Source organism: Thalassophryne amazonica, chromosome 13, assembly GCF_902500255.1.
Source record: "Thalassophryne amazonica chromosome 13, fThaAma1.1, whole genome shotgun sequence".
NCBI classification, from domain to species: domain Eukaryota; kingdom Metazoa; phylum Chordata; class Actinopteri; order Batrachoidiformes; family Batrachoididae; genus Thalassophryne; species Thalassophryne amazonica.
In genome coordinates this window covers 36,089,438-36,233,616 of record NC_047115.1, presented here as the reverse complement: position 1 = coordinate 36,233,616, position 144,179 = coordinate 36,089,438, and positions in this window count along the sequence as shown.

Below are 144,179 nucleotides of genomic sequence, written 5' to 3'. Positions count from 1 at the left end.
AAACAAACATAAAAACAGATTAATGATAAGACAGTCTAAAAAAGTGGGTCTTCAGTCTTGATTTAAAAGTCTCCACCATGTCAGACTGCCTAATAACTGCAGGTACAACCCCTGGCAAAAATTATGGAATCACCGGCCTCGGAGAATGTTCATTCAGTTGTTTAATTTTGTAGAAAAAAAGCAGATCACAGACATGACACAAAACTAAAGTCATTTGAAATGGCAACTTTCTGGCTTTAAGAAACACTAAGAAATCAAGAAAAAAAAATTGTGGCAGTCAGTAACGGTTACTTTTTAGACCAAGCAGAGGAAAAAAATATGGACTCACTCAATTCTGAGGAATAAATTATGGAATCACCCTGTAAATTTTCATCCCCAAAGCTAACACCTGTATCAAATCAGATCTGCTCGTTAGTCTGCATCTAAAAAGGAGTGATCACACCTTGGAGAGCTGTTGCACCAAGTGGACTGACATGAATCATGGCTCCAACACGAGAGATGTCAATTGAAACAAAGGAGAGGATTATCAAGCTCTTAAAAGAGGGTAAATCATCACGCAATGTTGCAAAATATGTTGGTTGTTCACAGTCAGCTGTGTCTAAACTCTGGACCAAATACAAACAACATGGGAAGGTTGTTAAAGGCAAACATACTGGTAGACCAAGGAAGACATCAAAGCATCAAGACAGAAAACTTAAAGCAATATGTCTCAAAAATCGAAAATGCACAACAAAACAAATGAGGAACGAATGGGAGGAAACTGGAGTCAACGTCTGTGACCGAACTGTAAGAAACCGCCTAAAGGAAATGGGGTTTACATACAGAAAAGCTAAACAAAAGCCATCACTAACACCTAAACAGAAAAAACAAGGTTACAATGGGCTAAGGAAAAGCAATCGTGGACTGTGGATGACTGGATGAAAGTCATATTCAGTGATGAATCTCGAATCTGCATTGGGCAAGGTGATGATGCTGGAACTTTTGTTTGGTGCCGTTCCAATGAGATTTATAAAGATGACTGCCTGAAGAGAACATGTAAATTTCCACAGTCATTGATGATATGGGGCTGCATGTCAGGTAAAGGCACTGGGAAGATGGCTGTCATTACATCATCAATAAATGCACAAGTTTACGTTGATATTTTGGACACTTTTCTTATCCCATCAATTGAAAGGATGTTTGGGGATGATGAAATCATTTTTCAAGATGATAATGCATCTTGCCATAGAGCAAAAACTGTGAAAACATTCCTTGCAAAAAGACACATAGGGTCAATGTCATGGCCTGCAAATAGTCTGGATCTTAATCCAGTTGAAAATCTTTGGTGGAAGTTGAAGAAAATGGTCCATGACAAGGCTCCAACCTGCAAAGCTGATCTGGCAACAGCAATCAGAGAAAGTTGGAGCCAGATTGATGAAGAGTACTGTTTGTCACTCATTAAGTCCATGCCTCAGAGACTGCAAGCTGTTATAAAAGCCAGAGGTGGTGCAACAAAATACTAGTGATGTGTTGGAGCGTTCTTTTGTTTTTCATGATTCCATCATTTTTTCCTCAGAATTGAGTGATTCCATATTTATTTCTCTGCTTGGTCTAAAAAATAACCGTTACTGACTGCCACATTTTTTTTTTCCTGATTTCTTATAGTGTTTCTTAAAGCCAGAAAGTTGCCATTTTGTTGTGTGGGCCGCTGAAGAGGAGGTACTGCTGGCCCACCACCACCAGAGGGCGCCCTGCCTGGAGTGCGGGCTCCAGGCACCAGAGGGCGCCGCCGCCCCACAGGAGCAGCCTCGGTAACAGCTGTCACCCATCACCTGAGACAGCTGACGGCAATTATCACTGGGGTATATCAGCAGGACGGCATCTCCACCTCATCGCCGAGATATCGTTTCTACCAGAGAGGTAACGTATCGAAGCTACGGAGTGTATCTTTTTGGATTTGTGCTTAGTTTGTGGATTACTGTTCCAACGAGAGGTGGAGGTAACTTCCCTGCTGTTCGGAGTCCTGGGTGCAAACGCGCCCCCATCTAACTGTCCTTTGTTCCTCGCCAGCAGTACCAGGTCTGACACGCGGAGGCAGTGGCCACCTGGGAGTTCGGGACTTGGCGGCTCCAGTATTCCCGGGGTCCTGTGGCGGAGGAAGCCGTGTGGTTCCGGTCTTACCTTGGAGAGGCGTCTCCTATCTTCGAGCCTGCCCACACGACACTTTTGTGAATTGACTGTGTCCATTGCTGTGATTGGTTGTATTCGTTGTGCACATTGACAACAGTAAAGCTTGTTGTTTTGACTTACTCCATTGTCCGTTCATTTACGCCCCCTGTTGTGGGTCCGTGTTCCTACACTTTCCCAACACATTTGAAATGACTTTAGTTTTGTGTGATGTCTGTGATCTGCTTTTTTTCTACAAAATTAAACAACTGAATGAACATCCTCCGAGGACGGTGATTCCATAATTTTTGCCAGGGGCTGTAGATCGTTCCAAAGAGTTGGACCACAGTAGGAGAAGGCTCTGTACCCCTCAGACTTCTTGTTCACCCTCGGAACACACAGAAGCCCTGTGCCCTGTGAACGCAAGGGCTACGCAGGTACATAGGGCTTAACCAAGTCTGCCAGGTAGGAAGGTGCCAGTCCGTGAACAATTTTATAAACCAACAATAAGACTTTGAAATCCGGTCTGGCAGAAATCCAACAAATCCAACCCAGTCTCATGAGTTTTTCTTCGTGCTTCCATCACGAAATGAGTCACATTTTCATGACTTTTTTTTTAAATCTTACTATTACTAACCCTCTCCATAACCCTAACCATAAGCCCCCCCAGACCCCCTTGCATCACTTTTCATTTCGTGCTCCCCTCACGGAATGTATGTGAATGAATTTATGCTCCCATTACGAAAATGTGGCACTTTTCGTGACAATATCTATAGATTAATGTATATTTTTTGACGCCAGAACATGCTGTGAGATATGGTAGGGCAAATCTGATGAATTAACCTAATTTTGTTCTAAACTGCTCGAAACTACCAACACAAAATGATGTACTTTTATTATAAAAATAGATTAATCTTGAAAGTTAAAAAATGGTAGCTGTCATTTCAATTTCAATTTCAATTTATTTAAAAGGGACCATGTGCAATTAAAACATAAATATTACCATTTGATGCATTGCACCAGAGTTAGCCTTAGGCTAATTTACATTTTCAGTCCCTAGACACAAATAAATATAACACATATAAAAACATCAAATGTAACAAATCAAACAACATAAACAACAAACATCAAACAACACAAACAGTGTTAAACATCAGTCAACAGATAAAAACATAGCAACACTATGTATCGTACATAAAATGCCACTCACAAGCGCGCACACACACACACACACACACACACACACACACACACACACACACACACACACACACACACACACACACACACACACACACACTAAATAATCATCATCATTTATGAGTAAATATTGGATATTTGCAGCTTACATTATTTATGTTGATGTTAGGTAAACTATATTTGCCTAAAACGTATGGGCAGAGCATTATGTAAAGATCCCGCAATGGATATGCGCAACAGTTGAGCAAATTCTGCCCCTATGTTAGACAGTAGTTGGAAACTCCTTTCATTTTTAATTTCCTGCCGTGCCATCTGAAGACAAAGATCAAACAGACGACAAAGTGACCCTCCACGCTCCACACGACTCTGACAATCCCCCCCACTGCTCACTCACCCAGACCCCATATTTCCTCTTCACGTAACCCTCCTCCGCAGGCCTTTTAAAGGTAAAACTTATCAAAGCTATTTGCCTGAAACGAGTCCGCTCATCCTTCGTTACTGATTAGTGATTGACTCGGGAACCATTTGTGTACTGGGAACTTGTCATTGACGAATACCGCATCACTCCCCAGGATTTAATGTTCCGTACAAGCAAGCGTGAATCTGTCACATTGACTTAATCTGCTTTTAATTTGTATTTTGACGACTTGCGCGTCTCCTCAGCGTTCACCATGCGGAATGCCCATCTCCTTTCTCATCAGAAAGCGTTGATAGCTAATCTGCGTGATCGATGTCAATGAAACATCTGTTCGGGGTTTTGTCCACTGCTGCACCTGCTGACCTCCGAGTGACCTGCAAAACGAGCAGCGAGGCGGGAAACTACAGGAACCAATTCACTCTCCCGAAGCCACCTTGGAATAGGGCAGCCAATGGGCGCGCTCCGCGGTGTCCAGTTTTGATTAAACGCGCTCTCGACGTGGCTTCTTACGTTTGATTTTCTTTCTTTTTAACTGCACCCACAGTGTTACATAGGCAAAGGGGAGGTGAAATTTGTGCCTTCCAAATGGATTGCAATTTCCCCCCATTTAGCACCTGAAGGTAATTAGCTTGAAGAGATTGCAGAGTGAGAAACACGTTCATGGAACATTAACTCTCGCACATTCTCCAGTTGCAGGGAATTAATAGGAAAGATTAAAGTTTAAAGAGAGCAAATGCCATTAGCTCACAAACCCCTTCTCTGGGGCTGCAACCAAACCACGTTAAACCAACCGTTTTTTTGGGGTGGGAAGACAACGAGTTCATGATAATGCCCTTTGCTTTACATGCAGTGTTTCAGAAGCGTTTGTGTGTGTACATGCTGATGCCTGTGCTGCTTGTTTCAGATGTCCAATAGCCTGCAGCTTTAAAATGTTCTGTTTGACTTTTGCATTGTTCCCCAAACTGGCCCTGCATCACAGGAGGCTCAGAGGTAGAGTTTGGTGGGGTTGTAGCCCACCTCAAGAATTTCAGAAGTTGACATTCACCATTTGCAGTGTTGGAGAGTAATTCATTACATGTAACGGAGCTGTGTAATTAAATAAAAAAGTAATATGTTATAGTTGTAATGAAGTAACAGTAATGAAGTAATAGTTAAAATATTGGTGATTACATTTAGATATAACAAAGAATTTTTATGTAAAATATTCATTAGGCTTATGTTGCATCTTTGAATGACCAATATAGAGACTTTGTCACTAGATTTAATAATGTTTTGACTTTCCCGAGTGACTAAAAATCCTATAGTGACTAATGACAAATCTGGTGACTCCCCCCCCGCCCCCTTTTTTGGCCTCATGGCCAGTGGGAGAAAACCGGTAAATTTTGGAAAAATGGGGTGGCTTGGAACGTTGTTGCTTCGAACATATGGTCTGGTCTGTACAGATGACTCTGTGATTTGAAGTTTGACTGTAATTGTCTTGAAGTTTGTATTGCCAGGTCTAAATTGACATATTTCATTGTTCAGTGTGATTATCCAGTTTACAACATTTGTTTGAAAAGTAACCAAAATAACATTACATTACTCTAATGAAATAATAAGTTACATTATTTATTACATTTTTGACAGAGAAACTAATAATCTGTAACCTATGTATTACATTTCACAAATAACCTTCCCGACACTGACTATTCATGCCTGTAGTGCCTCCGTGTTCCACAGGCCCCATGAGGTATTGTTCAGGCACTGCTCTGGGATCAACTTTACTTTGTTGTTTATTTCATTTACTTTGGACTTTTAGCAGGATTAAAATTGAATGGAACTTGGTCAAACCAAGAAATAGGCGGACAGCAGACATAATAGTGAAGGAAAGAAGCAACACCAAAGGAATACAACTAGTATCTTGATTGTTGTTGTGAACTGTACCTGCAGATATTCTCAAATATACATTTGTGTCATGCTGTAAATGCCTATATTAGGATTTTTTAAACAATAACTGAATTTTCAATGAAAGCAGTTAGTTCTGTTTACTGTAAGGTGGTTGTGCCATGGCACAGGCTTAGTTGTGGCTTGACCACTTTGGTAAAAACATTTGTAGATAATCACTCAACTAATGACTTTTGAGTTCTGTATTTGGAAATAAAAACATCTTGTGTTTCTGACCTAACCACAGTAACACTTTGGGATTTGGCTAAATGGAATAGGATTCCAGTTCATCGCATGTTAGTACCCCAGTCATGGCCAGTACCCATTTAAATACAGCCGTATGTAGACCAAATATTGGTGTGTGTGTGTCTCTGATTGGTTTGAGTATAGGGTTAAGAAGAAATAAACGACAGCAGCTGGGAGATAATAAATTCCAATAATCAATACTTTGTTCAGTAAAGTGGGCTGTCCTTAGAGGGTCAGTACAAACTTATCATGTTCAAACTCCTCTACACTCCATATGCTCATTATGGATAGTCAGTTCAAATTGGGAGAAAATCACACCTACTGTTATTATAGCATTCACAGCAATCTGCTCATTAGTGTAGAATTAATTACTCGCAACAACAAATCAAGTGATTTTCATAAAGCCAGAAGGCCAAAGAAAAAGAAGAGGAATCAGTTGTTGGTCCCCTATACACTGTCGACTGGCTGCTAGCGGAGGCTAACAAGTTTGGGAACCATCATTTTTGTGAAATGGATGATCATATGTATTGCTTATCACAAGAGAAGAGAAAAGAGCACAAATACTCCTGGACAAGGAAGCAAAAGCAAGAAGGCAAACAAAATTGTGACCTTTGACAGCATAATGCAGGCTACAATCTCACCACTAGATGGCAGTAAAACCTACACACTGTATCTTTAAAGTTATGTGCACAAGAAAATGTGACACATGGAATGCATGCAGGGTTGAAGTACAATTGTATACACCCTCCCCACACCCCACCGGCTTTAGGACCACTCTGAGATTTAAAAAATAAAAAAATAAATCCTCTGGAGTCGCCACTGTCCTGCGTTGTACTAATCAACCGCTTTACACTGTATGCCAAAAAAAGTATGAACACATTATTCTGCACATCTGCATTTTGAAGTACTCCCTATCAAAAAAAAAATTAAACTGTGGCTTTTAATATATTTAAGTATCTATATGTGTATCTAATCATTTATTTCCATTTTCATTCGGTTACACTTTTCTCCTGTTATTTGCCCATTTAGCCATTCATCCATCAATCTATCTACCTTAAGGGGCTCGAGGAGGAGACAGCAATTGGCAATGAATTTTTAGAGGCCATCCCACTCAGATTCCATCATAGCCTGAAAAATTCTTGTGGGGGGGTTGGGGGGGAAATAGAAATTGAGACATGGTAGAATTTATTGCCCAGAAAATTCCATTCTACTATCTGATTTGAAAAGTCCAGTCCTCCTAGCTTCAGAAAATCTATTTCCCCACATTTTAATACCCCACACAGCAGTCCTCATAATTCATTCGAGTGTGTTAAGCTTGGTTTTATTAGATCTGAAACAAATTTTGGTGGGGATCCTATAGGTCATTAACCATGGAGTAATTTTATCCTTGTTTCCCTAATGATGCCATAATGGTGAGTGAATTTCTTAACTAAAGACCAAAGAACATTGTGAAGGTCAGCTTCATCTGCAGGCTCCTTCAAGCGCTTCTCAGAGAGATTGGAAAAGTCGCACATTTTTGAGGAGTCATTAATAACCTTAAAGCTGAGAGCCTATTTGCGTTTTTGCTCTCTCTCTCTCTACCTTTTAATTTCCCTGCTTTCCCCCTCTCTTTCTTTTCCTCTCTTTCGCCTGCTCCCTGTATTTTTGCGTTCTTTGATTGCCCTCATGCAGAAAGAACAGAATGCTGTGTGTGTGTGTTGATGGGTTAAAGAGTCAGTGAGAAAGAGAGAGAATCAGAGATGCAGTGGTAGTGCAGTGACATACAGATCCCAGATGTGATGCTGCTATAATTTGAATTTTATGCCTTTGTTATCGCTTTAATCATTTTCTTTATTTGCTTTGTTTCAGTGGTCTGGGAGAGACACCTGATAGGATAAATCACCAAGGGACCCATTTTTATTTGGAATGTGGTGCAAGGTCTAATTAGGATTTGAATTTTGCTGAGCCTTGAAATGGCTGGTACTTTATTCTGATCGCCTTAGATATTGTTCCAAGTCAATCATTTGTCACTGCGAAGCATGCTGGGAAGGTTCTGCTAATGAAGCTTTGGGTTTGTTCACCAATTTTTTTTTTTTTTTTTGCTGCTCTGGCATTTTTGTCCATTTTTTGTTCATTTAGGCAGCCTGATGTAAGGAGGACAGCGACTGAATATCTGTGACACCAGCATCTCCATGCTATGGTTGGACAGGCTTTTACATTTAAGCCCCTTCCAGAAATGTCCAATGCATACTTCATAAATTAGGCTTTTTTTCTCCATCAAATGAAAGACGTGTTTGAGAAATTGATTCACTGTTTTGTAAAGCTCAAAACACAAAATTAAAGAATTGACACTCACAGCCTCAAAATGGTAAATGAAGCAATGGTTCAAGCTATTTTAGCAACTAATATGGTAGGATAATTATAGCATCAAATATAGAAGAACCAGTGATTATCAAATATGCCAGTACTCTAACACAAATCTCAGTGAACCCATCAGTCATCCTTTGTGACAGTCATCTATTTTCATCCTCACTCTGAGTATCAAGAATCAGTCTCAGTGCTTGTGCAGCTGTAAATCTAGCTATTCTAGGTCTGTTGGCCATGCTTCCCTGCAAAACAGTTGTGCAAATCAAGGAATATTTGTAGATCACCCTCTGTGCATTTGGAGGTGTTAATGAGACAAATTTTTCTCCATAGAAAGTTAGCTCTGAGTTAGCAGACATTAGGGTGCACGCTAATGCTGCAAAATGTCCTGTAAATGACTGTAGAGGTGTTGTCGTGTTACGAAAACAGTGTTTTCAGTTTTAGATGTGTTTATTTCTCGCTGTGTTTTACATAATATATGACAAAGAGGATACATTTACACACAAACAAAACAAAGTTTTGCAGCTAGCTACCAGCCTGTGTCGTCACCATGCTAACGTCCGTGAAATGTCTTGTAAGTTCAGAGGTGTTATTAGTTTCCAAAAATAATACTTTCAGTTTTAGAAGTGTTTATTTCTCACTGGAGAAGTATATAAACACACAAAACAAAATGGTTTTGCATCACCAGTTATCCATCTTCATGATGAAGTGGTATAGAGGAGGATTTTCTTAAAAAGAAGACCTGAAAGTTTAGCTACAAATTGCCAGAAGGTACATCTGAGATGCAAGCCTGGATTTGACCTGTTTTGGTGAAAGAAAATCCTTCTCTGCTCTACTCCACTATGAAGCTAAGAGTAGTGATGCAAAATGCAAAGCTTGCACTGTGCACAATTTCTCCAATCACAGTCACGTCATGCCATAACTTCTCCTGGGTTGTCTGGGTGTCTTGGTGGCTTTCCTCACTCTTCTCCTTCTTGCACAGTCACTCAGTTTTTGAGAACTGTCTATTCCATGCAGATTTACCATAAAGTGCCATACTGTTTGTATTTCTTTGTAATTAATGTAAATAAAGTCCGAAACATATTCAGTGGCAGCTTGACCATCACAGAGCCTCGTCCACAACTACCACAAAAGACTCCAAGCTGTCATTGATGTTAAAGGGGGCAATACACAGTATTAAAAACAGGGGTATGTAAACTTTGGATCAGGGTCATTTGGGTAGTTGTCTTGTCATTTTGATTTTAAAAGCATAAACCTGGTTGTTCAACAATAAATGCCTTCATCCAAACACTAACCATGAGTGAAAAAAAAGTTTCTGTGTTGTCATTCATATTCTCTTAAAAATGGCCAAAAAAGCAAAAATTGTGCCAGGGTATGTAAACTTTTGAGCACAACTGTATGCTGAGCACGGACGGACAGACGCAAAGCCTTCGCAATATTTGATTGAATTCAATTCTCAAAACACTTGATGAAACAATTGCTTCAGAAAATTATTCACATTTCTGAAATGCAAATAAATAAAAACAAAAACAATAAATAAGGGATTTGATTAGAAATTCATTCTATCGACGTGCTCAAAACACAAATGGAAACTACTGTTTCAATGAATTAATGTTTTATAAGACATTCAAAACACTCAGTGAAACAGCTGTGTCTGAAAATTATTCACTAATCTCAAATGTGAATGAATGAATGAAAATAAAAACACTAAACATCATCATTGTTTCAAAATACAAAATAAAACAACTGTGTCAATAAATTATTTGGTTATAAATTTTCAAAACACTCAATGAAGCAAGTGTCTCAAAATGTTTCACAGGCACAAGACTCAACGAAGCAATTCTTCAGAAAATGTTCAAAACATTCAGTTATACAGTTGCTTCAGAAAATTTATTTCTGTCAATGTTAAGAACATGAAGAAAAACAGTTGCCTCAGAAAATTACTCACGGGATCAAAACGGCCAAACATATCAGTAAGTACATATCATAACTTAGTACATAACTTACATATCAGTAAGTAAATGAAGAAAAAAATCCTTCTGAAAATGTTCAAGACCGTTTTAAATGAATGAAAGTGGAACTCTAAAGGTTAGAAAAGTGGTCTTGGGACAAATGTAGCTGACGAAAGTGAAAGGAAAGTACTTGTCTGCCCTCATTCACCACTACCAACGTACCCTTGAGCAAGGTCCTCCATCCTCTACTGCTCCTGTGGACCTGATCAGCGACAGTTAAAACTGTATTTGGCATCTTCTTAAGTGTGAGTGTTTAAAAACGCATACCTAGAGAACAGACCAAACCATTCAATGAAATAATGAATGCTCTTCCCAGCAGTCATAGGGCCTGAGGTGGAGTACACCCTGGACAGGACACCAGTCTGTCACAGGACTACATATAGTCAAACAACAAACACATTCACACCCGAACGCACACCTATGGACAATTTAAAGTTTCCAATTCACCTAACCTATATGTCTTTAGATGTGGGAGTTAGCCAGAGCACCTGGAGGGAACCCACGGAAACACAGGGAGAACATGCAAACTCCACACAGAAAGACCACAGGAGGGAATCAATCTCATGAACTTCTCACTGTGAGGCAACAGTGCTAACCACTATGCCACTGTGCTGCCCGCAGTGAAGTAGTTGCTTCAGAAAATTGTTCACATTCTGAAATGTAAAACACACAAAAATAAAAACACAAAATTAAGGGTTGGTTTAGAAATTCATTGTTTCAAACTGACAAAACAATAAATGAAACAATTGGGTCAGGAAATGAGTCACCATTCTGATATGCAATACATAAAATAATAATAAATAAAAGTATTGCTAGGGCAGCATGGTGGCTTAGTGGTTAGCACTGTTGCCTCACAGCGAGAAGGTTGTGGGTTTAATTCCCGTGGCCTTTCTGTGTGGAGTTTGCATGTTCTCCCCGTGTTTGCGTGGGTTTCCTCCCGGTGCTCCGGTTTCCTCTCACATCCAAAGACATGCGGGTTAGGTGGATTGGAATCTTCGAAATTGTCCTTAGGTGTGTGTGTGGGTGTGTCTGTGTTTGTTTGTCTGTTTGTGACCCTGCAACAGACTGGTGTCCTGTCCTGGGTGTACCCCGCCTCGCGCCCTATGACTGCTGGGATAGGCTCCAGCCCCCCACGACCCTTAATTGGACTAAGTGGTAGAAGATGAATGAATGAAAAGTATTGCTTTTGAAATTCACTGTTTCAAAAATATATGAATCAATACATGAAACAATTGTTTCAGAAAACATTTGCTGCTTCAAAAGGATAAAAATATTTTTAAAGGATTAAGAAAATTGTAAAATTATAAAGCATTTAAAGTATTAAATAAATCAACTGTTTTGAAATGTTCAAAGCACAATATGAAACAATTGCTTCAGCAAACATTCACTGCTTCAAAAAGCTCAGATTACTGAATTGAAGGATTGTTTAAGAAAACTGTTAAATTTTAATCTTTCAAAGCACTAAATTAAACAATTGTCTCACAGTTGCTTGAAACAGTATGTGAAACATTTGTGTCAGAAAATTCAACACTTTTTGAAACACTATGATTTTGATTTAGTGGACAGTGGGGCAGCAGCGCCTATAGCTTCACTTCAAAGACGATATAGAGTGTAAAATTCCACTTTAAGTTTCCATTCAGGATTTACTGTCTTGCCTGTTCACGAGAAGAGACTTTTTTCCCAAAGTGGGAGAACATGAGTGTGTCTCATTTAGACGGATTCCTCCCGGGGACACGGGGCGACTAGCTGTCCTGTACGTCTCCGTGTGAACAGGCAAAGGTAATGGTGTTTTGTCACAGCCTATCTGGGTTAACGTGTGTCCTCCTCTCAGGTCCCCTCCGATGCATTTTATTTCCCGAGCACCTCCTTTGGAGAGATTGGAGTTGACAAGCGTTAACATTTAGAAATGCACCAATAAACGGTGTTCATGGGTGCTGATGTGCAGTTTGCCGGCGGCATGTGAGCGGCAGTGCAGCAGCTGAAATATTAACTTAGATTTAAGTGTTATTTACTGTATAAATTGTAATTTAACTTCAAATAGTTTTAGCTTACTTCCCATTTGTGCCCAATGTTTGGTGTTCAGTTAGGAATGGTTTAGCATTTGATCAGCTTGATTGACCTTGTATCATTCAACCATACACAAGGGACTCCTTTTTTGTTAATTGAGTTTAAATCTAATTGAAAGTGAAGTTTAAAAATAGATTGGAAAGCCTGCGTTGAAATCCTTTGGAAATAAAATAAAATTCTTCTGACACGATGATGGATCACCTGTAAGTCTACCTGACACTGAAATTAGGCTTTTTAATGACATGCTGCCTCCTCCTAGATGTGAAATTCAAATTCCCTCTCTGGTCTCCCTCCCTGTCGTCACCTGTCCCTTTGACTCGCGTACGCCAAACACAGGCACTTTGTCTTTGTCACTGGGAGCAGGACAATGTTTTTCACCAGCATGCGTTTGTATTAACCAATCTCATATGGAACTGAGGACATAGCTCATTGAGCACCGTGTTGTTGTTACGTGAGCGTGTTTTCCTTTCATAGGGGTTGGGTGGAGATTTTTGTACCTCTCATTTTATCCCGACTCTAGAGGCATCCTTATTGTTCTGCACATTACAGTTAAATTCACATTACTGATCATTTATACATTAACAAAACAGGTATAAAAACACACACCTATCTATCTATCTACCTACCTACCTACCTACCTACCTACCTACCTACCTACCTACCTACCTACCTACCTACCTACCTACCTACCTACCTACCTACCTACCTACCTACCTATCTATCTATCTATCTATCTATCTATCTATCTATCTATCTATCTATCTATCTATCTATCTATCTATCTATCTATCTATCTATCTATCTATCTATCTATCTATCTATCTATCTATCTATCTATCTATCTATCTATCTATCTATCTATCTATCTATCTATCTACCTACCTACCTACCTACCTACCTACCTACCTACCTACCTACCTACCTACCTACCTACACACACACACACAATTGGCTCTCTTGTCAACCTACAGTGCTCTATTTGAACGGATGCTGGAGTAATCCATCCTGAAGCATGAAGAAAGGGGCCGGGCTCGGTTTGGGACTGGGAGCAGTGAGAAGCAAATGAAAAATCAATGCCACTGTGACACATTAACTTATCCCCCAATTTCATAACTGGCATTATGTGTCAGGAGAAATCTGTATAGTGTGGATGAGGCTAGCTGAGGCTTATTGGCTTTCATGACCATTGTGCGAGTTTGGCTGGTGGAGGAAGTGGGCGAAAGTGTTGTTTTAAAGAAAAACAGCAACAAAAGCAATGAAAAGTCAATGATTTTATTATTTGTTGCTGTTGGGATTGCAAGACTACTGTGGTAACAGGACAGAGCTTTCAGGAAATTAATACACAAAATATTTTAAATTTCTTTAACATACTGTCAGTATAGTACCAAAATCTAGATGTTATTTAGGGTTGCAACTAATAATCATTTTATTAATGTGTTGTTGATTGGTTTGACTAATTTAATAATTTTCAGAATGCGCCACACAATTATGACCTATAGAATGTTTAGAAATTGTATAAAAATGCTGATTACAATTCCCCATTTTCCAAGATGAAAACTTCAAACAATGACAAAAAAACAGATGAACAATAGGGTAATTGCTCCAAACCAATAACTCGATTTAGTCTACAGCATAATCGTATAAGCTGATGTCTTCATGTTAACTGTTTTGTCAAATCGTGAACATATTCAATTTACAATACGTCAGGGACCTGATCCAGCCTTATGCTTCCTCCAGGAGCCTCAGGTCGTCCAATCAGAACCTGTTGATGGTTCCTCGGACCCCTTTTAAAACTTGCGGGGACAGATCTTTTAAAGCGGTGGCGCCTAGCCTCTGGAATGAGCTTCCCTGTGCCTTTCGTTCTCTGGGTTGTATAGATACTTTTAGAAGGCAACTAAAGACGCATTTCTTTAAGTTACTTTTTAGCCTAATACTGTATTTTATTGTTTTCGTATGTTATTTTTAGATTATGAATGATATCAGGGAGGAGGTGGTCTAGTGGCTAAGGTGTTGGTGTTGGGCTTGAGTCCAGAAGATCATGGGTTCAAATCCCCACCTGACTGGAAAATCACTAAGGGCCCTTGGGCAAGGCCTTTAATCCCCTATTGCTCCCGGTGTGTACTGAGCGCCTTGTATGGCAGCACCCTGACATCGGGGTGAATGTGAGGCATAATTGTAAAGCGCTTTGAGCGTCTGATTCAGATGGAAAAGCGCTATATAAATGCAGTCCATTTACCATTTACCATTATCAGTCTTATTTATTTATTTATTTATCTCAAATCAACATCATGTTGCAATGATAGTTTGCCGATTTACGTTTTGGCCACAGAAATACACATATAAAATAAAGCATATCTGTACAAGTTAGTTTCTCTGATTAAATTTGAACATACTATGGTTGCTCTGATAGTCATAAATCCATCTGATTATAATCTAAACTATAATCTGAATGACTGTCCATATGTATTTTGTTTTTTTTATCCAAGGCCAAAATATGGCCATTGGGTATTACGAAGACCTTGCGTCCATCTGTCCTTCTGTCTGTGCTCAGCATAACTGCAGTCCTATAAATGCTAGGGTCTTCAAATTCACAGGGAGCATTCTTGGGACACAGACCTTGGACACCTTCAAAGATGGCTAACCTTGACCTATTCTAAGGGTGTCAGAAGGTCACATTCTGTTTCCTATTTTTATGCTCATATGGCTGAGGGTTTTTTTACCATTGGGTTATACACTCAACAAAAATATAAACGCAACACTTTTGGTTTTGCTCCCATTTTGTATGAGATGAACTCAAAGATCTAAAACTTTTTCCACATACACAATATCACCATTTCCCTCAAATACTGTTCACAAACCAGTCTAAATCTGTGATAGTGAGCACTTCTCCGTTGCTGAGATAATCCATTCCACCTCACAGGTGTGCCATATCAAGATGCTGATTAGACACCATGATTAGTGCACAGGTGTGCCTTAGACTGTCCACAATAAAAGGCCACTCTGAAAAGTGCAGTTTTGTTTTATTGGGGGGGGGGGGGGGGATACCAGTCAGTATCTGGTGTGACCACCATTTGCCTCATGCAGTGCAACACATCTCCTTCGCATAGAGTTGATCAGGTTGTCAATTGTGGCCTGTGGAATGTTGGTCCACTCCTCTTCAGTGGGCAGTCTAAGGCACACCTGTGTACTAATCATGGTGTCTAATCAGCATCTTGATATGGCACACCTGTGAGGTGGGATGGATTATCTCAGCAAAGGAGAAGTGCTCACTATCACAGATTTAGACTGGTTTGTGAACAATATTTGAGGGAAATGGTGATATTGTGTGTGTGGAAAAAGTTTTAGATCTTTGAGTTCATCTCATACAAAATGGGAGCAAAACCAAAAGTGTTGTGTTTATATTTTTGTTGAGTGTACGAGGTCTATTAGAAAAGTATCCGACCTTATTATTTTTTTCAAAAACCATATGGATTTGAATCACGTGTGATTACATCAGACATGCTTGAACCCTCGTGGGCATGCGAGAGTTTTTTCACGTCTGTTGGTTACGTCATTCGCCTGTGGGCAGTCTTTGAGTGAGGAGTCGCCCACCCTCTCGTCGATTTTTTTCATTGTTTAGGAATGGCTCAGAGACTGCTGCTTTGTTTGATCAAAATTTTTTCAAAACTGTAAGGCACAACTGAGTGGACACCATTCGATAAATTCAGCTGGTTTTCGGTAAAAATTTTAACGGCTGATGAGAGATTTTGGTCTGGTAGTGTCACTTTAAGGACGGCCCACGGCGCCTGACGGCGATCTGCGCTTCGAGGCGGCAGCGTCTCGCCGTTTCAAGTTGAAAACTTCCACATTTCAGGCTCTGTTGACTCAGGAAGTCGTCAGAGAACAGAGAACTTTCAGAAGAAGTCGGCATGAGGAGTTTATTCGGACATTCCATTGTTAACGGACATTTTGTAATGAAAGAACGTGCAGGCAGAGTCGCATGTCGGGCCGGACCCGACCGCGGGGGGTCGCGACAGGAAAAACACCTCACTTGGAAACCTTAACGGGCAAGTTGGAACATGCCCAGCTGTTAAACAATTTCTCAGTTACTCACTTGTTGAAAGCCATCAAAAGCCGCCTGAATTTTACAAATGGTTTTCAACACGGAGGTGTTTTTCATGTTGCGGCGCACACAGATTCGCCGAGTCATCATGAAAAACGACTCGGCGAATTTGCGCGCACGTCTTTCATTACAAAATGTCCTTAAACAGTGGAATGTCCGCATAAAGTCCTCATGCCGGCCTCTTCTGAATCTTCTCTGTTCTCTCACGACGTCCTGGGTGAATTAAGCCTTAAATTAGGATGTTTTCAGGTTGAAACAGGCCGACGACGGCGCCTGGAAGCGCTGCACGACATCCCGCTCCGTGGGAAGTCCTTACACCGACAGAAACACCCCATAATCTCTCATCAGCCGTTAAACTTTTCACCGAAAACCAGCTAAATTTCTCGAATAGTGTCCACTCGGATATTCCTCACAGGTCCAGAAAATTTTTTGATAAAGCAACGCTCGCCGTCTCGAGCAGCGTGTGAAACAAAGGAATTCAGCCGAGAGGGCGGGACCACATCTCACTCAAGGCCTGCCCACAGGGAAATGGCATCACCGACACGCGTGAAAAAACTCACGCATGCGCACGAGGGTTCAAGCATGATTGGTGTAATCGCATGTCATTCAAATCCATATAGTTAAAAAAAAAAAGGGTTGGTTTCTTATCTAATAGACCTCTTATATATATAATACTGTGGTTGTGGTTTTATTATATCACTTTCTGCCAATAATAAGCAAATAAACCAAAAGAAGTAAATAAAATTGAAGGAGACACTAAGGGTGAACCCCACTTTGGAGTGGGGTGGATGGATGGATGGAACAAGGATTTATTCGAGAAAATGTGAAATTTTTATTGCTCACCTTGCCTCTTAATTCAAAATAAGCATGGCATTCATCTGTCACATCATACCTGTAATAATCTATAGCAAGTCCGTGGAAATAGTGGAGAGAAAAATAGCCTTCACTTGGAAAGCCGGCCTAATCAGTACTCTCTCTCAACTGTTAAATGTATTTAAACACTAAATTAACAACCCATAAAGGGCCTCTGGTACACTACATTCAAATTAGAGCCAGTTCTTATTTACTGCCACAGAACTGCAAAAGTGACACTTCCCCTGATCACATTAAGAAAAGCAACGGAGTGACCTTGGCGCAATGGCGGCAGATGAGATACGAGCGCCAACACCCTCGTCTTTAAAAACACACAGATTCACTGTATCCTCAGCCAGAAGGCGGAGAGTGGGGGAAAAAAAGAGAGAATGACTGTCCTCATCCACGCTATCATTAAATCATCAGCTAACAGCGTTAGCATCATTTCAGAGGAGAACTAGTGAGATTTATGGAAATGACATCCAAGAGTTAGGAAACACAAAGAGAGAGCGAGAGAGACGGTGGGTTCTGTGAGGCTGGCTCAGCTCGCCGTTCACCTCCAAGTTCTGTGCGCTGGTGGCTGCTGGTGTCATCTTGTTTAGTGGGAGTTGATCGTTCACATATTTAATGCTTTAATTACACCTCAACAGCTGTGCACAGTGATTTAAGTTTATGGATGTGAAAGGCCTTAATTATGAAGCAAAATGCATAAAGTCATTTCTGATGGTGGATGCAGACAATTAAATTTATTTAAGATTTTCTGCAGAGGCAGAGTAAACTCTGAAAATGACCCTTAGTGAAATGCACAATATGCTCTAATGTGTTCTATCGTCTATAAACTGAAGCCATAAATCAGGAGTTGTCATTGGAAAGTAGAAAGAAATCTTTTTTTTTTTTTTTTTAAGATTTATAGCAGTTTAAGCTTTCTCAAAACAATGCAGGAGATGGACACATATGTGAGCTTCACAGTGCTGTAGAGACAGTTCATCTGAAGAGTGGTAATTTCATGAGGTCTGAAGAGCCCAAAAATAAATTATAGGGTTGTCTCTAAACAACTACAGATTCCAAGACCATCAGTTTAAAACAATGTACTGTATTTTTGTATATACATTTAATAAGTTGTCTAACATGTTTCTTTTTCCATATTTTTGGAATTTAAAAATGCTTATGTGAAGAAACAGCAATGCTGTGGTGTGCACATGCTCCACACTGAGTTTTGGTCTTTTGATAAATCTTATGGAAATGCTGTGTTACAAAGTGAGTTGCCCACAAAAACGTTTACTCTGGTGAGACTTACATGGATTGTTTTCCTCTTCACAATGCATTTTTTGAAAGCTGTGACTGATACGCTGGCGGGACTCGAGAAAATTTGATACTGAAGTATTGGCAACTATAGTGACTTTGGCAAGTTCTGGAAGAAGATCCAAACTGTCACCCTCAGCTTCTATGACATTTGTTTGGATGGTCAGGAGCAAGGAACCACCATAGTATATCCCTGGTACAAACTGGAACACCACCTACTCCAAAATCAAGACCTTAACGATAGACTGAAGTGTGAACAAAGACTAAAACTTTCTGAAGGCGGGTTTTATGGTCAGGTGAGACCAAAGACTGATTTCTTTCACCCTGTGTTGATTTCAGAAAACTCCATCTCAATTAAAATGTGTCCACCTAATTTTTTGTTTTTTTTTTGTTCTTTTGAAGATATTCTGCCCCCCAAAAACCACAGTTCAAAGAATTGATAGAAAGCCCAATATTGCCTGGCATTCATGTCCATGATGATTTAATGTGTATGTAAGCTTCTACCTCGAAGTATCCATTTCTTAACAGAAATGGATTCATACTATTAATTGGAATTCCATCACCATCTGTGTTACATTCTGCAATATTCCTCTTATCTGTTGTCTTTTATAGATTTGGTTCATTCCAGCAGCAGAATTTTCACTTACAATTAAAAACTCACTTCATTCTCATAATATTTAAAGCATTACTATCATCATCATCATCTTCATCATCATTTTCTGCCACTTATGTAGGCCCAGGTCGCATTGGCAGTAGATCAACAGCTCATCCCACACTTCCCTCTCCTCAGTCACGTTGTCTAACTTCCAGGGGGTATCCAGAGACGTTCCCAAGCCAGCGGAGAAACATTATCCCTCCAGGGTGTTCTGGGTCTATCCCGGGGTCTCCTCCCTGTTGAACATGCCTGGAACATCTCCCTAGGTAGGTGACCAATGGGCAAACTCACCAGATGCCCGAACACTACGAAGCATTACTATGAAATCCTGGTCTCAATTTATGCGTTCAAAGCTTCAAACATATGGTTCAGCACAATATAGGAAGGTGATATCTGCCCATCTCTGTGTTGGACCAGAATGTTTTTGATAACAATGATTTGTAATTAAAGTGCAAATTTATCATTGTAATATTAAAAAGTGCTGAAGTGATTGACATGTACTTTTGCCATTAATTTGCCCATGTTATACTCTTTACTTTCTAGTATTTTTGAGATACTAAGTCAAAACTTCGATTTTTAGAACTTTTCAAATAGAGTCATAGTGACACAATTCATTTTATGTAGAAAAAAAAAACATGAATATCTTTTGTTTTCCTGAGCGGGCAAGAAAAGTTTTTTCAAAAGCGAGTTGTGAAATTCATTTTCTGATTTTTAATTCAAAATCAGACATCCAAAGAACGGGTGGCGCCCACGACCCATATCCACCCATGTGCAGTAGCAGTGAAGCTGCTAAACAAACACAGAATTCCGCAGCATATCTTCTGAAATGTGTGCCAGCTGTGCCCACGGCCATGAACACAAGCACATATCATGCACGTGCACGGCTGCAGAGGGCTGAAGTCGAGCAAATTTGTGTGCAAAGTAAAAGAAGAAAAAAGCATTAAAGCAGCACATCAACAGGCTTAAAATCTGACTTCCATGACGGCTGCTTCTCCTTTCAGATTTCAGGAGGGCACGGCCAAAAATGAAAGAGCACCATTATGTGCAAAAACTCCTCCAGGATAATAACGTTATGTGTCTGATGAGATGTATTGTTCGTCTGCCGGTCACTGAAAGCATTACGCGTTAACAGCACTTATGTTTCTCCTCAGTCAAGTTCTGCTTGTGTTATTTGGCAAATTGACTCATGAGTGCTGTTTGGTAACAGAAACATAATGTGGCACATTTTTCTTTCTTCCTTTCCTGACACACTTTATTCCTTCTCTTTTTGTTTTTTTGTAGCCTTTTACATCATATGAGTGTCCTTTTTAGTTTTTGTTGTGGCATGGACTTCGACTGATAGGTTTTTTTTATTATTATTTATTTCTATTTTATTTTTTGCAACGTGCACAAGCTGCTCATTATTGATGACATCATTATTATGTATAGGCTCTCTCAGTGAATAATAACCCATGATCTGTCATTTTTCCTGTTATTAGCACTGCAAGTTGTAAAGGTTAGGTAATTTATTTTAATGTTTAAAGTGTCAGCTGGCATTGCCGTGCACTACCGTCATGATGCATTTCTCGCTTATAAGCGTTACTATTTCATTTGACAACAGCTCACATTTCTGGAATAGTATTTGCGATGAATAATCCACAAAGACTTAAATGCATGTGCTGCAGGCTCTTTATTTAGAAAGGGGAAAAAACCCTTCAGATTAAAATTATTCACACAATCTTAATAAAATACACTTTATTGGGGACAGAAATCCCTTTTCATTTAGACATACCTCACCAAAATCATCTTTTGCAATACATTTTATAGTGACATAAATGTGCAGGCTTGCTGCACATTTACGGATTAAAAAAATAAATTATAAATATTATTAAATCATGAAACATAGATGGACATATTGTGCGACAGGAGACAGAAAAAGGCGCACATACAAAGACATTTCTGTACAGCATATTCCCCAAAGATGAATAGCTGTTTGGTGGTATGGTCGTGCAGAACAATGAGAAGGATTTCAGGAAAATGGGCTTTGGGGTGGCATTGCGCGCATACATTGTGGAGGGGGAGAATCAGCACGCTTGAGCGCATTTAAATTTACACAAACTCTCTAGGAATGACAGTGATAAATGTTACACTCTATTCTACAATATGTTTAATGCATAGGTCTGAGGAGTTAAGTTTTCCCCTCTGGTACGAGGCTGCTGTTGTAGTTACCACTATATGTTACATCAGATTCCCTTCCATTAAAATGCCAAGTGGCACAGTGAAGACAGCAGGAGAATATGACACTGAATTTGTTTACCTGTCACCTTCCTGCGCACCATCCCCCAACCCACCCTTTGTGTAAGTGTCCATGTGTGTGACTGTGTATTTGTGTGGGTGTCAGATTTGGCACGTGCCTACTTTTAATAAATGAAATGCACTAAAATACATTATTGTTGATTTATTAGTGTTATTATTATTTCTGGTTCCATATTTAAAGCCCAATTCTGAACAATGGTTGTAGTTCAATTTCATATTGAGGAACCACTTTTTAGAAGATTACTTATGAGAGGTGGGGAAGGATTGGTTGTGTGCCTGGGTGGTTGCCATCCAGGACCCAGAGGGGTGTGATGGATGCGACAGCACCAGCTCATGCTCCCAGATGTGACTGGACTCTTCCACAGTGGAGGTTTCCAGCCAGACTTGTCTCAGTTGTCCGGCCCCTCCCTCTAGCCCCACCTTCAAAAAGCTTATCCAGGTCAACAAGGAAGAGGAAGCCCACTCAGAAGAAGAAAAAGTTGTAGTTCCTTGATTGGCCACTTGAGGCTCTAAAAGTGAGCAGGTTAATATCCGACTTTAGAACAGAAATAAGCATGTTTACAGCCTGGTACGAAAAAAGATTTTTGTCACTATAGGCCCTGTGATACTGTACAGGGTGTACCCCACCTCACGCCCTATGACTGCTGGGCAGTGGTGGGCACAGCTAACCAAAAAGTTGGCTTTGATAACCATTAATCAGATAACTGAAAAGTTATCTTTTATGACGATAAACCAATAAACTGCAAGAAAATTAATCTTTATTACAGATAACCAATAACTATTAATATTGATTTGGACGCGGCCACATCAGATTACACTCTCAGCTTCTGATAAATCAGTTTCACTTTAAGTGCCGCAAGGGCTGCTGGGTAAATTCAAGGATCACAAACACAAAAAACACATAAAAAATGAATAAATAAAAAAATAAATCCCAAACCCTTTCACCATCTTTCAAAAGCAGTAAAACACAGCATTAGAAGTAGCAGTTTATCTCGGTATTAGATACACCGTCATTTACGAGCTAAAAGCTGCCGCTTTTTTCACATACTTTGAACCCTGTGGCTTAAACAACCGAAATACATCCATTAATGCATTGATTGACAGAGTAAAATACATGTAGTAAATATAAATTCTTACCTGTTAGTTTCAGTGGGATTCATCTGAATAAATAAACCACATAAAGTGTCCTTTTTTTAAAATCCAAAACAGTGCCGAAATGTGAAGAAAAGTCCCTCCCTCTGTACACACAGCTGTGCCGTGAGAGCTCCTCTCCCCCACCGAGTCTTGGCGATTAAATTACAGCCACAAAGAAATAAAATAAAATAATGTTAAAATTAGTCTGTTTTGTTTTTTGTGTTGAATGGATGAGTCACTGTAATGTCCAAAGTGAACCTGAACTACACTACCCACAATGCGTCGACCGACCACTCACGTTTTGTGCTTAATGATGATGTCATCAGCAAGCGACAGGCAGCCAGTCTACTACAAATGGACTAAAATGTTTGATTTTAGGGTTTACAAACGGTTTTGACCGTTAAATTTTACCAGCAAAAAAAAAGTTATCGGACTGAAAGTTATCGGAACTGAATTTATCGGAAGATAATTGGTCTGATGATGTTTTAAAACTTATCTGAAAAGCTAATCCGATAGCAAAACATTAGCTTTGATAATTATCTGCTATCTGATTAGCTGAACTGTGCCCATCACTGCTGCTGTGATAGGCTCCAGCCCCTTGTGACCCTTAATTAGAGTAAGCGGTTATCGAAAATGAATGAATGAATGAATGAATGAAACTAACACCATGATGCATGTTTTAGAGTGTGACTGAATTGTGGATTTCTTAACCTGAGCACTTGACTTCCTACGTACATCATCACAATCTAGTTCTTGCACAACATTGTTGACTTTGGGGGTGGGTAATTTTATGCATAGGAAGAAGCAAGAATTCACCATCAAATGCCAAATCTTTTAAAACAACAAACAACTTGAACACTTGAAGTTACTGTTGAAACAGATAACCATCATGCCAACATTTCCTGTATATCACGGTGCACTATGGTTGGCACAGTCAAAAGGCTGGTGTTGCCACTCTGTCTGTCTCTCATGGTGGAGGGGGACGGCTCTACAGCCAGACGCCTCTCAAACTTTCCACCTTTTTGTGTTTTACAACCAAGTATCTTCTTCTTGTATTTAGTTTTCTCCTGCATTTTTGTTTGTTACAGTTAGCTTTTACTGCCCCTCTGGTTGAAGTGGGTATTACAACCTCTGGATGCAAGTTTTTAATTTTGGGAGCCATACACAAAGAATGTTTGGAGCTAAAGTTGGACACATAATATGTTACGTGTGTTTTTATTCACAAAACCAGCAAGTTTTTACCTTTAACTTGTGTAACCACATCTGACAACATTATAGTGAAAAGTACGACAAATTCAACAGTGAAATAAGTCAAGTCAAGTCTCGGAGCATGTGCTGGTGCTATGCTTTGCTGCTTTCAGAGTACCACAGAACCTTCTTGCGTCCTGGATGACAACCATCCAGGTAGAAAACCAGTCTGTTCCCACACCTCTAAAATGTTTATGATGCTGCCAGTGATGGATTTGTTCTGTAAGAAACAGGCCCTTATTAGCAGTCACCGTGTAATGACTCACTGGAGAGCAGCACCGCCTGGTAGTTATGAGGCTAAGGTAAGCGGCTAACTATATAATTGATTGTTTGAAAAAGTTAATTTACTTTTAATCAGGTAAAAATGCATATCTACCTCATAGGGATCCTCTCTGTGCCACCAGATACCTGTAACAACATTTTCATATGTTCGGTGGAGGAGACATGAAGTGGTCTACTGAGAGTGCTTTTAGATCGCCCCATGAAGTAACATTAATTAGCTGGTTAACTGATGACATTAATCCCAAACCATCTAAAAATGGAGCCTAGGTTGAAAAATACCAAACTCACTCACTCACTCACTCACTCACTCATCTTCAACCGCTTACTCCAATTAAAGGTCATGGGGGGCTGGAACCTATCCCAGCATTTATAGGGCGTGAGGCGGGGTGCACCCTGGATAGGATGTCAGTCTGTCGCAGGGCCACATATAGACAAACACACACACATTCACACATGCACACGCACGGACAATCGAAAGTTTCCAGGTCATCTAACCTGCATGTCTTTAAATGTGGGATGAAGCCGGCACATGCAACCCAAAACATGAGGAGAACATGCAAACTCCACATAGAAAGGTCACATGTGGGAATCAGTCCCATGACCTGCTTGTTGTGATGCATCAGTGCTAACCACTAAGCCACCATGCTGCCCAAAAATACCAAACTTACCCTTTAAAATGTTATAACCTTGAACTTGACTTTTCAAGTTAACTCAAGGCCAAAGACTATCTGACCAGTAGAAAAGTGATGTGTGACTTCTTTTATTTATTTATTTATTTGTTTGTTTGGATCGTGTACAAGTACTACTCTGAACTTACTCTGCTTCCATTCTGAGAGCTGATAGGATCAGGTTTGCTCAGATGGGCGCGGCTGTGGCAACATGCACGCTAGAGTTTAGCCGTAAACACAGCTATATCTTTGACTAATGCTTCAAAATAGCCATTCCACAGAAAATACCCTCTCTCTTTAAAAGCATTGCAGGAAAGTTGATTGTTTATGCCAGTATGCACACTTGCTCTAGTTTCCATCATTACACATAACGAGTTGTGGCGTCAGATGAAAACTACCAGCTCGTATGCCTTATGTGGCCTCTGGGCCACCAGTTTGTGACACCTAGTTTGTGTCCCAATATTGATCTTTGTGGTGTTGATTCGGTCCTGAGAACATTCACGGCAGCGCTATGAGTAGGACAGTCAGGCTTGTGAGAAATCCAGCACATACTTAAAAAAAGAAATAAAAATCTGTGCTTATCAGTGAAGAGATTCAGCTGTGACTGGATACATCCTTTGCTGCGCCTCTGTCACAAAACAAGCAGACCACACACCCTGCACACAACTATGCTCGAGCTCCCTCGCCCGTGCTGCTTTCTCTCTCCCATGTACACTCCCACCTGCGTGTATGTATGGAGGCGCTTGTGTGGATTATAAAACAGGTGCAGGCCAGAGTCTCTGACCTGCGTTTGAGAAGCTGTAAGCAGGGTGTGCATGAGCAGCTGAGAGTGCACGTACAGCATGGAAAGAGCTGAGAAGATAACGTGCAAGCTTGATCTCTCTTAAGGATGAGTATTTTGGCTCAGTGTACTCCTGGTAACACCCGAGTGGATGTTTTTGGAATGTAGGCTACACAAGATATCATCCCCTGGTCATGGGTAGTAATAGTACCCTCTCCTCCTCCAAAACCCCCACTGACCACCCCATAACCCCTACATTGTGTACTGAGTGTAGAGTAGGGTCAGCCCAGCCTCATGTTTTTGTTTTTTTTTGTCGTGATCCCGTCACGAAATGAGTCACTTTTTTTCCATGACGTCCCTTTTTTTATTTTACTATTTCAAACCATACCCCTACACCTTCCCCCAGTGGTGGGCACAGCTAACCAAAAAGTTAGCTTTGATAACCATTAATCAGATAACTGAAAAGTTATCTTTTATGACGATAAACCGATAAACTGCAAAAAAAAAAAAAAAAAAAGATCTTTATTACAAATAACCGATAACTATTAATATTGATTTGTACGCGGCCACATCAGATTACACTGTCGGCTTCTGATAAATCAGTTTCACTTTAAGCGCTGCAAGGGCTGCTGGGTAAATTCAAGGATCACAAACACAAAGAACACACAAAAAATGAATAAATAAAAAAATAAAACCTCAAACACTGTCATCATCTTTCAAAAGCAGTAAAACACAGTATTAGTCTGTTTTGTTTTTGTGTCGAGTGGACTAGTCACTGTAACGTCCAAAGTGAACCTGAACTACACTACCCACAATGCTCCCTGTGTTGAGCGGCCATTCACGTTTTGCACTTAATGATGACATCATCAGCAAGTGACAGGCAGCCAGTCTGCTAAAAACACAACAAACGGACTAAAATGTTTGATTTTAGGGTTTACAAACGTTTTTGACCGTTAAACTTTACCAGCAAAAAAAAATTTTATCGGACTGAAAGTTATCGTAACTGAATTTATCGGAAGATAATTGGTCCTATGATGATTTTAAATCTTATCTGAAAAGCTAATCCAATAGCAAAAACATTAGCTTTGATAATTATCTGCTATCTGATTAGCTGAACTGTGCCCATCACTGCTGCTGTGATAGGCTCCAGCCCCGTGTGACCCTTAATTAGAGTAAGCGGGTATCGAGAATGAATGAATGAAACTAACACATTGATGCATGTTTTAGAGTGTGACTTAACCGTGGATTTCTTAACCTGAGCACTTGACTTCCTACGTACATCATCACAATGTAGTTCTTGCACAACATTGTTGACTTTGGGGGGGGGTAGGTAATTTTATGCATAGGAAGAAGCAAGAATTCACCATCAAATGCCATATCTTTTAAAACAAAAACAACTTGAACACTTGAAGTTACTGTTGAAACAGATAACCATCATGCCAACATTTCCTGTATATCACGGTGCACTCTGGTTGGCACAGTCAAAAGGCTGGTGTTGCCACTCTGTCTGTCTCTCATGTTGGAGGGGGACGGCTCTACAGCCAGACGCCTCTCAAACTTTCCATCTTTTTGTGTTTTACAACCAAATATCTTCTTCTTGTATTTAGTTCTCTCCTGCATTTTTGTTTGTTACAGTTAGCTTTTACTGGCCCTCTGGTTGACGTTGGTATTAAAACCTCTGGATGAAAGTTTTTAATTTTGGAAGCCATACACAAAGAATTTTTGGAGCTAAAGTTGGACACAATGGACCATTTTGTTTTCTATGAAAGACTGAATATTTTGAGTTTTGATTTGACTACTCACCCCTCTTAAATAACCCTCACTCTATTCCAGTAACAGGTTCAATATATTAATCCAATGAAAAGGATGATCATCCACGAAGAGTTTAGGGACTTGGCCAAGGGTAGGGAAGTGTAGGATGAGCTGCTTGGTCTACTGCCACTGCACCCCGGACCCGAATAAGCGGCAGAAAATGAATGAAAAATAGATTTTTGACCTTTCCCAAATGTTGGTCCTTTAATACAGTAGCAAGTTTCCTTTAACTGAGCAAAAGAGTATTACTGCTGAACAAGTACAAGAGGGGTGGTGTAGGTTGCACAGAGACATTATATTCTTTAGCTTTATGACCCATACAATAGCCCGGGCCAAGCACAGCTCTTTGTGTACTGTCGTAGGCCCACAGTAAAACCTGTAATATGTAAACAAACAAGCCCAAACTTTCTCTGATTTATAACGTTAGCTGGTCTTGGCCGGGGATCTTTCACCACCTCCAACAGGCCTGAACCAGCCAGCAATTCCAGTCACAGACAGCTTGAGCACTTTCAATTTTATACCTCAGCAATTTTTATAGCGTCTTTAGCTCTGCGCGCACAGACCTCACTATGCCTCTGGAAAGAGACAGGCTGAGAGCGGCTCAGGGGGAGGGGCAAATAACAATACCACAATGCAAAAAAACAGGTGTCGATGTCAGATGCTAAATAGCTCGGTCATGTGACTGGCGGTGTTCTTGCAGTGATTGGGCTCCGATGCAGAATGCGGTGGTGTTCTGGCGTCTGATTGAATTGGCTGATGATATAGCGCTGTCTGAGTGCTTCCCTCTCAGATTAAGTAAGGTAGAGTAACCAAGCCTCGGAGGGTTTTAGCATCTGAGCAAGGTTGCTGTAAGTGATACTGTGAAGTTATAATTAAAGGTTCCGACTGACGGGACCTCGGATGATACAGTTCACACCTTTCCTCTCTCCAGCAGGATAACTAGAGTTGAAAAGTCGGCAGCAGGATAGCAGCGGAAAAATGTTTCAGCTACTGTCAGAGAACGTATTTGTTCCAATGCACGTTAGGAGAGAGGAAATCACACAGTTATGATGTGTGTATGATCCTTCTCTCTCTCTGTCTCACACACACACACACACACACACACTCAAATGTATATATTTATATATGTGTGTGTGTGTGTGTGTGTGTGAGTGGTCAGTGTCAGATTCCTATCAATGCTCTGGTTCGCTTCAAATATGTTACCTGTCTATTTGTAAAGGAAGATGCTTCCATGTAGCTTTTTGCTTGTTTATACATTTGTCTTCTACTGCTTTTACTTCTTATTTTGTATATTTTATTGACAGTTACCAACCTGTTCACACATTATGTCCCATATCCTGTTTTTTTTTTTTTTTCTGCCAGAAAAGCAGAGAGAGGCATCCTCTCTCTGAGAGACATTTATATCCAGTACTTTATTAAAAAGAAAATGTGGTCCTCATGGGATTTGTTTCTGTAATGACAATAAACGGCTAATGTCTCGGTTATAATAAGTACTGTGATAAAAGCACTCACCATCAGCAGGAACATAGCGTCTGTCCAATCTGCTGTCACAGATTTTTTTTTTTTTTTGTCTCTATTGTGATTTTGCATTACAAATCTCTCAACCATCTAATTGGTTGCCTTAAAAGGTGCTGGAATGACAACACAGCACCTTTCTGGAAAGTACAGCAACTTTCAAGCAGCCACAAAAAAAGGCGAAGTGCTCTAGGGGGAAAAAAATGTGGTACTTTTTCTCTCTACAGCCACAGGTGTGCTGTTCTCATTTTGTTCTCATGAACAATTAAAAAAGATACTGGTAGTAAGAAATAAATGCTATATGGACACGGGGAATTACCGCCACCAACTGGACAGGAGTGTGTATCTTTTCTGCCTTCTCTTCTTTACCTCACCTGTGACTGTCATTCCTGACACCTAGTCATGAGAATCAAAACACTCCAATCCTCACGTACTGTTTCTTTGAAGTGAATGCTCGTCATTGTTTCACGAAGTGGAATTGATAAGTGGCATATAAAAATATTCAGTTTGATTACTTTGTTTTGTTAAAAACAATAATATTTTTTAAAAAAATCATAAAGGAGCAGTTTGGATAGCAGGTAGTTTTTTTCTTAAAGCATTGCAGAGCTGTTCAATTATCAAGCGCATACAATGGATTGACTTTAGTGTACTGATGGGAAAGTGTGTTATCTAGGATAATCCAATAACTGGACCTGGACTTGGTATCGGCAATACTCAAGATTAAATGGATCAGATCAGGATCAGGGTAAAAGAAAAAACTGGATCAGGACATCCCTAGTAAAGAGTGCACTTGTAACATTATACCATATAAGGCATCTATCTATATGATACATTTGTCCCTTTAATTTAAAAACTTATTACTTCTACGTTCCCTTATCCCAGAGTTGGAGCACTGATAAGCTTCTACATTTTTCACCTTGTGAACATGGCTCGAGTTTTCAATTGCTACACGCCGAGTCCCCATTTTTCATTTACCTGCCAGAAAATCAGATGCGACAGTTAAATTTTGACAGTAGAGAAAATCTACTCTTTGCCATTAGAGCTAATGTCATGTTTCTGCGCTAATCCCTCATCATTTTTGGGCCTCATTGCCTATTTTTCTCTATGATATTAAGTATTCAAAGCTCATTTACATTCTTATTTTTCAATTTGCTGCTGCAGTAGTTTAATTTATTCCATATAATTTCTTTTTCTGAGAGGGACATTAATCATTGACTGTATGTTTTAGTGCCGCTGGGACTTTTTTTTAATCAATAAAATAAAGGGATAAAAGCCTCTGCAGTGGGCTGGGTTACAGTGAATGGAGTGAGGATTTCTTTCTACAATACCCGTTTATTTTAAAAATCTGTTTTAGTTTAATTTCATTCACAGTGAGGTCCACTGTTTTATCTGGATGAATGGGTGATCCTTTATACTTTCACTTTTAGCATTTTTTTTTATTTTTTTGGTCACCTAGCTGACAACTTTCTCCAAAGTTATTTCTGCTAGTTGTTGGTTTTGCTGGTAAAGAATGAACAAACGCACATCTCAGAAGTAACACTGGTATCAATAGGAGCCTCCCTGTAATGCTTGTGGTAGTTCTATATTTCTGCTCTGTTAAGCAGGAGGCCTAACCACTTTCATCCTCTTTCTTCCTCCCTTTTCTTGTTGTTTCTTCATCCTTTCACATTCATTTTATGCTTGGCTATTCCGTAGGCTATCAGTGTATTAATGCCGCGGCTTAAGCCAAACAGCCTCCGTGAGATAAGCCTCCGGGTCGTCATGTGGCTGTTCACAGTTCATACGCCGCGTTCCTCCTCGTCTGGAAACACCCAAATCATTTATTAATCTGTTTTTGTGGGTGCTGTTTTCCTGCTTCTTCACTTTTAGCTGAAAATTCCCCTTCTTTAGTATTTTACCTTGCCGAGTAGAGACCTCGCACATCTTCATTAGTTATTGACTTGTTTGAAAGACTTGACCTTCCAAAGGTGTGAGTGAAGGCGGGGGGGCTTGGCGGCCGGCAAAGGGGGTCTGCGGAGATGGGGAGGGGGTCTGTAAACTCTGATACATAATGCTGTGGGCTATAATACTTTGTGCATGGCTGGTCGCATGCCTGCTAATCACAAGGAAAAGACCCCACTGTCTCACTCCATAAACCTTGCCCGGTAAGAAGACAGCCACAGGGGCACAGTGTCACTTGTAAATCCCAAATTAAACTCAACTGGCCAAAGCGTCCCAGGGTACGAAACATTCTGACCTCCCCATGTCTTCCCCTTAGAAAAAAAAAAAAAAAAACTGGACAGAACACTGAAAGGTGTCAACGGTGTCCAGGTTGTTGGAGTGGTCAATTTGTCTGCTTGTTGGTCGCGATTGGTTTTATGCACGCATTTCATGCCACAAAGCTTTTGCAGTGACTGAGTCTGTCCTTCATCCCTGTGACGGAACACCTGTAGAAGAACAAACTGACCGAAATAAACAACGCTGCAGCTCGTGCAGCCATACACATTTCTTTAAACCTGCAAGGTCTTCTTGAAACGCGTCATCGTGGCTAGTGTGAGCTCGCTATAGGGGAGGCAATCTGTTCATTAAGATAATGTGTTAGTTCCAATTAAAATAACATTAAAACAGTCCCCATAAAGAGTCGGAGTCAGCATTTTTTCCTAACTTGCTCTTTTAATTACATCGTTCCTCTCCTGTCATTAAGGATATTAAAAATTCATTAACGAGAATAGTACTGCGTCACTGCAACAAATCAGAGTGACTTTCATCTCATGTTTGTCAAAAGATTATTGCCATTAGCGATTTCATCTGAAAGTTCCCTCCCCCAAAGCGATGTTTCAGGCGCGGATTGTCAACACGTCAAAAGCAGCGGCGAAAGCGTCAACTTGTTACGGCCTCACATGCGCTTCCAAGGCGTTTTAATGCCAGATTTACTGGGGGGAAAAAAAAGGCAACATTCAAATGATGAATGAGTTTTGGTGACATAGAGCTTTATGTGTTGTATTTATCCATTTATTAAATGCACATTTATTTGCGGCGGCGTCTAGCATCCCCTCTAATGTAATTCCATTGCCGCCTGTTATGTTTTCTGTCAGTTATATTTCTTGCACCTAATTTGTTTTCATCAAATGTGTTTATGGGTAGCTGAAACTGTTTTACAGCTTTGCTATCGAACCGTGCCGCCGCCACTGCAGGAAATGAGTGTGTCCATGAATAACGCAAGCACTGCTAGTGCGATCGCTAGTGCGATCCGGCGCCACGACGAGGAACAGAAGGAGACTAAATCTGAATGTCTGTCATGTTCTGACTACATGTCCATCCTTATGGTGAGGACACAGTTCCTAATGGATTGTATGTGAACTTTCTAACATTATAAAGACCGGTGTTTAGAAGCCAGACTGACGATGAGAATTAAACAGACACACACGCGTACACCTGGGAAATGCAGCAGGTGTTAATGTGAAAATTATTACGGGTTTGGCATGAATGTGAGGAATAATTAAATGAATAAATGTAAAACAACAGCTTTGAAATGTTTTGTTGGCACAGGAATGCTTTTTGTCTCCCAAATATTTCCCTGGTGGGATCTGTGAGCATATTCATGCAAATCTTTGGTGGTATAAAGAAAATGAAGCAGAACACTGGAGAATGTTGTGAAACTGATGTGAATTTTGCACCTTTTTATCACGTGTGTCATACACGGTATTGGCAGCGTTCACTTTCTCCGGAGAAAGCACATGTTTCTGCCAACTGACAGAAGAGGGCAACCAGAATTTTGACTTGTGGCCTCATTTGTGATGTCATAAGGCAAGAATGCTACACTGTAAAACTCAGTGAGTTAGTTGAACTCAAACCATTTGAGGAAACCGATCACCTTAAACCATTTGAGTTTACCAACTTAAATAAAATAATTTTCAAAAATTTAATTGTTAAAGTTTTAGTAACTTAACAATTTATAGTTAATTAAACTAGTTTATGTTTTTCAATTAAAAGTGACATAAATTTCTGCCTAAAAAATTTGCATTACATTTTGGATTTGATTTTTGCGGCATTCTTTGGTTTACTTGTTGACTCGACACGAACTTACGAACTCCAGCATGGAATTTGGACTCTAACCAGAAGGCTAAAACCCAGGGCTCTGTCCTTGTGACCAGAGAATTCTTTGAGCTGTTGGGAGTGAGGTTTACTAACTACATATGCACAGCGACACCTGCTGGCCTCTGTTACATAAACTCAATTAAAATGAGTGACTGGAATGCACTGGAAATACATCACCAACACGTAAATGCCCCAAAACTTTAAATGCACTTAAAGGAACTGAGTTGTTATGACAGCAATTCATTTTTGAGTTAGTTTAATTCATGGAAATCAGTGAATATAACTTTTTCAAAGTTTGAGTTACATTAACTTAATTATTGTATTTAAATGGAGTGTTTGGTTTAACAGTGAAGAACTGATAGAAAGCCCAATATTGTCATGGCATTCATGTCCATGATGATTTAATGTGTATGTAAGCTTCTGCAACCAATTGTCTACCAGGTCGTTATTGTAAATAAGAATTTTTTTCTTAATAACTTACCTGGCTAAATAAAGGTTAAATTAAAAAATCAAAAATTTCTTGACAGAAATTGATTCATACTTCTAATTGTTTGGAATTCCATCACCATCTGTGTTGTTACTTTAATTAATAGAAATAAGTGACTAGAACTTTTTTGAAAGTTTGAGTTACATTAACTTAATTATTGTATTAAAATGGAGTGTTCGGTTTAACAGTGCATGCATGCACACAATTTTCTTTTTCTCTCAGTTTATATATAAACTGAGAGAAAAAGAAAATGTACCTTGCCACTTTTAAGAATTGGAATGACTAAATCTCAGAAGAATTTTGAACAAAATATGACCGTCTCTTTCTCGAGCTAAGGGCCATCTCCACAGAACTGTGTGCTAATCTCTAAACTGTTTTTTCAGCTTTACACCCGCGGTCACGCATGTGTACATTTATACTGGGCAGCGTTTCAGCTGTGTTTGATGTGCGTCACTGCTCAAGCTTTTCCATCATTTGTCTTTAGTAATGAATTTTATTCCACACTTTCTATCGCCTGTGACCTTTTTACAGTGCTCAGTCAGTTTGCGGTTTATTGTGTGCATGCATGCACTTTTTTTTTAAACTGGCTCAAAAGACACAGTTGTGCACACAATAGCACCTGCATGAAAGCACTTTGTATCAAACGTTAAGATGGCTCTGTATATAATAGCCCTGTATGGTGTCAAATTTGCTACCACTTCCTTCTAACAACGCCATGTTTTAACCTATCATCTTTCCTATAGACTTCTATTTTAATTCAGCATGCTCAATCCTCTGCACGTGTGCACCCACAATTTCAATAAAAATTCAAATAAAACTTCAGTTTATTGCAGATTTCATTTCCAAGTACAGGTGTGCCGACTGAAGAAGTTACATGCTTGTGTTAACTTCCTGGCACGCATGCACAGATCAGTACAAGATGGCCGCTTAGTTTGTAGTCCAGACGCTTCAGACATCAGTCTGTCTTTTTGTCTAAACACAACAGATACAATGCAATGCGAAGCAGCGACAAAGTAAATGGAAGATTTATGTGAATATTTATTGAACTTCAATCAATGAAATGGTTTAAAAATATTTCTACTTTTCATGACTGTCAGTTCTTTCCCAGTCATAGAAAGTTAGGTTAAAGGTATTAATCATTTAAATACCCATTTCCAATTTATAATTTTTGTCAAATGTTTTGGAAAAAGTGGTTGTTTAGTCACTTTATACATATTTGTAAGGGAATGATCTTTTAGAGCCTTTGCAGTCTATGTCTGGGGCACATCATTCCACAGAGACTGCACTTACTAAAGTGGTGAACAATTTGTTGGTGGCTATGCATGCTGTTGTTGTTGTTATTCTTGAAGCTAGCTGTAGTCTTTGATACAGTCAATCAGGGTGTTTTATTGGAGAGAATACAATCAGTCACTGTTATTGTTTACTTTCCACTTTTCCAGTGTACACTGACTGGTAGGCAACATATGGAAACATGTCATTTTTATCAGTTGTTCCTGACATTCAGTGACACATTGTACTGTTTTGTATTAACATTTATTTATATTTGTTTGAAATAAGTATAACAGCCAGTTATATTTTATCTCTGGAGGCAAAGCTCTGTGCAGTGATGCCCAAGCCGTCAATCATACTGAGAATTGACTTTGGACATTTTATTAAATATTATGATTATACTAAGCTAGCAATGTGCCCGGGTGTCAATTTACATAGACATTTGTGATATACACCAAGCCCCAATGTTCAGCTGTCAAAATGAAAATGTAAATATTCTATTAAATGCTCATCCACTGTATATATTAAAAGCCAAGTGGCCTTTGTGTACATGTATGTGTGCATGCGTGTGTATGGCTTTGATCACGGAAAAACTGGGGAGAGCTGACATTTGCCGTTTGGTATGCTTATGTATTGAGTCAAGGATGAACGCCGTGAAAACGTAAAGTTCATGGGACTAATGTTTTTGAAGAAATTTGGGATATTAGCAAATAACAGTGAACAATGGACGTTGATAATAATATTCTGGACTCACATGCAGCAGGGGGCAGTAAATCACCTATGTATTAAAAGTCAAGTGGCCGCACATGGACAGCTATATGTGGCTTTTTCGAGAGCAAGATCACTTTCTGACGTGTTATAATTGATGCAACCTCTAAACAAGGACTCGTACTGCAGATAATACGAGTACATTAGTAACACTGAATATTCTCTATCCTCAAGTGCTATAAGCAGTAAATCACAGGAAATATCTCAATGTTAACAGTTTTAATGACATCAACTAAAGTGGCCAAATAAAAAATACAATTATTCACAAAACTTTCTCATTTTAATTTCCTGCACTTTCACTTAAAATCATGATAAAAACTTTGCAAAATTTATTACCACCCTTGAAAAATGTCAGTTACCTATTTTATAAACACTACCCAATCTAGAGCCCGTGGATCCCCATAGGCAACACGCTCGTTAAAATATATTATAAATGTGCCCATATGGAGCCAAGCGACACAAGCCATGAACACACCAAATTTCAAGTGCGTAGGATGAAAACTGTACATTTCTAAAACATGTGTTTCTAAAACTTGTGTGTGTGCATGTGCGCACACACACACAAGTGCCTTTATTATATATAAAACTTCTGTTAATGTTTCAAGTTCAGATCACCGAGTGTTGAAGGTTCAGACAGCAGCAGCTTGCAACATCAGCGCCTTGTCATCCTTGTGACAAGTGACCGATAAATCTCTCTTCATCAGAAAAAAGTTTAATACATGTTAAATGCAGAAGGTAAAGTAAGTAATGAAGTTGCTACATTCTGCCATTTAAGTTTTGAAAAAGAAATTATGATTTACAGTCATAGCAATTATTGTTTCATGTTCTGCATTGTATCGACCTGTTTATTTGAAATCAAATTAAACATTTCCTCCTTTGTTTGAAGAAGGTAGTACAGACAAAGAATAGGGAACCGCAAATGTGTTATGGGAAATGTGGTTTTAGCATGGTTAGCTAGCAGAAGTTTATTTTCTGACATAATCTTTTAGAAGTCACGTCACGCAAGAGGATGTCAAATACGTGTAATACTATGGCTTGTTGTCCTAACAGATCATCTAACGTGTATAGTACAGTATTTCAATCAAGTGACATTTTTGCGTTATTTAAATTATGTTAGCATGGTTAACATGTTGACAGGTATCGTAGCGTAGCTGACGTTAGCTGCATGAACCCTAACACTCCATGGTTACTGAGACAACAATCTGGTCATAATGTCTAATACTCAACCAAAGCCACCAAGAAAACCTCCATCCATTTCACAAACATACAGCCCAGTCTCGCGTTTGTTGTTTTTTATACTGTCAATAAACATATTACATTTTTTGTGATGTGGTCACCCTTTACTCACTAATTTTGACCCTAACCATAACCCCAACTCCCCCCCATGTCACCCCAAATTCCATGATACCATCAGAAAACCTTTTTGTGATGGTATCACAAACTAATAGATTAAATCAATTTTTGTGACGCAATCACAAACTTGGTGTGAGATCGGGTTATAAAAAATGGTTTAATAAAACACCCGAGGTGAGGTTAGTCTGTTAGCTTTGTTCAGTAACTCCTTGATGGGGGCGTGTTCCTCCCTCCCAGGGCACATGGGATCTTACCCACTCGCCCTGTTTACAAATTTATGGGTTTGCCAGGACTTTCCTTTAAGTTATTTATCGCCACGACAAGGTTGGCTGCACGTGGAATGGTATCAACATTCTGCTAAATGTGCAAGAAAATATTTTAAATATGCCCATACAAGGTCAAGTGACCCAAGGACATCAGATTTGATGTAGATACAATCAAAACTGCAGATTTCCATAAACATCACACACACACACACACACACACACACACACACACACACACACACACACACACACACACACACACACACACACACACACACACACACACACACACACACACACACGCATGCATGTTTGCAGGTACACATTTTCCTGTCTGTCTGTCTAAAATGTTATTTTGCATGTATTTCTGTAAATACTTTATATAAAATGCCATACTTAAAATTCAGTAATGTCCATAATTCTGACCAGAGGTCTGCGTGCACGTCCACTGAAAGCTGAGCATAAGAAAGAACACCACCATGTCAGTACTTTATTAATATTCCATTAGGAGCTGTTGTGAATGCTATCTGTGTGCAGCCACCATTGTGTAGCAGAGCACTGAAATATTCATATCCCCCTAATTAACTGGCATCAAAGGTGGGCATTGTTTTGTTTTTCAAGGAGTACAACAGTAAATTAAGACTGAGATTAAGATGAAATATTCACCACAGCGAGTGACAGGATTATTGCAGGAAGCTGTATGAGACATTATACGTTCTAATCTTACAAATAAACACGGACTAAAATTAACATCAGGATGCACAAGTATTAATCTCACCTTCACAGATAATAATAATAATGAGTAAGTCTCACTTCTTTCACTTGGGGTTACCACAGCAGATCTACCTCAGATCGGCAGATATGATTACTGATCCAACTCCACGTGATATGGAGAAGAGGCAGGCGTGGTCTTGAACCAGGAACCTTCTGCCCTGGAAACAGGCTCACTTAACCACTTTGGCCACCACCTCTGCCTCACAATAACAACAACAACAATAATAATAATAATAATAATAATAAGTTGTTTAAAATAAAAACCATCTGCTAATGAAAACATAGACGGCTTTACTGATTTATGAGGCAGTAGCCCCCATATTATCCCCAAATTTTCCAAATTTTCACTAGTGTTCTTTCAAAATTGTATTTGACATGATGTTTAATCTAGGCTGTATTGTATATGGACAACATATACTGTATGTAGTTACTTCAGAATTACTTTAAAATGCATGTTTGAACATTTAACACTGGTACATAATCATGCCCTCACCTAGCCCCAACAACAACAAAAAAGACCTCTGCAGCCGCCCCTGCTGTCACTCCAGTACCAAAAATACCATCATCACCCAACCACACTCCATCAAACAGCCGCACTTATTGAATTGCATTACGTTCCTCCATGGGGCTCCCATTACTCACCCAGGCTAATCTGTAGTGACTGGCTATCATCAGCCAGCCAAGCCCAAATGTCGCATTGATTATAACGAGAGAGAGAAAAAAAAAAAAAAAACTCAGCACAAAATACTACAAGAAACTCTTCACAGCTCCCGACACCTCTCTTCAATATCAGTCAGTCTAATCCAAGTTATGTATTTCAGCGCAACCTCGTCCACCTCCGAAGAATATGCTATTGATCAGGGCTTTGTGTGCGTGTGCTTGTATTTGCGTGTGTGCAAGCGATTGTGCGAGTTGCGGCTCGGCAGCTCTGAGCCTCTGGTTTTGCATATGGGCCCTGCTCTTATTGGCTTTGGTCTGGGGACCCATATCCCAGCTGTGTTGAAGATCCATCAACCCTGACAGGCCTTTTGTACCGCCACTCTTCACGGGCTCTGACCAACGACTCGCAATAAGATATCACTTTCAATTAGAAAAACACTCAGGAACACGGATGGAGCCTTGAAATGGGTAGAAGGGCTAAAACGTGCTAATTTTATTTATTTATTTTAATGCAATATATGTTCGAGAAAATCATCATTGGAAGTAAGAAAGCCAAGTTGATAAAGTCACTTTAAGGTTGTAACCAACTGGAAACTATTCTACAGTACAATAACTTAATATGAATGTGGATAAAAACAATGTATGTTAACCCTGAAGTGCAAAACACAACATTAACCAAAACACAAAAGGTAGGTACCTTCAGGCAACATGAATCATCGCTGATTGGACGGCGGACTGTCCTGTCCTGTGAACCGGAATACTGTATAGTCAGGTGCCAGATGAACAGAAACAAACAAACATGCCGTGATGTACTGCCAAAACTGTGGCAACAAGTTCGAGGAAAACCAAACTTCTGCAGTGATTGTGGGAAAAGGCTAAAAGAAGACGGTGACGACACTCAACGCGCGACCTTCAAGTTTAAGAGCACGTATGTTTTCAATAGCGGCGCTCATATTTTGAAAACATGTAAACCTACGGACCACCGTCCAATCAGCGATGATTCGTATCGCCCGAAGGTACCTACCTTTCCGTTTTGGTTAATGCTGTTGTCCTTTCTTTTTTGCTGTTGTGTTGTGCAATTTGCTGTTGTGCTGTGCAATTTGCTGTTGTGCTGTGCGATTTGCTGTTGTGTTGTGCAATTTGCTGTTGTGCTGTGCGATTTGCTGTTGTGTTGTGCGATTTGCTGTTGTGTTGTGCAATTTGCTGTTGTGCTGTGCGATTTGCTGTTGTGTTGTGCGATTTGCTGTTGTGTTGTGCAATTTGCTGTTGTGCTGTGCGATTTGCTGTTGTGCTGTGCGATTTGCTGTTGTGTTGTGCGATTTGCTGTTGTGTTGTGCGATTTGCTGTTGTGCTGTGCGATTTGCTGTTGTGCTGTGCGATTTGCTGTTGTGTTGTGCGATTTGCTGTTGTGCTGTGCGATTTGCTGTTGTGCTGTGCGATTTGCTGTTGTGCGATTTGCTGTTGTGTTGTGCGATTTGCTGTTGTGCTGTGCGATTTGCTGTTGTGCGATTTGCTGTTGTGCTGTGCAATTTGCTGTTGTGCGATTTGCTGTTGTGTTGTGCGATTTGCTGTTGTGCGATTTGCTGTTGTGTTGTGCGATTTGCTGTTGTGTTGTGCGATTTGCTGTTGTGCGATTTGCTGTTGTGCTGTGCGATTTGCTGTTGTGTTGTGCGATTTGCTGTGGTGTTGTGCGATTTGCTGTTGTGCTGTGCGATTTGCTGTTGTGTTTTTTGATTTGCTGTTGTGCTGTGCGATTTGCTGTTCTGTTTTGCACTTCAGGACCACCGTAAAAATGGGGACACATGCAAAGCACATACCTCCGCCATGGCCAATCAGGTCTGAAATTTTCAGTTGGGATATGAACAATTATTGCGTGTATAGTTATTTTTCTTTCTTTATAAATTACAGCAACTTCAGTAACACCAGCCCTCTCCATGTCGGCTATATTAAAGTGCATAATGCTATAATGAAATGACGTAAAACTGTCTGTATTGCCTCTTAGTAGCATGTTGCAGTACAACAAATGAATTTTACCTTAAGCCTAAAGGCGCTTCTTTAATTCTAACATTTTGGAATTCAAAATTTTGAATTCTTGGGGGAAAAGATATCACAAAAGTACAGAAAAAGATCAGAAGGATAAAAGTTATTGCTGTTACCTTCACTTTTAATCAGTTAGTTCGTGGCTCAAGGACAGTCACTTCAAGTATTTTGTCTCCATCAGTTGATTGCATTTTTAAGTTGTTTTGTACACATGTAAAAAGAGGACATACACAGACCTTTCCCTGCTCCGTTGGTTGCTACAAACATTTTTTGATTGTAGTATGTCTTTAAATTCTAAAAAATAAATAAATATGTAAAAAATATGTAGTTTACCTTTAGATAAACTTAAATGGATTAGTTACTTAAAGTTTACTATTGTCATACAAGACAGACCTATAATACTACAAAATGAAAGAAACTGACAAACAGCCTCATTATTTCAAGCTACATGGAGAGAGAGAGAGAGAGAGAGAGAATGAAGAAGCGTCTGGTTCAGCTTCATTCATGCAAAAGCCTTACTGTGCAGTTTATGCAGGTTTGTGACTGAATTATTTCAGGATTAATAGTCACAAAATAACTCTGGATTGCTCTGATTAAGTTGTGGAAACACCTTTTCTCACAGACCCGATTTACCGTCTTTTTGCTCCCTTTTTATTTCTTTGCTAAATTCATACAAAATCCTTTCCATTGAGTCTTTTCAGGTTTCAAATCCTGCAAAACCTCAGAGAGGTCACCGCGCTGCGAGATCTCAGTAACATTGAGAACTACATTGAGACACCCTGATCACGCTTTACTTTAATCGCTGCACACGGACAACAGCATTAACATAGCAACATAAACCTATTTTTATATTGTGCCTAAAACTCTCGTGAATATATTCTCTCGGTTTATGGATGTTGTTATTGCGTTTGTTTTATGTAAACGTGAGAATCACAGTCTGTCTCTCCGTTATTTTCAATGGGAGCTGCTGTGAGCTATGCTCGCTTCCTGATCATGTTGTTCTGGGGAAAGTGAAGTTTGCTCTTTAACGTCTTGATTATTGTTCTTTACAAAACTGTTTGTCCTCTTTGTTCCAGACTAATATATATAATATGTCTGAAATTCGGTTTGCGCTTATTAAATTCCAATGTAGCAGACACGGATTATTTGTTATAATTGTTTTAGCAAGTTTTCAGCATGTATCATGCAGCAGTCTCTTATTAACGTAAGGAAAAGCATAAAAAAAATTACATTTTTGTAGTATAATATTCATTTACAATTGTCATCATGTGGATTCTCTATGTTGTTTTGACTGCAGCGACTCTCTGGTGTGCAAGGGATTATGGGATACATGAAAACCCCGAATAGACCTGTGAGGAGGTATAACCATGTTATGTGAATTTGAGCATGTAAAGGCTGTTAATCAATCAAACAGCAGTGGTTTCCTTCTCTGATTTATTACTTTTTTGTACATCTGTCTGTCTGTCTGTCCGTCTGTTCATCCGTTCACTGCATTTTACAGGATGCATGACTAGGCCAAAGCTCTTAAACATACAGTGGTACTGTAAGTAAAGTAAATGAAATAAAATGTCCTTGTGTCACTTCAGATCAGTTACTCTTTCTACCATGTTAATAGTTATTTTGACTAAACTACATCATTATTAGGATTACTTTTTAATTTTGGGCACAGTGGCAGGGATAGCCATCAATGGCAGTTATTTGATGTTTTCTTATTACGATTTAGGCAGTTGGAGGCTCCTGTCATATATCCAAACAAACATTGGACAGGTACAAATGAATGATTTTCTGAGCAATAATAACATCCATGTCTATGAATGAAAGAGACAACCGACCTCCAAACTAAACATAAACGGGCCATAATGGTATGTGGAGGCCAGAGGATTCAGAGCTGTAGAAATGAATGGGTATTTGAATGATTGCTGCTGTGACAGGCTTGCTGTGATAGAATAACACATTCTGTTGAACAAATAGGCCCTCGAGTGCCGGCTGGTCCCAGGGGTCTGTCTATAGCCTCGAGGCTGAAGCGTTCACAGAGATGGGTTGCTCTCAACATGGCTGTACCCAGACAAACACTCTGTAATTCTCCCGACATGAAGGCTGGCATATGGTTAGCATAATGTACATGGAGACAAAGGCAGAGTTAAGGAGTGGATTTGGGGTTTAAACCCTTCCTGAACAAGATTTTCTTAAACTGTGAACCAAGCATCTCTGCCATTAAACATTTTCCTCTTTCGAAACACTTGGAAAATTAAATGAAACAGTTGCTCCAAAAAAATGATCTCCCCCCAAACCCCCCCCCCACCCCCCACAATGACCAAAACACTTAATAGTTCATTCAGATGCTGAGTTTCAAAAATATCTAAAACATTAATTAAAACAACAGCTTTAAAAATGAAAATGAATTTGCAAAACACTTGAAACAGTAAATGAAACATTTGCTTCAGAAACTTATTTACTCTTTCAATATTGTCAAATAACTATGATAAAATAAGGGGGTGGTGGCCAAGTGGTTAATGCGCTTGGTTTCAGTTCGGAAGGTTCTGGGTTCAAATCCCACCCCTGCCACATTTCTCCATGTAATGTGGAGTTGCGTCAGGAAGGGCATCCGGCATAAAACCTATGCCAAATCAACATGCAGATCCACCTTGGATTTGCTGTGGCGACCCCGAGTGCAAACAAGGGAGCAGCCGAAGGGACTTACTTACTATGATAAAATAATTACATATGAGTGTGTTGCCCGTGGGGATCCATGGGCTCCAGATTGGGTAGTGTTTCTAAAATAGCTGACATTTTTCAAGGGTGGTAATTATGCAAATTTTCTATAATGACTTTGAAGGGCATGTGAGTCCAGAATGTTTTTAGAACCTTAGACCTCAACAGATTTGAGGAAGAACTCAACCCTTTTATTTCCTGTTAATTATGTATTTTTTATGTTAATTTACTGTCTTAATGTATTTTCCTAATTTTTTTAGGTTTTTCTTGTCATATCTGTAATGGAGGCCAGCAGGTGTTGCTGTGCATATGTAGTTACTAAACCTCACTCCCAACAGCTCAAAAGGATTCTCTGGTCACAAGGCCAGAGCCCTGGATTTTGGCCTTCTGGTTAGAGAGTCTGACTCCCATGCCGGAGTTCGTGAGTTCGCGTCCCGAGAGGAGCAAATGGGCGGAGACATAACACAACGCAGAGTGCAGCCGCTACATATACACGCTATTATTATTATTATTATTATGACTATTATTATTATTATCAGTATTATTAGCGTTATTTTATTTTATTTTATTTTATTATTACTTCTGTTTTTGTGAATTGATTTTTAAATGGACCACAATGGAAATAAGTGTTTTCACTTTATTGTGTCATCCATGTATTTTTAACATATTTACAATTCAGTTGTGTACTTTCATTGAACTTACTAAATAAAAATCACACACGCATGCACACATGCTTTTAATATATATGATTGATCGCCCCTGCTGGAATAGCATGTGAGTGCTAAATGTAATTATCAATGTCAAATTATGTTCAAAGTGAAAAACAGACTTCTGCCACAAGACGTCCAGGACCTGTTTAGAATGAGGAACTCCAGTTATAATTTACGAGGAACATTATTATTTCAGAAATCAAAGATTCGAATTACCTAAAAAGCCATTGTATTTCTGTTAAAGGTGTAAATATTTGGAATGGATCAATATATACTTTGTATTAGTTATGATGGGATATGTATAATTTTATATACATATGTATAATTTTTATTTTTGGTTACAGAGGTAGGCATTTAGAAGCTTTTGCTTCTGCCTGCACCCTTTCGGGCACATGGGTGTGCTGTTGGATCATTTTCTTTCTTTCTTTGTAAGTTTTTGTTGTTCTGGATCTGTGTCTGCCAAATAAATTAATTCATTCATTCATTCATTCAATGTCCATTTTTCAGTGAGTGTTGTTAGCTAATATCTGTAACGCAATACACTCCTTACTCATGGTAACGGCAATATGACACTTAACTCACTCAAAGTAGCAGCAACATGATACTTAACTAAACTGACTAAACCAATTTAACTAAAAACACAATAAATCAATAACACTAACAATGTTAAACTAACATAAAGCACAATAACAATTAAAACCCCCAAACTCCCTTGGTACATTGCAGCACAACATCCATTGTTCACTGTTGTGAGCGATTATCACTAATTTCTCCAAAAAATATTGGTCCTATCAATTTTCTGTTTTCGCAGCATTTATCCTTGACCCAAAATACATAAGCATAACAAAGGGAAAATGTCAGCTTTCCCCAGTTTCTCCATGATTGAAGCCAGACACACACGCACGCTTGCATACATGCACACAGAGGCCACTTGGCTATTATAATATAGATAATAATATTGAATAAATGGTTGCTTCAGACATTACTGGCAGCTTCATTCATTCATTCTCTATACCTGCTTATTCCAATGGTTTTAGGGTGGTGGAGCCTATGCCAGCAATCATTGTGCAAGAGGCAGGGGTCACTTTAGACATGACGCCAGTCTATCACAGGGCCACATATAGACAGACAAACAGTCACTCACACATTCGGTCAATTTAAAGTTTCCAGTTCACCTAACCTGTATTCGCTGTTTCGCAGTTGTGAATCTCGTGCCATCTCGTGGTCTGGGACTTGCGCAAGAGGTCAGTTTCAGCAGAGTTCCAGTTCAGGGCACAATGTAAACAAACCTTGTGAAGTATGGACAATAAGACAACATCGAGGCACAGCAGGAGTCAGTCACAGGTGCTACACCTCCTCCAGATAACCTTCTCAACTATGGAGAACATGTCATCATCATAATCGCCTGTGAACTTGCTGGATCAACGCCATCCATATCCTCATTAGCCATCGTTAATTCCATTCCATTCAATAGCCATTCCTCGGCCTCCTTTAGCAGTAACGGTACTTGTAATAAGTGTAGCTTATTCGTAGCTTTGGAGGCCAGGCTGGGCGAATTGGAGACTCGGCTCCGCACCGTGGAAAATTCTACAGCTAGCCAGGCCCCTGTAGTCGGTGCGGACCAAGGTAGCTTAGCCGCCGTTAGTTACCCCCTGGCAGATCCCGAGCAGCCGGGAAAGCAGGCTGACTGGGTGACTGTGAGGAGGAAGCGTAGCCCTAAACAGAAGCCCTGTGTACACTGCCAACCCGTTCACATCTCTAACCGTTTTTCCCCACTCGACGACACACCCGCCGAGGATCAAACTCTGGTTATTGGCGACTCTGTTTTGCGAAATGTGAAGTTAGCGACACCAGCAACCATAGTCAATTGTCTTCCGGGGGCCAGAGCAGGCAACATTGAAGGAAATTTGAAACTGCTGGCTAAGGCTAAGCGTAAATTTGGTAAGATTGTAATTCACGTCGGCAGTAATGACACTCGGTTACGCCAATCGGAGGTCACTAAAATTAACATTAAATCGGTGTGTAACTTTGCAAAAACAATGTCGGACTCTGTAGTTTTCTCTGGGCCCCTCCCCAATCAGACCGGGAGTGACATGTTTAGCCGCATGTTCTCCTTGAATTGCTGGCTGTCTGAGTGGTGTCCAAAAAATGAGGTGGGCTTCCTAGATAATTGGCAAAGCTTCTGGGGAAAACCTGGTCTTGTTAGGAGAGACGGCATCCATCCCACTTTGGATGGAGCAGCTCTCATTTCTAGAAATCTGGCCAATTTTCTTAAATCCTCCAAACCGTGACTATCCAGGGTTGAGACCAGGAAGCAGAGTTGTAGTCTTACACACCTCTCTGCAGCTTCTCTCCCCCTGCCATCCCCTCATTACCCCATCCCCGTAGAGACAGTGCCTGCTCCCAGACTACCAATAACCAGCAAAAATCTATTTAAGCATAAAAATTCAAAAAGAAAAAATAATATAGCACCTTCAACTGCACCACAGACTAAAACAGTTAAATGTGGTCTATTAAACATTAGGTCTCTCTCTTCTAAGTCCCTGTTGGTAAATGATATAATAATTGATCAACATATTGATTTATTCTGCCTAACAGAAACCTGGTTACAGCAGGATGAATATGTTAGTTTAAATGAGTCAACACCCCCGAGTCACACTAACTGTCAGAATGCTCGTAGCATGGGCCGGGGCGGAGGATTAGCAGCAATCTTCCATTCCAGCTTATTAATTAATCAAAAACCCAGACAGAGCTTTAATTCATTTGAAAGCTTGACTCTTAGTCTTGTCCATCCAAATTGGAAGTCCCAAAAACCAGTTTTATTTGTTATTATCTATCGTCCACCTGGTCGTTACTGTGAGTTTCTCTGTGAATTTTCAGACCTTTTGTCTGACTTAGTGCTTAGCTCAGATAAGATAATTATAGTGGGCGATTTTAACATCCACACAGATGCTGAGAATGACAGCCTCAACACTGCATTTAATCTATTATTAGACTATATTGGCTTTGCTCAAAAAGTAAATGAGTCCACCCACCACTTTAATCATATCTTAGATCTTGTTCTGACTTATGGTATGGAAATTGAAGACTTAACAGTATTCCCTGAAAACTCCCTTCTGTCTGATCATTTCTTAATAACATTTACATTTACTCTGATGGACTACCCAGCAGTGGGGAATAAGTTTCATTACACTAGAAGTCTTTCAGAAAGCGCTGTAACTAGGTTTAAGGATATGATTCCTTCTTTATGTTCTCTAATGCCATATACCAACACAGTGCAGAGTAGCTACCTAAACTCTGTAAGTGAGATAGAGTATCTCGTCAATAGTTTTACATCCTCATTGAAGACAACTTTGGATGCTGTAGCTCCTCTAAAAAAGAGAGCTTTAAATCAGAAGTGCCTGACTCCATGGTATAACTCACAAACTCGTAGCTTAAAGCAGATAACCCGTAAGTTGGAGAGGAAATGGCGTCTCACTAATTTAGAAGATCTTCACTTAGCCTGGAAAAAGAGTCTGTTGCTCTATAAAAAAGCCCTCCGTAAAGCTAGGACATCTTTCTACTCATCACTAATTGAAGAAAATAAGAACAACCCCAGGTTTCTTTTCAGCACTGTAGCCAGGCTGACAAAGAGTCAGAGCTCTATTGAGCTGAGTATTCCATTAACTTTAACTAGTAATGACTTCATGACTTTCTTTGCTAACAAAATTTTAACTATTAGAGAAAAAATTACTCATAACCATCCCAAAGACGTATCGTTATCTTTGGCTGCTTTCAGTGATGCCGGTATTTGGTTAGACACTTTCTTTCCGATTGTTCTGTCTGAGTTATTTTCATTAGTTACTTCATCCAAACCATCAACATGTTTATTAGACCCCATTCCTACCAGGCTGCTCAAGGAAGCCCTACCATTATTTAATGCTTCGATCTTAAATATGATCAATCTATCTTTGTTAGTTGGCTATGTACCACAGGCTTTTAAGGTGGCAGTAATTAAACCATTACTTAAAAAGCCATCACTTGACCCAGCTATCTTAGCTAATTATGGGCCAATCTCCAACCTTCCTTTTCTCTCAAAAATTCTTGAAAGGGTAGTTGTAAAACAGCTAACTGATCATCTGCAGAGGAATGGTCTATTTGAAGAGTTTCAGTCAGGTTTTAGAATTCATCATAGTACAGAAACAGCATTAGTGAAGGTTACAAATGATCTTCTTATGGCCTCGGACAGTGGACTCATCTCTGTGCTTGTTCTGTTAGACCTCAGTGCTGCTTTTGATACTGTTGACCATAAAATTTTATTACAGAGATTAGAGCATGCCATAGGTATTAAAGGCACTGCGCTGCGGTGGTTTGAATCATATTTGTCTAATAGATTACAATTTGTTCATGTAAATGGGGAATCTTCTTCACAGACTAAAGTTAATTATGGAGTTCCACAAGGTTCTGTGCTAGGACCAATTTTATTCACTTTATACATGCTTCCCTTAGGCAGTATTATTAGACGGTATTGCTTAAATTTTCATTGTTACGCAGATGATACCCAGCTTTATCTATCCATGAAGCCAGAGGACACACACCAATTAGCTAAACTGCAGGATTGTCTTACAGACATAAAGACATGGATGACCTCTAATTTCCTGCTTTTAAACTCAGATAAAACTGAAGTTATTGTACTTGGCCCCACAAATCTTAGAAACATGGTGTCTAACCAGATCCTTACTGTGGATGGCATTACCCTGACCTCTAGTAATACTGTGAGAAATCTTGGAGTCATTTTTGATCAGGATATGTCATTCAAAGCGCATATTAAACAAATATGTAGGACTGCTTTTTTGCATTTACGCAATATCTCTAAAATCAGAAAGGTCTTGTCTCAGAGTGATGCTGAAAAACTAATTCATGCATTTATTTCCTCTAGGCTGGACTATTGTAATTCATTATTATCAGGTTGTCCTAAAAGTTCCCTAAAAAGCCTTCAGTTAATTCAAAATGCTGCAGCTAGGGTACTGACGGGGACTAGAAGGAGAGAGCATATCTCACCCATATTGGCCTCTCTTCATTGGCTTCCTGTTAATTCTAGAATAGAATTTAAAATTCTTCTTCTTACTTATAAGGTTTTGAATAATCAGGTCCCATCTTATCTTAGGGACCTCGTAGTACCATATCACCCCAATAGAGCGCTTCGCTCTCAGACTGCAGGCTTACTTGTAGTTCCTAGGGTTTGTAAGAGTAGAATGGGAGGCAGAGCCTTCAGCTTTCAGGCTCCTCTCCTGTGGAACCAGCTCCCAATTCAGATCAGGGAGACAGACACCCTCTCTACTTTTAAGATTAGGCTTAAAACTTTCCTTTTTGCTAAAGCTTATAGTTAGGGCTGGATCAGGTGACCCTGAACCATCCCTTAGTTATGCTGCTATAGACGTAGACTGCTGGGGGGTTCCCATGATGCACTGTTTCTTTCTCTTTTTGCTCTGTATGCACCACTCTGCATTTAATGATTAGTGATCGATCTCTGCTCCCCTCCACAGCATGTCTTTTTCCTGGTTCTCTCCCTCAGCCCCAACCAGTCCCAGCAGAAGACTGCCCCTCCCTGAGCCTGGTTCTGCTGGAGGTTTCTTCCTGTTAAAAGGGAGTTTTTCCTTCCCACTGTAGCCAAGTGCTTGCTCACAGGAGGTCGTTTTGACCGTTGGGGTTTTACATAATTATTGTATGGCCTTGCCTTACATTATAAAGCGCCTTGGGGCAACTGTTTGTTGTGATTTGGCGCTATATAAAAAAATTGATTGATTGATTGATTGATCGTTTACATGTGCTGTGAGCTATCGGAACTGGTGCCGCAGTGCATTCTGGGACACGCAGGGGGCCGCCAGGGGAATTATGGGAAATGTTAAAGTACTGAATGTCCTCAAAAGTGCGAGGAAGCCAGAGCACCCAAAGGAAAACCACATGAACTGCAAGACCCTGTCTGGTCCTTTTTTATGTGGACATAAAAAGGACTAGATAGGGTCTTGCAGTGAGGCAACAGATCTAACTACCAGTCCACCATGCCACCTTGTCAGCTTTAAACAATCAATCAAACAAAATGCCCAAAACACTAAATAATAAAAAAAATGCTCTAAAACGTTACCCCGTCTTAAAATTCTTGAAAAACTCAACAAAACAGTTGCTATCGAAAAAATATTTCATGTTTCAACAGTCCAAAAACATAAAATAAAGCATTGCACAAGAAATTGCTTTTCAAAATGCTCAAAACTCTAATGAAACACTTGCTTTAGAAAATAATTGTTTCAAAATGTTTGAAATGCTAAATAATTAACTGCATCAGAAATGATTCAGTGTTGAAAAAATATTTAACAATTGCTCCAGAAATTTGCTTTTTTAAAACACTCAATGCACTAAATGAAAAGTATTGGCTTATTTACAAATTAGTGTTTCAGTTTTAAAATCCTCAAAACACCAAACGGCACAATTACTTCAGAATATGATTCCCTGCTTTAAAACTGGTGGAGTGCAATATAAAAGTCATTAAGCAACTGGCTTATAAATTCAATGTGTCTTTAAAAAAACACTCAAAACACGAAGTGAAACAATTGCTTCAAAATCAAAAAGGATTCACAATAACTGATGTTGAAATACCACAGTGGTGACATCTAGTGGACAACCTGCATGTAAACTGACAATGTCGTATGCACCCCAAATTGATTTAAAAAAGTGCAAAAAACAGAAATTGGCAGTTAAAAAGAATATTTTACATTGAAAGGAAAGCAGTTGCAATTAATTTTACTGTACCAATCTGATGTACATTTGGCTCAATTACTGGTATTGATAGTCTTATCTCCAGCTGAAATCAAAAGATCGTGCTCAACTATTTGAATGCAGATGTAATGATGATGTTATTTTACCCATTCTGTAACATCAGTCACTATCAAAATCCAAACCGGCCTTTCTTTACCTTGTTGCAGCAGTGGGTTAAACAAAATTCCAACGGGGTAAATGGTGCGTTGTTTCACTCGCACCTTTAAGAGGCACCTTAATGCTGTTGTCGTGGCAAGAATTCTACACTGCCGCCCGGCAGCCCCACACAGCACGCTCTTTGATGATGTCATAGGGTTAGATAGGAGCCATTGTAGATACGGGCTTGGAGACAGCCACTACACCCTGTTGTAGCATCAGTTGAAAAAGAAACACCCTCCCCGAGCCTCTTTGACACAGCTTTTTTTTAAAAGGGAGAGCTGGACAAAAGCCACAGTTTCTTCTGTGATATCCTGTTAAGGCTGTTCTGGAGCCAGCCAAGCGTGGCCTTCCTTCAGAGAGCTGGGGCAACATCATTCTGCTTCCTCCGTGTGATCCGAGGCACACAACAAACCCTGTGGTCCACAGCTCAGTGGCCAGGGAAAAAGACCCAAAACACAATGTCTTTTAGCTAGACGCACATTCAGAGGCACTCACATTATGCAGCACCCCCGTTTGGGCTTGTGCTACACATGCACGCACACATGTGCACACAACAGAAAAATTAGTTTGAGTCTTGAAGGACAAAGATCGGTGTGTCTTCTTCCACGTCACAGTGAGGACAGGCACATATTCCTCAAAAACAGTCATATTTATGTTAAACAGCTCATCAACAATCTGATATGATCGAGCTATCTCTGATTATTTGATTTCTGCTGTACAGCCAACGCAGTTGTCATTGTCACACTCAGCACCCATATTGTTTAAATGCCAAAATTAGGTATGGTGAGGTGCAATGTTGGTGCGTTGCTCTCGTGAGGCAGCAGAAAGTTGTTGCCCCATAGAGCAACAAAAATTTCTAACACAATTTTTCCATTTATACAACACAGTATTAAGATGTGCCTTCCAAACTACACCAACTGAATTGGAAATGAGTTCAAAAATTACATAATACTCGTAATAATTATTAATATTATTTTTATTATTCATTTTATATATAGCACGTTATGAATATAAAATGTGGAACATTTAAAAAAAATAGTAAACAGAACAATACATACCACTATATAATTCACACTCACCAAAATAATTAAATAAAAAATACAAATCAGAAAATAGCACTAGAAATACATAAAATACAAATCTAAAATGTGACTAACCAATGAATAAATAAATAAATCTACCAACCATTATTGATTATAGGCAGCGGAGAATAAAACAAAAAAGTCTCAAGTCTGGTTTTAAAAATGTTAATGGCACTCTATTTCCTAACTCCATTTGTTAAAAGTCTTCCACTACATAATGCACAAACTGAAAAAGGCCTGCTGTTTTTTTTCCCCTTAACTTTTGGGAAATAAATGTAAAAACTAATGGAAAACACAAAACTTCAATCACCGGTTTGTACAATACTTTTACACTGCTTTTATCCTCCACTGGGTTCCCAGGTGTTTAGCACCGAGACTATGCAGGCTAGGCTAGACCAGGTGCAGCGGTGGGGTCTATCTGATAGGATAATTAGGATATTATATGGATGATTCTGGAGGAGGAGGTGTTGCAGAAACTGCTTCACCTCAGGGAGCTGAGGTGGATGAGTACCACTCCATAACTGCTCGTACACTTTTGCGTGCAGCTCTGTTTGCCCACCAGAAAACCTCTCACTTCTCCACTATCTAAATAGTAATGCACCAGGTGCAGGCATACATGAATCTTAAAGGGAATGACAGGAGACAGTCCAATTGTTTTAATTCATGATTAATTATGAGACCAAATACAACCCTTTTTCACCCTGTGCCTTACTTTATGTTCAGGTCACGCACTATGTCAACAGCACAGTGGAGTTGGAGATGCTCCAAATGTAGTTGCAGTCTGTACTTTAAAGACTGTGCACAACAGATCAACAAGGTATCACCCAAGGTGTCTGAGACACAGTAATGTCTGAAGCAACCATTTATTCAGCATTATTATCTATATTATAACAGCCAAGTGGCCTCTGTGTGCATGTATGCGAGCGTGCGTGTGTGTCTGGCTTCAGTCATGGAGAAACTGGGGAGAGCTGACATTTTCCATTTGTTATGCTTATGTATTTTGGGTCAAGGATGGACGCTGCAAAAACAGAAAATGGATAGGACCAATATTTTTGGAGAAATTAGTGATATTAGCTCACAACAGTGAACAATGGATGTTGTGCTGCAATGTACCAAGGGAGTTTGGTGTTTTAATTGTTATTGTGCTTCATGTTAGTTTAACAGTGTTATTAGTATTATTGATTTATTGTGTTTTTAGTTCAATTGGTTTAGTCAGTTTAGTTCAGTATCATGTTGCTGCTACTTTGAGTTAAGTGTCATATTGCCATTACCATGAGTGAGGAGTGTATTGCGTTACAGATATTAGCTAACACTCACTGAAAAATGGGCGTTGAATGAATGAATGAATGAATTTATTTGGCAGACACAGGTCCAGAACAACAAAAGCCATTATTTACTTTAGATAAAAACATGCTGAGGTGATTCATCCTTAAATTAACCTGTACCTTTAAATAAAAAAAAAAACCTTTTCTTTGCCACTTTCCCTCTTCCACTGGTATGAAAAGTAACAACAACGGTAGTCTTGATCATCCAGACCCTTTTTTTTCTAACTCCACACAATAAAAAGAGATTCTGGATCCATTCACATTGATCATTTGTTAGGCAGTCATACAGGCATTGAATCTGGAATGTGAAAATCCGGCACTGATTGGCTGACAGCTCCTACGTCATCACCACAGTAGTATCATTTGGATGGTATGTGACGTGACATAATTTTGTGTCTGTAGAAACTTTACTGAATTTTAGCAGTCACTGCTATGCAAAAATTATAGTTTTAAGAACACCAATCTACACAAACACTGAACTTGATTTTTTTTTTTTAACAAAGGCACTACAAGTTATCATCTTCTTCCTTTTTACTCCAATGGTAATTCAGTGTAACATATAGAAACGACATATTCTTAAAGTGATCATATTATGCAAAATCCATTTTTGTCAACCTTTTACAGTTTCGTATGGTTGAGCTGTCATGTCAAACATCCCCAGACTTCCACGAGTCTGTCTATCTATCTATATATATATCTATCTATATATATATATATATATATATATATATATATATATATATATATATATATATATATATATATATATATATATAATATATGGGTTTCCATTACCCTTCAAATTATGCAAATTGAATTGAAAATACATGTAATTGAAATGTATATTTAAAAAAACTCAAATATTGCAAAAATGGTTTTTATACTCACACAAGGTGGTAATATTTTGAAAAAAGGAATGCAAACACTTTTTTGCTATTACCCGTCACATGATGTACAGAAACCGTTAGATGATGTTCTAAAATACCCATGTAGATGAAGTAAGAGACTTTTTAAATGTTATAAGAGTTGCCATCATGGCAATACTGGACAAAAAAATAAAACAAAAAAAAAAACAAGCAACAGAAAAGTGGTAATATTTAGCTGGATTTACCCTTCCATTACTATAATCTTTAGAATTACAGTTTTCATGAGAAGCCAAAACCCAACAGTGACATTCAGTAACTCAGTGTGTTACTGTGTCTGTCATTTTTCAACTAACAGAATGGAATGGAACTAAGCAAATGTTAAGCTGAAAATGGCTCATTTTCGAGTTCTGTGAGTCTAAAAGTCACAGAAGTCACACACTCACTGAGCCAATTTGTGCTCACATTATGGCACGCCTACTTGATCAGTGGAAGAAAGAAGGAGACAAGTCCATCTCTATTGAGAGGCAGGTGCAGTTTCTTCCCATTTAAAGACACAGGCACAGAAACAGGGTATTTCTCAGAAAGATAAAAACCTGGCATTTTTTGTTGTTTATTGGTGGTGATGAGGGCGGGGCAGTCATTCAGGTTCTGTGGGGCATATATTTATTAGTCTTAAAACATTAATAGCTAGTGTCAGGAAAGATGACTTTAAGCTTGCTCTCAGCTTGTTTTCATCTTGGAATATAATACGTGCCATGGGATTAATATACATGCTGTTGAATTAAACTGCACAGTTTTTGGTACCTTCCAGGAGTAAGTGAGTTCATGCCGGACTTTTCCATTGCAAATGGGGAGGTCCACGGAATGAACTTGGTGGTGAAGACGAGGGAATATATCTAAAAATGATTCTAACATGACAAGTATGATCAAATGAAGTAGTAATGTGTTAAAATTAAGAGTTGATTAGAAGATGTATTTTACGAATAAGTGAAATGAATGATTATATGAGTTGTTTTTCATAAAGAGTGCAGTGTCAGAGAAAAAGAGGGAGTGAAGAAGATGTCGCAAGTGGGGCAAGAAAAACTGATGTGAAACAATTGACCAAATGATTAAGATGTTGGTAAAATATGAAATGAATAATATTTGACCGTTTCACATTTGATGTATAACTCCACGCCCTGACCGTGTTGCTGCGCAGGTGTCAATAATGGCGCTATCAGCTGACAGAGACAGAAACTAGTGCAGCGACGACAATGCCGAAATGCGTGGATTTAATGAATTTAACTCATTTGAGTGATGGATTTACCGTGGATTTAACTCAGTGCAGCTGGCGAAATGGAGAAATCTGTGGGTCTGCTCACAGAATTTCCAGTTTGGCATGAAGACGCTGTTACTACTGTAAGCTTTGACGAGCCGCCCACACCCTTTCATAATGATTCACCAACCGAATTACTTCCAGAAAAATAAATCGTGCAAAAATAAAACAATGGAATTGGATTCTATTGGGAATAACTTTGTTGTGTCTGATGATTTGTGGATGTTCATGCTGGATTACAGTCGCAAATTGAGTTAAACGGATATTTGCAACATTTGCGACCATAAAATCCAGTCCACAACGGGGTTATTCCCTAATTACCGTGCTGATAAGTTCTGTCATATTATTCTTTAAATTATACCTGTTTTGCAATAGAAAAAATGTGAACGCGCACAATTAAAAACTAGTCCATGACCTGTCACGTACATGAAGGTGACTTGTTTCCACATAGAATAAGAACAGCTCTCTGTGCAGGATGTGAAGAAGGAGCAAACATGTTGATTCTCTGTCGCTGCTCACTTTAATTAGTCCAATTCTACTGCTGTATAATTAACACTCTGACTGTGTAATCAAACAGAATCAGAATTAATGGCGGTGGTGATGTATTGAGGATGCGGTTTGGGTGGTTGGGGGTGGACAAAATACAGAAAGCCTATCTTGGGGACCAACATGGTGGAATTACAAAATGAGCAGCTTGCAAACTGTCGCAGCTTTGATGAAGAAGCATTTAATTATTCTCCTGGTGGAAAAAGTCCCCTATTGTCTAAAGCTAATTTGTCCCTTTTGGCTACTTCCCTATACCCCAGAGGGGCTGTCCATCTCAGGTTACCCTCTCCTTCTATTTACTAGCCCACTGCCACCCTGGATATCAGCATCACCCAGTCCCAAAGACAACCACAACTCTGAGTTAGGGCCAGACAGTGTTTTGTTTGTTAAGTTAGACCAAAGATCTGGGCCCTGGGGAAAAGATGAAAGGAGGAGTGCCGCCTCCTTCTCAAGGAAAGGATCAAGCAGGTCAATTTCCTCTGACTTTGTCCTGTCTTGGAGTTTGTATTCCCTCAGTCCACAAAGGCCACCATTGGACTGGACCGGAGGCTCACCCTCTCTCAGCTGCCCCGTCTCTGCCCCCATTTGCTTCGCAGAATAATAGATGGCAATGCACGGCTTCAAAGCACAACTCCTTTAAAAAGTGAAACAAGAAATAACACTCCCTCCAATGAAGGCGACATCCAAACAGAAACAGATACTCGATTTATCTCTACAGTTTCAAAACGTCGTTCTTTTGGGACACTGAGAAAACAAGAATGCTGTTGCAGGAAACATTTGTTCTCATAAGATGTGCTCAGTGTCATGAAATTCTTCAGTATTTTACTTTGTTCCAAATATACCTAAATCATCACAATGCTGTTCCTTTTTTTTTTTTTTTTTTTTTTTTTTTTTTTTTGTTCTTATTTAGCCCTGAAGAATTTTTCTTGCTTTTCTGGATAATAAAATTAAATACATTCACATTAGGCCTGACAGTGGATCCAGTTCCCATTTAAATGCAATTTAAAAGGGGCATATATTTGCATAGTGAAATACAATTAAGACCTAATTATGCAAATAAATTATCAAATGCGACAAGGGATGGTTTTCAATTCAGTTAATATCTCATTTTGTGAGACAATAGTTGCTTGATAGTCCAAATGGTATTGCAGCCATTTTGCCACACAATGGTGTTAAATATTCTGGTGGTATTTAATTACAAAAAAATAGCTCATAAATTGCAAGTAATGCTTCTTAAATACACATAAATCTCTTCCCCCAGGGAAACGGTTGCTGTAATTCTTATATGTACCTTAATTCAGGTTTTGTTTTTTGTTTGTTGCAAGCAGATTGCAGAGAAGTTATTATTGTTAATATACAGAATAACACCAATCATAAGATACATTAAAATCATGATATGATTAAAAACAAAACGCAATTCACTACTTGCTCAGTTTAAGAAATACATGTGGAAATTAATGTGCAAATGATTCTACTTATCTACGTTTTATTCAGTTGCCAGCAAAGCAAAGAATGTAATTCCAACTCCTGTTGACTGAATTGAATTGATTTCATTATTAATCAAATCCCTTTTGTGATGCTGTGGCACTGATCCAGCAGTTAACATCTTAAATATTTTAAAGTTTGGAAATGTGTAGGAGTAGCAACACCAATTACACCAAAGACAGCTCTGCTCCGATGAGCACCGCCTGAACGAAAAAAAGCGAGGCAGCTGAAAGTCAACCGAACCATCAAAATCTCAACATCAAACACAGAACAAGCACAGAAGGTCAGCCGAGATAAAGAAATCTCATACTTTGCATGAATGTACAATCCTGAAAAAGACAAATATTGCCTCCAGCAGGGGTCCTCACTTATACAGTAAACCGTCAAGGTTAATCAACAGCATTTTGCCAAAATGTATTTCTCCATTTTTAATGATTAGACATTTAAACTGCATAATAAAAACCTGAGATGCACTTCTGTGGTGCTGGTAGATGGTTTTATGTTGACGATGTCTGTTGTTAGTGGGGCTTAATTAAAATTCCCATAAGGCTAAGTACAGATTTAAAGGATAGAAAAGGAGGAAAAATATAACTTTCACTCAAGCTGATCCTCCAGATTTCAGCAATCAAAGTATGGGAGATAAATAGCAGTGGGTTAATGAACTGGCTAAACATGGCATTTGGTTCAGCATTAATTACCACAGTTGTAAAACAGAGTTAGCTGTGATGGCAAGCTGTTAAAGAGGAATATTCTCTTATGAATTTGCAAGACTGCGTGATTGTCGTGTGCAGAGCTGCAGATGCCTTCAATGTACTTGAATAAAATCTATTTTGTATTTGGCATTTTTCAAACATATGTCACAAGCTGCCAGTTAATTTGTTGCATTTAAGAAACCGACCCTGTTTTCAAGACAGAAACACATTCCTCCATAATAATAATAATAATAATAATAATAATAATAATAATAATATTCTCTAAAGCCAGAATCTGAGTGTCTATTACGTGTTAGATAGCCTGTTTGGCAAAAACTCAAAAACCACAGTTTTTTTTTTTTAGGCAACATATCATATTACCTGAAGATGAACAGAAAGAGCTTTGCAGCAAAACTGTAACTCTACTTGTATTTTTAAGCACATCAAAAATCCCACTGTTCCCAATGGAGGCATTCAGCTCATGCTAATATTAGCCCATCGCTTGCGAGTTTTCATGCTAATGTTAGCTTGTTGGCTTCGTGCTATGTGATGCCTGTTAACATTGCATTATAGGTCGCAAGTAACTTTTAAAGACATTTGAACAATTAACATTCAACATATTATATAAAGACCTTGTTAACTTTACTTAACATAACTTTACTAAAATAAGAAAATAGTGCTGCAACACATTGACAGCATTGACCAATTAGGAACTGCAACTGGATTCAGAATATTTAATTGAGAAGGACCTTGGAACATGTTTGTCAGTATTTTCTCTATAACTGCTCTATGGAAAGACTAATAGAATAGAATAGATAATGTATTGCCATTGCATTTCTGCAATTAAATTCTGGTAGCACTTTCCAAGCAGCTATACACAAACAACAAAATAGCAGCAGCTTTATAAAACAACAAATCGCTTCACAGGACAGCAAGACCTTCTTAAAATAGCAAAAAAAGGTACTTAATAAATTATTAAGGTGCTTAATGCTTAGTGAGATAGGGTAGTTGTTGTATGGCTGGGGGGCCTGGCTGCCTTTTTGTTTCTGTCTTTTGTTTTTCCTTCCAGGTGGCTTGCATTTGGGACTGAGTGGCTGTGTTGCTGAGGTTATCAGGACCTCACCCTGATCACCTGCGGCTCATCAGGACTCACAGCTGAGGTGCATCTATATGGATTGGAACATGGTGGCATTTAAGACTGGAGTATACAGTGTGTATTTGCCAGAGACTCGACCTTGTGACCAGACGGGTGAGATCGTCGTCTCGGGAGCCATCTCATCATCAGTGGATGTAGAGAACGTCCAGGGTTTGATGCACGGTCTGTGAAAGAGGAGGGGGTGAGGTCTCACGCTCGTCAGCACACTTCCTGAGGTACGTTAGATTTTGTGACTAACATTTATACAGTCAGTAAATGTGGTGTCCCTCACACCTTATTATATTGAGCTGTATGTTAGTCATGTATCGGCTTCCACTGCAGTGGAGTTTTGTGAACTGGATGTTCCATGCCTGCAGGTTGGGAAGCTGATTAGTAATCAAGCCAGGAAGTGTTTGCTGTTTATGTACACCTTTGAGTGTTCTCTCTGTGTGTAGAGTGTGGACTCACATAATGGTTCCTTCTTTCACAGACTCGGTTTGTTGCGGCCACCTGGGGGGTGTCGGCGGGGTCCTTGGGTCCGAACAGCTTCTGGCTCTGGACCGTTAGCGCTGCTGGGAGCGCACCACGCCAGACCGCACTTTCTGTTATTTTTGTATCACTGTTATGTATTAAATTCAGTTAGCCTTTGTACCGTGCTCTGCTTATTTCATACTGGGTCCTTCAAACGATGGTCGGTTCTCCGAGCTGCGTCCGACACATAACAGTAGTTTTAGATATGTAAACAGACTGTATTATTTATTGCACATGTTGATATCCGTTACTGAATGTCTGTGTTTGCATTTGTAGGAGGGCGACAGGGTGGGGTGATGATGGCTACAGCTATGGGGAAAAAGCTGTTCCTTAGCCTATTAGTCTGTGTCCTTATAGTGCGGTACCTCTTCCCTGATGGCAGAGGAACAAACAGGGAATGTTCTGGGTGGCTGTTGTCCTTGCAGGTGGTCCGTGCTTTCCTCTGCAAGCGCTCAACATACACAGAGTCTGTCTGGGATCCTCTGTGCCAAGGTTCTAGCCACAGTGGGTGGCGCTGGGCGGCCCTGCCCGGTACTGCAAATTTCTACCCGGCTTTCAGGTTCAAATTGGCTGTGCCGCCCAGCGCAGAATTTCTGAAAAATGAACTGAATTGTTGCTGAAAATGTACCAGTTCAATCATATTTCAAGCTTATAGCATCATAGTTTAACAACTTTAAACCAATAATAAAAGTAATGAGAAATATACTGCTCATTTTCTTCGTATCAAATCGCAAACAGTAGAGATCAGAGAGTCAGCGTGTTCTGTGGCCACAGAGCTGTGAACAGGAGCAGGTGGAAACACCGTCTCTGCTCCACTTTGAGCTGAAGAAAAAAGTAACCTCGCCATGAAAGTCCTCCAGAGGTTTTTCCGTATCCGTATCTAAAGATAGATTCAGAAATTTAGTTTATTTTACAGCTGAAAGGATTCAGGTTTCCAAAAAGCTCTGAGTTTGAAAGCAGCAGACAAGTGAGAGAGAGAGCAGAGGAGGAAGGGCGGAGAGGAGGCATCACGTCAGTGAAAGAGGAAAGTGAAAAACTGACTCAGAAAGTTTTTCATTTAAAACAGCAGGTTTGACAAAGAAAAGTAATGCAATCCACTCAAATTGTTGAAAAAAACAAAACAAAAAAAAAACAAAACTTGTTAGGATGACAGAAAAACAGCCTGCTTCACTGAATTACTGTGTCATTTTTGAACAGAGTAAATGCTATGTCCATTAAATATTAGTGTTTTTAACATTTTCAGTGTTATTTAATTTATTAACGTAGACTTGACAGAAACATGCAAAAAACTTTGATCTTACAAATATTACAACAATATTATTCTTGCGTTCAGTGTGTCTACAACCACCCAAAATTAGTTAAAATGAGGCTTGCCAAGAATGTTTTAGTGGTATAAAACCATATAGCTTCGGGGGCTATGAGCCGCGATCACATAATTTAGCCGGCACTACAGCTAGAACCCTGCTCTGTGCTGTCTTCACCACCTGGAACAGATCTTTTCTGTCCTCTGTCGTGCAGCTGCTGTACCACACTGTGCAGGATTGGCAGAGAATGCTGTTGATAGTGCTTCTGGAGAAGTTCCTGAGCAGCTGTGGAGCCTGACCAGCCTGCTTCAGCTTCCTCAGGAAGAACATCCTCTGCTGTGTTTTTTTTTTTTTTTTTCTCAGCAGGTTGTGGGTGTGTAATGTCCATGTCAGATCCTTGGTGATGTGGGTGCCAAGGAATCTGATTGAGTCCATCCTCTCCACCTCTTCTCTGCTGTGTGAGATTGTAGCCAAATTTATTGGCTGTGCTCATAATAAAGTATATTTTATTTATCATCTCATACTTCATAAATACTAGGAAAAAAACAAAACAAACAAACAAACAAAAAACTCTGTAAAATACTTAGCTATTGATATTTAGGTCCTTTTTATATACTCCATTAATTTAATTTAATAAATTTACTAAAATATAAATTTTAAGTATTTTTATTTTGGGGAATTTCAGTTAGATGAGAGTGGATTTACAGGGATTGCACTAATAACAATGCTGGGGAAAAGTTTAAAAATCAGAATTCTTAATAATAGCCTAATACATTTGGATAAAGAGAATATGATGCAATTTGCTTTGTAAAAATGACAATCAAAAATAATATTTTTCAGCTCCCCAGTGCTTTCTGATTTGCATCTCTATCACTCTTGCAGAAAAAAAAAATGTGATTGCTGTCACATCTCAAACAAAAACAAATTAAAAATGGGAATTTTATTCACGCATCTGACAGCTTTTGCTAATGCAGTGATACATCGGCGTTCAGAACGTTTCGTTTCCTGATCTGAGGCGTTCAAAGTTAATAGGTAAGCAGGCACATCTGTATGTTGTTTTAAGCTTTCCTCTGTGATTCAACGAACGCTGCACAGCACGGCGATGCACCGAAGGGAAGTGGTGGATAAAACAGGTGGAAGGTAATGAAGAGTATCATGGGGTAATTGATGACCCTTTCGCAGCATTGTGGACATTGTTCCAACGTTTAATCTTTGTCATCAGAGAAAGAGAGGCAGGGAGAGAGAGTGAGAGAGGGATTTGAAAAGAAGGGAGGGCAACTAGAGGCTTACTGTGTCAACTTTCTCTCTCTCTCCTGTGGGTCAAGTAAACAGCCTGAGCAGGGACAGCTCTGGGGCCGATGTCTGACCAGCCAGGCTGAAAATGGCCCTTGTCCATTCCTGCCATGTAGCATTTCTTTCCACAGCTGTTTGTCCTTTGTCATGGACACAGCTTGTAATAAGAAGAGCCAACATATTTATGGAGTGGCCGACCTCGCTAGTAAACCAGCTCTTTTTTTTTTTTAATCTGCTGGCTACAAAACAGCTTTGTTACTCTTTAACAATTCACAAACACACACAGCCGTGTTGAACTTCAAGAGAGCGACATGCACAAAGTGTCCAGGAGCATGCATGTCCGCGCATGTTTACGTGCATGCATGGTTGCAAAGGTGTAGCTGAAGGTGCCCACAGTGAAACAGTCACCTCGCATGCTGTGTCTCCCAGGAAGGTCGTCTTCTTTCGGCTTTTCCCGTTAGAAGCAGATCGTCCATCTCTATCTCACCTTGTCCTCTGCATAGTCTGCTGGTAATCTCACTCATAAAATCCATAAAAGATTGCCTTGCATCAGTAAGAAGCTGGTTGTGTAGTAATTTCCTGCTTTTTAATTCTGATAAGACTGAAATGATGGTTCTTGGTCCAACAACACATCGGCATCAATTTGACCAGCTAGCACTTGGCCTGGGTTCATGTGTTATACATCATATGGACAAGGTGAGGAACCTTCGGGTAGTTTTTGATCCTATGTTGTCTTTTGACTTCCACATTAGAGATATTACAAGTGAAATATAGCGAAGATAAAGATAAACCTGTCTATTCAGGTTGGAAAAGCTATTCCGTACCTTAGTGGGACTTCTGGCAGTGAGAGGAGGAAGCTGACTCTCATAGTCTGGACAGTAGGAGCTGAGTGCCAGCAGTAAGCAGGCTGCAAGGTGGTCAGTTATGGTGGATCTTTATTTTGACTTGATTTTCATATGTGAAAAGGCAGACTCACATAAATATGTTGATCCAAAAAGTGCAGTCAAATTATGTGCAGTTTGTCTGAGGTTGGGGTGCTTCTCTGTATTAAATTCCAGAATTGGAATTTATCGGAAATGGAATCGGATTGGAATTGGAATCATGCATAAAAAAAGCAAAAGCTGCTTTTAGCACTTAAGTTTTTCACTGCTGAATTTACCTTTGAAATTTTCATCCACTGGATAAAATTTAATTTATATGTTATCAGAATTTTGTAGAACTCTCAATATTTGCAAATTCTGCTTATTTAAGCAATAATTTGACTTGGATTTCTGAAAAAGAAATAGTGCATTTCAATGTCATCAAAACGTTTCTATTTTCTTCTTTTGCTAGGCTGGGAGTGGTGTGGCCTCTCTTGGCCACTGTACAAGCATTGCGAGGGAACTCAAAAAGCATTGTGATCGAACATTAAACATTTTTGTGAAAATGCAAATTATTACTGCAAGGACACGTCATATTTTTCTATTTTGTGAGGGAATGTAAAAGTTTCTGGGAAGGAAAAAAATCACACTATGACCTTTTCTGCATAGTATATAGAAGGGATATGTCCAAAATTACTCCACAGTGCACTGAAATAGTGTCCTAAACATTTACACTACTTTTCCCCAGACTTTTAATAAGTCTTTAATTTCTTCAACAATTCAGAAAACCGTTCCAGAAATTTATCTCTGTGTGTGACATTCATCACGCCTTCCGTATTTACGGACTGTTGTGCTGCTAGCCGACTTTTCAATTCCTGGAGTTTCCAGGTGTGCAGAAGTGAATTAGCTTGCATAGTTGTGGCTTGTTTTGAAATGCCACTCCAAATTTCCTCTTTGGTAAAACCACATTTGCATTGCAGATAAGACAGATGGATTTGCCATTCGAATAAACAAGAAAAGAATCCTCTAACGACTGAATGAAATAAATTTTAGAATTTTTTTTAATCCTCCTTGCACGTCGTCGTCTTTTATGGTGTTTCTTCGTCTTCTTCTTTGGTGTTTAATGGCAGTTGGCATCCTTATTGCTGCCACCTTCTGCATCAGTCCCTCATAGCAGCACTAAATCCTCTCGATAAATCCAAATTTTTTTATTTTTTCATGCATTCGGCTGGAACTCAGCCCGTGATCAACTGGTTGGGCACACCAGGTCTAGTCCAACTCCCTATCCCACTGAACTACCTGCTATACACTGCACCAGACACCACCAACCACCAGGCACACCTTGACATGTTGGAGCAGATCCGCTTGCTCATTAGAAAAGCTCTCACTTGAGACAGTCATCTGAATAGCAGGGTGCCCACCGCTGGTGCACCCCACCTCTTAAAGGTTATGAGAACGATGTGATTGGTTATGTTACACCCAAAACACATCCATGATTAATGACCGTATTTTCCAATGTAGTAGAAATTACAAATATTTTTGGAACAGTTATTTAGCATGTATATTTGATTTTAAAAGGGTAGATTAATGCTGTGTTTCTTGTTTCCCCGACTCCTGAAAATGTAGTGAACCATGATTTGTGTAGTTTTTTGACATCTTGTGACCATAGAATATGATGCAGTATTTCTTCATATGCAAGTTATTTTATTTTGGAATATAAGACCCCCCCCCCCCCCCCCAAAAAAAAACACAAAAAAATAATAATAAAGAAAATATGGCAAAGGATTACATATAACCCTTTTGCACCCTGCATCTGACTTTGTCTGTTGTTCAGTGTTGTTAGCTATTATCTGTAGTCTCTCCAAAAATATTAATCTTATTAACGTTTATCCTTGACCCAAAATGCATAAGCATACCAAACCGCAAATGTCAGTTCTACTCAGTTTATCCGTGATTGAAGCCATACACCCACACATGCATGCACACAGCTTTTTTTCTGCATTCTGCCCCAAGCAAGTGCCTTTAATTTTACACACCTATAAACAGAGATGTGGCAGAAGGCATCAAATGCACTACACTTGTCACTCATGGTAACGGCAACATGGCACTTAACTAAACTGACTAAACCAATTGAACTACTAAAAACACAATAACTAACAACACTATTAAACTAACATGAACCACAATAACAACATTTATAACCCCAACCTCCCATGATGCAATGTCCATCGCTCACTGTTTTTAGCTAAAATAACTAACCCTAAATATTAGTCCTATCAATTTTCTGTTTTTGCAGTGTTCATCTGTGATTGAAAATACATAAGCATAACAAGCGGCAAATGTCAGCTCTCCCCAGTTTCTCTGTGATCAAAGCCATACATACACACCCATAACACAAAGAGCCACTTGGCTATTATAATATAGATAACACTTGTACATGACAATAATCAACCCCTAAGGTTGATTTTAAAAAATAAATAAATAAATAAACTTAAGCTTCCATATTTATTCTGTACATGTTTGATTTTTGCCAGCATTCTCGCTTGTCATGAAATTTATGGATGTGACATCTCAATGTCAGCACTTTTATCAAGGTTAAAGAGTGAGAATTTGACCCCCTTACTCCATTAATAGTTCACTTCACATAATGGCAGTTGTATCTAATGAATACTGTTAAATAGCTTAAATGCATTTTAATACCCTCCATCAAAGCATGATTACAAAGGACGGGTATATCAAGTGGTCCTTTCATTTGGTTAACATGATCAAATTGACTCCTGTGTCGTGAGAGATGACACCAGTGGTAATTAATTTCTCCATTAAGGGTGGCCGATGTGACAGCCATGCAAACAGAGCCGACTGACAGGGAGGACACGATAACTTCAGTAAACTGAGACAAGCTGACTGGCGAGGAGCAGTAATCACATTATCCGTCTGCGGGGAAAAGCAGTGTTCATTAAAATAACACAACACCGGCGACATTGTCTGGCGCTGCGTCATCAGCATATTTGCAGATCTGGCACATTTCATCGTGCAATGCATTTACATATAGTAATGAACTTTTTAAAATTCATTTCAAATTAGTCAAGTGAGCTATTAAAGCCTGTGGGCGTCGCCAACGGAGGCCTCGTTCACTACGAGTTGTGCAATTTTTATTTTTCTTCTTTTATTTGAGGAAATGACACAGAATGATTTATTACACAAAGACAGTTGGTGCAATGATAAGGAGTATTTTTAGACGTGCATCAGTGGACAGAAACACCTCAAATCAAAAGAAGAGACTGAATTACACTAAAGTCTCTCTTTTAGTGGATTACGTCACTAAATCAGCTGTTTATAAAACTTGTATAAAGTATATACAGTAGGCATGAAAAAATAAAACAAAGTGAAAATGCTGCAAAAATAATGAAAGCATCTAAATATCAGTTAATTTGTAATAGACTGTAAACAAAACAAATGTCTTGTATTTTCATTAGTTTAATAAGGTTTTTGTCACATTAACTGTTTCACCCCATATTTGACAAAACAAAATTGATATTACATGAAATGTTTTTGTGTGAACTATCCCTTTATTCACAAGAACATTATGTTTCATTGTAAATTAATGTATTATTTATTAGTATCCTGTTTGTTGTTTATCTTCAAAAAGTCTCCCAGTGTTTCAATTTAAACTTCTATATTATTTTATTGATGACAAAATTTCCAATGTTCCTACAAGGATCACATATGGGGGAAAAAGGCATAGAGCTAACATCCTGCATTTAAAATAAATACATAACTGAATAAGTCATATCCCTGCATACTGTATTTTGAAAAAAAAAAATTGGTTGTTCAGGGGGATGTGTTGCAGTTTTTCATCATTCTTTTTTCATTTATTTTACATCGACTCATTCCATCGAATGACAGCTTTTAAATTTTTGTGAAAGATAATTTCCCTTAAAAATTCAAAGAAAATAAAATTATATTTTAGATTAATGAATAAAGTTTTATGTGTATTATATCCATGTATACATGCAATTATTTTAACCTTTTAACCAAAAGACATTTATGTTTATATTAATGGAACTGCACTTTTGGATGTGTGTTACTGGGATTATTATTATTATTATTATTATTATTTATAATTATAGTTAAAATTTGGGAATTTAAAATTTGGTCGTTTACTGACACACTAATGACACAAAGTTTCTAACACCACATTAGTACAGAAATACTGCTCTGTTTAAAACTTTTCCACTCCACTTTATTTGATGCCACTTAAATCTGCAAAGGTTTAACACACCCATTCAACCAACTTGACTCCACATCTCATCTTAATACAAATCACTTGAAGTTATAATGTTTTTATTTTTATTGTACATTTATCCGTAAAGGGGTGTAACTGAGAGGCTATCTGAGTGTGCCTGCGGGCTGTTTTGGGTCCCATGTGGTCATTTTGTTAAAAATGAATAAATAAATAAAGTGAAACCAACAGTTTCTCTTCCGGCAGTGGAACCCATTTTCTTCTCCCAGAGAGGGGCAACTGTCCAGTGTTTCCCCCACAATGCTGCCATATGGAGAACAGAAGGATCAGCCGCTGGCCTCCTGCCAGAGTAAAGGCAAACATCAATCCACATATGCATAGAGGTGGTCATTTAGAGCCTCCACTTTTTACCATAACAACAGATGAAACACAGGAGTCATTTTGTTCCAACTAAGAGCCATTGTTCTCTGGCCTCACTGCCTCTTAAGCTGGCTCCTTATGAGCCAGGATGAATTTAGGGGCCCGGGCCTTGCTGTAAATAACAAAGCCAACCAAACTTGCTTTCTAAATCCAGATAATAAAAGGCAAGTGGCCTCTGAGTGTTTATGTATCCGGAGGATCAATTCAAATCCAGAAAGCCCTGACTTTCTGTATTTTTTCATGAGGATTCAAGTTGTGAAAACTGTAAGGTGATCAGACCAATAGGCACTTCCACAATAAGAGCCTGTATTTCAAAATAAAAGTCTGTGAGGAAGCTGCAGACGACAGAATTCATCAGTCTGTCCATCCTCTAACGTTCCAGACAACAGATTCAAATCTGGACATTTTCTGTATGCATCTGACCGTGAACCCTGAATTAACATGTTCACACTCCAGACAAAAGAGCAAAATTGTGTCTCAACAGTGTCTCACACAGGCCAAAAAGAAAAAAGAAAAAGAAAAGAAATTTGATCTAATGTGAATACTGCCACAGTGTAAATATAAAACTTTGGTTATTAGTAATTTCTTTACATGGAATATTGTACTGGTTAAGCATTTTTAACTTAATTTTAGAAAATTGAACACAACTGAAAACAGATTAACTTCTAAGCCTGTATATCCCATCGATGGGAAGTTTCACTTTTTATTTGTGAGATACTGACAAGCCAAAATGAGGAGGGTGGTAGGGGGTTAAACCTTCAATAAAGACTTTCATAAAAGCCAAGAAACTTTTCTATGTCAGGACTAAAAATGTAGCATAACAGTAAATAGGTTTTTCTTAGTTCTACCAGAGCATGAAAAGAATAATAAAAAAAAACTTCCTCAATATCTGTGAAATGATCTTAATGCCTCAAATTAATTTCTGAAACTGTCTTTGTATTTTTTGAGGATTTCCTTCATGCTTTTCTTGATATGCTTTAATTTTACAATATAAACTTGCTCTGATATAAATGAGTTACTGCAGCAGTCACACTTATCCCTGTAGAAAATCGATATGTAATTTCTTTTAATTGAACTTTCTGGATTTGTCTGCTGCTTCAAGATGTGTTTAAACATATGATGTAAAATGTTATTTTTATGTGAGTGCAGGACATTGAGGATGAGGATGTTTCAAATAAAAAATATGTTAGAACATGATGATCAGTGGCAGCACAAATGAGCCAAGCCCCCCTCAGCCCCCCCAATAATTCTGCCAATAATGTGAATAGCAACTGACATATTTGTGGATCTCAACTGCAGTTTTGCGCTGAGAATGTCTCAGTATTGTGTGCATTGATACCACATTCTAGAGGAGCACGGGTGACTAAAACATATACCTTGGTATTCATAAAGCAATTTATGATATATTGTTCATTTCGACGACATTTTGTGGAGCCCCTCCAACTTTTACCTCAGCCCCCCCAACAAAAATTTCCTGGTGCCACCACTGATGATGATTTGGCCAAAACGGATAATGTGTATATATAAATTCATAATATATGCAAATGTAACTATAATTGATCATAATTTAAGCCTAACCTTCTGTTTTAACAGTTTGTCCATATATTGTGAATATGTTTTATTTGATTATTGGGTGTAATCTTATTTCTATTTTCAGATGCATTAATGCCATAGTTTTACCTCAGAGGTTTATCCGTAGGATTCCTCAGAAAGTTTAAACATATTTGAATTAAGTTTTGTTTTGGGGTGGGCCTTCTGTTGAGCAAGTATAGATTTTGAGTTAGAACTAAGTGCTGATTTGGGATTTAAAAAATCAGAATACTGCTTGTCATTGGCCTAAGTACGTGCACTCATATATAAAAATGAATACATGTTTGCTCATCAGCTGCATTTAGACATTTTTAAAATTCATTTCATTTTTTTTTTTTACTTTAAAAAAGCTGCATGTCCACATACTGTTGTATCGCTCAAGGCAGACAAAATATGGCACCAAACACTGATTCATACAGTTCATTAAAAGTTTTCCCTCAAAAAAAGAAGAGGAAACTTCCATGCATCTGAACTGTTCTGTCATTTTATCTGTGAGAGCAATGAGCCACTCAGCCATTTTGTGCACTGTGAGAGCGGTTTAGTGTGTATTTTAAAACTGGTCAGCCAGTGTGAAGAGCTGAATATTGAAATAATGACTCACTGATGGGGAGGCAGCAATGGAGCTGAACTTCATACGTCCCTCTGATACGGCCTGATTATTACTTTAAAGGGATCATGTTCTGACAAATTGTTTTTACCTATACCCTGTACACTTAAATGCGGTTGGAGTTTCATGTTCAACATCCTAAAAAGATGTATAAATTTGTCAGTGCTGGTAGAAACTCACCTGCTGTTAGTAAAATTTAAGCATGTAAACAGCTCATTTTCTTTCAAACATCTGTGACGTTTGTGACAGATGTCTGTATTTCAGAGAAATTGTTGTTGAGCAGTGTCCACGTCAATGACAAGCAAAACTAAAGGTGTACGCGGTCTGTTAGAAAAGTATCCGACCTTTTTATTTTTTTCAAAAACCTGATGGATTTGAATCACGTGTGCTTGCATGAGCCAACCTTGAACCTTCATGCGCATGCGTGATTTTTTTCACTCCTGTCGATTGCGTCATTTGCTTGTAAGCAGCCTGTCTGTGAGGATGGGTGGAGTCTCTCATCGGATTTTCTTTGCAAGGAAATGGCGGAACGACTGGAGCAGCGCGACTGCATTTTTTTTTTTTTTTTTTTTTTTGAATCACCTCTAAATTATTTACACATTATTCACTTTGCGTGTTTTTAGGAATCCGCTAGCTTAGCGTAGCTACTAGCTCTTAGCCGATTTAGCATGGCGGCTTCTCCTGTCTCTCCCGCACTTTTCTGCTCTGGGTGTGAAATGTTTAGTTATTCCTCGGCCTCCTTTAGCAGTAATGGTACTTGTAATAAGTGTAGCTTATTCGTAGCTTTGGAGGCCAGGCTGGGCGAATTGGAGACTCGGCTCCGCACCGTGGAAAATTCTACAGCTAGCCAGGCCCCTGTAGTCGGTGCGGACCAAGGTAGCTTAGCCGCCGTTAGTTACCCCCTGGCAGATCCCGAGCAGCCGGGAAAGCAGGCTGACTGGGTGACTGTGAGGAGGAAGCGTAGCCCTAAACAGAAGCCCCGTGTACACCGTCAACCCGTTCACATTTCTAACCGTTTTTCCCCACTCGACGACACACCCGCCGAGGATCAAACTCTGGTTATTGGCGACTCTGTTTTGAGAAATGTGAAGTTAGCGACACCAGCAACCATAGTCAATTGTCTTCCGGGGGCCAGAGCAGGCGACATTGAAGGAAATTTGAAACTGCTGGTTAAGGCTAAGCGTAAATTTGGTAAGATTGTAATTCACGTCGGCAGTAATGACACCCGGTTACGCCAATCGGAGGTCACTAAAATTAACATTAAATCGGTGTGTAACTTTGCAAAAACAATGTCGGACTCTGTAGTTTTCTCTGGGCCCCTCCCCAATCAGACCGGGAGTGACATGTTTAGCCGCATGTTCTCCTTGAATTGCTGGCTGTCTGAGTGGTGTCCAAAAAATGAGGTGGGCTTCATAGATAATTGGCAAAGCTTCTGGGGAAAACCTGGTCTTGTTAGGAGAGACGGCATCCATCCCACTTTGGATGGAGCAGCTCTCATTTCTAGAAATCTGGCTAATTTTCTTAAATCCTCCAAACCGTGACTATCCAGGGTTGGGACCAGGAAGCAGAGTTGTAGTCTTACACACCTCTCTGCAGCTTCACTCCCCCTGCCATCCCCTCATTACCCCATCCCCGTAGAGACGGTGCCTGCTCCCAGACTACCAATAACCAGCAAAAATCTATTTAAGCATAAAAATTCAAAAAGAAAAAATAATATAGCACCTTCAACTGCACCACAGACTAAAACAGTTAAATGTGGTCTATTAAACATTAGGTCTCTCTCTTCTAACTCCCTGTTGGTAAATGATATAATAATTGATCAACATATTGATTTATTCTGCCTAACAGAAACCTGGTTACAGCAGGATGAATATGTTAGTTTAAATGAGTCAACACCCCCGAGTCACACTAACTGTCAGAATGCTCGTAGCACGGGCCGGGGCGGTGGATTAGCAGCAATCTTCCATCCCAGCTTATTAATTAATCAAAAACCCAGACAGAGCTTTAATTCATTTGAAAGCTTGTCTCTTAGTCTTGTCCATCCAAATTGGAAGTCCCAAAAACCAGTTTTATTTGTTATTATCTATCGTCCACCTGGTCGTTACTGTGAGTTTCTCTGTGAATTTTCAGACCTTTTGTCTGACTTAGTGCTTAGCTCAGATAAGATAATTATAGTGGGCGATTTTAACATCCACACAGATGCTGAGAATGACAGCCTCAACACTGCATTTAATCTATTATTAGACTCTATTGGCTTTGCTCAAAAAGTAAATGAGTCCACCCACCACTTTAATCATATCTTAGATCTTGTTCTGACTTATGGTATGGAAATAGAAGACTTAACAGTATTCCCTGAAAACTCCCTTCTGTCTGATCATTTTTTAATAACATTTACATTTACTCTGATGGACTACCCAGCAGTGGGGAATAAGTTTCATTACACTAGAAGTCTTTCAGAAAGCGCTGTAACTAGGTTTAAGGATATGATTCCTTCTTTATGTTCTCTAATGCCATATAACAACACAGTGCAGAATAGCTACCTAAACTCTGTAAGGGAGATAGAGTATCTCGTCAATAGTTTTACATCCTCATTGAAGACAGCTTTGGATGCTGTAGCTCCTCTGAAAAAGAGAGCTTTAAATCAGAAGTGTCTGACTCCATGGTATAACTCTCAAACTCGTAGCTTAAAGCAGATAACCCGTAAGTTGGAGAGGAAATGGCGTCTCACTAATTTAGAAGATCTTCACTTAGCCTGGAAAAAGAGTCTGTTGCTCTATAAAAAAGCCCTCCGTAAAGCTAGGACATCTTTCTACTCATCACTAATTGAAGAAAATAAGAACAACCCCAGGTTTCTTTTCAGCACTGTAGCCAGGCTGACAAAGAGTCAGAGCTCTATTGAGCTGAGCATTCCATTAACTTTAACTAGTAATGAGTTCATGACTTTCTTTGCTAACAAAATTTTAACTATTAGAGAAAAAATTACTCATAACCATCCCAAAGACGTATCGTTATCTTTGGCTGCTTTCAGTGATGCCGGTATTTGGTTAGACTCTTTCTCTCCGATTGTTCTGTCTGAGTTATTTTCATTAGTTACTTCATCCAAACCATCAACATGTTTATTAGACCCCATTCCTACCAGGCTGCTCAAGGAAGCCCTACCATTATTTAATGCTTCGATCTTAAATATGATCAATCTATCTTTGTTAGTTGGCTATGTACCACAGGCTTTTAAGGTGGCAGTAATTAAACCATTACTTAAAAAGCCATCACTTGACCCAGCTATCTTAGCTAATTATAGGCCAATCTCCAACCTTCCTTTTCTCTCAAAAATTCTTGAAAGGGTAGTTGTAAAACAGCTAACTGATCATCTGCAGAGGAATGGTCTATTTGAAGAGTTTCAGTCAGGTTTTAGAATTCATCATAGTACAGAAACAGCATTAGTGAAGGTTACAAATGATCTTCTTATGGCCTCGGACAGTGGACTCATCTCTGTGCTTGTTCTGTTAGACCTCAGTGCTGCTTTTGATACTGTTGACCATAAAATTTTATTACAGAGATTAGAGCATGCCATAGGTATTAAAGGCACTGCGCTGCGGTGGTTTGAATCATATTTGTCTAATAGATTACAATTTGTTCATGTAAATGGGGAATCTTCTTCACAGACTAAAGTTAATTATGGAGTTCCACAAGGTTCTGTGCTAGGACCAATTTTATTCACTTTATATATGCTTCCCTTAGGCAGTATTATTAGACAGTATTGCTTAAATTTTCATTGTTACGCAGATGATACCCAGCTTTATCTATCCATGAAGCCAGACGACACACACCAATTAGCTAAACTGCAGGATTGTCTTACAGACATAAAGACATGGATGACCTCTAATTTCCTGCTTTTAAACTCAGATAAAACTGAAGTTATTGTACTTGGCCCCACAAATCTTAGAAACATGGTGTCTAACCAGATCCTTACTCTGGATGGCATTACCCTGACCTCTAGTAATACTGTGAGAAATCTTGGAGTCATTTTTGATCAGGATATGTCATTCAAAGCGCATATTAAACAAATATGTAGGACTGCTTTTTTGCATTTACGCAATATCTCTAAAATCAGAAAGGTCTTGTCTCAGAGTGATGCTGAAAAACTAATTCATGCATTTATTTCCTCTAGGCTGGACTATTGTAATTCATTATTATCAGGTTGTCCTAAAAGTTCCCTAAAAAGCCTTCAGTTAATTCAAAATGCTGCAGCTAGAGTGCTGACGGGGACTAGAAGGAGAGAGCATATCTCACCCATATTGGCCTCTCTTCATTGGCTTCCTGTTAATTCTAGAATAGAATTTAAAATTCTTCTTCTTACTTATAAGGTTTTGAATAATCAGGTCCCATCTTATCTTAGGGACCTCGTAGTACCATATCACCCCAATAGAGCGCTTCGCTCTCAGACTGCAGGCTTACTTGTAGTTCCTAGGGTTTGTAAGAGTAGAATGGGAGGCAGAGCCTTCAGCTTTCAGGCTCCTCTCCTGTGGAACCAGCTCCCAATTCAGATCAGGGAGACAGACACCCTCTCTACTTTTAAGATTAGGCTTAAAACTTTCCTTTTTGCTAAAGCTTATAGTTAGGGCTGGATCAGGTGACCCTGAACCATCCCTTAGTTATGCTGCTATAGACGTAGACTGCTGGGGGGTTCCCATGATGCACTGTTTCTTTCTCTTTTTGCTCTGTATGCACCACTCTGCATTTAATCATTAGTGATCGATCTCTGCTCCCCTCCACAGCATGTCTTTTTCCTGGTTCTCTCCCTCAGCCCCAACCAGTCCCAGCAGAAGACTGCCCCTCCCTGAGCCTGGTTCTGCTGGAGGTTTCTTCCTGTTAAAAGGGAGTTTTTCCTTCCCACTGTAGCCAAGTGCTTGCTCACAGGGGGTCGTTTTGACCGTTGGGGTTTTACATCATTATTGTATGGCCTTGCCTTACAATATAAAGCGCCTTGGGGCAACTGTTTGTTGTGATTTGGCGCTATATAAAAAAAAAATTGATTGATTGATTGATCAAATCTTGCCAGAAACTGGGCGACAGCCAGGTGGAAACCATTCGGATTATTCAGACGGCTTTCGGTGACGATCCTATGGGCATCACACAGATTAAGGAGTGGTACAACCGGTTTAAAGACGGCCGCAGAACGGTGGAGAGCGAGCCACTCTCCGGTCGGCCATCAACATGCTGAAATGACCAGATCATTTCCAAAGTGAACGCTGTGCTGATGCAGGACTGTCGTGTGACTATCCGAGAAATTGTGGAAGAGGTGGACATCAGCACTTTTTCGGAACATTCCACTGTGACAGAAGAGAGAAAAGAGTTGCAGCGAAATTCAAGCTGATGGCGCAGCAAAAGTGCCACCGTGTTGAAACCTCACATGACATGTTGTGACATGACAATCTCGTCCACAATTTCTCGGATAGTCACATGACTGAAAAGCCACCGAAAGCCGTCTGAATGTTCCGAATGGTGGACAAGCTCCTGACAAGATCCAGCATTTAGGTGCCTCAATGTTGAGGACCCCAGCAACTGGAAAAGGCCAAGGGGATGCCTTTGTATCACCTGTCTGCGGCAGATACTAGATGGCTTTCAAAAAGTGTGGATGAACAGTGGTGTGTCTGAGTAATTGCCATCTATGATATAAACAGTTCTAGTCTTGTGGATGTGGTGACACACAGTACCAGTTCACACTCCCAGACCTGACCTGAGCTGTGGTTGGAGTTGGATGTAATTTGACATGAGTGCCTTTGTCACATTCTTTCATTTCCAACACCTTGGTCTGGGACCACCAAGACCACTGCTGCATGTATGTAAACTAAAGCCCCATCACACATAGCAAGAATGTGCAGGGACCAGCCTGACACGACAAATATTGCCATAATCCGACACAGTCGGGAGGATAAGAGGTGTGGTCAGCAGTGTCAGAATGCATCCAGATCACCTCGTCCACACCTGCACGATATCATCCAGAGCATATGTGGACAACAGGTAGATGACACAGACTGCCATCAGATGACCATAAAAGGCACTGAAGCCTGCCCGATGTTCAAATGTCTGGATGACAAACACGGCACAGGAGTGAGAGGGAGCGCTGTGTTCCTCCCTTTGCACAGTCCCTGTCGGCAATGAACATCTGCATACAACCAATGTATGGACCGAATCCATGCCATATGTGTCACAGCCGGCATGGTGCGGTCACTCACTCACTCATGCAATCACATCTGCGCTCGTCCTCCCCTTCACTGTGCTACTGACCTCATGTGCGTGTGTGCATAGAGCAGAGGTGCTGAACTGATGACATCGCTGGGTGTGTGTGTGTGTGTGTGTGTGTGTGTTCACAATGGCTAAATGAGCAGCTATGTGTGTGCATGTGCGTGGGGGGTGCACGTGCGCGCCATTGCCAGCTACTGGACACTGCTGGCAGTGGGCCATGCTGTCCTATGCGTCAGATGCAGCCTTTCCAGGGATCTTTAATTGCTTTTTTTGTGTTTTAGCTCACTTCAGCAGCACAACGCAACTCTGGACACCATGATGGTTGGATTATCACAGGGGATTTATTTTTGCCGTGGTTGATTCCAGCACACAGCAGCCAGGTGAGAGGATTGTAACCACAGGCTGTGGTCTCAGATCCACGTCCATGTCCGTGCTGTGAAACACTCCTGGACTGCTGTTGGAGGTGAGATTCATGTTTTTTAATGATGTTCACAGCCTGGCACAACAGTTCCATGTCATAGCTCCTACAGAGTTAGAAGGTGATTATGTATTACAACGGTGAGATCCGTTCAGCCCCGAGCCTGACGTGTGCAATGACACATTAATGTGCATGAGACCACAGAGAGGTGCAGTTGCCTGTATTATATACAGATATGATGGAGACAACAGTTCACATTATTTACGCCAGCCATGGGAAGGAATGGACAAACATCTGTACTGTAAGATCTATAGTGGATATAACAGCCTGTTCAGATGTACGGCTGCATGCACGCAGTAGCGCATGGTGCTTTCAGTTTGATAGCCGCTGTTCACATTCACTGTACATGATAATAATTTATAATTACTATCATGATGACGCATGCCACATACATTTCAACAGTCCCTTTGCACTCTGGGTGGGGGGGTGGACATTATTATACGTGGCACATGCAGGTCATACAGACAGGCTTTGCCATGCCAGATCCATCTCAAGGTTCCCTCGTACGCGCTCATATCATTTTGGATCCTGCTTTTCCGCCATCAGAATATGTAGATTGCGGTCAGATGGTGCTCAGATTGCACGTGGACCGCTGTCAGATAGGTGTCCCATCTCGACGGCGCCCGGAGGGTTTTGAACATGTGCATCACACTTGGGTCCACTGGCTGATTTTAACCAACTGTGTGGACTCTTGCAGATGGCTGTCAGAATGTTTACGAACTGCAACTGGACATTTTTCGGATGTGGGAGGTATCGTCATTCTATGCTATGTGTGATGGAGGTATAACCATCATGAGATTTTGAATTATTGAACAAACTTAAAATATATGGTATCTTACATAATTTATGTCCTTATTTTGGCATAACATAGACACAAAATAGACAGTTTTCCACATATTGAAAACAAACGCTATCTGCATCATCAGCTCCTCCTTTTTTGCATTCTTGACAGCACCATGACAAGCCTCATTTTACACATTACATAAAGTTTGTCTGCACTTCATCGGCCACCAACCTGTCAATCAATTCCTTTTATGCAGAGAAGGACTTTAAAATTTAAAGCATCCCCAGACGTGATGTCATCAAGAAACAACAATGCCTGTTGTGTTTTTATTGGATTTATCTCTTGATTGTGTGGTCATAAAATATTGTGCTTGGCCATATTTTCTTCCACAGAAAATAATCTTTTTGTGGATATTTATACAGTATATTGGCATTTGGTTGAGAAATTAGGATTAGAAAACATTACAAAACAGTGGATATTACATCCAGGGCGCTGGTCCTGCCCCCAGACCAATTCAACTTCAATGATTTAAGTTTATAAAAATCCATATAATACAATCCATTCAAATGAATGAGTACTTTTTTATCAATCACTGTCAGAATCATACATCTTTCCAGCATTTTGGTAGGCTGCTGGTATAGAAAATACATTTTTGATTGTCTCCACATCCATTTGCATTGTGTACATGTGATCAAGTCATCATTTAGAGTGAATTGTTTATGTTCAATACATTTTAATCAGAATATTGTGCTCAAAAACAGAGGGGTCATTTTTTTTATCACCTTTCTTCCCAGTATAGTGACATCACAGTAAATCACGGCTGCCTGTGAGAGAATTTGCCGTCTATTAGATCAGAAATGTGGAAGGGTGGACATATTTATCGGGGCAAGTTAATGCACTGTGTTTAAACCACATCCGATCTCAGTGACATATTATACAGAGTTTTAATATCCAGAGGGTGTCGGGCTGGAGCGAGAGGCACTCAGCTGCTTCGGTATAACCAAATGTTGCAGTATAAAACAGCATGTCGTGCTGTTATTTGACATGGCAGAATGAGATTAGATGGAATTCATTTCTAAGTGAGGGGAAATTACAAGCCTATTGGCAACTCCCCCCCCCACCCCACCCCTGCCATGACAGCAGCCTCCATTCACCCCCTCTAGTGGCTCAACAACGGAGGAGCAGTCAGGCATGAACACTGACATGAACAGAGAATGACCCCAAAACCACATCCGTGTCCACCTTGAGTACAGCAGGACAAAGTTGAGTTGTTTGAAAGGTCGGACCAGTCTAAAGGACGCACATGCACATATGTGTTGCTGACACAGTAGGTAAACTTCTCTCGTATAACCTTACAGACAGACTTTTTTTTATCTATGCACTGAAAAACTATCAATCCCTGCAGGAAACCATTCAACTAACTTTTTTCCTGCGATAGAAACAATACGAATGCAAGCTGGTCGAAGCTTCTGCTCATTGTTCCGACGCTGCTGTGACCAGAGAGAGGCCCTTGACATTCTGATCCTTTAACACATGTCTAGAGGTTTCCAGCACATCAGGATGACACCTCGTGAAAGAGGAGCTCCACCTTTGCTTCTCCAGGAGAACAACATGTGTCAGTGCTCCCCCTGCCCCCCCACGGGCCCTGTCAAGGGTTGAAGAGGTGAGGCCGCACAGATCTTCGCCCTCCCGAAGACCACCATAATGACTGCTAATTACGCTGCCATCTGTGGGGTGGGTTGTGTTATGTAGACACCTGTTCATTAAGCAGGAGAAAGAAACTTTTCCTGCAGCAATGGAGAACAAGAGATTCAATAGGATGTAAAGCACAAAAAACCTCTCTGCAACTCAACAATGACCAACAAAAAATATCAATGAATTGATAAAATCCCATCGTGTGCAGAATCAAACTCTTCTGTAACGCTAATGATCGAGTGAACTTTGCATGATACCTTTCCGGCTTCACAAGGCATCACCAAGCTTAACCAGGCCATCGAGCAGCTTTAGGAGGAGGGTGTTTGGAAGGGAAGCCGATAAAACGCTCTTGGATATCTGCTGAGGGGAACCACGGCCTGTCAGTTCTGTGGCCCTAAGAGGTGATCTGCCACTACCGACTCACAGAAGACTAATGAGAGTCATTCTGTTGCTAGCACTTTGAATAATATGTCAATAGTAATTCAGGTTGTGTTGAATGCTATCAGTTACATTTTTTTTTCATCACTTGATGTGTTTGCAATACCTCCAACCAGAGAGAATATTGTACTTGGAAACCAGTAAGTACATCCAGTGATGAGATGTGTTTCCACCTGTAGTTTGTTTGTTTTTCATTCAAATTGTTCAGAAACCTGTGCAGTGATTTACATAAAATTGGTGGAGGGGAGGGGCATAAACCAAGATCTGGAGAGCTCTAAGGCCCCGTCCACATTGAGACAGGTTCAGGCGTATCTGCAAAATTTTTCTATCGTATTGGCGCTTCATCCACATGGAGGCAGCGTTTTCAGAGCCCGAAACCGTTACTTTTTGAAAACAAGTCCCAGAGCGGATAAACTTGAAAACGTCGGATTCATGTTTTCATGTGTACAAGCAATACGGAACTTTTTTGAAACGATGACGAAAACCAGCCGTGCAACTGTACAGATGCTGACATGCTGTCCTTTGAATGAGAGCTTTGGATCTTGCGAGAAACTCAAACTACTTTACGGCACTCCAACAACACATACACACACCCTCCTACCCCCCCCCCCCCCCCCCCCCCCGCATCCCCATTCCCATCGAGGCGACAAAGGCTTTAATTCTTACATGTTCAATGTCGTGGCAGAGCTGGTGAAAAAGCAAAAAACAAACAAAAGACAAAATGCTGTCAGAGGAAGAGAGGAAGAGAAAAAGAGCGTGTGACCGAGCAAGGGGTCACATGCGCGACAAGCACGTTCAGGCTTTTGTGGAATAGCATGAGTTGAGAGATAAAGAAGTGTACAAAAAAGGATGCAGACCTGGCGATTTTGCTGCTGCACTTTTAAGTGTATTGAGATAAACTGTCTGTTCTCTATGTTTTTCTGTGGATTGTCGTTCTGTGGATTGGATTCATTCGCCCGCTCGGTTGAAAACAAATGCATATACGAGGTCTATTAGAAAAGTATCCGACCTAATTATTTTTTTCAAAAACCATATGGATTTGAATCACGTGTGATTACATCAGACATGCTTGAACCCTTGTGGGCATGCGAGAGTTTTTTCACGCCTGTTGGTTACGTCATTTGCCTGTGGGCAGTCTTTGAGGGAGGAGTGGCCCACCCACTCGTCGATTTTTTTCATTGTTTAGGAATGGTTCAGAGACTGCTGCTTTGTTTGATCAAAATTTTTTCAAAACTGTAAGGCACAACTGAGTGGACACCATTCGATAAATTCAGCTGGTTTTCTGTAAAAATTTTAGCGGCTGATGAGAGATTTTGGTCTGGTAGTGTCGCTTTAAGGACGGCCCACGGCGCCTGACGGCGATCTGCGCTTCGAGGCGGCAGCGTCTCGCCGTTTCAAGTTGAAAACTTCCACATTTCAGGCTCTGTTGACCCAGGAAGTCGTCAGAGAACAGAGAACTTTCAGAAGAAGTCGGCATGAGGAGTTTATTCGGACATTCCATTGTTAACGGACATTTTATAATGAAAGAACGTGTGGGCAGAGTCGCATGTCGGGCCGGACCCGACCGCGGGGGGTCGCAACAGGAAAAACACCTCCGTTGGAAACCTTAACGGGTAAGTTGGAACATGCCCAGCTGTTAAACAATTTCTCAGTTACTCACTTGTTGAAAGCCATCAAAAGCCGCCTGAACTTTACAAATGGTTTTCAACACGGAGGTGTTTTTCCTGTCGCGGCGCACACAGATTCGCCGAGTCGTTTCCGTGACGACTCGGCGAATCTGTGTGCGCGCACGTCTTTCATTAAAAAATGTCCTTAAACAGTGGAATGTCCGCATAAAGTCTTCATGCCGGCCTCTTCTGAATCTTCTCTGTTCTCTCACGACGTCCTGGGTGAATTAAGCCTTAAATTAGGATGATTTCAGCTCGAAACAGCCAGACGACGACGCCTGGAAGCACTGCATGACGTCCCGCTCCGTGGGAAGTCCTTACAGCGACAGAAACACCACATAATCTCTCATCAGCCATTAAACTTTTCACCGAAAACCAGCTGAATTTCTCGAATAGTGTCCACTTGGATATTCCTCACAGGTCCAGAAAAAAGTTTGATAAAGCAACGTGCGCCGTCTCGAGCAACGTGTGAAACAAAGGAATTCAGCCGAGAGGGCGGGACCACATCTCACTCAAGGCCTGCCCACAGGGAAATGACGTCACCGACACGCGTGAAAAAACTCACGCATGCACACGAGGGTTCAAGCATGATTGGTGTAATCGCATGTCATTCAAATCCATATAGTTTTTTTTTTTATATAAAACTGCCGGTTAGTTTTATAAGATACCTCGTAGAGAGGAAGAGGGGAAGGCCAGCAGTGACTTTTTATGACAGTTTTGTGACATGTGTACTCCCAAGCTGTGTGTGTGTGTGTGTGTGCGGGGGGGGGGGGACGCCGTAGAGAATAAGATGACCAAAAAACAAGACGAAAACAAAAATGATCAGTGAAAAACTGACCAGAGATGCATCAGTACTCTTTAAAGCAGTGCTGTGCATGCCAGGAACATCTCTGCTGCACCACTGTGAACTTAGTTTGTTCATCTTGATTTTTATCTGATTCATGGCGCATTTTAACACCCTTATGACTGACACATGCTTTAAGTGGCATCTTTGTTACGTGACTCGATGAAGAAACAAGCAAACAGACAAACAAACTGCTAAACATGACAGAGATGAACTGAACCAAACAGGCTTTAAGGTGGAACAAAGCAGCCTTTGATACTTTACTGTTGTACAAATGCTAAACAGTACAAAGTGATTGTGAGAATAAATGTGTGATTGAAATTAAAAATTAGTATTTTCTTAATATGGCTTTGTAATCATTATAATAATTTGATTAGAATTTTATTCTTGAGAAAAAAAAGTGCAAGTTTAACACATTGAAAGCAGCAGGGGTGATGCTTTTTGTTGTTGTTATTATTGATGACTGTTATTATTGACTATTTAAGATGACTAACCATAGTCTTTATATATGTTGAACAAACCTTCCATGACGCCACCCATAAGTTTTCTGTTGAACAAGCTCAAAGCTTTGAATGTGTGGGTATGTATATGCGTATGTAGATATATAGATATGGGTAGGTGTATATGTATATAAGTGACTGTGTATATGTATGTATATATTTATGTTTGTAAAGTATATACGTATGTATATAGGTATATATGGCACAGCCCAAGCAGAGGGTCACCCCCAAGAGCCTGGTCTGCTTGAGGTTTCTTCCTTATAGGGAGTTTTTCCTCACCACAGTTGCCTAGTGCTTGCTCTGGGGGTTGGTAAGGTTAGTCCTTACTGGCGTAAAGTGCCTTGATTTGACTTTCTTGTGATCTGGTACTATATAAATATAATTATAAGTGAATAGTATATTGATGTGTATGTCTGTGTGTCGACATGTAGTAGTGAATTTGTATTTATGTAAATATGACTGATTAGAATTGTTGGACTTGTACTAGCAGGGGTGGGCGCTAATAAGCTTTGCTTCAGCCCACACCCTTTCGGACTCACTAGTTTTGTCTGTGTTTGTTTGTGGAATTGTTCATTTTTTTCTATTTGAATATTTTGTGTGCCGAATAAAAAACTTTGTCACTTGTCACTTAAGTACTAAACACTATGACCAGCATATCACCAGAGTAACCACTGTGGACCTAATTTGACCAAGCTACATGCTAATTAGTGCTAACGGTGCTCACAAATTACGAATATAAGAATAATAAAAATGAATACAATGGAACTACTGGTGCACAGACTCCTTAGATGGTATATTAGTACAATTACCAGCAAAGCAAGCCATATTATCTCACTTATGTGTGGCAAAATGATCAAAAATGACAAACGCGGTCAGGTCCACAGCACCTGACTCGTCACTCTGACCCACAGTTGTCACTCAAAGTGACCAGGTCCCTCAATATTCTAAATGTTTTGTCTTAAACTTGCTAAAACTGGTGAGTTATTATATTAAAAAAACACCCTATGTACAGTTGTCATGAACAGTTAAACTAGGTATAAACAGCAAAATAGTTGTATATACTGTGCTGTAGATATGCTTATTTCTGCTGTAAAGTTTGGCTTTTTAACATGGGGGTCTATGGGGAGTGACTCAAGCCTTAAGGAACTACAAGATTTGGCACTTCATGCTGTTTTATTTATTTATTTATTTATTTTGCACCAGAGGTTAGGGCTTGCTTGTGATTACAGAAATATAATGTAATCATAATCTCTGTATAGCACAACTGGAAAAACATAAATAATGCAAAGATGAACGTGCCTTTTCTGCACAATTTTCCAGGCTCCTGCGCCATGTCTCTCACACAGGGCCGTGATTTGATGATCCTTGCTCTAAATGCTTTAAACTGTCTGCTCTTCCCCTGTACATCTCCAGACACATTTATCTAATCTCTCCTTCAGTTTGAGATTTATATAAACGAATGATTGCTAAGCATCACATATTTCAACATTTTATCTATCGAGCTTATGACTCCATTTAGCTTCAGATCCTCTGAGAGCGAGCCAGCACAGCAATCATAAAGTGAGGGCCAATTAGGATGTTGACGGATTGATTTTGGAAGATAAATTTGGGATGTAAAAGGTTGACATAGCTGCTGTGTCTATTTCACCGCGTGTGCGGCTCCCAATTAAGTGAAGAGAGGCACCCCCCCCCCCCCACACACACACACACACACCCCCGTAGGATCAGAGTGTCTCCCTGACAGATGAGCCACTAATGAGAGCAAATCTTACTAAATCCTCAAGAAACATGATGAATTGAATCACGCTCGCCCTGTTCATTTGTCGTGTTCACAGATGAGACAAAACACAACATTTATCTAGTCAACAAATAGCAAATGAGTAGGTGGGAATATCATTGTTCACACGGTGTCTGGCCTCTTAATTTGGTGTTGAGCTGGCGATATTATAATACACATTCTGTATTTTCTATCATCCTTGTCTGACTTGAATCAATGAATGGATGTTGAAAGCAGACATATGTTCGGTCCTGAGGCCTCAATCTGCCTCCCTCCCTGATATTCGTAAGACAAATTAAGGAGACGATCTCTCTCATTATCACACTCCAAACCCTCACCATATGTATGCCTATTATTAGACAACCAGGAAAAGATGTCCTGTTTTCAAATTTAAATTACCAAGTGTAACCTTAATTGGTTAGAAATGTTGTTTAGTAGATGGTAGCGAAGTCAGGCTTTGGAGAGAATCCGACAGATGGCTTAGTCTTATGACTTGTATTAACACCTTCGAAGTTTAATGAACTGTTAATTGCTTTTCTGATACATAATGGGACCACTGGAATACAAGCGGTAATGCAAACAGATTAGTTTGTAGGCAATAGATAAACACCCGTTCTGTTCAATGTCACCTTTAAGTACAATGAAAAACAAAAACAAGCTGGAAGGAAGAAAAGAGGCAAATGGCTCCTTTAGCAGTGATGTACTGTAAGTGATGTTAATGTGTTGTGTAATGGTGAATGAAATCCACCAAAAACTGGAAATTTTAGGCTCGCTGCATCTGTTAGCAGCATCATTCCAACAGTATTGGAAAACAATATTGGTTTTATTACTCTGATTATGTCAGGCAAAAGCATAGGCGTTACATTATTTATTCTCAAAGTCCTACATTGGACCCACTGATACAGTAGTGTTCAGAATAATAGTAGTGCTATGTGACTAAAAAGATTAATCCAGGTTTTGAGTATATTTCTTATTGTTAGATGGGAAACAAGGTACCAGTAGATTCAGTAGATTCTCACAAATCCAACAAGACCAACCATTCATGATATGCACACTCTTAAGGCTATGAAATTGGGCTATTAGTAAAAAAAAAATAGAAAAGGGGGTGTTCACAATAATAGTAATGTGGCATTCAGTCAGTGAGTTCGTCAATTTTGTGGAACAAACAGGTGTGAATCAGGTGTCCCCTATTTAGGGATGAAGCCAGCACCTGTTGAACATGCTTTTCTCTTTGAAAGCCTGAGGAAAATGGGACGTTCAAGACATTGTTCAGAAGAACAGCGTAGTTTGATTAAAAAGTTGATTGGAGAGGGGAAAACTTATATGCAGGTGTATACACAGACAGTTTGTGAGACGACCCCCAAACTCTGAATTCAAGCCACAGTTCAAAGTGAAGACAGTGAAGCATGGTGGTGCAAGCATCATGATAAGGGCATGTTTCTCCTACTATGGTGTTGGGCCTATATATCGCATACCAGGTATCATGGATCAGTTTGGATATGTCAAAATACTTGAAGAGGTCATGTTGCCTTATGCTGAAGAGAACATGCCCTTGAAATGGGTGTTTCAACAAGACAATGACCCCAAGCACACTAGTAAACGAGCAAAATCTTGGTTCCAAACCAACAAAATTAATGCCTTGCAGATGTGAAGAAATCATGAAAAACTGTGGTTATACAACTAAATACTAGTTTAGTGATTCACAGGATTGCTAAAAAAGCAGTTTGAACATAATAGTTTTGAGTTTGTAGCGTCAACAGCAGATGCTACTATTATTGTGAACACCCCCTTTTCTACTTTTTTTACTAATAGCCCAATTTCATAGCCTTAAGAGTGTGCATATCATGAATGCTTGGTCTTGTTGGATTTGTGAGAATCTACTGAATCTACTGGTACCTTGTTTCCCATGTAACAATAAGAAATATACTCAAAACCTGGATTAATCTTTTTAGTCACATAGCACTGTTATTATTCTGAACACTACTGTACCTTCTGGCAAATTGTAGTTGCACTTTCAGGTCTTCTTTTTAATAAAATCCCCCTCTATACCACCTCTTCATGAAGCTGTATAACTGGGGATACAAAATGCAAAACATGCACTATGCACAGTTTCTCCAGTCACAGTCACAGAAGCCTATAACAACTTCTGGGTTTTCTGGGTGTCTTGGTGGCTTTCCTCACTGTTCTCCCTCTTGCACAGTCACTCAGTTTTTTTGAGAACTGTCTATTCCACGGTCTATTTACCATAGAGTGCCATACTGTTTGTATTTCTTCATAACTGATGTAAATAAAGTGCAAGACATATTCAGTGACTTGGAAATGTTCATGTATCCATCCCTTGACTTGTCTGAAGAAAACTGGCAATAAAACGGATTATTTACACATATTATACCAAAGTGTTCCATTACTTATGCAACTCATCATCTTGGCTTTTATATCTTAACTTAATTTATATCAAGTTGTAGAGATTTGCTTTGAGTTTAAATTTAAGGAAGATCATTTTTGAAATTTTTATATTGAGAAGCCTGATTTACTTTGTGTATTTGAAATGGCATAAGCAAATTAAAACATGTGAAATACCAAGGGGCTAAATACTTTTAGAGAGCACTGTATCTGTTTTAGCTGTGTTTGTAATATGGTGTGTGCATAGTACTTGAGCAACCATAAATGCACTCCTACCTTTGGATGTGGTACTTCATTAAATTAAGCTGCGTTTAAGGTCAATATACTTCTCTAATGAGTTGTCTCTTTTGATCATCAGAAGTGAGGTTGTACCTCGATCCTCACTCCCTTTTAATGGCGCTGGTGTCACAGCTAAGCTATCGCCAGTTCTGATGTTTTTCATATCTCAGCTTAAAGTCAGTGCAAGTAATGCTTTGCATGCTTAAAATCCATTTCCATAACTAAGTGTAATTTCCCCACAGTTTGTTCCTGTTTAATGAGGTGAAGTCTTGTTTGTATCCCTCCCAATGTCACCAGAGAAGTCACTCATGCGGCTGTGTCAGAATTAAATCCAATTAGTGTTATCGCAGTGCTAGTTTACATCAAACTCTCTGAGTAAAAACATTTTGATATAGTTAGTTTTACATAAATTTTCCTTTTTTGTGTGTGACTTTGCTTTTTATTCAGAATCCTCCCTTAATGCTGGACTGTGCAAATGATTCAGTTGGTGTGATGCGTGGGGGTGGCAGGGGGAGAGAAAATGACCAACATTGATTTATCCTGGCTGTTCTCTTGTCTGGTTGGTGCCATCCAAACACCTCGCTGCATCCCATTCCCTCCCATTATCTCCCCGCGATCACGGCAGTCCAACGGGTTTCCTATAGGGTCATAAATACTTCCCGAGACCCCATACTGCTACCACATCAGCCTCCACACGCTGCCTAATGACAACGAAAGACACACAGTGCATCTCATCATATACATTTTACAGTGGCTGAAGAACGTGTATCTACACCATGAGTGTCCCTCAGACTTTGCATTTAAAATACTACATTAAAGCAACATGTCAGAAAATATTGCTGTTGATTGATGAAGGTAATGGCGGTGTTTTTGCAGTGTGAAACTCATACATGTTCATTTAAGGTGCCTACAAAAACAAACTATCAAAGTCTGCGACAAGCCAAACTCATATATATATATTTTCAAACAGTTCATTGTGATCAAAATCAGTACTTTAATATACAGTGGTCCCTCATTTATCGCGGGAGTTACGTTCTAAAAATAACCCACAATAGGCGAAATCCGCGAAGTAGTCAGTGTTATTTTTTACACTTATTATAGATATTTTAAGGCTGTAAAACCCTTCACTACACACTTTATACACTTTTCTCAAACAGGCATTAACATTTTCTCACTTTTCTCTCGTGTGTAAACACTCTCAAAGTTCAAACCTTAGTAGAAAAGTAAGACCAACCTGTTTTCAGGCCCAAACATTTGTTTGAGAAATAAAAATAGAACGTTTTCCTATAAATAATTATGATGGCTTTTAGAACTAACAAATTTAATTTTAACGATCAACCTACGAGGTTGGACACATAAGAAATTATTAATACTGACTGACCAGTATTTCACAGTTCTTCTGATCGCACCTCTTCCTCCTGGCGCCGCTCCACTGTTGCGTCTTTTTCTACTGACACCTCGGTGCAGGTGTCTTTTTCCGAGTGAAGAACACAGTTATGGGTAGGTGTTGGTGCTCTTTTGTCTTCTGGGCAAGAAGATTCTTATAAACAGACACGCAGAACGGTGCCGCAACCGGCCTGCTTGATGAGGACGCAGAACATAATGCGCTGTAAAAAAAAAAAAAAAAAAAGCATGCAAAATTGGACTAAAAAATCCACGAAACTGCGAGGCCACGAAAGGTGAACCATGTTATAGTGAGGGACCACTGTATTAAGTTTTGGGTTCCACCTGTAAATTATCATTCCCAGAAGAACCGGTTAAAAATTTTCCATGTAATGTTGTGTAATATAGCAATATGGATCTTAAGGATGTTATAAAAATTTATATTGATATAAGCTATTTTTCCACTATATACTTTATGATGAATGTTGTAGTTAACAGGCTAGGCTATGCATGTTGTTTAGGCTAAACCTAAGTTAGCCAACTACTTATAGTGCAGCAGATAACAGAATATTTACAGAGGAATCCTTCAAATGGTGATACAAGCACCAAATTTGGCAAAAGTACACCTTAGATATTACTCTTTTGAAAAAAACGACGGGCCACTTGAATTTTCAATAGACGGGCACGTAGGGGTCATTTGAAGAATTACATATGGGTCATAATATAAAAATGCTCCAGTCATATTGAAAATTATACCACATTATTTGTCTGATTGTAAAGATTCCAAAAAGGTATAGTTTGGACTATCTATGACTGAATTCTATACAGTTATGGGGTAAAAACAACAAGAATGGTGACAAAGCTCAGTTTCAGTTTGTACAGGGGTCAAAAGTTAGAGTTGCTCCAATTTTGTTCAAAGATGATGCAAATTGTTGGTTGAGTTAATAGGGTTTCAAAAAGGAATAGTTTGCATCATGTATCATGCTTAGTTATCACATTACGGGGGAACATATGTCATAGAATTCATTGGACGTCAACATTATTTGACCTTTACTTTAGAGATCAAGCATTCAGCACAGTCAAAACTATTCTGTTTATTAATCCAAGTAGCTCAATCAACAATTTGCACCATTTTTTTTTTTACTAAAATTGGAGCGACTTTAACTTTTGACCACTATACAAACTGAAATTGACCTTTGTCACCATTCTTAAGGTTTTTACCCCATAACTCCATAACATTCAGTCATAGATAGTCCAAACTATATCTTTTTGGAATCTTTATGATCAGATAAATAATGTGGTATAGTTTTCAATATGATTGGAGCATTTTTATATTTTAACCCCTGTGTAATTCTTCAATTGACCCCTACGTGGCCGCCTATTGAAAATTCAAGTGGCCCGTCGTTTTTTCAAAAGAGCAATGTCTAAGGAGACTTTTGCTGGATTTGGTGCTTGTATCACCATGTGAAGTATTGTTTCAGTTATTTGCTGCACTATTACAGCATTAGTTCTCTTTGCATGTTATCTTGTCCATCAGACCATTGAAGTTGATGTATCAGACCAACATTTACAATGAGCATAGCACAATATTTACCTCCTCTGGTTGGAATCAAGGAGACCACACCACATTTATCTTTAACTGCTTGCCTCTGGGAAATTCTCTCCAACATTCAAACGTGTGATCTTCAGAGGATGACAGAAAGTGAACTCAGAACCAAGTTATTGCAAGCAGAATATGTTGTAAATTGTAATACAACAACATTTTTTAAATTACTAATATTATGTCAAACCTTCTGTTTCAGAACATAAAAATATATATATTTTCTAGTTTTGGTTTTGTTCTAGTGATACGTCATTTATTTTTGGTTTTCATTTTCTTTCATTGAACCGATTCAAAAAGAAAAGACGTCTAATTATTTCATTTGCCGAGAGAAGCCATTTTCATAAATGTTGATTGGTATTATTAAAATCACCTTCATCAACTCGTATATGAATTTAAAAAATCACAGCCATCTCATGTCCAACAAGGCTGTATTTCAATTGTTTCATTGTAACACTTGTTCTCATTGTTTCTCGGCAACTTTATACAAAGTTTAGGAAGGACTGACAGTGACCCAGTGTCAATGAGTCATAAGGTGGAGCAGTTTTTTTGGGGAGTTCAGTGTTTTGCTGAAGGACACTTTTGACACCCAGCTGTCAGATGGTCAAACAGGTTGCAATTATGTGTCTACTGCAATCGAGACAAACGGGTAAACACCGCTGTACATGATAATACTGTATGAGGCCATTAAATGCTTCACAGAAAGATTATATATATTAACTCGACTCAAAATTGTCTGTGCATCTGGATTCAAGGTTGCTCTTAACTGAGGAGTTGTGGTCCAGTTACTGTTTTCCATGTTTTATTCTGTTGAGCAAGTTCAGTTTGTTTTACTGTCTGGAGCTCTACCCCCGCCACCCTTCACACCTCAACTTGGTGTTTACCCATTTGGACATCTCATCTTGTCAATGTGGACTCTGAAAGACAAGTTTCTGTCATGCAAAGTCATGCAAAAGTTAACATGGTGTTGGTGATTTTTAAGTTGGGAATCACCACATTTGATTTGAAGCTGATGCTTCAACCTTTGAATTTTCCAGGTGGGAAGCGCACACTTGTTAGCTTTAAGAGAGTCTTGCAATTCTTGCCTCAAAAAATTGTAAAGTCTCTCAAGTGGATAGCAATGCAGCAGTAGTCATCATGTACATACTGTTTGGCTAGTAGACAACCCACTTTAGCCACTGAACTTGAACTACATGACAAGTGACCACACAATAAGATCAAATGTAAGCAATGTGAAGATCAAATGTATGCAAAAGAACAAAGTCCCTGGAACAGACCCTTCTCTACCCTGCAAAAATCAGTTTACTTCTTATTATACTGACAGTATAATAATGAGCAAACAATACATTTTTGTTAGTTTTTCAACACGCAGTATGATAGCAATAGTTTGCTGTAATGACCATTTTTCTTATAATTAAAGTTTTATCTATTTGTAATCATATAACTATATTCTCTAGTACTAATGTAGTAAATATTATTAATTTGGTGTATTACATGACATGTTTTACTGTAATCTGAAGTTTGACCTAATTTAGTTGACATTTGACCTCAAGCGAAACCCTGAAGGTCAAGGTCAATCGCTTACCCCAGGTAATGGCTTATAAGCAAGGTCCATCACTATGTGCTTCCAAATTTGGAGGCAAAATTTCAAAAATTGTGACCAGGAAAGTTGTTTAATTGAATTTAGTGTTTGACCTTCATGTGACCTTGACCTTTGACCTTGAGCTTGATCCTTTTGTGTGCTGAAAGGTACCTTAGTAGGGCTGCTATATGTGAAGTTGCAAGAGTCTGCAATGTAAACTGTGTTGTAGTTAAAGGTGAAAAATGCAATGATTACAAACAAACAAAAAAAACAAACAAACAAAAAAACAAACATACATACTGACAAACATATTTTGCCAAAACTTTGTTTTGGCAAGATATTGGTCGGGGGCGGGGGGGGGGTATCCAGGGTGAGGGGGAATATATCCTAGGACAATATCCCCTAGGATATCTTCCCCCGGTGGGGAGTTATCCAGGGGGGAAGATAAACTGTTGCACCGGGAACCTTCTGCACTGGAAACAAGCACACTAACCGCTCGGCCACCACCCCTGTTGCATAGTTGTTCTTCCCTTTTACATAAGGCAACAGCACATACTAGACAAAGCTAATGGCCTCCGACTACAAATTTCTTCATGTCTAAAAGTGCCTTCGTCAATGAGATTTTCTTATGTATTTTGCTTTGGGGGAAGTAAATTGGCGATGCAGACAAGCAATCAAGAGAAACAAACAGGCACACAAAGAAAATATAAATTGTTTTTCTGAAACCAAAAGCAATGCTTTAAAACAATCATAATATAGTTCACTTCAGCATGTGTGCGTAGAATCAGAGCGTGATGCACTAGAGCCTTTCACAACCGCACTACTTAGAGGTTGCCGTGTAAATTTATTCACACAACCCACACTGTGTTTGGCAGAACATATTTAGGGAAAGTCAGCTGGCAGGATGAATTGGCCACCCACGGATCCTGTGCATTGTAAAGCTGCCACATGCTCTATTAGCCCCCACAGTTTGAATGTTTACATTCAAGATAGCAGAACAAAATTAGAAAGCAAAGCCCACTCTGCACCATGAAATCAGAACATCATCAAACATGAGTATCCACGCCGAGCTTCGGTTTGAGGACCTGCAGCGGTGACACGTGTCCCAATCTGGGCTTTGGCATGGAGTGACGCTTCGCTTTCACGGCGACGAAGCGCATATTGTAAACTGAAATATATGACCCCGCGTTGAGCGTGTTTGTCGTGGTGTCTCGTAGACGAGCCGCACGCATTGAAAGGGACATGAATGAGTGAACATTGCTCTGTTGAGTAAGTCTCCTAATAGAATGGTGTGTTTAGGCCTGTCATTCAAAAAGGAGGAGCGCAGCGTGATGAGGAGGCTGGTAAATGAGGGTTTTAGCAGGCATAGCTAATGTCTACAAACCTGCGGTGTTTAGTTTGCTGTTAAGGATGACATTAACAGAGACACAGACCCGGGGACGCTGATCAACCCTGAGGTCCTAACACATGGGATGGTGTTTCTGGCTCATTGCCTGCACCATAATCAAGGCTTATGTACGTGAGAATTCGGATTGACGCGTGTTTATATAGAATATTTAAAGCCTTGTTTTTGTGTTTCGACTGCGCTAGATGTCTCTTTTTTTCAATGTCATCGTCCATCGTTCTTTGTCTCTTTGTCTCGTGGCTGATGTTTTCGTCTGTCTCCCTCTAATAGAGGCGAGGGGCATTAGCTAATTAAGGATGTAAATGGAACTGAGGAGTGACAAAGAGCCCGCTTGTAATTCGCATCTAAATTGTCTCTTACCTCAGCAGAAAATTTATCACAGGAGACAATGTCAACTTTTACATCGGGGGAGCCATTTGCATTTTTCTTTTCCAGAATTCATTATGAGGGTGGCGCTGCAATCATAAGCAGTGATACAGAGCCGTACCCTCCCTCTGTTCTGCTGCGCTCACCCTACCCATCGCTACTGGGCAGAGGATAATCTGATGGGTTCCTCTCCAGTGGTCACTCAGCGGTGCCGGAGATACGGCGAGTAAAGAGAGGTGAAGAGTTGGATGCGGAGCATAAAGCGCTCCACCATGTTGTTTATGTGAGAGCCTGTTTGTGCTCACTTGAGGCAGAGCCACACCGCCACCGCCACCGCTCTCCCGAGCGACAGAAACCTTGTTGTGATTTATGCAGCCTGAGATATGAGTGCTGGTTACGCAGTAGCAAGACATCGATCTGACAAAGCAAAGCAAACAATAAAGAGGCAAGGAAGATGATGTGCCCAGTGGAGTGGAGAAATGGAGAGTGTACCTATAAGAGCTAATTATCTGAGCACATAATTCTTCAGGTTAAGACAGAGGAGCCGAGAGGCAGCCAAGCCACAGCTGTCTGAGGAAACGCTCGGCGATACAATAGGCCCAAGGTCCTGCACCCGCGAAAAAAATTCAAAATACAAATGTCAGCACAGCAATGTCAATAAAATGGGTTTAACCAAAATGAGTCAGGCCTGGGATAAGATATGTGCACTAAAGTAAAATAATGTTTAAAAAAAATGAAATACATAAAGCAAAAATGTTGACAGGCCAGTTTATTGTTGAGAATATGATCAAGAAACTTCGAAAAGCTTGAAAATGACAAATTTCAGCTTGAAATAGAAACAAATTAGCTTTAGTGCCTGATATTATCAGTTATCAAGTTGTTCACCAATGAATATGGCTTTATACACTCTGCAGAAAACCATACACTCTGAGGCCTCAGGGTGTATGGTTTTCTTCAACAAACAACTTGATAAAGATTTTATCATATACCTATAAATGATAAATGCATGCACAACACAATGCGCGTGCTCTCCCTTTGCTCACAGCCTCCGGGCGTACGGATAGGGGACCCACAAAGAATCCAAGTCATGGCCACGGAGCTCTGCGGCTGCGGTTACCGAGACCATGCAGTGGGCGCTGCACATCAAAACAGCAAGCGTAGTCTCTGGACCTGGTGCTGGAGTTGGATGTAGCTCTGCACAGTAGACAGGGGGGCGGTGTGAGTGGCCCGCTGCTGCGTTTACCGAGCCCGCAGACTCAGTAAGCACATCGGAGGCAGTGACAGCAATCGCGGTGATGCCAACCGGCCCACCTGATAAGGACGCAGAACACAATGCACTGTTAAAAAAAAAGAAGAAGAAGAAGAATGCAAAATTGCACTAAAAAATCCGCAAAACTGCGAGGCCATGAAAGGGAGTTATGTTCTAAAAATAACCCGTGATAGGCGAAATCCGCGAAGTAGTCAGCGTTATTTTTACAATTATTATAGCTGTTTTAAGGCTGTAAAACCCCTCACTACACACTTTGTACACTTTTCTCAAACAGGCATTAACATTTTCTTACTTTTCTCTCCTGTGTAAACACTCAAAGTTCAAACCTTACTAGAAAAAAAATAGAGCATTTTCCTATAAATAATTATGATGGCTTTTAGAACTAACAAATTTAATTTTAACGATCAACCTACGAGGTTGGACACGTAAGAAATTATTAATAGTGACTCACCAGTATTTCACAGTTCCTCTGACCGCGCCTCTGCGTCGTGGCGCCGCTCCGCTGTCCGGATTCTCTGATTACTCGGGTGGTATGAAAAATATTACCCGTCCATGAAAAGGGTGTATTGCTATTTATTCTTTAGTGTTTTATCCAATCACGTTGGTGTATCATTTATAGGTATATGATAATGAATGATATTGAAGTTTTAATGTCCAGTATTAATGGTGTATTTTGATTGCTTAAAAGTTTTAAAAGATATTGAAATTGTACATATGGTTAATATTCTTTAATCATTCTCATTTTCTGTTACGTACCCAAATTATTCTGTATACGTAGCTTTTGATGAGTTTTCTTTCCTTAGTATTAGACCAAATGTGAAATTTGCTAAATTAATAAAAAAAAAACAAAAAAAAAACTTGAATGTTTGAGTGAAGCGTAATTAGGAGGGTAAAGTGCAGCACGGCGGCTTTGGGTTAACCTCACAGGGAGATGGTCCTGGGTTTTTCTGTATGGACTAAATGGTAAACAGACTTTATTTATGTCACACTACCATGATGCCTAACATTCACACACTAGTGTCAACTGCACACCGGGATCAGCTAGGGGATTAAGGATCTTGCAAAAAGTCTGACAGAGATTTGAAGCAAGCCCACTGCTTTAACCTCTTGACCATCACCTCCTCCTCCCTGTGTGGAGTTTGCATGGCCTTCCTGTGTGTGCACAGGTTCCCGCCGGGTGTTCCAGCTTCCTCCCACTTCCAAAGACATGCAGGTCAAGTGAATTGGTAACTTCAAACTGACCGTAGGTGTGAGTGGGAGTGTAAATGTGTTTGTCTGTGTGTGTTGGCCCAGTGATAGATTGGCAGCCTCTCACCCAGTAACTGCTGTGATAGCCCCCACCCCCTGTGACCCTCAACAGGTTCAGAAAAGTGGATGGATGTAAGCATGGGATTCATGGAGTCAGTCAGTGAGCAGACAACTGGCTCTGCACAATTTCATCACCTCCAGTGACCCTCCTATTTTGGGTCATGTCAGCATCTTTTTGATACTGTAATTTGCAGTTATCATTTTACATATCAGTTTAAACTGGGATGTTGCTATAGTGGAGCATGTCTGGACTTGCTCAGGTTACCACATGTAAAGTAAGACTGTGTATGTGATTTATGAGGCCTTGTTGCAAACTGCAGGTTCCTGGTGGCCACTAATGTCACCACTGACCAAGTAGTACAGTGACTTCAAAGTATGGCTCACGGCTCTCTCGTGGATCATTAAGCAAAGTAATAATTTGTGCATATTTAAATAATTCATAAAGATATTGAACATCTTTTAATAAATGCTTACCAAAACATAGTTAATTCATAATTCACAAATTTGTTGTGGTTATTACAGGGTTAACCAACATGAGCGCCCTTAATAAATGTTTACTAAACACAGCTAACTCTTAATTCTCTGTTAATGCTTATTACTGCATAACTAACATGGCAGCTGGTCTGCTCTGTGTCAGCCTGATCCCGTCAGATCTCAGAAGCTAAGCAGAGCAGGATCTGGTTAGTACTTGGAGCACCAGCAGCTGTGTGTGTTTCTCCAGGTACAACTGGAGTTGCGTCAGGAAGGGCATCCGGCGTAAAACTTGTGCTAATTACCAATGCAGATCTGGTTGTATCCGCTGTGGTGACCCCAAACAAAACCGGGAGCAGCCGAATGAACAACAACTGCATAACTAACATGAGTACATTAATAAATGTTTACTAATTCTTAATTCATTATTAGTTTATGCTTATTACTGCGTAACTAACATGACCACGTTAATAAATTCTTACTAAACACACTAGTTAACTCTTAATTCATTGTTAGTTTATGCTTATTACAACATACATGAATACATTAATAAATGCTTAATAAACACATTAGTTAACTCTTAATTCATTGTTAGTTTATGCTTATTACTGCATAACTAACGTGAACATGTTAATAACTGCTTACTAAACACATTAGTTAACTCTTAATTCACTGTTAGTTTATGCTTATTACTGCATAACTAACCTGAACGTGTTAATAAATGCTTACTAAACACATTAGTTACCCTATAGTTCATCGTTAGTTGGCGCTTATCACTGCATAACTAACATAACACATTAAAAAAGCAGATTAAACACAGGTAACTCTAATTCACAAATAGTTCATGCTTAAGTTGATGCTTATTACGGCATAACTAAGATTAAGACATTAAAAATGCTTACTAATCCCAGCTACCTGAATTCACAAACGGTTCATGCTTACTGCTGCATTAACTCACTTGAACTCCACTAACAAATAGTTACTAAACACATTAGTTAACTCTTAATTCACTATTAGTTTCACCTCATTACTGCATAATTAACATGAATGCGTTAATAACTGCTTACTAAACATATTAGTTACCTTTTAGTTCATTGTTAGTTGATGCTTATCGCTGCATAACGAACATGACATTAAAAAAACTGATTAAACACAGGTAACTCTGAATTCACAAATAGTTAATGCTTACTGCTGCATTAACTCACATGAACTCCTCTAACAAATGGTTACTAAACACATTAGTTAACTCTTAATTCACTATTAGTTTCACCTCATTACTGCATAATTAACATGAATGCATTAATAACTGCTTACTAAACATATTAGTTACCTTTTAGTTCATTGTTAGTTGATGCTTATCGCTGCATAACGAACATGACATTAAAAAAACTGATTAAACACAGGTAACTCTGAATTCACAAATAGTTAATGCTTACTGCTGCATTAACTCACATGAACTCCTCTAATAAATGATTACTAAACACATTAGTTAACTCTTAATTCACTGATAGTTCATGTTTATTGCTGCATCAACTAATGTCAATTAATGTACCCTCATTGTAAAGTGTTACCTTTTAAATAGTTTCATGATTTTTCTAGCATCTTTTTAACCATGCGTAAAAATTTTTTTGCATGATGTTATATTTAGATATGCATCTTTTTTCTGTGAAAATGTTTGTTTATTCTTTTTCTGTATGACATATGAAAAGGAATTTACAATCATATTTGCAGTTTGTTGTGTTATAGGCTGTTGGATGGAGAATTTAATCAATTTGTCTCATCTCTGTGCCTCATCATTCTAGCAGACATCCACAAAACAAAATAAAAAAATTTACAACCATTTTCTTCTTCAGATAAGGTTCTGTGTCAGAGGTTATTTAATAGTGCACACTGACCCTTATGTTTTTATCAGCAAACCATTACAATCACCGAGCAAGTTCACAACTCGCTGTTCAAATACGAGCCGCTGACCTCGCGTCACTTCTCTATAAGCCGTGAAAATAATAATGATAATATTTGCAATTATTATTTCCTATCTCGCAAAGCCATTCTCTGCTTCTGTAAGCAGCGATGCTTTAATTAGACACGAGCACGCTCGCACAAAGGCTGGGGCAGGTGGTGCTCGCTGCCATTAATAACACTATATAAAAGCAACGCCAGACAGCTTCTGACACTTTTAGTAGTTTGGGAAACAAGATGTAATCTGCGTTCGGTGCCAGGAGCGGCCTGGGCTCGTGAGGAAGACAAACAGGGAGTGCAGCCTGTGAGTCTTACGTGAGTACATCAATGATGAAGACATTATCTGTGAGTTACACTCACACAAACACAAGGAGGACGAGTGTAGGCGAAAGAAGGCGGCTTGGCCTATCAAAGAGCGGCAGGAATTAAAGGGTCGAATTAAAGGGATAATCGGAACTGTTTGTGCATAGAATTATGTCATCTTTTTCTTTTCAGCTTTTGTGCTTCTTTCTGTCGCGTTGTGTTATATTGCAGTATTTTGTGTGGGACAAAAGCGGGTAGAGCGGAGGATGAGGTTCTGTTTAGCGGCACCCTTGGCACTCATCTAACCTTGGCATTTTCCTGGGCATGCTCCACTGGCCTTGAACATGCTGAGGTTTGAATCCAGAAATGCCTTTGTGCAGCACAGGCCACCAGACGAGAGGCGGGAGGCAACATTTGTACCCTCACATCAGTCAGACCTCCAAATCTAAACTCACCACACACTTCGAGTATATCTGCCATGCACCAAAACGAGGCTATGCCATGGCAGGAGGTAAATAAATGAATATCGTATTAAAATCTGCTGTCAATTTGTACATTTTAAAGATGAATCACTTTGGTTCATGCAAGGTCAAGCCGTGTCATTGTTTTCTTGTTTGTGGGTTTGTGTTTTAATATAAACCATGAATTTTAATTCTGGCAACACAGAATGGCCACATTAACCAGGCATGGCAGTCTGGGACAGCGTCCAGCTGGAAGCGCGCACGGGAGGCTGCTTTTCCCTGACAAAAACTGGCTTCACTGGCAAGAGCTAAATACTTTCTCATTTCCAACTGGTTAGTAAAAAACGGGTGGAAAAAAAAGGTTAAATCAAATCAAATACTGGGTAGTAAATCTTTGGAGTGTCCTGTTCCTCCTGGTTTCTTTCCCCCCAGTACTCATAACTATACTATGATTTGTAGGTAGGCTTTCAAAGGTTTTATCTCACCTGCAAGAGAAGTCACTGATAAGGAAGAAAAGGGTCATATGCAAGATTCCCTTTGGAATGTTTCAGACACAATCATTTCTAAAGCCTGCTTCACCATTCATCTTCTCCTCCCTCGTGTCTATTTTTTTTAAAGCCTGACTGGCTGCTTCGTTTGTTGGATGGGTGTCTGGGCTGTGATGTCTGCAGGAGGAAATGTCTAGATGAGGGCTGAGTTCACCAAAAGTGCATCAGAGGGTGTGTGCCACAGCCATAAGAAGGGGTCGGGGGGTTATTTAGGGTTTAAACTACTGTCAAATTATTCTACACATAGGCCCAGAATGAGGCTTTTTGACACTTCCAAAAAATGAACCACTTAACTTCACAACACAGTTCAATGTTTCAAATGTTTCAATGTTGCAAGAACCCATAACTGAACATGAACATCATCATGCAAAGCTTCACTGCGTCATGCATTGCTTCATGCAATGCTTCACTGTTTCAAATGCTTGAAATAGTGAATAAATAACTTTCACACAATTTTGAAGCTAAATGAACTCACTGATTTACAAAAATGGTTCACTTTGCAAACTTTTTAAAACAGTACGTGAAAAATTCAGAAACAATTTCTTTGGTTTGAAACATTTAAAACTAAGTGAATGCACAATTTACACAATGCCTGTTCTGACATGAGACACTAAATAGTTGCTTCAATTGCTTCATTTTTTTCCAAAATGATTCATATAGTAAATGGATTTAGTCAAGAGTTTTAAAATACTTAAATGCTTCACATAATAATACACTTTTCACAGTTTCCAATGATTCATTTTTCAGAACAATAAATAACATAATTACTGAAATAAATGCTTCAACAAAAAGGATTGCTCTGAAATGCTTGAAACAATAATTGAAACAATTGTAAAAAAAAAAAAAAAAATGATTCACTATTTCAAAATATTTGAACAGGCAGCATGGAGGTCAAGTGCTCAGTGCATTTTGAAAATAATGTAATGTCATGTGAGTTGTACCAAAAACGGCATCCGACATAAAACCTGTGCCAAATCAACATGCAAATCCATTTTGGATCTGTGTAGCGACCCTGAGCAAAAACTGAGAAACCAAAAGAAATGTTCTGTTTCAAACAGAACTTTGAACAGTAAATAAACTAATTGCTTCAGATTATTGTTTTAAAATGCTATTAACTAAATCAAACAACTGTTTTAGCAAAATGTTTATGGCTTAAATCTTTTGAATGATTCCTTTTTCAAAACAGAAAATCAAATAATTCACAGTTGTGAAATGGAAACTTAATACAGTGGTCCCTCGTTTATCGCGGGAGTTAAAAATAACCCGCGATAAGCAAAATCTACGAAGTAGTCAGCGCTATTTTTTGCAATTATTATAGATGTTTTAAGGCTGTAAAACCCCTCACTACACACTTTATACACTTTTCTCAAACAGGCATTAACATTTTCTCACTTTTCTGTCCTGTGTAAACACTCTCTTTTTTCTTCTGGGCGAGAAGATTATAAACAGACACACGCAGAACTCTCCCTTCGCTCACTGCCTCCGGAGGTACGGATGCGGGACCCGCAAAGAATCCAAGTCCTCTCTCGGTGGCCACGGAGCTCTGCGGCTGCGGTCAACGTCCGCATCAAAACAGCGAGCGTAGTCTCTGGACCTGTTGCCAGATTTGGCGCAGCACCGCACAGCAGACAGGAGGGCGGTGTGAGTGGCCCGCTGCTGCGTTTACCGAGCCCGCACAGTCAGTAAGCGCATCGGAGGCAGTGAGAGCAATCGCGGTGATGCCGACCGTTGCCGTGACCGGCCCGCCTGATAAGGATGCAGAACACAATGCACTGTTTAAAAAAAAAAATGCAAAATTGCACTTAAAAAATCCGCAAAACTAGCGAGGGACCACTGTATAAGATTCAGAATTGTTTCATTTTTTTCATGATTGGAATAATTATTTCTTATGTTTTCTAAAATCCTTGAACAGAAAATGAATTACCTGCTACAGGCAGTTGTTTAGAAATGCTTTAAATTAACAGAGCTAATTGATGCACAAAACAGCTCAGATTTTGAAATTAACAAATATTCCCATTTCAAAAAAACGAAATTAAATAATGACTTCAGAAAAGGTTCAGTGTTTCAAAATGCCATAAACCCTAGAAAGAGTCAGAAAATGATTCAGAAAAGTGCTGTCTCAATTCAGGGGCTGCATCGTTTGAAGGCTGCATTCTATGAAGGTCTGACCTCCCAAGACCGTGAATGTCGAACCAATCATTCTGAAATGAGATGATCTAGACCACAGAGCATTTTGCAGTAACGTTATTAGCTTATCCTGCCCTCTTGCCAAGCAACATCGACAGCTGTACGTGGCAAGCTAGCGTAGTAGCCGTATCCCGTAGTTTGGTAATTTTTCAATAATTATTGATATTGTACTTATAAACATTACTTATTTGTGACTGTACACCCCAAAATTGTCCTTGCCATGAAGGATACACCTGTTTTCTTTTTTGCTTTTGGGGGAAAGAAGGGCAGCATTCAATGGTTGCTTTTCAAGGAGGCTTCAAAAGGAGACACCCTGATATGATGCACGCGGTTGAGTAATGCAGGCTTCTGAGGATGCGGCCCCCTGAATTAAGACACGGCAAATGATTGTTTTGAAATGCTTGACACTTGAAACACTGTTTCAAATCCTAAAAAAACTAAATGGAGCGTTGGCTTCAGAAATGGATTCAGTGTTTGTTGAAGGAATGTTGTCAGAATCTAATGAACAGTGGACTAGGCAACCCCCCCAGCCCATAAATGATTTTCAGCTTACGCCCCTGGTGTGTGGTGCTGGTCGGCCTACAGCGGCCATATCTTATTTTCAGCACTTTTTCTCTACCATATTGTTGTGACAAGTGATGCACAGAGACACAAATAAACTCAAAACTACACACATTCTTTTCATGTTCAGATAAAATAACATAAGAAGAGATATTTATTAATCCCACACGGAGAAAGGAACATCTTACATTAAGAGTCAGTTTCACCTGCACGATCATTTGCAGACCATCACGAAGAGGAAGCAAACAGACAAATGAACTTAAATACTGGATTCACATGGCTCTTTCTTCTCTTTTCTGTCGTGCCGTTCTCTAATCTTTGCTTCTCTTGCCCTCATTGGCCTTCAGTGTGTACAGCCGCCTTTCTTGCTCACTTTTATCAGAATCCTATTTCCCCCCACAGCCTGAAAACCCCCCTCTGAAACTCTACCCCTCACTCCAGCGTTCTCACCCGCCTATGATGGATGGCCGCACCTCAGGTCCTCTCAGCCTGTCCATCAAGCCCCGCGATTAAAACACTCAGAATGACCGACATTTTTCTCTCTCTCTACCCCTCTCACCCCTTGTCCCCCATGCCACCCCTCTCCTCTCTAAGGCCACCACCGCTGCAGCCCTCTTGCCCCCTCACCTTTCGCACCCACCCTCCCTCCAACACTTCTTTCCCACTCCAACTGCCCCCACAATCCATCTCGTGGAGAAAAAACATCATTTATTCTGTACTTCCCAGATAATTTACTTTTTTTTTTCCTCTCCATCTTTGGTTCCTCTTTTCTTTCTCCCCTCCTTTTCTACAGGAATTCTCCATTTCCCTATAAAATGAAAATTCATCTGGAATTACATCTTATGTCATCATTATGTTTATTAAGCGTGGATGATGTATATGAGGAGCTGCGGCATGCCGCTGAGTGCTTAATGATGCATAAGATTAAGCCGAGCCTCTCAGCTGTGCTGAGACTCCCCTCTGCTTCCCGGGCTGCAGACACACGCTGGGGGAACAGGCTCCAAACGGCCATCAGGTGAACAGGGGGAAGAGGGAAAGTCTACATCCTCTTTGTGTCAGCACAGACGGAGGAAGCGTGTGGGGTTGGTGCAGAAGAGTTGCTAAAAAAAGGGCGGATGAGAGAATTGAGAATGACTTTTGTAGCGTTTCTGTCTGATTAAAAGTATACAAATTCCTATTGTTATTTTACCTAATAATTACTTCTTCCAGAACTTCCAGAACATTTTTCTGACATTACCGCACAATACAACTGGTGGATTTTGCAACAGGCCTCCCTGTAGCCATTGCAGTAGACGCACCAGCAGTCTATGACAAAAACATTATCCTTCTGCTGCTAAACAATCCAATAAACCTCTCCACGGGGAAGAACTTAACCTCCTCTCTCCTCCGACGTCGGCTTCCACACCACGTGACGGCTGCCACGGTAAATTCAAATCATTAGTCTTCTCGCTCCACCATCACACAAGGAACTGGGGAGGAATCAGCCTCTATTAGTAATGGAGACCTCGTCAGAGACCTTCCACGGAGAGCCCTGCCTTCCCAATTCCCACAGGAAAAATCCCCAGCAAAAAACTAATTCTACTTTTAATAATCTGTCATCAGGACCAGAGGCGGTCATAAATTATGTGGGGGAGCATGTGCGGGAGAGGGCCACAAGAGGGAGAGAAATCAAAGCCCGAGTTTGACAAAGTTTGCGGAAGATAAATAATAACTTACAAACAGGATTAGTTGTAAAGTCGCGGTTGAGCGCCCTGCCAAGCAGTTCCCCTAGCAGTCAATGCAGGATGAAGAATTTACAGACACACCTGTCATTAGCACCTCCTCCCTTTGCTCCACACATGCTCCATCCTCTCCCCGCACTCCCCTGGTCTCAGTCTCCACAGTCCTGATAGGCCTCCTTTGATTTTCTCACAACGTTTTGTGGTTTTGTCATCAACCCTCAGGAGCAGATGCAGAAAGAGTATTTGAGTGTGGAGATGTAACGGTGACAGCGGAACTGTCAACCTTCAAACTCTACAGAATAGACATGGAGCTAGACCGCCCTGTGTGCTCCTATCCCACAACCAACCCAATCCAACCATATGGGTTTCTGTTGCTGTGTGTTACTGCATCCAACACTACAGACCTGCTTTGGGTCTTGGATGGCGACCACACAGGCAGACATCTGGTCTGTCCCCACCTCTCCAAAGTAACCATTTATATGCTGCAGCCAGGTGAAAAGGGGGGCATCCCCTTGACCTTCTCTAGAGCTGGGGTCCTCAACACTGAGGTATGTTATAGTGGCTCATGCCCAGACAACATGGACAAAATGTTGTAGTTGATGCTCTCTGACCATGCAAGTATTACTTACATGGAGGTGATGAATATAGGTTCTTTCAATGACCCCAAAACAAAATCACAATGCCCCCCCCCCATAAAAAAATTGCCTTACGTCAGTTATTCAAGATGGCGTCCAAAATGGCTACCAAAATATGATGTTCTGATTAATTATATTAATTATTGTATTAATTATAATAGAATAGAATGCATTTTTTCCCAAAAGTGTGTTTGTCTGTGTCGATGTGGCCATGTGATAAACTGGCGTCCTGTTCAGGGTGTACCCTGCCTCATGCCTTATGTCTGCTGGGAGAGGCTCCAACGACCTGTGACCCTTAATTGGAGTAAGCAGGTATAGAAAATGAATGATTACATGAATGAATGTTCCAAAGGTGGCAGGAATTCTCCTTCAACATAACTCAGCAAAACAATAAATACAACTTGTCTTGAATATGAGTCTGTGAATATAGGCATCCTGTTTGATTTAGCTCTGGGGGGATAAACGGTTGAAGAATGTAAATAACAAAAGATTTCTGAACACCTTTGCATGCATATGTTTGGGACAAAGTCTTGAGTCTGTGTTGGGGTTTTGCGTGTGTGTGTGTGTGTGTGTGTGTGTGTGTGTGTGTGTGTGTGTGTGTGTGTGTGTGTGTGTGTGTGTGTGTGTGTGTGTGTGTGTGTGTGTGCGTGCATCTTTTGTGTGGGACACCGTGTTGCCGAGTGACGCAGGCAGTAAAGCTGTGAGCCATGAGGCCACTGTTTTGTTCTCTCACTGTTTCGATGTCAATATTTGCTGGAACGATCGACATGCATCATAATCGGCTCCCTTTATCAAACAGCGGCTAAAGGCCCGTCTCCGTGAGGTGACAGAGACCAGACAAGTGATGAATCCCCCACGTTCACCCATGAGAGGACAAAACTGTCTGAAATAAAACAGGCATGTTCCCACAAGTCTGTGGCTAATAACTATTGATTTAATCATCAACAGAATGACAATCTTTTGGCATAAGCAGCATAATGTCATCCATTCCCCTGCAATAGATGACTATTTAACCAAATGCACAGCAAGAACCCTAAAATTAGTGATTGTTGGTTGTTAGGTAGCTAGGTGCGAAATAGTGTTAACATGAACCAAGAATGTTTTGGATTCAAGCCCAACCGGTAGCCCACCTGTGTCGTGTTTACTGTACATGTTATTCTTCCAACTTCCTCACACTGTACAAAAATATGCATTCAAAGGTGTTTTAACACCACCCTTGTTTGATTTGGACTTTTGAGTTTGGTCCTAGAGGTGTGAACGCTGCTCCCGACCACAGTCTGGACCAAATAGCCAGGTTTTGGTCAAATCAACAGAATTGGTCATGGTTAAATTGAAGTATGGTTTGGTTCATTTACAGTTTAAAATTTATTGATTCATTCTCTATGCCTGCTTATTCCAATTTAGGTTGCTGGTGCTGGAGCCTATCCCAGCAGTCATTTGGCTGGGGTACACCCTGGATGAGCCGCCAGTCACACAGGGCTTGAAATTTATTTACTTGTATAGTTTGACTATCAGATGAATTACAGGAAGTTCCTGCAAAATAGGCTGTTGCCCGTGGCAGCACAACTCTTCTTCACAACAAACTTGTTCTTTTAGTATTGCATAATGCACATGAAGTTGCACTTGACACTGTCGGTAGTAATACCATAATAATAGTATGACAGCAGCAATGAAATATTCAGCCTGGAATACTGTGGGCATTGACATCACGTCAGTGTAAGATACTCATCTACAAACCAGTCAATTACAAGTATAGGGAACTGTGTCTATCATGTAGGTGAGGATGACAAGGTATTCATATTTCTGTGTAAACACCTTTGGTGCACTTGCATTTTCTTGTAATTTGAAACACAATAAACAAACAACAACAACAAAAGCTAAAGCATGCTGGGCACTTTGGTTCCAACCATCAGTGTGAAAACAGGTCAATTAATGACTTTTGTCAGATGGAATATCTATCTGCCCTGTCGCTGACTAGCAAACTATTCATTGTGCTTCACTTCTTGCACACTGGAACAGACTTTGGGCCCCCAGTGACTCACATCAGGACAAGCTTGAATGAATTTTCTCTTGTTGTAGATTGTTGCATTATAGTATCGGAAAGTTCCCTGATATCATCTGTGTAACCGTAAGAGTCAAGTGTGCAACGTAAATGGTCACATAAGTAACATCAGATGCCCAGAAACATAATTTTGTGATTGTTTCAAATTTTGATTTGCGTCAAGTGATAACTTCTGCAAGTTAACCTTTGTGGTGCTAAAATTATTTATACAAGTTGTTTCACAGATATAGTTGGCTTCTTTGTTTGTTAGCAATTTTGGGTTATTTATGTTATTGCAAGTTGGCCCATTCACTCCAACTTCGTGAAAAAACATTCATCTTATTTGAATCACTTTAATTTCATTTTGTTTACTGTGACTTTGGCTCCAGGAGCAGTCCATTGAACTTATCATTCATTAGGACTTCCTGTTTGTGGTTGAATAAATCATTTTTGGCCTGTTCCTTTATAAACCTGCTCGGTGAATGAACGGGAATTCACATATACGCATAGTTCATTGCATGTAACTGGGTTCAATAGGACATACGTAGAATGAACATGAGATGGTTACTTTGATTTAGTGCAGTGGTTGAAATACTGTGTAAACAAACTGAGCAAACAAATCTAATAAAAAAGTCCCTTTTTTGTTTTATTCAGAAATTATTCATCAGCAGCTGGTCTGCTCTGTGTCAGCCTGATCCCGTCAGATCTCAGAAGCTAAGCAGAGCAGGATCTGGTTAGTACTTGGATGGGAGACCTCTTTGGAACACCAGCGGCTGTGAGTGTCTCTCCAGGTGAAACTGGAGTTGCGTCAGGAAGGGCATCCGGTGTAAAACTTGTGCCAATTACCAGTGCAGATCTGGCTGTATCCTCTGTGGCGACCCTGATCAAAACTGGGAGCAGCCGAATGAACAACAACAACAGAAATTATTCATCAGAAATTGTTAGCTTTCTGCTAATACACATCATTTTCACTTGTACTATGGCATTACCGAGAGGTTAGCTTTACTTTGTATGGACAGTATTAATGTAACAGCTTGTCAAAGGTGGGCTGATAATGTCATTATCTGCCCAATACTTCGGTCCACTCTGGAATGAAGTTGTTTTGTTGTTGTTGTTTTTAATACTGTAGTAAAAAGGTAAGTCCCTTCGGCAGCTCCCTTGTTTGCACTTGGGGTCGCCACAGCAAATCCAAGGTGGATCTGCATGTTGAATTGGCACAGGTTTTACGCCGGATGCCCTTCCTGATGTAACTCCACATTACATGGAGAAATGTGGCAGGGGTGGGATTTGAACCCGGAACCTTCTGCACTGAAACCAAGCGCATTAACCACTTGGCCACCAGCCCTGCTAGTATCATTGCATAATGTTGCTGTACACCTGCCATGCCTCACATCACACCTCCTGCCCCAGGATATCCTCTTTTTTTTCAAATTTCCATTTTTTAAAAAAAATCATTATTATTTTAAATTTAAGCAGTAACAGCCTAAAACATACAGAGCATTAGGTGAAACAGCAAGCTTAAGTATACTTTATGCTATAGTTAAGGAATCATAAGGAGTTATCTGATTCAATTCGTAGTTTCTTCATAAAGTTTGTTGACATCCAAAACTGTACTTGTGAAAATTTTAACTCCCCCCCCCCCCGGTCTTTCAACATTTAAATGTTAAATAAATGTTAATTTTAATGTTAACTCCATTTAACAGAGAAGAGACTACAGGAACTATTCCAAATGTGCATTACATTACGAGTCCCTGGAAGACTGTGTGCATGACTGGGGTTATATCATTATACCCTATGGCATAAAACCGCATTTTGAAGAGAAATTAAACAATTTACAAAAGTCGCCAATAAACAAAAATGGAATCAACTCTTTACCTGACCAATATGCAAAACCATTACCAGAGTAACTTGTTTCAAAGTCCAAAATAGGGTTAAAATCTGACTTTCTCCAGCAGGCACGTGATATTAGCTTGTTTGCTCTTAGCATATTCTTTTGACTGTGAAAATAGTTCATTAACACAAACACATCTTGAGTTCATGTTATAGTTTATGTTATAGCAGTCATTTTTAAACTGTTAAAATTCATAGAACATCAAATTTGATCATGTTGGCACAAAACATGGGAGCAAAGCACCTAGCATGTAGCTTTAACTAAGTACTGATGCTAAACATAAAGATTGTTCTTGAATTTATATTACACCTTACATATATTTTTTTCCATGTAAAATACATGATAAATTATGTTTTCAAACATTATCAGTGGAGTTAAATATACTACATATTAAATAAATACTAAATCTGTGCAAGCTTTGTTTCCTAATTTTTGTTTCTCTGCCATAAGAGACAAAGTTTCCACCATTTAGTTTTCTAAATCTCACTGACAACATGCAACTTGCATGGAAGCACATATACAGACGCTGCACGGACAAAATTCATAATTTCACATGGATGTACATTCCTGAACTGCCCAGCAGATGGCAGCAGCACACATAATGTCTGCCTTGAACTCAGGTGTTTCAAAGGTTTCAAAATGTTTCAAAGCTATGTTTCCAGTTAACCATCACCAATTTGCAGTCCCAACATAAAGCTGGCATCACGGCATCACCCCGAGCCACACCTTCTATCTATTCTTCAATTCCATTTTACTTTCCTTTTCTGTTGTATATTGTAGTGGGCATTGAGTTTCTCCATGCGGTTGCTAGATTATTACCTGGGAAAAACACAACAAAATCACATGACATAGCCTGTGCTGAAGAAGAAGACACACTAAGTGTGAGTTCAAACACAACACTGCAAAGTCAACCACTCCGGTATATTTCTGCTGTCCAAGTCCTGTGCTGTTACCAGCGAATAGAATAACTTCTTTAGTCCATTAACTCTTTGACAGGTTCCTAGAAAATTCCTAAATAACATTCCAGCAAAATGTGCTTACTGGACTGATTTCTAAAATAAACATTTCATGGTGGCTATCCAAGAGAATTTTTTGCTTTGTTTTATAATTAATGACTTTTGTCGATTGAATATTACCATAGCCAAATGTGTGTTTGATATTGAACTCTTCTTACTTGTCGTGGCTTTACTCATTTACACAGTATTTTTCTCTCTTCACTGAAAACAACAAACTAGTCGGGCGAACTTTTGAACACCACTCGAAACACTTCAGTACTTCTGTCTCATTGAGCACGACATAAAGAATGCCCCTCAAGCGTGTCCCATGAAAAACCCTGAGAAAATGCATACATGCAGTACTGGGATTTCAACCCTGCAAAGTCAAGTGCTCAATTTTCTCTCCATTCTCTGCCGATACCAAAGAAGCTCAATCATACTGGGACAGTAATATGAATCAAGGACAGCTCACTTACTCTCAATTGCTACTTGGTCTAACTGGGACGGCGGGTAAAGTAGAAACTGGGTTTTCAATTCAAATGGGAGAGTGAGTAGGCCAGTCGGACTCTCCAGCACGTCTCGAGGCTGATAGATTACCTACTGCAGTAAGGACAAAGGGAATGAAGATGACTACTCTGCCAAAGCTGGCTACAGATGAGACATGCACGGCTGAATGACCATGGTACACCTCACCCATTTGTCTATGGGTTCAAGCTTTGCACAACGTATGACAAAGGAGTCTGTATGCGACACTATTGACATACAGTCCTACCTGTTTTATCTTGGAATATCTTGTTCTGACTTTCATTCTCAGACTTTGGTCTTGTTAGGGCATCAGTCATCTCACTGTCCACTCCAATTTCAATAAGTACAGAAATTTATAATGCAGTGTAGGTGCTTAAAACCACATGCACAGCAATTCATTTGGAAAAGTAAAGCATTAATCACACTTAAAATTTGTAGCTTTGTAGGTATCCCTGAGAGCCTTATTCAATACATAAAGGCAGTGGTGGGTGCAATTCTGCTAACACTAATATACTAACCACTGATTAGCGACACTAACATTCTCATTATTGGATTAGCTTTTCAAATAAGTTTTAAAACCATTTGTGGACCAATTAGGTTCCACTAAATTTAACTGTAAGTCCGCTGTCTTTTTATAAAAATGTCTGTCAACCGAAAATGAATCATGTTTGTTCCTGTTGGTACGGTATTGAAGCATCAAGATAATTTGCAGTAATTGGAGTAACATTGGACATTTTATTGATAAATATTACAATTTCAGAGAGCAGTATTTCTCATTATTCATTATTATCATTGTATGACGTAGTATTTTCCTGCTATAGTGGCTAACAGTACATCTTTCAGTGCTAGCCTATTAGCCTTTCCCAGCATTGTTGGGCTAAGTCACATTTCATAAGCATAACTCTACAGTCCTGTATATTTTTCTGCATATATCAAAAGTTCCAACTATTCTGTTTTGTTGGCTGTGAGCTTGCATTCATTATGAAAAGACTTGCAGTGACATTTTCTGTGGGTCTTTCTGTTGCATTAGCTAGCATTAGCTGTAGCAGCCTCATCTTTGTTTAATCACTCTGTGCCTTCAAACTTGCTTCTCAGGGAGACATGCAGTGAGGGTCTTGGTGGTCTTGTGGGTTTCCACAGAATATTATTGAGAAGATTCTCATTGTTAAATACAAACAATTAAAAGCAAACTATTAAACTGATTTTTAATGGTGCATATTGGCTGTATGATATGCTAAAGCTGTGGTTCCCAAAGTAAGGTATTATGTGATGGGGTTGGGGCGGGGGAGGGGGGCTTTTTATGCCTCAGCCGGATGTGGATCCTCAGGTTTATGAGTGGATCCAGACCCCCCAGATCAGGTGTAGTGGATCCAGGTTGTGTGGAACTATTTTCTTTCAGCCACCTTTGTTTTGGTCGGCGCATAATATGAAGTTGTCGTCTGCTCACACCAAAACAAACAAAATGTCAGACTTGTCAACCTCCAAGATGCCACCTGAAAATGACGATTTCTAATCTTGTTTTACATATCATTTCTGAGGTATAAAAACAAAACACGCAATATGACCAGGTGTACTTTGTTGGGGATGGCGGACGGATATGGACAGATCACCTTTGCCTCCAGCTTTTTAAAAACTAATAATCTTGTTTAACATATCAGTTTTTATACCTCATGACTGAGGTATAAAAACAAAACACCCCTCGTCTGGGGAGCAATGTGAGCAGATGATCCAGTTCATTGAGCATCCCAACTCACTGCATCCACGCACATTGCTCCCCAGACTCTGGGGTGTTTTGTCATTTATGATACACTACCCAGACAACAAATGGATCCGGGCCGGATGTAGTCCAACATCCAGTACCAATCCTGAAAACGGATCCAGTACAGACAATTTTTGCACCCTGGCCCAGATCCGGCATGGCTCCACTTTAGAGTTCTGGAATAGATCCGGACCAGATCTGAACTGGATCTACAAAAGACCAACCGTTTACAGCCCATATCTGGCATGGATCTGGGACAGATGTGGTCCGCATCACGGCACCGTGGTAGGAACATGGTGTTAGCATAACGATAAGCAATTTTATCTGCACTCAGCAGAAACTATCCATTAGCGGTTATAAACTCAGGGCTGTAAAAACTCCTCGAATCCACGGGATGCGCGGATTTCATCATGGGGAGGGGTGTTAGTGTGTACTCTGTAATGGTGATCGTCAGTGAGGTTTTTAAATGCTTATCGCAAAGCATTTTTTATTTACGACAAGCAAGTTTTACGGGGGTAAGTTCCGTGGATCCGAAGAATCTGATTTGTATCTGTAACACAGATCAGTGTCCGTGGACTTATAACACCACCCCATGATGAAATCCACATATCCCGTGGATTCGCAGAGTTTTCACAGCCCTGAGTTTGTAACTGCTAATGGATAGTTTCTGCCGAGTGCAGATAAAATTGCTTATCGTTATGCTAACACCATGTTCCTGCCACGGTGCCGTGATGCGGACCACATTTGTCCCAGATCCGTGCCAGATATGGGCTGTAAACGGTTGGTCTTTTGCAGATCAGGTTCAAATCTGGTCCGGATCTGTTCCAGAACTGTCAAGTGGAGCTGTGTCAGATCTGGGCCAGGGTGTACAAATTGTCTTGACCGGATCTGTTTTCAGGATTGGTATCGGGTGTTAGACTACATCTGGCCCGGATCCATTTACTGTCTGGGTAAGCAACTGGGTCCATTAAAGTATTATTTTATACTTATTTTAAATATTATTTATCTGCCATGACAGTCCCTCTATGGCGAGAAAGATGGTCTCTTGGTCGATTCCTAGAGAGGATAATATAATACTATAGACCTGATAATATCTGTGGTAAAGTATTAAAAACTTGTGCGGATCAGCTGAGCAGCATTTTCCATTATATTTTTTCACGGTCTCTTGAGCTGCACAAAGTACCTAAGCTTTGGAAACATTCAGTTATTGTTCCAATAGCAAAGAGTGGCTCCCCCAAAGTATTTAATGATTTCAGGCCTATAGCTTTGACTTCTTTAGTGATGAGACTTTGAGAAGATTATCAGATCAGAAATTTTGTTGCATGTTGAACAACAGCTTGACCCACTGCAGTTTGCATACCGAGCTGGCAGAGGTGTCGAGGATGCAGTGGTAACATTATTGCACTTTTTGTTTAGGCATTTGGAGGGGCAGAAGACACATGCCAGACTCTTATTTATAGACTTTTCCTCAGCATTCAATACCATCCAACCCTTTTTGCTGCTGATAGGCTCCTCCATCATTTAACTGATCCTCACCTGATTAGTTGGATAACTGATTAACTCATAGGTCACAGTGTGTGAGAGTCAACGGTGTTCTTTCTCGTGTGCTCTCCTCTTCTACTGGCTCTCCTCAGGGTTGCTGCTTGTCACCCCTGCTCTTTATTTTGTACACTAATGAGTGCCGCCAGCAGGGTCGTAACAGGACACATCTTAAAGTTTGCTGATGATACAGTTATTGTTAGTCTTCTTCAGGGAGATGAGCAGGACCATGGACCTGCTGTGATGACTTTGTCTCTTGGTGTGAGGAGTCTTTTTCTGGAATGAATGTGTCAAAACGAAAGATATGATTATTGATTTTAGGAAGGTCTACCTGTTTTCCATCACCAACTGTAATAAAAATGTTGATGTTGAGATGGTGGATAGCTTTAAATATCTGGGTGTGGTCCTTGATAATAAACTTTGCTTTGAACCTCATGTTGATGTTATCTCCAAAAAGGTTCAGCAAAGATTGTTCTTTTTGAGGAAGATGAGAACCTTCCAGGTTTCTTCTGAGATGATGACTCTTTTTTATAGAAGTTTTATTGAATCAGTCCTGACGTTTTGTATGTTGCTGGTTTGGAAATTTGAATTGTTCAAATAAGAGTCATCTTGGCCAGTCTTGTCAAAGGTAGGTCAGGCAGGCCGGGTAATGTCCATCTATAACAGACAGGTCCTGAGAAAGACTAATGCTGTTCTGGATTGTTCTAATCATCCACTGAAAAAAGAGTTTGAGCTTCTGCCCTCAGGCCGTCATTTTAGGGCTCCTATGAGGAGGACTAAAAGATTTCAGGTCTCGTTTATCCCTAGTGCAATTTTATTACTCAATGGCAATTACCCTTTGATGTTGTTTATTTTGCACTACTATTGCTTATTTGCACATCCACATATTGCATTTTTGCAATACTTTTGTTTTTGGCATGGACTCTGGATTGAATATTTGACATTGTATGGGTATTGTTTTTATTTTATTATTATTATTATTATTATTATTATTATTATTATTTATTATGTTTGATTTTTGACTTTTAATTGGGTCTTATTTTCACTGTTGATATTGTTATCTTTGTGTACCTAGTCCTTTGTGTGCTCCTGCTGCAACATTAATTTCCCTTTACGGGACAATAAAGAAATTCTGATTCTGATTCTGAGGATGTTACATCCAGGGTTGAACACCTATGAGAGGATTTGTTTAACATGGGAATGTTGTTACATGCTGACAAATGTACGGTCTTTAACAGATCCTTAGCCTGGTCTGATGGCTGGGAAATGCCAGATGATTGGGGTCAGAGGGCTTGTTGTAGCCTTCATCCACCTTCACAGCCATTGGAGTACAAACCATCACCTCCTCCACCTGATCCACCATTGAGGATTTCTTGTTTCACTAAAGCCCCGTTAACAGTTACAAAAATAAAAGAGTTCATTATTTCTTCAGTAGGTTACACGTTGTACAAATAACAGTGTTCAATAATTTGATTGTGAAAGTTTAATAAAATTTAGTGGAGTTTGAAAGCAAAAAGATGGGTACATGTGTGTGGTTAGGGGCTTGGAAAATATTTTTATCTACAAAAGGGGGCCCTGCAGAAAATATTTTGGCAACCACTGTGTGAAATGATCCATATAGGAGACCACTAACTCACATCCTTATAACTGAATATTTTTGGGTATAGCTCTATGCCTCCCCTTAACTAAATTCATATAATTCATTTTTAACAAATTTGTGGGTTATCAGTTTAGCTTAATCATAGTGAATTTTATACTTGGTTATCGAAATGTATTCCCACTACTGCATTTTGTCTGTGCCATCCTCAAACATTAACCTAGATGTTCTTGAGGCCAGGTTCACTTGTATCTGAGCCACAGTCGTATATTACAATGCAGCTGAGGTGGCAGTGGCAGTAACTCATTCATTTCTATTCTATTCCGCCTCTGCATATTCCATGAAGCCCCCACTGCTCTGCACTTAGAAGGTCACCCCTTTCATCATCTATTCTATTTGCATTCCAAATCGTACGTACATGAAAAATGTGCCACTGAGTTTTCGCGTTGGCCCTTCGAAGGCAGATTAGATAGAATTTGCCGTACGAACCTTATGCACGCTAACCTTTGCAGATGGCCCCACTATTGTGGAGAAATGGATTGCCTAATAAACCATATCATCTGACATATTTGCCGCTTGGCTGACCAAATAGAGGCTGTGTTTTTTGAGCAAATTCCCTTTGTCAAATTTGTCAGTGTTCACGCGGCCGTTTTAGATTTGGGTCACAGAAAGGAGGAGGCAGGATCCTTAGTGTAGCAGGTTAAAGCACCGACCAATTTAGACTGTTTCTGAAGATGAGGCAATTTTTCCACAAGATTTATTTCATCTGAGGGAAGTTTTTCCACATTTGCTTGTTGTTTTCCTCCTGTTCCGTCCTTCCCGTACATCCATGCTGGGTGTGCAGTTTAGTTCAAGAATGATGGACAGCCTTGTAGTAGGTATTTAATCAATGCAATTAGACATACAAAAAAATTACATTGTGCATAACATTAACCCAAAACCTCCACTTTCTTTCTACATTTTTCCCTCACATATGCTCAATTTAAAGTGCCACAAATGGTTTCTTAGTGCTCAACAACTAACTATCCTTTCAATGTTATTGATTTCATAAGATAATTTATCTTTTATTGGGCCAGACAGCACTAAGGAAACAATGCTACTTCTGAATCTTGCGAGGTTTCACCAGAAATCTAATTTCACAGCGGAGCCCTAATTCATCGCTCCCAGAAAAACCTCTTTCATCAAACTTTGCATATGAGCAGCCAAGTGATGCACAAGCTCTTAACGGCATGCTTTGCCTCCTTTGGTGAGTTGGCCAACCAATCCATCTTCCTGAGTGTGCTCGGAGCCGCAGAGTGGGCAACTGATGCTCCCGTCACCGGGCTCCTGCGGGAGATGGATTGGGGCTCCATTGCCCACCTCCAGTCCGGTACCAGCCCAGTGGCACAATCTGGACCTCGGCACTGAGAGCCACGTGGCAGGCCTTGTGGGACTCTATGAGGGGGTCAGAGAAGCAGTTTGGAGGCTGCTGTGTCTCAGTCACTCATGTAGAATCCAGATCCTCTGCTCCACAGGAGACAGCGTCGGACCTCCTGTTTGTGTTCCACAAAACAGAGTGAGGGTGTCCAAGTCATTGCCTGCCTGTGCAGTCGCTAATGCGAGCATTTTGTCTATGACAAGATGTCACACAATAATGTGATCATCAGCAAAACAAAAGAAAACTTACCGACAGACATTGACTTGTTCAGCATAATGAAAGGCAGAAATTACAATCTACTGAGCAACTGTGTGACCTCCATCCCAACTTACGTCCTTCATTGCCTATTACTCAGTGAACTGTCTGACAGGACAACAAATACAATAAATGATAGCCCTGATTCTTACATCTTTTAGAACGTACATCTACTCTTAAAATAGCTTGTCCTTCAGCGAGAGGAGGAGCTTGTTTCATTTCTTCATATCGTTCATCATGACTGGCTTTAAAACTGAAGTGAAAGCTTCCTTTATTAATCACAAAGAGCTCAAGTCAAGGCTTTGCACTCCATCGCTTGCATCCAATTTACAGCAGCAATAATTCATGCTATGCTAAACATTTCTTGTAAAATGTCACTTTGTGTTTGTAATTAATTTCTAAGTTAATAAGCAAAATCTCTGAGTTATGGCATCAAACCTGCTGAAACCTTGGTCACTAAACAATGCATCAATGTGTCACAGGGAATGATGGAGATGATGATAAGAATGTGACTCTAAATAAGAGATTTGACAGTTTTATAATTGATAAATAATGCAACAAAGTATCAGGAAAATAACTAAGAAACAAAAATAATTTATACTAGACACTATTTAATGCACACTAGTTACTGTCTGGTTTGCAGTAAATAATATCTTGTACTGGCTACCTTGTACTAGATACTATTCAGTGCACACTACTGGTTATATGGTGAACACAAAATACCAGCTACTTTACACCACATACTTTCTATTGTAGACAGTACTGATAATATGGGGTTCTTTACCACACGGTCTCAAGTGTATATTGCATTTGTGTGTGTCCAAGTCCACTTTGTGATTTGTCCTGTATAGGACCTGAGGCCCATTGGTGCCGGTGTTTATCCCCGAATTCTGTCACGAGAAGTAGAGAGTCTACAGCTCTTCCTTGAAGGACGCCTGTCCATCATAGGTTACCGCCCCAACTAATGCTGGTAACCATTTACAGCTAGGTGGACTGGGACCAAGCAGATAAAGTGTCTGGTCTAAGGAGGCAGTTAGATGGTGTGACCAGAAATCTAATACAGGTCAAGATATTGGTACTCCAACATTTTTATTCCGCTGAGCTACCTGGTCTGCACCATGCTATTTTGAGCACATTTAATCTGAGTGCAAATTTAGGGGTTGTATTTCGTCAGTAATTAATAATAGGCCTGTTTTGGGCCACCAATTAAGATATATTCCATGCAATAAGCAAGGCAACTAATGGGTCCTAAAATTTCTCGTAACTACATAAAAGGTACTGCATATTCAACTCTGAAATTTGGGTTCTGACGGGAACCTGTAAAGCTATTTAGGGCAAGTTGGCATTTTTAACCTCCAAAATAAAATATAGGCAGACAAGGCAGAAGCCTTGTTGGTAACTGCAGTGTCCCAAATGGTCATAATTGGACCCAAATTGGTGACCAACCATTTGTATTTTGTTGGTATTAGTTACTGTTAGGGGTACCACAGATAGCATTTTGTGTATTAGAAGCTTTGGAAAATATCTTTCTTTGTCACCTCTCTTTTAACAACAATCTTAGCATGAAAGTCTTTTCCTTTTTTTTTTTCTTTTTTTTTACAGCAGGTGGAATATAGGATCCTACATGGCGCGCAACAGTTGATATCTGATTGACAGTATTACATTTACAATAGATGGCATCTTTTGTTAATTTTGATTTATTGAGAAAAATAAAACCTTTGTTTTTGCCTAAAATCTTAGCGGTAAGATATTTTCCTGAAAAAAATTTTTTTTTCTTTCCATTGAGCTGTTTGAGGGATCCGCCATGGTGTGCAACAGTTGGTAGTATTACTGTGAGGTGTACAATACATAGTATGTACTGCGAATTATGATTTATTGCAGAAAAACCTTTAAAAAAATCTGTCTTAGCAGAACTCTTAGCAGTGGCATCTTTTCCTGAAAACCTTCTCTTCTTTTGCACTAGATGGAGGATAAGGCCATATCTGGTCCATCACTATTTGCAATGAAGTGTACAATGGATAGCTTGCATTTTTTTTTTACTCTTAAAACATGTTTTTTCTCCTCTCATTTAAATACAAGTGCTGTCAGTCTACTTATTCTGACCACAGACAACAGTGACGTGGTCCGCAGGACTGCAAGCCACACATCCAAGTGGGTTGAATGTTAGATTACCTCTTATTCGGGATATCATGTGTCCACCACCGAAATGCTATGGACCCTTGATCAAAAGGAGACTGAAAAGTGGGGGTTCCGACACAGATTGTTCTTTGACCACATACCTTGAAACAGGAAAAATACACCTGTCTCTAGTGAAACAAGTGCTTTCATTGGCGCTGGTAAACTACAATTCAATTAATTTCAAACTTTACTACAGAACAGCTTCTTTGTTGCTTTTAGGTGATGGTTTGAGGGATCTTGAGCAAAAGAGCTATCATCTTTTAAAGTGTTTCATTTAGGGTTTTCTGTCCGTACAACAGGCCCATCTCCGCTCTGCCATCGATGGCAACATCTATAACCTGTTCTCTGATATTTCATTCCCATGCGACTGCCATGAACCTAAGATGTAATCGATACACAAACACACATCCTGTGTTATTACAAGAGGGACAATGTCTGCTCAGCTTCCCATGCCGTTACACAGTTCAGGCTTCCAATTAACCTGAGCGGATCCCCATGCCAATCACAGAGGGCTTCTATCGACAAGCCGCATGAAAAGAATAATGTTGTTAGGATGATGTAGCTCACGGTAGGAGCGCTGAGTCTCCCTGCTTCCATTGCTGACAGGGATGAGTGTTGCAGTCATTTATCACCTCCTCTCTGGTCACTGAGGGGCCATGCGGGGCTGCACGCCTCTCACGCCTCGCTTTGCTTCACCGGACCACAATCTGAGTAAACTAATTAGAATATTAAACCATTGAAATGTGTCTGAATGGCGCTGTGTGAATAAGAGCGTTTTTTTTTTTTTTTTTTCAGTCTCTGCAGCTTGTTTAAAATTGAAAGTTCTTGAGTTTGCAGCAAAATGGAGTCAGTCAGCACCTTAGACCCCTGGTTCTCAATCTAGGGTCCAAGGCCCTAAAGATCACATTGGGTGTGTGAGGTTTTGTGTGCTTCAAAGCTGTCAAAATTAGATGATGTGAATAAAGTTGTAACCACAATTCCTGGACAATCAAAAGTAATTAACGCTAGACCTCTTTGGAAACCGTTTCTAAATGATTCTCGCCACTGTGCACATGTTGGTCAGTGCCAGTAAATCTCATGCGATGAAACACCTTAATTAACAAACTGGTCAACCTTTGTACATGTAACTGATGTACACATAATCCAGTTATGTCAACTGATCCACACAACTTGGCTGTTGAATGGGAAAAGCAAATTGTAACAAATTGTAATACGTAATTAATGCATTACTCTGTTTCCATGTTTTCTGGGACTGCTTGGCATAGCTTGTGTCATAGGTGACATATTTGGTGTTTGATTCTGACCCTTTGCATTATTCCAGTTCCAGTAGTGTCTCCTGCTTGTTCTTATTTACTATTTTTGTTATTATTCACTGGTGTATCATTGCTCTCTATTGATTTCACTGCATTAAATTTTCACTGTGTTCTTTAAGTCTCTCTTAAGTTACATTTCCGCTGGTACTCGTGTTCTGTTGTCTCATTCATGTGCGCTCTATGCAGATTTAGTTACTGTTATGAGGTTCTTGTTTCACGTTCTTCCACTTCCACGGTTAATTGCTCAAGCTGTATTATTTCAGTGCCAGATTGTCTAGGTTTGTTCCTGTGCCCTTGTGTTATATTACTAGTGTTTCCCTCTGTGTTATGGACTCATGCTGCCATTCTGAGTTTCCTGAGTTTGCCTGTCATTTCTGGATATGGTCATTTGGTATGCCTGAACTCTGTGGGTTGTCCTACTTGTGTTTTGCGTAATTCTTTTGCTGCTCCCTCTGAAAGATTTTTGCCCGTTGAACTGATCACAGGTGTGCCTGACCTCAGCCTGATTAAGAAACCAAGCCTTTGTCTTCTGTTTACAAACTGCTGGTAAATGTGCCTTTGCTACAATAAACCAGATTTTACCTCCTACCATCATTATGATTCTCTGCTTTGGGATCCTCTGTCTAAGTCATTACAACTAAATGAAGTAAATGCAGCATTTAACTTTTAGATTGAATTTTAGAACCACAATAATAATAATAATAATAATAATAATAATAATAATAATAATAATAATAATAATAATAAAGAAAGGCCAATTGTGTCTCTTTCATGATGCCAGACCAGAATTATTTTTCTTCATGTACATCTTCATATTGTGTGCAATCATTATGTAAGTTACAGTGAAATCAGTGGTTTAAGACAGGATTAAAATAACTTGTTAATTTTTGCAAAAAAAAAAAAAAAGGTTCAGAATGAATTACTTGTTTGGGGTGGGGTCAATGCATGTGTGTGTGCATGGGTGCATATTGCATTCAGTCGTCCATGTGTACATGAGTAGATGCATGCATACTTGCATTTATATGTGGGGTTTCATGCATGTGAGGGTGAGTGCATGCATTTGTGCATTTGTGTTTGCACGCATACATGGATTTTTGTGTACACGTGTACGTGCATACATGCATGTGAATGGGCTGGGGGTTGCTCTCAGCTTTTTTTTTGATACAACTGGGACACTTGTCTGTTTTACTGCAACTGTGAAAACAGTGATAATCACTGATGAGTGTTTGCGAGTAGCTGCTGGTTTTTGAATGAGCTGGTAGACAAAATTCTTTTGTTAATGAAAGAGTTTTCATGCAGAGCACATTAGATGATTTATTGTACACTTGTATCCTCTCTTATACTCTATTCTTCTCATTCACATACTTGGTTTGTATTTTGTCCCTCGTTTATTAAAAGTGTGTTTTATTATGATGAACATAATGTTCACAAATTATTCCATAAAGTCGCCCCGTGTCAGTTGTGGAAAAGACAGCTCACAGGCAAAACTGCATTTGGTGGCATGCTCGATGAACAAACTGCTAAAAGTTAGACAAAGTATTATCCCCAAAGTTGTGAACATTGCTGTTCATGTGTCATCTGTGCTGTTTTTTCATGAATCCCGTCTCAAAACAGATGTCCTGTAACTGCTCGACTGGGACGTGAGATCAATCCATTTATTTTATTTCCCGTGTCTACTGAGAGACAACATACAAATTGAGACTGTATCTAAGGTACAACAGCAGCCAAGTGTGGCCTGCTTGGAGTGATGGAGAGCATGTTTAGATGCTCAGGGCCAAACTCTAAAAGCGTTGTTACATTGACAAGGCCGAGGCACAGAACGAATGCTTTCTACATTTACTCTCCCTTTCTTGGCCATTCTTGCCATTGGCGACTTGGATATTGATTATTGTGAAACAAAAATCAGCTCAAGGAGCATGATCATTAAGACAAATGCAGTTTCACTCAGTGCCAAACCCGCAAAGACCTAAAATTCTCTGAGACGTGCACCGACAGTCATTCTTTATGAGGTCTGCTGAGGAGCCTAAACAGCAAGTGTTGTCATTGCATACAGTTCTTTATCATCCTGCTTCACAAGTCACAGTGGGAGGGACACAATGTTTTGCATCCTCTGAGGTTGTCAAAATTAGAAGAGCACGGGTTAAATAAAGGCATAATATCCAGTGGTGGTTATAATGCAGCTAATACGCTAACAGATAGTGAAGCTAATTTTAGCTGAAAAACTAACTTTTCAGCTAACTTTGAAAACCATTCATGGTCCAATTGGCTTCCACTAAATTTAGTTCTGCTAACTTTAAGTCATGTTAAACAAAAAACTAACTTTTTCAAAGATAGCTTTTCAGCTAACTTTGAAAACCATTCGTGGTCCAATTAGCTTCTACTAAATTTAGTTCCACTAACTATAAGTCATGTTAAACAAACAAACAAACAAACAAAAAAACTTTTTTAAGAATAAAGTTTAATGGTAAAAACATTTGAAACCCTAAACCATATGTTTGTTGCTGTTGAATCTTAAAACCTAATTTAGTAAGCAAAACTGACACATCACGCAAAGACAATAAGCATCACCTCAAGGAGATGGAGGAGCAGGAGGTCAAGACAGATTAAATACATTAATTAGATTATTATTATTTGCCATGTGTACTTTTATTACGTCCGCCAAGGATGTAATAAAATCATCTGTGTTTATTTATTTGTCTAGCTTTTAGCAGGATTATGTCAAAACTACTGCATAGGTTTTGATGAAATTTTCACCACCGATAGATAATAGGTCATGGAAGACACCACTCAATTTTGGAGGTGATCCGGTGTCGCATTCTGAACCAAGATATCATTTTACAGTATATAGGCTTTGAAGGATTATGTAAAAAAAAAAAAAGTACTTCACAGATTCACACCAAATTTCTACCACAGATAGATATCAGGCCATGGAAGACTCTACTGAATTTTGGAGGCAATCTGGATCCGGATTCTTGATCCAGATTTCAATTTGTATGCTTCACTTTGTCAGATTTTGAAGATTATGTCAAAAGTCCTTAATGGATTTTCACAAACAAACAAAAAACAAGCAAAGTATGAAGAATTTCTTATGTGCTTACTGTTGCAAAATGAACAATTGTACAAACCTTTTATTCACAAAACAGCAAAACAAGGTTTGACGTGATCTCTGATGAACAGTTAGATTGAAGAACTCTGCAGTACTGACGTGAGGATGTCATTTCAGATTTAGTGCGGCCCCCATACCTTTAAAACTTTCCATTTGTTATGTTTGGTCATCCCATTAGCTGCCATTTATTATCATTAGTGTGATGGAAGCCTCTTTCTTGCAGAAGCTGAAAAAAAGAGAAGAAACTACATTTTCACATTAGACAGAGCTCCACTGGTGCATCAGATTAATGTTCCTTTCACAACAACAGAAAAGGTAAGTGGAACATCAACTTCAGGAGCAGCACCATAACTGTTACATTAAGCTACTCTGTTTATTTTCACATTTGGTTGATGGTTCACTAATTCATATATTCCATTTCTGATATTTTGGAATTATAGCTGTTCTTTTTTTTTCTGAGCATCTTAAATACCTGTAAATTGGTGCTCTGGAGAATACCTTCAACATTCAGTTTGGCTAACCACCGGTTAAATTAAGCGGTGTGAGAGCAACAACAGATTAGAACAATTTCATGCTTTAAAATTCTTTTTGTCTCCATTGTGGATGTGACTATTTGAACATGAGTTATGCACCTTTACAAAGATCAGAAAGCATTATTATTATTGGACCAGCATGTTGCCCATGGGGATCCATGGGATCCAGATTGGGTAGTGTTTATGAAATAAGTAGCTGACATTTTTCAAGGGTGGTAATAAATTATACAAAGTTTCTATAATGATTTGAAATGAAGTGCCAGTCCAGAATGTAATTATCAACATCTGTTGTTTGCTGTTGTTACCTATTATCCCTAATTTCTCCAAAAATATTAGTTTTGGTTTTGCAGCATTCATTCTTGACCCAAAATACATAAGCAAACCAAACGGAAAATGTCAGCGCTCCCCAGTTTCTCTCTGTTCGAAGTTATACACACGCACACATACACATACACAGAGGCCACTTGGCTTTAATATATAGATATAACATGGAACCTGCAGATCCCAAAAGAGGTGAGAAAAACCTAAATTCAGCAGTAAATTTTTTCACATACAGTCATGCCAATAAGTATTTGGAAAGCAATGCAATTTATTTATTTTTGTTGATCCCCTTGAATTAAACCACTGCAGTGCAAACACATCTGGACTCTTTAATTTCACTGTTTCATTACAGGGGCAAAATTACAAATATTATGTCATGATCAAACTGGATATCTGTATCCAGTTTGATCATGACGGTATCTGTCTTGCTGTTGGAGGCAAGTTGGGTGTGTGCACCTAAGGTTCATGTCACTGTCCTGCCCAGTGCAAATGATAAGTAACGTGGTCCCCAGCAAACAGGACAGGTATGTTGTTGATTCCTACTGTATTACACTGAACATGATTAATGATTTTCTTAATGTATTCATGGCAGTAATAGAGGTCCCTCACAGGTAACCTTGCATATGAATGCAAATGAATAGAGACAAATTACAGGAAAAACACAATGGGCAGGGCCAAACCTGGAAGCCTTGGAAAGTGGGTGTGCATATTTCTTTATTTCAGTGAGAATTGTTTAAAATTGTAGATTTCGCCCTTGCTGGGCTGTAGTAATTAAAGATGATGAAACTTCATAAGTATGCTCTTGCTTTTCAGAAAACACCCATGATGTAAAAGAAGCTTGCAGACTTAACAAGTCAACCAGAACAGTATTTTAACAAAAAGACATATATTCACATGTTGTGAAGTAAACTTGTCAATATCTCCCACCTGGATGACTGAGAACCTTCATTAACATATGTTAACAAATTAACAAGAATTGAACTTCGCTTAAGTTGAAAATAATTCAGTTTTAATATTGTTAAAAACAAGTGTTTGTCATATTTAACAGCAAAGCACATTATATACTTTTATCAAGTTTTCATAAAAAGATGTTCTATTTACATTACTCCAATATTAATCCATTAATCTATCGCTGGATCTTCAGGTAATGGTCACATTGCTCTCCTGAACATGGTACACCTAATAATAATATTAATAATAATAATAATAAAAAATTAAGTTTACTGATGCGATTGTGGAGGCAGTTGGTTCATCACAAAGTTATTTTTTTCTCTTTTATCATCATAAATAATTTTGATTAATTAGCAAGTCAAAATCACTGAGGATAATCTATGTTGCATATATCATTGTCAGAGGAACTGTTGAATATTGCATTTACACCCAGAGCATTTTTAATAACAGAGGAACATAATAATTCAGGCTCTAAAGTTAATAGTATGAACCTGGAAAACAACATTTGGAGTTTTCATACATTTTTAAAGATTTTTAGTTCCAGCTTTTAGGCTAATTGTGACATAATTCCTAATTTGGGTAACTGTACATTAAAAAATAGCTTTAGCATTCAATCAGACATATGACATATTTGACATTTGACATATGACATTTATTTTCTTCACAAAGCATCACACTTGCAGTTGGGCTATGAATCTCAGAGCACATTCTACTTTATTTCAATCACTTTAGGAAATGTTTCGTCAAATTTGGCAGGGAAATTTAAACCAAAGTCCAATCACCAGCCATCTTGAGACAGCTTACATTTGGCATGACATCAATAAACAGTGTCTACAACAGTGGCTGCTATCAGTCGTGGGCACAGTTCCGCTAACCGCTAATTATCGAAGCTAACTTTTGTTAGCGGATTAGCTTTTCAGCTAACTTCAAAAACCATGAGACGAACCATTAGCTTCCAATAAATTTAGTTCCGATAACCTTTATACTGCTAACGTTTTTTTACGTAGTTAGTAACGGTGAAAAACATTTATAAACCCTGTGGCTCCTGTCTGCTATGTGTTTTGCAGCAGTGAGGCAGCTAAGAGCAGCTGAGCTCAACTCTACCCCAGCAGAAGGGCCTGGCTGCCAGGCTGCTACAAAAAACAAACAAACAAAAGTCATTACCCTTTACAGTATACAGCAGCCCAGCTGTGAGGCCAACGTCCTCAAAAGGAAAGCAGGTTTGACTTATGATTTTGAATTATAAACCAAATTAATCTGGATAGTTTAACTGCATTAATGTCAACTCTGTCATTTGTACAAAGTGGAAATATAACATATCTTTTAATTTTAAAATAATGCACTAATTCTGAAATTTTGAACATTAGCACTACTATGCAATGTGGATTGCAGCAGAGATGGTTGTCCTTCTGGAAAGTTCTTCTCTCTCCACAGAGGAATGCTGGAGCTCTGACAGATTGACCATTGGGTTCTTGGTCACCTCCCTGACTAAGGCCCTTCTCCCCAATTGCTCAGTTTAGATGGGTGACCAGCTCAAGGATCCTTATCCTTCTTGACCTGACAGCTGCTTTTGATACCGTTGATCACCACATTCTCCTTAACCGCCTATACACTGATATTGGACTTTGCTACACTGCACTGCATGGGTTTTCATCATACCTCATCAACAGAACTGAGTATGTCAGCCTGGGAAATGCCAGGTCCCAGATATCCCCTGTCTGCTGTGGTGTACCTCAAGGTTCTGTCCTGGCCCATTACTGTTTATTTTGTATATGCTGCCACTGGGCTGTATCAGCAGCACTCATGGCATCTCATTCCACTGCTATGCTGATGACACACAGCTGTACTGAAGGACAGATCCAAACCCCTCTTCTTGGCAGGCACATTCCTCCTCTTCATTATCACCCCCTCTGTTATGTGTCGACGCGGGTTGAGGAGCGGACCTGCGTCTGACGGAACCCAGCGCCAAAACAACCAGAAAGCGGTTCCAATAACAAAACAATTTATTTTCCCCCTTTGGTGCATAACAAAGTGTACAAACGAAAAATGCGTCTGTCTGGCGGAGTGAAGGACGGCGCGCTCTCCAGCGCCCAAAAGGATCAAAGCCCGGCGCTTCTGGACCCACGTTCACCGCCAAACACCCCCCAGGTGGACACGACAAACCGACTCTGCGAAGGATAGAAAAGGTGAGGTAAGTCAGCAGCTACAACTAATATCCTTCAAAGGCACACACTATCAGCAACACATTCAGGTCTGAATTTAAGCTTATGTAAATGAGCGCTTCTCACAACAGCTGGAGGATCATCAGTCTGCACGCCATGGCAGTGAGAAGCAGCTGCACAACTCTCATCAATATTCACATATACTGCATAACAAAATACCAAGTTACTGTTAACAATTATTCAGACAATCAAATCACCTCTGATTGTGTGCTGACAGCAGGTGTTCCCTCACCCGTCCTCCTTCACAGGCATGATGTGTCAAACCCAGGCGCGGTCCTCAGCGTCTCACAAACGAACATCACAAGGTCGAGTTCCCGGCAATTCTGCTCGAATCACACATGGCTTAAATGCAGAACGCCAGTCTCATTATCTGCTTCAGCTGAAAGTCTTTAAGGTTGCATGTGAGCACCATCCACAGGTGCTGCACATTACGTTGATGAGGGTGAAGGACTCTTCTGCCAGCATCTTCTCCACAGACAATAAATCAGTTTGCATACCACCTGGAGAGCAAAGAAAAGAAAAGAACACCCAAATGTCCAGCCAAACCCCCCAACACACAACACCCTCTTCTGCTTTCCACCCTCACTTCCTGCCTGGGGCAGATAAATGCATGAATGAGTCAAAACTTTATTCAATTTAACAGCTCCAAAACAGAAGCCATTCTACTCGGTACCCTCCATCAGGTCCAATCATCCGCTACCACTATCTCCTTCTCCAGTCAGGACATCCCTCTTTCAACTATTGTTACTAACCTTGGTGTGAGACTGGACCCTCATCTCACATTTGACAATCACATCAGTCACCTGTTTAAGACTTGCTTCTTCCACCTCAGAAACATCTCCAAGCTCCTTCCCTCCCTCAACCTCACTGATGCTGAAAACTCGTCCATGCCTTTGTCTTCTTTAAGCTTGACTACTGTAACTCCCTGCTTTTTGGGATTTCTGGAAAAAATCTTCCAAGGCTCCAATACATTCAAAACAGTGCAGCTAGAATTCTGATGAGAGTACGTAAATAGGAGCACATTACACCTATACTGCAAACCTTCACTAGCTCCTCATCATCTACAAAATCCATTTTAAGATTGTTCTCATCACCCACCATGCATCCATGGTAATTCCCCCACCTACCTCAAAGACATCCTCACTCCCCACACATCCTTCCGTTCCCTCCGTGCATACAACACTAATCTTCTCCATCCCTCTCACACCAAACTTCACACCGTGGAAGCTTTTTTAAAAAAAGCCTCAGGACATACCTGTTTAGATAGGCCTGTCACAGGTCTCAATAATTTGAATCTGTTACATCTTAGTCTTTTTTCTTCTATTTTATTATTATTTTATTTTGGTTTTATTCTATTCTGTTGACTGTTTTTATCTTAAGATTTTCTGTTTTATTGTCTTGTTTATCCTTGGTTTTTTTTTCTTCCTGTAGCACTTTGAGATTTTTATTAATGAAATGTGCATTATAAATGAAATTTTATTATTATTATTATTATTATTATTAGGATGAACTTTGTCTATTTATGGATGATGGAGGCCACTGTGCTTATTAGGACCTTCAAAGCAGCAGAAATGTTTCTGTACCCTTCCCCAAATTTGTTCAAGACAATCCTGTCTTAGAGGTCTACAGACAATTCCTTTGACTTCATGCTTAGTTTGTGCTCTGACATGTACTGTCACCTGTGGGACCTTATATGTGGACGGGTATGTGCCTTTCCAGATCATGTCGAATCAACTGAGTTTACCCCAGGTGGACTCCAATTAAGCTGTAGAAACATCTCAATGATGATCAGTGGAAATATGATGCACCTGAGCTCAATTTTGAGCTTTGTGGCAAAGGCTGTGAATACTTATGTACACGTGATTCCTTAGTTTTTTATTTTTAAAAATTGCAAAGATCTCATTTTTTTCACATTGTCATATGGGGTATTGTATGTATAACTTTGGGAAGAAAATAATTTCATCCATTTTGGCATAAGGATGTAAACATAACAATGAGGAAAAGGTGCAACACTGTGAATACTTTTGGATGCAGTGTAATAGGTCAGCTAAGTAGGGAGGTGCTAGTCCATGAATAATTTTATAAGTTTGTAACACAACATACAGCAGACTTGTTATAGCATCCTTAAGTTTAAGTTGAAGTCCCAGACTTATTCTGACTATATTCACGTACACGCTCTTTAAGCAGGGTGTTTGCATGCAATCATGTTGGAGGACTTGCAATCTGCCAGTGAAGACTCAGGGTATTTCCTAGAATGGTGTGTGGGTGGCAATTCATTGGACCAGCACATGCTCCCAATCATCGAACAGAACTTCTGTTATCAGGTTGAAATTATATACGTCCAGATGTGTTGTGTTACTTCTTGCCACAGGGTTCCATAATAAATATGTACAACAAATGTAACCACATACAACTTTATGCTTCTTGCCCTCTTTGTTAATGGCAGATGATCCCTGTGTTGGCAAAGTGGTGGTATGTACATAGCATAAGACGTTGGCTTTTACCTTTATTTAACGTACAACTCCACGTAGTTGTGTCATAATTTCTGAAGTCCACATCCAGCTTCTAACACATGAGCACATCAGAAAGCTTTGGAGCAATGATGAAACTGATCTCTTTATCATCATAAGATGCTAACTCAAGACAATGAATCATTGATTACCTGTTATTATGGGATCCACCGCAGGGCCAGTATGAAGCCTGGTCCACAAAGGTATGTATGACACATGAAAAATGCAAACTCTGTATCTTACTGACATGAGAAATCAACTTGGTGTTGCCTGAGTAGGCAAGTAGGCCCCTATTGAAGTTGGAAATAAAGATTGATGTCTCGCGTTGCTGTTATTAATATATTGATGTGGCTGTCAGAAGCATTATAAATCTGATTTTTTTTCCCCCTCTATATTGATACATCAGTCGAGATAATTGATGAAATCCTGTAAAACTCTTTAATTTTTTTCTCTTGCACGCTATTTGTCTGCCATCTGCTCCACTTATAGCTCCCATGGGCATGGTCGTGATAGGTTGAAATCACTGCTGAAGAGCGTCCTGAGCGCTCACAACTCACTGTCAAGTTTAGTTTCTTATGGAGCATAATAAGAACATTAAACATCCACTGTGAAACAATAGCGTTGACATCCTGTATTGTGTATGTATTAGCATGAACGCTTTCTCGATATTTATAAAATGGCAAACCTGTAGATGTTTGAAGGACCACAAAAACTATACATTAGATGTAAAATATGTATATTTATGGGAGGTGAGGAGCTGCAAAGAAGAAGGTGGGGCATTTTATCTCTCTGTAATCATGATGGGCCTTGATGTGAAATGAACTGTAGCCACTCTCCTTGGCCAGTTTGCAGTGGTCAGCGGTCCACATCCAGAAGACTAGATTGGATTTATTGCTACTGGGCTAAAGGTAACAAATACATGCAATATAAGGGCGAAGATAGATGCCATTATCACTGGATGGATTTTGTGCCCATCATGAGGGGCAATCACATGGAATAGATTGATACTGCGAGCAATACCTCTATATTAGCTTCTATGTCTTAACTGGACAATTCACTTGCAAAAAGCAAAACATGGAAGTGCCTGGACTGAGCCAATCTCCTGACAATGGAGGTTGATATTGTTAAGAACATTTAAAGTCATATCATACAAATTTTAAGACACCGGGTGTCTTAAACCCCTTAAGCCCTAGAGCCTATTTCACCAAAATCACATACCCATACATTATGATTTATTTCTCAGCTTGTACAAGGTCAAAAATGCAAAGGTTTGGATCAGTTAAAAGACAGGTCCTAGGGGATGTTGTGGATGCAAAAACAATTGAAAGTAAATAATACTTTGTAGGAGTAAATGAGGTTGTTTTTTTTTTTCCCAAAAAATGAATTCCGATTTATGTCTTTATTTGCTTGGCATTTCAGCTGTGGTTAGTTGATATGTGACTGAAGTGGATACTTTTGTAGAGGAGACTTCGCTTGACAGTTTGATGTATAATAAGTGTATGTTGGTGTCAGCATTGGTTAGTTATGAGTGTTCAAATGTTCCAAAACAGGACAATTGCCCAAACTCTAGGGTTTAAGAGGTTAAACACAGATTATAAAATCTGAAGACAAACATATTCCATAGAAACCAATGCAGTGCTTTCTTTAACGAAAAGATAGGTAAAGGTGTTATGAATGGCAATAATATAGCAGCCAATGATTATTTTATATGTAAAGTTCTTTCTTTTTCAAAACCAGGCTTTGAGCTTTTCTGTCCTTTGTTTACATTTACGAGGTCTATTAGAAAAGTATCAGACCTTATTATTTTTTTCAAAAACCATATGGAATTGAATCACGTGTGATTGCGTCAGACAAGCTTGAACCCTTGTGCGCATGCGTGAGTTTTTCCACGCCTGTTGGTTGCGTCATTCGCCTGTGAGCAGGCTTTGAGTGAGGAGTGGTCCACCCCTCTTGTCGTTGTTTCATTGCCAGGAAATGACGGAATGATTTGGGCTTTTTTTCCATCAGAATTTTTTCAGAAACTGTTAGAGACTGGCAGCTGGAAACCATTAGAAAAATTTATCTGGCTTTCGGTGAAAATGTTACGGGCTTGGTAGAGAATAATGAGTGTTACTGTCGCTTTAAGGACGGCCCCCAGCGGCTGTGGGGTGCGCCGCGCTCCAAAGCTGCCATCGACAGGCTGAACGACCATTTTATTTCTAAACGGATGGCTGTCTGGATCCGTGACCATCGTGTGCCATTTCTCTGGTTATCACAAAAGCTGCACATCAACCATTTTCCGGCAGATTTCACTTTTAACAAGAGATTTTGTCATGGAAAGCTGAGCGGAGGATTGTGGATGTGCCTGGACACGCCAGAACATGCCCTGTGAGGCTTCATCACGGCGTTGCTTTGCGCCATGCAGCACCGCCGCGACGCGCGGAATTCCTCTTCACGTCTGTCTCAATGTGCTGAAAAAGTGCTGATGTCCACGTCTTTTCACAATTCCTGTGCTAGTCAGACGACGTCCCAGATAAAACACAGCGTCCAGTTTGGAAATGAATGGCACATTCCACTGTTACAGGAGTTTTTGTCATGGAAAGAGGTGCGGAGGCTTCGCGCGTCACGGCGGTGCCGCATGGCGCACAGCAACGCCGTGATGAAGCCTCACGGGACATGTTCTGGCATGTCCAGGCACATCCACAATTTCTCGGATAATCACTCGATGGAAAAACCACTGACAGCTGTCTGAATGCCATCTCAAAGCCGTCCTGTGAGACCAAAACGGAGGTGGTTTTGTCTCGCTCCAGTAGCGAATCCATCGTGATGCGCGAAGCCTCCACTTGGCTTTCCATGACAAAATCTCTTGTTAAAAGTGAAATCTGCCGGAAAATGGTTGATGTCCAGCTCTTGTGATAAACAGAGAAATGGCACACGATGGTCAGGGATCCAGACAGCCATCCGTTTAGAAATGAAATGGTCATTCAGCCTGTCGATGGCAGCTTCGGAGCGCGGCGCACTCCACAGCTGCTGGGGGCCATCCTTAAAGCGACAGTAACACTCCTTATTCTCTACCAAGCCCGTAACATTTTCAGCGAAAGCCAGATAAATTTTTCTAATGGTTTCCAGCTGCCAGTCTCTAACAGTTTCTGAAAAAATTCTAATGGAAAAAAAGCCCAAATCATTCCACCATTTCCTGGCAATGAAACAACGACAAGAGGGGTGGACCACTCCTCACTCAAAGCCTGCTCACAGGCGAATGACGCAACCGACAGGCGTGGAAAAACTCACGCATGCTCAGAGGGTTCAAGCTTGTCTGACGCAATCACACGTGATTCAAATCCATATGGTTTTTGAAAAAAATAATAAGGTCGGATACTTTTCTAATAGACCTCGTATTGGTGTGGTTGCACATGCACTTTGAGTGCATGAATTTTCTGTGTGTGCACCTGTAGTGCATGTGAGGCCCACCCTGTACTGTATAACTGTTGCCCCTCCCCTGTTTATAAAGAGAAAGCTGTACACACTACTCACTGCATAGCTGTTGATTTTTTTTTTTTAAGATGGCATATGGTGGCAATTTTCCACAAATGCGTCCAAGTTGATTCACATTTCGAAGCTGAAAATGACTGACCAAGAATGTGATGTGACCCTTATCTGTGTACATCTGGCTTTTCCAACACAGAGCTGGTAAACTGTTAAAAGGCTCCAACTGATGATCATTATGGTCAATGCAGATAATGAGGGGGGACGAGGAAGGGTTGAGAAGGAGTGGCCGAGGAGGGAAGCTTTGCTTTTATCCTGACGTCTGACTCAAGTGTGATACCTTGTGGCAGCAAAATTATTTATAGTGCCTTTAAGCTGCACTCCATTTAAATGGAAAAGAGGCACTGCTGCTCCAGCTACCTTTTGGGAGGGGCCATTTTACCATCTCCATGCTGTGAACCATGTGTACATGGCAAACATTATGCAGACAAGCAAAGTGGGTGTGTCTCACAGAGCATATAGGAATAATAATCCAGATACAGACATGTTACATGTGTCTTGCAAATGTAAAACAAGCCATTTCAGGCCTAAATTGTACTTATGGTTCATTTCAATACCGGCAGAGAGAACTGTGCAACTTTGAGGTTCCAACAATATTTCACTCTGGATTTCACACAGTATGACCCTTCTGCTTGTTTACTTTTCATCTTTCTCCCGCAGTTTGCCATTATACACCATAATAAAAGGATTGGATGGAGTTTGTAATGATGATCTCTCTCTGACTAATGTTATTACTCAGAAACCATGATTAGGCAAACGTTTCAGTTGGCTGAGGTTGAAATATCTTCATGGTGTCTGCAGTGGGCCGACGGCTCCTGCGAGTCGTCGAAGAGATGAGTTGAGGTTATAAGAGGTCATGTAGAACCGCTCAGTGTGACAACAAATCAGAGGCCACCCCTCTGGACGGAGTAACGTGAAGCAAAAGGAAACAAGGAGCTGAAACACAAACTCAACAGCAAAGTCTATGACCTCAGAACATTTTGTGACTCATGTTCTCTTACCAGGATCACAGAAGGAATTTATTTACCACCCGTTCAGAAAACATTATCATTCAGTATTTAATGGGACTTTCTTTAGAATTAAGCATCACTCCTTTTTTACTAATATGAAAATAAAGTGTATATATATATATATATAATATATATATATATATATATATATATATATATATATATATATATATATATATATATATATAGTGTTTGTTAATAGATTTTTAATGTTCATTTGTCTATGGCCTGCAGGCTTGGATCTTTGACATCTGAAATAATTGTTGTTCGAAGGATCATCACCAGGGGAGGGTTGTGAATAGTGCAGGGACGATTTGAGTAAATGACTGTGTCAGCCTGTTTATTTGGAACATGACTGCCTCCAGCGCTGCTGCAGGACAGCTATTAGAGGCCCCGACCATAAAACGATAGAAAGAAAAGCCCAGCGATCACCCAAAAGTTAGCACTTAATGTGACAACTTATCAGACAAAAGCTCCCCACAGAGAATGTGAAATGAGAAAGAGAGCGAGAGAGGCAGAGAGAAATCGAGAGGGAGGGATAGAGGAAGACATCATTACCCCCAGATAGAATTGCCTGATAATATAGTGCTATAATAAGAAGAAAACTGTATTATGATCATAATTATGTGATGTCAAATATCACATGTCTATTCAGAGTCCGCGGTTTTGTCCCATATGTTTTAAGATATTGCGCAAACTTGTCCAATTCATGTTGGCCTGAGGGGAGTCAGGGAGCAGAGGACGTCTAAGCACCGTATTTAATTAGACGACCCTAATACGTCTCGCCTGCGGCGAGGCCTCAAGTGTGACCACGTGGTTTAAGCGCCATCTGAATAAAGATTGCAGGTCCCAGTGGGCCTGAGATCACGAGAGGATGTGTGTCACTCCCAAGATGTAAACACAACATGATCAAACACAAAGACTGAGGGATGGAAGAGGGATAGAGACGAAAGGAGGGGGAGACAGAGAGAGAGAGAGAGAGATGAGGATGTTTCTTTTATGCATGTTCTGTAAAGACATGGTGTCAGTATTGCTGTCAAATTATCATCCTCTGTGATAAAACATCTGCTGTTTCAATGAAAGGGACAAGAGAGTGTTGGTGTGGTAAGAAAGTAAAAGAGGTATTATTACTGCTTCTGAAGAAGTTGTGTTTGCACCTGCACCTGCTGGTTTGTTAGTAGGATTGAAAAGGATTCCAAAAAAAAAAAAAAACAAATAAAATAATAATAATAATAATAGTAAGTAAGTAAGTCCCTTTGGCTGCTCCCTTGTTTGCACTCGGGGTCGCCACAGGAAATCCAAGGTGGATCTTCATGTTGAATTGGCATAGGTTTTACGCCGGATGCCCTTCCTGACGCAACTCCATATTACATGGAGAAATGTGGCAGGGGTGGGATTTGAACCCAGAACCTTCTGAACTGAAACCAAGCGCATTAACCACTTGGCCACCACCCCAGCCACATAATTTTAACCTAAGTTGCTCGCAAGGTTAGGTTTGATGCTGTTTTTGTGGCATTACAGTCTTTCAATCTGGGAGACATGTATCTTCTATATGGATTGGAACAAAGGACTTGTCATCCCACTCTGTAAAGGAATCAGTGACCACCTAGGCTGAAACAACTCCAAGGTAGTACCCTGCTCTCTGTGCCATGAAAGGTGCTTGCAAAGAGATGTCTCAGCAAGATCTAGTCCCAGTTACATCCCACTCAGTGAAAGGAGCTGTCTGACTTTATGCTCAAAAAGTCAACCAATCCTACCTTTGTGAGTAATCACTGAATGGAAGCGTAAATATCAATAATACGTCTTTCCACTGTATGTTGAGTTTTGCAAAGCATTTGACTCAGTGGACCGGGCTGCTCTCTGGGACATCCAAAAAAATTGTGGGCTCATGAACAAGTTGCTGGACACCACAGCTGGCCTCCTATTTTAGTCTTCCTTTTTAGATATTTAGATATACCTTTATATACTAGCATAGTTCCACCTTAGAATTGGAATATAATATAAGATATACCTTACTGAATTTTCATGGGTACTCTGAACTCTTACTGGTGACTTGTGGCATATTTGCAGAGATATTCACTTATCTCAACAATGATGTCAAGTCTCCTGAGACATGAGACACCTGGGAAGTGGATATGGAGACATGAAGAGTTGAACCTACAATGGTCAACTGCTTTCTGTCTTCTGGTGTAGTTGTGAAACTTGGACATTGAAAGAAGACAGCTGAGGTGGTTCAGGCATCTGGTGAAGATGCCTCTGGTCATCTCCTTAAGGTGTTCCAGTCACAGCAAATTAGGAAGAGGCCCTAGGGAAGACCTAGGATACGCTGGCGGGATTATATTTTGCAACTGGCTTGGGAATGCCTTGGAATCTGCCAATACGATTTACAGGACTTGGCTGAGGATAGGAAAGTGTGAGGTGAGCTGTTTGGTCTGCTGCCACCATGACCCAGATCCAGATAAGTGGCAGAAAATGAGTGAATGAAAAAATATAATTTCCATTAAAACTGTAAAACTGGGGTCTGATAGCTGCGTTAATGTCAATGACTTTTCCTTATAGATTTTCATAGTTTTTTTTACATATATTTTGTGTTGGAATGCCATGGAACCAACAGTTCTGCTTTTGAAGTGCCGTCTTTATGTGTGATTTATAGGAAAGAATGCATGAACTCGAGATTGTCAGGCACAAGAACGGTACATCACAGTGCCGTATCTACAGCTGCGTGAGGGAACGCCCCAACTTACAGTTTAGCAGTTTAGCATTCCTGACTAAAACCACTTAAAAATTCAATAAAAGTCACTGACATGTTCAAATACTAAAAAATAGTCAGTGTCCTCGGAAAACTCCCAGTGTCTCAGGTCTCCACAACAACTCACGTCTGGCAGAAGAATGCTTGTAATCTCTTATGGCAGGAATGGATCCTGCGGCTCAGGCCGGCTGTGGATCGGGCAATCCTATTGTTGGTTAAACCTCAAAGGAAAGAAGGAAGATGGGAGAGCAGCAGGCAGGAGGTGGAAAGAAAGGACTTGGAGGCAAAAGGCTTTGGAAGCTGTTAAATACAGTGTGGGGATGGATGGATTAAGGGAACTGATGGTAAGAAGCAGGTAGCATCTTCCTTTAATCCTTCTCATAAAGCTCATCTTTTTCCTGTTATCCTGGAAATGCCTTTGTTATTGTTCAAGCTTACAATCTCAGCAATACCTCACAAGTGTTTTACGTCATTTAGTAAGAGAAGAAGTTGGATGAATGTTGAAAAAAGAACGGACCTCAGATTCTGCACGGAGCGAGTGATGCTGAGAGTGTTGGATCTTTTCTTTTATATGTTAAATCAGAGGCAGTTAGAAGAAGAGGTGTTGCAGAAGGCCATACCGAGACCCAAGAGGATGCAGCCACTGGCATTTAAATGGTGGCTTGGGGAAGAAATTGAGAGAAGCTGAAAAAAGAAACAAGTTAGAGAAAAAGCACAGAATTCCTCCACCATGGCCGGCACTTTTTTCATCTCCTCAAACAGATGCTGAAGCAGATGGTGGTGAATTAAGAGAAGATGGGAGAAGAAGAAATGAGAAAGCCTAAAACGGGCCCATGGAGGGCAGGCATTAAAATATTGTGTGTGTTTGTGTGTCTGAGTGCAGAGGTCCAGGGGAGAGGCTGTTAAACAGTATGTCAGCTGGGAGGACTAAAGAAGATGGGTGGAGGATTCCCACTCAGAGATGGAGCTCGCGATAATAATCACAGGCGTGAAATTACAATGCTGATATTTGTTGCACCCTAGGGTGCGGTGCGGTGGGGCTACCGGAGCTTGGACGGACCACATATCACCCGAGGCCTACGCTGGCTGACGGTCATCAATGATCAGAAGAGCGGTCACTCGCTCGCCCACACTGACAGTAAACCCAAACCACTCCGCAGAACTCACTTCCACTTGTAGTGTCAGTGGGATCAAAGTCAAGAATGTGCCTTGTACAGTGATTACTTGGGTTCGGAGTGGTGTAGGTTTTTGCAATATTGGTACAAATCCACTCCTTTAAAAACATTGCCAGGATGTAAACAATATGCCGAATCTGATACCTAAAACAATACAACAGAAGGGTTGGCTACATTACGTAACAACTTTTTGTGTGTGTGTGTGTGTGTGTGTGTGTGTGTGTGTGTGTGTGTGTGTGTGTGTGTGTGTGTGTGTGTGTGTGTGTGTGTGTGTGTGTGTGTGTGTGTGTGTGTGTGTGTGAAAGCAAATTTGAGTGTCAAATTGAAGAATATATATACTTACATATACTACATACTTAGATAGCAGGAGCACGGAGAACTGTTACCTCACTGCAAGAAGGTCCCAGGTTTGATTCCAACTTGGTCCTTTTTGAGTTTGCATGCTCCCAATATGTTCAAGTGGGTTCCCTTCCAGATGTTCCAGCTTCCTCCCACTGCCAAAGACATGCAGGTTAGGTGACTGGCTGACTCTAAATTCATCATAGGTGTGAGTGGAAGTGGAGAATGTGTGTTTGTATGAACCCCACCTCTCCCACAATACCTGCTCCAGCCTCTCCCGTGACCATTTACTGGAATAAACGAGTTCAGATAATGGATGGATGGATGTATCTACAGATAGAAATAACAAATTTGCAAAACATAATAGAAAAAATAAAGCGTGTACCAATTACATTTTACATTGAAGGGGTTTTGTAAAAGGAAAAGGGAAAAAAAAAAAACAGTACGTGAGCAGGAACCTGACCACTTATATTTTAACATAAATAAATAATATGATTTTGAAGTAATGTGCAGCTGAGAGAAAATCATATGCCACTTTGTATAAATCAAAGATATTTCATGATCAGGTTCTTTCAGTTTCTCCCTTTTTTCATTTTGGGGTCAGCACAGCAGATCTGCTATGGCTTTGCATGTCGATTTGACACAACATTTACACCGGATGCCATTCCTGATGTAACTCCACATTATAAGTAAATTAGGCAGGGGTAGTCTTAAACAAGAACCTTCCACTCTGAAATCAAACATGCTAACCGCTTGGCCACCACACTGCTCCTTTGATAAGCATGTACAACTTATAAGAAGTCCTTTTTAATGTCATTAGGGGCTTTTATGTTTTTTATTGATATGTTATATCAAATTATGTCAGCGTAGTTCAGAATGAAACTTTTGTGTAATAAATTATATGAAAATAATTTGTAGTGTATATACTATTTGAAGTATATATACTGATATAATTATGCACAACTTTAAGAATATCTAAAGGTTTGAATTTTGGTCCAAAGTATTGCGCAATTGAACAACACTTCAGTCTTTACCGCCACAAACTCCTAGAATTTAGAGAAACTCCACCTTCCACAGTAGTTCTGTACAGTTCAGATCAGATAAACTGCCATAGTTTTGTTACATTTCTTTAGTATACATTGGTACATTTAAAAGTTTGAATTGCAAGGAATTTAGAATTCATTGTTTCGCGCAGAAAATGGAAATTCAGATGATATTAATTAGAGCAGTGGTACAGAGATGATTGTAAATACACACTATTTACATGATCCTGGAATTTTTAATACGTCATTAGCAATGAGGACTCACCCTCATTTGTTGCTTGAAACGTTATCTCATAATTGTAAGTACACAATAACATAAAAAGCGGGGAAAAGAAAAAAAATTGGGCTTAGGGTTCCCAACAATGACAAGATATGAAGCTACATTTTCTTCCATCTACTCAGTGAAAGTGTGGGGGGGGGGGGAACCTCATTTTCATGTCCATCATCTCCTGCTCTTGCCACAGTCTCTGTGAAGGCCCTGCTGTCTCCCCAATTCCTGGGGTGAAAGTGAAAAGTAGATGTGTTGTCAGGGCAAAACTGATAATGGCAGCGGGACACAGACTGATCCCAATTGCCCTGCTTTCAGCCGCTGCCACTCCCATGTTCCCTGGCACTAAAGGGTCTGCTGACAGATGGGACAGGGTACTGTGGGGCGGATTGCTGAGTTGGCATACGCAGCCCTCCAAACGGGCCTTTTTCTTGGCAACTGGAGCTCTGCACTTTGTAGTTTATGGCCCAGCTTGGCACTGTTTGTATTTTGCCTTGCAGTCATTATGTGCACTTTGCCACAGACAATGGGCCTCATGCAAGAACCACTCACACAAACTGATTAGTTCAGTGTTTCCCCGATCCTGGTCCTTGGGACCCAACCCAGGATTGGGGAAACAATGGATTAGATGGCTTGAAGTAGTGATTTATGAGAACTTCCCACATTTACCTGTTTTCTCATATTTTGAGGTTGTTTTTTTAAGCAGTTTTAGAAAATCCTACACAAATTACATCTGCCAATTACAGGGCCATCACACGACTCAGCCTCCCTGGTAAAGTCTATTCTAGGGTGCTGTAAAGGAGGGTTTGACCAATAGTCGGACCTCAGATTGAAGAGGAACAATGCGGGTTCCATCCTGGCTGTGGAACAACTGACCAGCTCTTCACTCTCGCAAGGATCCTGGAGGGGACCTCGGAGTATGCCTGACGGGGTGCTGCGGAAGTATAGAGTGAGGGGGTCCCTTCTCAGGGCCATACAATCTCTGTACTCACAAAGCGAGAGCTGTGATCGGGTGCTCTGCAGTAAGTCGGGCTTGTTTCCGGTGGGGGCTGGCCTCCACCAGGGCTGCACCTTGTCACCAATCCTGTTTGTGATTTTCATGGACAGGATATTGAGGCGTAGTCAGAGGGAGGAGGTGTTTCAGTTTGGTGGACTCAGGGTATCATCGCTGCTTTTTGCAGCACTCACTGGATCGGTTCACAGCCAAGTGTGAAGTGGCTGGGATGGGCAGTTTTGCAAATGCCTTTTTTTTTTTTCAAATGAAAAAAATATGACATATTTACAGCTTGGGGCTCCGACGAGGGCGGTTGCATCTCCTCCACTCTCCCTTATCTCTGCTCTCTGCTTTAACCTTCAAGTCCCTACTTCATCAGACTGTGAATTCCTCAAATTATATTGGATACTGGTTCTATTGGACTACTATTGGATTAACCATGGAATTGATCAGCTGGTCTCTGAATGCTATTGACACCATCTTTTCTACAAGAAGGTCAGGACCGGGGGATCCTACCTGTCCAGATGGAACGTATCCTGTGGGCTATGTTCTCAACTCCTGGGGGTCGTGGCGTGTTGCATGCTTGGCACCTTTATCCAGTGAGGACGTCGAGGATTTATTTGGTCTTATGGTAGCAGGGCTGGTACTTTCTGGCTTATGTGCTGCCCTGATCTACCAGAAAATTGGCAAGACGGTGGCATCAAGAACCACGGCCCCTCGGTTGTCCGTCATGATTAACGAGGTGGGCAAGGCAATGCATTCTCAGACTGCAATGACTTTTGACGCAAATTGGATGACATCTTGGAGCAGATGCGTGCCTTGCAGATGAAGATGAAGATTTTGGACACCGGGGAATATTCTTAATTCATAATTGGGAATATTCTTAATTCATAATTGGGATCTGGTTGTTCAAGTGAAGCTGTAAAAAGTGTTTTTCACTGCTCAAACCACAACACGGCAGGCTTATCAGCCTGAAGGACAAATTGCCCCGACTGTTTTCCTCCAGAGGAATGTCTTCAGGCCTTGATGATTATTTGGCTGTTTTCTTATCTCAACTCACAAAGACAATAAACTGTTTCACAGGACTGAAGCATGCTCCACTCCCTTCTCCCCACCCCCCTCCTACCCCCATCACACACACCCCACTCCGGCTTCTGCTCACGTCACCCCTTCCCTTCTGCAGGGGTGGTGCAGTTTTAGCTGCAGCTGGTCTCCCCCCCCCCCCCCCCAAGCTGACGGTAGCGCAACTCAGCGTTGCTGCGTGACCTTCACCCACTTGCCTCAATTCGGATAACGGACTTCTTCAAATTTAGTGCACATAAACATTGTCAAATGTATGTGCTGTTTTTAATTCTGATGTGTGCTATTATTACAGTAAACAAGTAATAATTGTGGACTAATTGCTGTCCGAGGTAACTGGAGTGTAAACATAATTTCTCCATTGTGAGATCAATAAAGTATATCTCATATCATCTCAAATACATATTTATTTGTAAAAACCAACACACATGTTACAGTAACTTGTGTGTTGATTTTCACAAATAAATAAACCAACCATCCAGTAATCAGAGGAGGCTTATTTTCCCATAATGCCTTTTGGCTTCTGTGTGTTAATGCTCAAACCTTCAGAATTATCACATTACTTTAAAACTAATACATATGTGCAATATTTTCATTTTATACAAATGACAGACTTGATGTTAAACCATTTATGCCCAGACTTTTTTTTTATAAGTGGAAAACATTGCATTAGTACCTTTGCAATTTTTTTTATTGTGAGTAGAAAATGACAGTGATACACTTCGGCAACAATTGTTGCCAGTGGGGCAAAATGGGTTAATGTCGATGAACTGTCCGGAATTAGTTTTGTATATAAATCAAAACCATAAGTGAAAACTGCCTTGCTTTTGATGTCTCCTGCTACACATCGGTACTGTTCTATGTTGAAAGTAGATGACACTTCCTTACAGCAGTGGGCAGGGTGCACAAAGATAGAAGCTCTGACTCGTTATTTCTGTTGGGATTCTGATCGCCTTGGATTTTACTCAGAAGCGTTGGCAGTACTTAAACTCAAAACTGGCTTGTCAGTAGCTGACAGTGTATCAGAGTCCATACTAAAAGTTAGCGGTTAGCTCTAACTTCCCTTTAATTTTTTTTAGCAGTTTATCGGTTTGGCGTTTTAAAAGTTAACTTTTCAGTTAGCAGTGTAGAGGTTAGTGAAGCTAACTTTCTGGTAAGCTGGTTAGCTATGCCACACTACTGATCACTAGTATGAAGGTCAAGTTCATTAAGTACAAATGTCAGGTTGTCATAGCTCTTAATGTCTTCTGCTTACTGCATTTGGCAAAATGTTCTAAAGAGACATTGAAGAAATTATTGTAATGTAAACAACACAACATAAAAGTAAGCCCTATATATGCTTTGAGAACCATTGGGTTAGTGTTTAACTCCAGATTCTGAAGCATGAAGTGGGCAAGAGTCTATGATGCCCCCTGGATGGGATGCAAGTCTGATGCAGGCTACTTCCCCACACAAGGTAGGTACCAATTTTATAGATCAGTTGACTGAGACAATGCAGATCAAGTGTCTTGTCCATGGACACATACAGGTAGCAGCACTTGAACCCAGGTCTACAGATTGGCAGGCCAGCTCCTTATCCACTGAGCTACCTGCTCTGCAACAACACAACGT